The sequence below is a fragment of the Lissotriton helveticus genome, chromosome 6 (genome assembly GCF_964261635.1).
Source record: "Lissotriton helveticus chromosome 6, aLisHel1.1, whole genome shotgun sequence".
NCBI classification, from domain to species: domain Eukaryota; kingdom Metazoa; phylum Chordata; class Amphibia; order Caudata; family Salamandridae; genus Lissotriton; species Lissotriton helveticus.
This window is the reverse complement of record NC_136067.1, coordinates 2,019,873,267-2,020,017,445: the sequence shown is the minus strand read 5'-3', so window position 1 is coordinate 2,020,017,445 and position 144,179 is coordinate 2,019,873,267.

The window sequence follows — 144,179 nt, the reverse complement described above, 5'->3', positions numbered from 1 at the left end:
AGGGGAACCAGTCTGAGTTTATTAAACACAGGCATAGTATCCTTTTTTTAACTTGATTCTATGTTCAAATTATATTATATTTATATTATTTGTAAAAGTATCTGGACATTTTTTAACCATATCTGAGAGTGTAACTTGTTCAGGACCATGTGTGCTGGCTAATTTGACCTCACAAATCCTGACAGGATTGGGTAAACCTTGAATCAACTTTAGACCCAACTTTGCTAAATCACACCAGCCTAATATTATTTTCTTTTTTTAGCAACATATATTTTTGTAAACGCTTCTCTGCCCAGACATTTTACTTTCTCCAAGAAAAAGCCAAGCATATCAGTGTATTTGTCTCCAAAAGCTTTTGGAAAAACGTCAGGAGTGGATAAAGGTTTCGATGTAGACCACACTCCTTCATAGAAGGTATCTGAGATGATAGTGATGGGAGCCCCTGAGTCTGTCATCATATCAAGTTTTGTGTCACCAATGTACACATCGCAAATTGGACCCTTAATTGGAGCTGAATCATCAACAAGTGTGTCTACTTCAAGGGTGAGAAGTACTTTAGCAAAATCATGTGGCAAGGAGCATTCTTCTGAGACAGAAGAGATACCAAGAGCACCAACCATAGTGACATACCCTGAACCTCTACATACCCCTGAAAAGTGACCCATTTTATGGCATTTTGTAAATTTTTTACTGATGGCATGGCAAACAGCATATTTCTTAGAGGTTTCTTGGATCCACATCTGAAAAAAAAATAACTTTTTTGTTAAATGACTTATTAGAATAATTTTTACATCTGTAAGACAAAGAGTTAATGACTTCTGGTTTTTCTACATTGTTGACGCTGTTGAGAGGCTGAGAATTTGAATCAGAAGAAATACACTTGCTTTAAAAGATCAAGCGTTCAATAGCTTTTGCCATGTCAATTACTTCTGACAGTGTTAGATCTCTGTAGGAAGATAAGCGTTCTTGAATTTTCTTTGAGTTACACCCCAAAAAAATGTGATCTCTTATGGAAATATCAATAGATGGTCCGAAGTTGCACTTTGTTGCCAAAATCCTAAGCATTGGAATATACTCTTCCACTGACTCATCTGTTACTTGATTCTCTTTTTGAAGATGAACATTTCTAATAAAATGCTAGGTTGTTCAGAAAATGTGTTGTTCAATCTAGTTATAGCTTCCAGGTATTCATTCCATCCTCCATCTTGTCCTACAGAAGATATTGCTGGAGAACTGTTGAAAACTTCTTGACCTTCAAGACCAAGATTGCTATTAAAGATGGCCCTCTTCCTTTTTGCATTGAATACGTCTGCACCAATATCAACAAGGATGTTTTCAAAGGTGCTGTGCCATTTATCCTACTGTGTGCAGGTTTGCCAAGGTTCTGTTAGAACGGATGAATTTGCACAAACTGTTGTTGTCTTTTTAATAATATTATTGAAAGTTTTGGAAATACAAGATCTCCCAATGCAAAATGGTGTCCAGAGTTTATTTGCTATGTTTAAGAAAGCTGAGAGAATAAGCTTTCTCAATTTAAGATGGCTGCCACTTTGGAGCAGGTTTGAATGTGGCCAAATGCAACAGAGTATCTAAATAGCCATTCCAATATGTCCACCACATAACGTCGTTAAGGATGTGTGCCTCCTAGTGTGCCTGTGTTATAAGGCCTTTACCTTCCCAATCCAAGATGGCGGCAGCGTGACGTAAAGTGTGATGTCAGTGACCAATGATAAAAGAGGAAAGGCAACTCACTGAAATATTTGCGCAGCTACCCTGTGCAGGGTTGTTGTAATTTGGCAGTGATTGGGTTAGCATTAGCAGAAGCCATCCTGTATTTAGAGGTTATCGTATCTCTTTTGTGGAATCCATTGTGTATTTATGGCAGCCTTCTTGTTTGCCATGTGCTACCACGTGCATGCCATGTGCTCTGTCCTACCTTGCTTTTATCTGCTTTTGGAATCTGCCTAGAGACAGGTTATATTTAGTTTCTTCTGCTTCGCACATGCTCAGTTGAGCTTCCAGCTGTCCATGCAGCTGCTGTTAGTCTGTAACTGTCAGGATGTGTTCACCAGAATTAGCAACTGTTAGCTCCTCCCATTTGTTGACTGTACATTTTCTGTATGACCTAAAACTTTCTTGTACTTGTACCGCCTTCTTTTTAGCCCCTGTGTGAGTATAAAAGGACCAAGCTCTTTCCATTCAGTCTGCTACTTCATACATTACTGAAGGGTGTTGTGTGAATGTAGTTCCACCTCATGAGGTTTAATAAATCTTGTATTTTATATACCAGTTTCTGCGCTAACTTCTATTCTATGGCCAGAGGCAAACACAGCGTTTTTCCTTTCTTTCTGATCTGACCATCCAGGTGGTGCCGGTCCTCGACTGAGATCTCTTCTGTTGATTCGCCATGCTGTGACCATTTGGTCGATTTGAGAACTTGGCAGGTGGAATCTGTCCACCAAGTGATTGGTAAGAGTCGTTATGCGGCACTTGCTGTTGGTTTTGATGCCTGGGATTGGTAAGGTAGTTTAGTAACGCTTACTGTAGCTTTGGATTTGTGTGATTGGTCAATATTTATATTTGGAAATGTGTAATATATAAAGTGCAATTTATGTAGACAGGTAATGAAGAGATTTTTCTCTGTTTTGAATTGATTTGAACGGCGTAACGTACAAAGAGTACCTTAAGCGCTACTTTGGTTATAATACTGCATATTCTGCACTATTTTTGGCATGCCTGTTTCTAGCACACTTCGTAAGATGTGTTGCTTTTGTAGTGGTACCAGTTTGAGACTCGCTAAGCACAACCCTCCCCCCCCGGACGGGACGCCTAATAAGGACATGTATATTAAGGATGGTATTTCTTCTATAATGTACAGCACGTTAAGGAATAAATATACTCGTAAGGATCCTGACTTGCATTGGCCTATGCATGGGTCATTTGATTTACGAAAGATTCCGTATGTGGAACAATGTATGTTTAGGCGAAAGACTAGGCAAGATATGTTTGACTGTGTATGAATTTGGAAGAAAGAAGTGCGTGAATGAATGAAGCGTGAGCAAGCCTTGATTGAAAAAGAGAGAGGATAGGGAGTGCCATTTACAGGTAACTGGCCAATACGCTGTTAGGCAACCCCTTTATCCTATCCCTAATAAACCGCAAGATGATTTCTTATTATTAGATAGTTCTCCACCACCGTATATTTTCCTTTCTGCTCCTCATGAGTCCGGTAAGGAATCTTCTACAGATCAGGAGAAAGCACGGGAAACTCACTCTATACTGCCCGTTCAGCGTTCATCTGATATTAGAACTGCTGCCCAAAAAGCCGTTTGCAGTACTGCCCCTGCCTCTGAGCTTTTAAATGACATAAAAAGTTGGCAGGAAAAGGAGCAAATATATTTTACTGAAGTTTTTGCCGCAGAAGTCGTTGAGCGGTTTAGGAAACATTCTGATGAATTAGAGCCCGATGATGTAGCACAGGATTGTAAACAAATGCGTGATGGTCTTTTTGTCTTTTCTAAGGTGGCTGATACAATCAGGCGTTTGGTTAAACAGCGTGCTGATGCAGTCCGTTTGCGAGAGGAGAAAAAGGCAGCAGAAGCAGCTGCACAAACATCTCAGACCTGCGTGGCACAAGCTTCTATCTTCGGAACAGATAAGACTATGATAGTTCATGCGAAACCCATGCGGGAAGCCGCGCCTTTGTATGTTCCTCCTAGAGGCGAGGGAACTGATGATGATAAGAGTTCTGCCGATGCTAAGGGTTATTTTATTTATAATTGGGTCTATACTCCTTGGAACAGAGCAGATGTTATGGCTCTTAAAAATGCATTGCCTGATCCGCGGAAGAATCCAGCCGCTTTTTATGAGGAAGTTGAGGGAGCCATTAGCTCTTGTACTATGACTTTGCCCGACATCAACAAGTTTTTTGGGTTGATATTACCACCGGACATGTGGAGAACTGTGCGTAAAGTTGATGATTGTGCAACTTTTGGGGCGTTATGGACAGAGTTAGAACCAATGGATGTAGAGAGGGAACCAGCACAGAAACCGTGTAAATTAATTTCAGATCTTCCTGCAGCTATATTAGTTAAGTTAAAAATGATTATTCCCCTAAAAAGATAGATTGGACTGTCTTAGCGTTGTGTAAGCAGAAGGCAGTTGAATCAGGTTTGGATTTTTTTTACACGATTTGCGGAGGCATTTCACAATTTTAGTGGCCAGTCATTGACAGGTGATACGGGTAGGCATCTGTTTGTCGATGAATATGTCGCTAACCTGTTGCCAGGAATAGCTAGTCGCCTAAAGGCCAGTGAGAGTTCTTGGACTACCTCTTCTCCGGTTTCTCTTTTGACTATGCCTCAGTATTATGAACGTCAGGAATTAGAAGCAAAGGGCAATGAGGATAAAAAGACTAAAGAGTTAAAAACGAAGGTTATGTTGGCTCAGGCTTATGATCCGCCTTCTAGAGGTAATGATAGAGGTGGATGTGGATCTTATGGTTCGTCTTTTCCTTCCTATACTTGTTCGAATTTGTCTGTTGACCAGTGTGCATATTGCAAGAAATTAGGACATTGAGTTTCTGATTGTCCAATACTGCGTGCTCAGCAGTGTCCACGTGGACGGGGACAGATGAGAAGTCATTCAGGACATTCAGGGCCTAGAGGAAGCACAAATGATCATGCTAGGTTTGATGCTAATACACGTGGACAGGATGGGTATAACACTTTTGATAGACGGAACCAATATCAAATGTCCGATTATGTACCATCTGATATTCAAGATTCTGCTTATGCATAGGATTGCCTTGGATGGGGTAAGAAATCAGTTGAAGTTCCAGTAAATCAGAGGGGTCTCTATGTTACAGCACATGTTTTGGATTCTACTGATCAGTTTCTGGTTGATACAGGAGCTACTCGTAGCACCTTATCTAAACAATTGGTTCCATGGGCTCCCCTGTCTGGCTCAACCATTAGATCGATAGATTTAGATGGAACACCTTCCCTTAGCCCATTGTCCCAACCGCTCGCATTCCATGTTGATAAGTTTACTGCTCCATGTCCATTTTTGCTTTCTCCGAATACACCAGACAATATTGTGGGTCTTGATATGCTCAAGTAATTTATGGCTACGATACAATGTTCTCCTGAAGGAGTACATGTTATTTTGAATGACAATTATCCTGCAATTGAGAGATCTTGTCTTGTTGAAGAGCATACTGCATTAGCTTCACTCCCTAGTACTTTGTGGGCTACTTCAGACACTGATGTAGGACAAATGGTTGTTTCACCGGTTCATATTAGTGTCTAGGAGGGCGCTTCATTACCGTGGTTGCTCAATATAAAATTTCTCAGGAAGGCGAAGAAGCACTTATTCGCATTGTCCATGATTTGATTAAAGTGGGGGTTGTGGAGCAAGTCCCTTACAATGTTTGTAACAGTCCTATTCTTCCCATTTTGAAAAAAGATACTAACTCTAGGATTTACAGATTCATTATTGATTTGCGAAAAGTTAACAAGATTGTAGTACCACAATATCCGGTGGTTTCTGACATAACAACACTTCTTTCTTTGGTTCCTCCGACAGCCACTACATTGTTTGTGATAGACTTGAAGAACGCTTTCTTTTCGATCCCTATTCCTCCTGATAGCAGATATTTGTTTGGTTTCACTTTGTATAATCGATCATACAGATTTTGTAGAGTTCCTCAAGGGTATACTGAGAGTCCTAGCATTTACAGCCAAGCATTGAAAAGACAGCTTGATTCTTTTGTTTTACCTAAAGGAGTGGCTCTCATACAATATGTCAAAGACATCTTGTTGGCAGCCGATACGCCTGAACAATGTGGAAAATGTACTTTGTCTTTGCTTTCTTTTCTTGCATCGCACCATCACAAACTGTCACGGAAGAAATTACAATATTGTAGACCAAAGGTTACCTATTTAGGTCACCTTCTGTCTAAGGACCGCCGTGCGCTTACCTCAGATCGCAATCAAGCAATTTTAGATACACCAGTACCTTCTATTCAGAAAGATGTCCGTGCATTCATTGGTCGGGCTTCGTTTTGTAGGCAATGGATATTAGGGTTTTTACACATTGTCAAACCCTTGTTAGCGCTTTTGACCAAAGACACTCCTTTGGACAACTGAATGTCAGAATGCTTTTCATCAGTTACGTCAAGCTCTTTGTTCTGAATCAGTGTTATGCACTCCAGATTACACAAAGGGTTTTACACTCTATGTACATGAGAAATATGGATGCGCATTGTCAGTTTTAGTACAGACACACGAAGCAGCTCAAGGCCTGGCTCTTCGAGCAGTAGCGGACCCCCCCTCCCCTAGCGCCTTGAGACCCTCCGGGTGAGTAGTGCGCTATATAAATGCTTTGATTGATTGATTGTTTGATAAGCAGCGTCCCTGTGCGTTCTTTTCAGCAATTCTTGATCCTGTTGCTCGTGCATTGCCTGGGTGCTTTCATTCAGTTGCAGCAATAGCTGTGTCCATACGTCAGAGTGAAGGGATAGTTTTGTCACATAAATTGTTGTTCCTAGTACCCCATGCAGTAGATGCCCTTTTAAACCAGACCAAAACGCAACACTTAACTAGTGCCCGCTTGACAGGATACAAATTGGCACTGTTAGCACCTCACATTACCCTAAAGAGATGTGTGACTTTGAACCCAGCCACTTTGTTGCCATATCCTGTGACTCAGTCTCAGTCACAGGAGCCTCGTGATTGTATATTCCTTACCGAGGAACAGACAAAGGGTTGCATTGCTTTGCAGGATATGCCCCTTTCGGTTGTAGTTGGGGAACTGTGGGTTGATGGGTCCTGTTTGAAGTTACCAGATGGCACGACTTCAGCTGCATATGCAATTACGACACTTCAGACAGTAGTGGAAATAGCTCGTATACCTCAGAAGTCAGCTCGAGCAGCTGAACTAATAGCTTTAACACGAGCGTGTGAACTTAGCACTGACTTGGGTGTGAATATTTATACAGACAGCCGCTATGCTTTTGGAGTGGCCCATGATTTTGGCCTGCTTTGGAAGGAAAGAGGCTTTCTTGCGTCCCATGGGATTCAGATAATGCACGGAGAATTTGTGCATAATCTCTTAACTGCACTAACATATCCAGAGAAGATAGCTATTGTGAAGTGTGGTGCACACAACAAATTAACTGATAATACAGGACAAGGCAATGCCTTTGCATATCGCGTAGCTCGTGAGACTGCAATGCAACGAAGCACTACTTCTATGTAGGTAGTGAAGTCTCAAGCTGAGCGATGGCATGATGCTAGACAGGAAGTGTTAGATTAACAGAGATCTGCTTCTATAGCAGAACTTGAGCAATGGGCTAAAAAAGGAATATTGGACGATGAGGGTTGTTGGCGCAACAAAGCCAAGGATAAATGGAAACTACCTGCAGCCTATTTACAACCTATGGGTCAAATGTTACATGGGCTGGCACATGTTGGAGCTCTAGCAATAACAAAATTGCTTCAGCGAGTTTGGGAGCATCCTGAAATTGCCAGCACAGCTAAGAGAGTAGTACAGTCCTGTCTGATCTGTTAGCAGTATAATCCTGGTAAAGGGACACGGACTCCTACAGGAGGGTTTGCTACACCGACTGCACCTTTTGAAGTTTTGCAGATGGATTACATCCAACTTGAACGCTGCAATAACTTAAAGTATGTCCTAGTGGTGGTATGTGCCTTCAGTAAATGGATAGAGGCATACCCTACAAAGGATAATACAGCTCTCACTACAGCGAAGGTGCTTCTAAAGGAGTTTTTCCCTAGATATGGTGTTTGTAAACTTTTGTGGAGTGACAACAGACCTCATTTTATTGGGCAAGTTGTTGAGCATGTCCTGAAAGGATTAGGAATCAAGCAGAAATTCCATGCAGTCTTCCACCCACAATCAGCAGGATTAGTGGAGAGGTACAACGCTACACTGAAACTGAAATTAGCTAAAATACGGGCTTCCACGTCTTTGAAGTGGCCATATGCATTACCGTTGGCATTGTTGTCCATAAGATCGGTGCCACACTCACGATCTGGGCTTACACCTTGTGAAGTGATATTTGGGAGACTGATGAACATTTGGGGAGTTCCTAAGCCACGCCCCTCATATGATGTTCCATGTGTTCTGATGAGCGACTATTTGGCACAGTTAACTGACAGTTTGATCTCTATTCATCAACAGGTTCGAGAAGCTCTTCCTGACAGATCCATGGGTGAGGCCCACAAACTCCGGCCCGGAGACCACGTAATGGTCAAGGTCTTCGAGAGGTCAAACAGCTTGGAGCCGAGGTGGCGAGGACCGGAGCAAGTGCTCCTAGCGATGAGGATAGCAGTTCGAGTGACGAACAGGAAGAACTGGGTCCATAGCACTCACTGCAAGACAGTGTCGCCTGCCTTGGTGGAACCTGCTGTGTTGACTGACCATCGAGAGATTCTGGAAACGGAGAAAGGCCAAGCTATCTCACCTGACGAATCTGAAGAAGTCTCCCCAGACCACACGATCACTGGAGCATCGCGATACCAACTGAGACCACGGAAAGAGCTGAGGGCTTTGGTGACATGACACCTGTTTCCTGTTGAGGTTTAATTTTTGTGACAGGAGCCTCGTGCCAGAATAAATCCTGCCCTGCATAGTTATTCACAAAGACGCCACCGTTTTGTGCAATGCCTCTACGCAATTGGAGTACTTTCTACTGGCTAATCAGTAAGTGCTACCTCGTTGGGTAAATGTATGGTGCTTTTCCTCCACTGCAGCTGCTTAAAGGGACAGAAGATTTGCCTCCAGTGACATGTGTGCCTGTAACTTTGGTCCCTAGAATGAGCTGGCAATCAAAAAAAAAATAATCCGCCTGCGAGCGAATTTGCAAATTTTGCGGCAATTTCACAAGATTCGCAGATCGCGAAATTGCCAAAAATCTGCAAATTTGGTGAGTGAAACGGATTTTTGGCCCACACTTAAATAATATGTTCATTCAGATGCTGCATCACACTTATAATGCCACAAATACTACCAACTGTTGGGTGTGTGGGATGATACCTGCTCACCAGAAAAAGGGAGGAACACCTTTCATTCCTCTTCCATTCTCGCACAATGGTTCTTGTCAAGCTTGGTTTGCGCTTTTGTTTGCTTCTGGAAAGCCTTCAGTAGGTGGGATTAACTTTTACATGAATAAAGTATGCTATCAAGATAAAGATGGTTATCCTCAAGCTAAATGGACTAAATGGGAATGGGAAGAGTATCAACCTGACAATATTTTGACACCATATGTCTTCAAAAATATGAGAACTATCAAGAACAATGGAACTTTTGTGATTTCAGTGACAAGAGCTAAAGCAGATTTATGTATTAGTAGTGTTGGGAGAATTCCAGTGGGGAGAAGTGAATGTACTGTAATTCTAACCATTGAAGGTGCCAATAACAGCAGTTTTACAGCCTCACATAATACTTACTTTGTTTGTGGCAATAAGGGATATTATCGACTACCTGTTGGGTGGTTAGGGGTCTGCTACGTGTCCTTTCTGTTGCCCCCTTTGTTTCTGGCACCTGCATCGTATCATAGGAACTTTAAACTATTCAACGATATTTCCAAAAATAGATATAAGAGGACAATAAGTACTGATGAAGTGGACCAGACTGACACCACTCTGCAACAATACGTTGATTTCAATTTGGGTGTGTTTTTATTCGTGGGTGCTGCATTAAACAGCAGAAAGATAAGATGATTGACTAGAGTTGTGGAAGCTGTTACCAACCAGACAGCTATGGCACTTGGGAACATTACAGAGGAGCTGCAAGTTGCGAGGATTGTAACACTCCAGAATCGCCTGGTGCTAGATGTGATTTTGGCTGATCGAGGTGGTGCATGTCGCATCATCGGCAGCAGCTGTTGTGTTTTCATTCCGCATCACTCGCCTTCAGTATATGATGCAATCTCTAAACTGCATAAGATTGCTGCAGAGATTCACCCAGAGACTGGTACATGGACTTTTTTGAACTGGATGTGGACACTCTTTATTATTTGGGGCTGGAAGCTACTGACTATTCTATGTATACTATTGGTGATACTGTTTACATGCTGTATATGTATACAATGTGGTCCCATGCTGTGCTCTATTTGCATCACTGCTTGTACACTTGCCAAGAGAAATGTTGCAGAAATGAAAGCCCAACAAATGCTAAATAAAGAGGTCACTGAACTGATGCATATCTAGATTACCCCGGATGAACGACTGTCTTCAGCTAATGCTAAAAGGGTTGTCTGTTGTAATTTGGCAGCGATTGGGTTAGCATTAGCAGAAGCCAACCTGTATTTAGACGTTATCTTATCCCTTTTGTGGAATCCATGTTGTATTTCTGCAGCCATCTTGTTTGCCATGTGCTACCACGTGCATGCCATGTGCTCTGTCCTACCTTGCTGTTGTCTGCTCCTGGAATCTGCCTAGAGACAGGTTATATTTAGTTTCTTCTGCTTTGCACATGCTCAGTTGAGCTTGCAGCTGTCCATGCAGCTGCTGTTAGTCTGTAACTGTCAGGATGTGTTCACCAGAATTAGCAACTGTTAGCTCCTCCCACTTGTTGACTGTGCATTTTCTGTATGACCTTATATGTACCTAATACTTTCTTTGTACTTGCACCACCTTCTTTTTAGCCCCTGTGTGGAAATAAAAGGACCAAGCTCCTTCCATTCAGTCTGCTACTTCATGCATTACCGAAGGGTGTTGAGTGAATGTAGTTCCACTCATACATTACCGAAGGGTGTTGTGTGAATGTAGTTCCACCTCATGAGGTTTAATAAACCTTGTATTTTCTTTTCCAGTTTCTGTGCTATCTTCTATTCTATGGCCGGAGTACTCTGTGCAGAGAAGGGCAAACCCCTAGCACTGGTAGGCCTTGCTTAGGCCCACTACTACAGGGTGAAGATCTCTGAACGTCTCCATATCGACTCCGGCAATATTGCAGTCCCAATAAGGATAGAGGAAAAGCAGCGAAAGCCCTAAGAAGGTGAAACTGCAGACTTGGAGAGAGGTTTTGTGTAGCTTATTCAAGAAATGCAGGAGACCCTCCAGCTGTGATCCAACTCCATGAAATCCATAACTGCATCTAACGTGCGGCCGTGGAAACCATTGAGAAAGAAACTAGCCATGAGACTCATGAGCACTACATGTTTAAAACAAGCCACTTTACGTAATTTATTTATTTATTTATTCCATTAATAAAGCGCACTGTCGCCTTGCAGGCATCCTGGCGCTGGTAGCTCATGATAGGTAGGAGGGTATGTCAGAACAAGGCCAAGCAACTAGGACTTGGGAAACTGCCAATTTTTTACACTTTTTTCTAAAAGAGAGAAGCTCCCTAATTTGCCTAATCTCCCATGGGAGACTATTCCCCAGTTTGGCCGCTGCCACCCCAAAGGATCTTCCCCCTGACCTAGCTTTCCTATGCCTTGGTACTCTCACCATTGTTGCCGATGAGGAGCGAATCAATCTAGTTGGAGTGTACCAATCAAATTTTGATCGCATTGCTATGGGTCCTATCCCATGAAGAGCTTTAAAGACGAGGCAGAGGGACTTAAATTGTACTCTCTGCCTCAGAGGGAGCAAATGGAGTTCCGTCAAAGCCGCTGATGCGGACGATCTTCTGGCCAGCCCTAAGACTAACCTAGCTGCAGCTGATTGAATTATTTGAAGCCTATCCAGTAGGAAACGTGGGGACTCAAGCAGGAGGGCATTGCAATAGTCAAGCCTACTAAGGATCGTACATCTTGCCACTTGAGCACGCATCTGAGAGGGTAATAATGGCAAGATCTTCCGAAGGGACCTAATGATTGGAAAGCAACAGGAGGTCGTTTTCGCAACCTGAGCTTCCATGGTAAGCTTGTTGTCAAGCATGATGCACAAATTGCGGACTGTTTCCACTGGCCGAACTTTGATTGATGTGTCAGGAGGCCAGAAATTACCAGGAAAGTGATGAGGAATCCTGTTCCCTGCACAGAAGAGTACCTCCGTCTTTCCAGTATTGAATTGAAGTGAGTTGTTCTGTAGCCAGCAAGCCGTGTCCCGCAGACACTTGTGAAACACCTCCACCGGTGTCGAGTCCTCTCCCTCAAAGGAGAGGATCAACTGTGTGTCGTCCGCTTAATTTATTGTGTTGATCTTATAAGATTTAATGACTGTGATCTGGGGTTTCAAGTGTAAATTAAATAAGATAGGGCTAATTGCTGATCCCTGAGACACCCCGTGCAGCACAGAGGAGAACGCGGATTGAAAGGGGGGAGGGATACCGCCTGCTGTCTATTCTGCAGAAACGACCAAAACGAGCGCAGGGCACAACCACTCACCCCAAGGTGGTTCCTGCTCCGCTGAAATTGTCTATTTGACCATATCTGACGATACCACACTGAGCGGCTGGTGGTTAATAGTGCTCGGTGGTTGCAGCAGGGGCAACATCACTATCGTAAATATTGTCCCACAGGAGGGATACCAGCAGTACAGCCGAAAGGAGGGAAGGAAGCGCACACAGGCTGGGGAGCAGGAATTGTAAACAACCGAATACAGGGAGAGTCTCCTCAAGAATTGACCATTGACTATACTTAAAAAGTAAAAGCGGCAGAGTACCACCCCTGAAATTACACTCGGACATAAAGAAAACATAAACTGGGAAATATGTGATCAGGAAAGGAAAGGACTGCAGGTACAACAACAAAACGCACAAAAATAATGCAACAATCAATGGTGTCAAAAAAGGTAAAAACGAACACACCAGGATTGACCCAGTCTCTTATCTCTCCAATAGCACGGATGTTTGAGAAATCCGGTAAAATACCGGATACATTTCAATTCATGAAGGACCCATCCGGAGCTCTGTTGTCAATTAAATCGGAATTTGATAATGACAAACTACAGACCCCCATGAAACCTACTAGCAGCGAAATACATAGCATTATACAACACAGTAAGCAAATTGTACAAAAAGAACAAAATTTTGAGGAATACCAAATCACAGACTTAGACATTATGACTGGAGAGCAATTGCAAGGGATAATGCAGCATGAAACTCCAAAAGAATTGCAAAATTGCAATATAATTCCTGAGACAGAGACAAAGGTTAAAGAAGTTCACTCTCCCACAAATAAACCTCACTCAAAATCTTCGGAAACAAACCAACAACACCACAGGGTTTGGAGGGAACAAGCGATATCAAGGTTCCCTATTGAAGTCAATGTTGAAATAATTAATAAAAGGCCGTGTTTAGCCCCTGAGGAAACTGAAAAACAACTAAACCATCATAGGGCTGAACACAGGAGTGTCAACAATAAAGTCATGGTTAATGGAACAATAAGTGAAATCAAGACGGTTGGGGAAGATGAGGAAGGAAATCAAGAAAGTAATGACCTAGCTACACATATTACTGATAAACATATGGCGGAGTACAAATACACCCGGGATATCAAACATGCTAAGTGTGAGGTGGCTCAAAACACAGAATTGGGAATAAAACAGCAAGAAGCAGGGATATCCTGGGATATTTTTACCAAACTTTGACCCTCACGCTGGAAGCTCTTCAATACCAATCAAATAAAATGGACATCCAAATCGACCTCCTAAAAATGATGTCAAATACTGTAGTGGGAATTGATAACAAACTTGACAGAGCACAGACAGAAAATGAACAAGCATTTGCAATGCAATAGGTCTCGTGTTAGGAAAGTTAGAGCTATTGGTATTGTAAATGACACATTTTTTATTTAGGTTTTGTTTTTGAAAATAGCGAAATTAATAGCTTTGTCATTTACAATGCCAATAGTTATAACTCTCGCAAATGTGACACCTATAGCATTTGTAATGCAATATGTGTTGTATTTACGTGACTTACATGTATTGATATTACAAATAACAATGTTTTTTAATTTTTTTAAATAATTAATACTTAAATAAAAGTTATTGTAATTCATAATGACAATAGCTTAAACTTTTGTAAGTGACATTTGTGAAGATTATGTTCAGTGTATTTTATTGTGACGAAAATCCAAGAACATATGTCAAATATTAACATCTTTTTGTTACATTTGTAATAAAGCTTGAAAAATTGAGATAACATATTTGAACCAGTTGTTGTTATATGGGTGCACAGATTGATGCTGTGGTGGAGCTCAGTGATGTTGTGGTGCCACTGAGTGATGCTGTGGTGGTGCTGAGTGATGCTGTATGCTAAACTATGTTTTGTTTTGCTATCCTATGTTTTGTTTTGTTATGCTATGCTATGCTGTTTTGTTATGCTATGCTATGTTTTGCTATGCTATGCTATGTTTTGCTCTGCTTTGTTATGCTATGCTATGTTTTGTTGTGTTTTATTATGCTATGCTTTGTTTTGCTATGCTATGCTATGTTTTGTTGTGTTGGTATGCTATGCTGTGTTTTGCTATGCTATTATGTTTTGTTATGTTTTGTTCAGCCATGCTATGTTTTGTTTTGTTAAGCTATGCTGTTTTGTTGTGTTTTGTTATGCTATGTTTTGTTATGTTATGCTATGTTTTGTTATGTTATGCTATGTTTTGTTATGCTATGCCATGTTTTGTTATGCTATGTTTTGTTTTGCTAGCCCATGCTTTGTTTTGTTATGCTATGTTTTGTTGTGTTTTGTTATGCTATGCTTTATGTTATGCTATGTTTTGTTATGCTATGCTATGTTTTTCTCTGCTATGCTTTGTTATGCTATGTTTTTTTATGCTATGCTATGCTTTTTTGTGTTTTATTATGCTATGCTTTGTTTTGTTATGCTATGCTATGCTTTGCTGTGTTTGGTATGCTATGCTGTGTTTTGCTATGCTATTATATGTTTTGTTATGTTTTGTTAAGCCATGCTATGTTTTGTTGTATTTTGTTATGCTATGTTTTGTTATGCTATGCTATGTTTTGTTATGCTATGCTATGCTTTGTTTTGTTATGCTATGTTTTTTTATGCTATGCTTTTTTGCTCTGCTATGCTTTGTTATGCTCTGCTATGTTTTGTTGTGTTTTATTATGCTATGCTATGTTTTGTTATGCTATGTTGTGTTATGCTATGTTGTGTTTTGTTATGCTATGCTATGTTGTGTTTTGTTATGCTATGCTATGTTTTGCTATGCTATATTTTGTTATGTATGCTATGTTTTGTTATGCTATGGTTTGTTGTGTTTTGCTATGCCTTGTTATGCTATGCTTTGTTATGCTATGCTTTGTTATGCTATGCTTTGTTATGCTATGCTTTGTTATGCTATGTTTTGTTATGCTATGCTAAGCTTTGTTTTGTTATGCTATGTTGTGTTTTGTTATGCTATGCTATGCTTTGTTGTTTTGTTATGCTTTGTTGTGTTTTGTTATGCTATGCTATGTTTTGTTATGCTTGCTATGTTTTGGTATGTATGCTATGGTTTGTTGTGTTTTGCTATGTTTTGTTATGCTATGTTTTGTTATGCTATGTTTTGTTATGCTATGTTATGCTATGTTTTGTTATGCTATGCTTTGTTATGCTATGCGTTGTTATGCTATGCTTTGTTATGCTATGCTTTGTTGTGTTTTGCTATTTTTTGTTTTGCTATGCTATGCTTTGTTATACTATTCTATGTTTTGTTTTGTTATGCTATGTTTTGTTATGCTATGTTTTGTAATGCTATACTTTGTTATGCTATGTTTTCCTATCCTATGCTTTGTTTTGTTATGCTATGCTATGTTTTGTATGCTAGGCTGGTGAGGGTAAGTGAGGGTGAGTGAGGGTGGGTGAGGGTGGGTGAGTGAGGGTGGGTGAGTGAGGGTGGGTGGGTGAGGGTGGGTGGGTGAGGGTGGGTGGGTGAGTGAGGGTGAGTGAGGGTGAGTGAGGGTGAGTGTGTTAGAGCGAGGGTGAGGGTGAGAGGGTTGTGAGGTTGTGTATCCTATGCTTTTTTTGGTATGCCATGCTATGTTTTGTTATGCTATGCTGATGAGGGTGAGTGAGGGTGAGTGAGGGTGAGTGAGGGTGAGTGAGTGAGGGTGAGTGAGGGTGAGTGGGTGAGGGTGAGTGAGGGTGAGTGAGTGAGGGTGAGTGAGGGTGAGTGAGGGTGAGTGAGGGTGAGTGAGGGGGTGTGAGGGGGTGTGAGGGGGTGTGAGGGTGAGGGTGTGATGGTGTGTGAGGGGGATAGGGTTGGGAGGGTGAGGGGGTTTGAGGGTGATATTCTCCCAAACCCTAATGTGCTGACCTCCTGATTAACACTCGACAATGAGTGGCGGAAAAGTGAATCAACCAATATGTGCACCATGTGCAGGAAACATCAATTAAAAAAACTGCAACAGAAGAAGTCCACAAGGTTTGTAGTGGGTTGGATGAGTGGGCTGTAGCGATTTTTTTTCTGATTTATGAATCCCACAGTGGACTTTTAACTGATATTTTACATTTAAAAAAAAAGATAAAAGCAGATGTACTGCCAGCTTTGAAATCGGAAACCTCGTCTGTATATCAAACGCTTTGGAGTTTATTTCTTTAAATTGAAGATTGCATAAATGTATATTACACGTTAAAGATTTCTACTGATTTGTGGAAAGTATTGGAGGCTAAGTACAGTTGTGGTAATCAGCTGAGCATCGTTAACCACAGGACGTCTAGAGACAATCTTTTAGGACCCGCTTAGGGTGTGTGTGTGTGTGCCCTTTTTGTCCAAACCTCAGGTATTGTGTGTTTTTTACATAGCACTAGAAACAAGTAGCAGAGGGCGCACAAAGGATAAAGGGCAGGTAGCACAAGGGCAGTGAGCATGAGAGTACTGTCAGAAGTTAGGATAGGGCAGAGAGCACAGAAAAGTGAGAGGTAGAACTGAATGTGGCTGGAGAGGGAGAGCACAAAGGACAGAAGACTATGGGTAAACAGAGCGGAAGCAGTATCGAAGCACAGTATGGACAGAGACGAGTGGGGCAGAGGTGACAACAGTAGGGGGCACAATAATTGAGGCGGAGAGCCCCTCATTGCTCACCCGCTCCTGCCCCACGGTATCTACAGCCCCTCACTGCTTACCAGCTCCTGCCCAGGGGTATGAACCGTGCCTTGCAGCTCACCAGCTCCTGTTCCGGGGTATCTACAGCACCTCGCTGCTCCCCAGCTCCTGCCTCATGGGCTCCGCGGCATTTGATGGCTGAAGGGGAAACCCAAGGTGGGCAGAGCCAGGAAGGGAGGAGATACAAAGTTCTGAAAAGCAGGGTATTTGATTAAAGTCAATGGAGGCATTTTGTTGTCAAGGGAGGAATAGAAGTAAAATTTAAAAAAGCACCCCGAGTGCCTGTGTAGACGGTGCCACGGCTCTCGGCTTACAGCCCGGGATTCCTTAGTATGAGCACCATCTTGAGAAAATGTAGGGACATTATGATGGAAGGAAGAGGGCGGGCAAAGCATAACGAGGAACGTGCCCCGAGCCTAGGACTCCACCCCGAGTGATGGTAATCTTTCCCCATCTGTGTGTGCGGGCCATAAAAAGGAGGGCGTAGCGGAGAGCACCTTGGCAGAATTAGGGCCCGGGGTGGCGAGAGTATAGAACTAGTGAGGAAAAAATGTATTTGTTTACAACAGCTAGTGCAAACTGCGCCACTTTGCCTGCATGTTGTCACCTCCCGGCGTAGCAGTGAGTGGGCTGCTTGTCTGCATGCTGCTGCCTGTGTGTTTTATCTAGGATTGTGCATTCCATTTGAATCCAATTTCCTTGCATTGTGTCTGCCCAGGTCAAGGATGAATGACTGTCAGATTCCCCGCGGAATGAAAAGAAGAAAAACAACAGCAGGAGCACGAGATAATCTGAGAAAAATGTTAATGGGCGGGAGGCGGGGGAGGTGTAAATACACACTGCGAGAGCACAACCTGGAGAGCAGGTTTAGGCAGGAGGGGGAGGAGTGTTCATGCTGGGGCCAGACGGGAGCAGCAGACTGGTGGGTCAGTTACTATACATATAAGTGGTTGTGCGCTGTAATTTGTATATAGCAATAAAGGGGATTACGACTGCCACCCTAGGGGTGACCTACCAAACAAGCCGAGTTTATGTGAAAATGTAAATTATTTGTAAACCACGCTGTATCCCTGCAGTCCGGCCCCATCCACAAAGGGGCTCATTGAGCCTGCCTCGTGCCTACATGAAGGGGGGATTACAGGGCAACAGCAGATGAAGGGGGGCGGGGAGGAGGCTGGGAGGAGAGGCTGAGTGGAAAGCAAAGAAAGGTGAGAAAAGGGAGAGCAGGAATAGAAAGCGGTGCGAGTGGGAAGAAGGAGAGAGAAGGCGGAAAGGCGGAACAGAAAAGAGGAATGGTTTAGGGGTTAGATGACAGCTAGCATGGAAGATAATTATGTACAAAATTCCCTTCTGAAAAGCAAGACTGCATATAGGGCCAGGACTCGGAGTCTGCGCAGACAGGATTCTGTTTAAATGACACTCACACACAGTCTCACAGAGCTCGGCAGTGAATCTATGGCCAGTAGATGGCAGCAAATGTATGGGAATGATTAATAGTACAGAATGCTAGTCGTGACTGAAAGTTTATTAAAGCAGATGGGCTATCTAATTTTAAATACTCCTCGCTGCTAAAACAAGGAAGCCCATCCATGCGGCTGTTGAACAGAGCATCAAAAGAAGCTCTCGGCATTGCAGGGGGCGGGGCAGCCGAACCCGAACCCTTTGAAGTAGCCAGGCTGAAAAAAATGCAATTAGGACGGCCTGCGGCCGTGAATAAGTGACGGCGGGGGGCGGGGCAGCTGAAGCCTTTGATGTGGCAAATGCTGCTGGCAGGGGGAAGCCTGTGGGGAAATGCAAGCTCGTGCACGAAGGAGCTTGTGGTCACGTGATTTCACGTGAACTATTGAGAATCCTCATCATAAAAAAGTGGATGGATCGGAAAAGGTCTCTCTACGAGACCTAAAAAACGACTATGGAATGTATTTACGTACCTATTATGGATAAACTAGCAGTACTACCGGCAGTTCTAAAGAGCATAATAGAAGATACTAAAAGAGACATCCAAAACAGTAAGGAGAAAGCTAATGCGGATACCACTATTAGTAAGGAAAAGAATACAAATGAAACTAGGAATGGGTCCGAAAGGTCTAAAGGCATAGAAACAAAACAGCTAATGAAACAACTTGGTGAATTAGTAAATTCTCCAGTCCTGCAAGCATCGGACCAACCTGGAAACAAAATTATAGGTAAAGAAATCCAAGAGGATCAGATCCACAATGACAATGACTCAGATGGTTTTACTACAATGTCAAAACGTCAAAGAAAAAAACTCCGCAAAGCAAGAAAAAACAAAAAAACAAAACTAGGTGTGACAATAAAGACAGATGATGACCAGATACCAACAACCAAAGATGCTACGCAGAAGGGCAGAAACCACTACTTTCCTATTTTTGGACAAATACCAACAACTGGACCAAGTCCAACAAAATGCCCCAAAGTAAATGAAACACTATTTACAATAAGGAACGATAATACAGTAGTAGAAAGTCAAGTGGCTAATAGGACCCCAGATAACCCGCCACAGGTAGCCAAACATGATGTAAAACAAGAGGAAGAAGAAAGAGTGCTAGGTATTTCTAACTCTATCATAACGAATGAAAGTAGCCCTACCAAATCAACCCAAATAGCTATTCCTCACCAAAAACAAAGTACTATTGAAATAATTAAAAAAGAATGGGAGCTGACAGCGAGGAAGGTTGGGAATGGGTCTGCAAAAATGCCAGAATAGGACCATTTGCTGAATAAAAGTAGGGAAGAGGTAAAAACAATCAGCTACAAACCTATGCAAAGCGAGAAAAGTGAGGTCCCCAACTACCAAATTCCTAAGATCAGTGGAAAAACGTATATTTACACCGTAATTTCAATCTAGAGGCAGGCACGATATACTAAACCGTGGGAACTTACTCAGATTAATCAAATCAACACCAGCACTAACTAATATTGTAAGTGAGGACATTATCTCTATTGAGTTTATGGAGGGGAAACTCAGGAGTCAGACTCCAACGCTAATAACATTAATATCACCAACAGTAGCGGACCAGATCATGAACGAGCAAACGACGTTCAAAACCTGGGGTATAGTAATAACCAAACAAATCCCAGAGGTATACCCTACTCCTTTTATTGGGGATGAACCAAAATTAAAACATGAAAAGTAGAAAAACGTATGTACCCCGCCGCAAAGCCTTGAAGACAGAAACGTAGAAATAAATGAAAAATGGATAAATATGGCACTACATAATAACCACAAAAAATTAGATGATAGTCCAAAGCAAGCTGTTGTCAAAAGCTCGGATATAATATTAATGTGTTCATGGAACATTAATGGATTGAGAGGTAAGATCCATAACGCACACATAGATTCTATAGTGGGACCATGCCAGATTATATTACTACAAGAAACATGGGAAACCACTCCATTTCTGTTACACGGATACGCAGGCTACTATGTAAATGCAAAGAAAGAGCAAAGGCTCGGCCGAGCAAGTGGGGGCCAGGCAATATTTATTTCAAACACCATACAGGCACTCCATGAGCAAGTGGAAGTAGATAGTAAGAACATCCTAATAGTTAAACTGAACTATAAAATAAATAACCAAAAATCTAAAACTTTATATCTGATTAATGCATATATATTGCCTACCCATTTGAGTAGGGAGATAACTTGTGGAATCTTGAACAATGTCCTAATTAATAAAATGATGGAGGATCCTATAGCAGACTTTTTGATTACTGGGGATTTTAATCTTAATCTAATTTCCGCCCACACAAGAGATGATCTAACGCAATCACAAAACCACCAATGGCTAATTCCCCAGCAGGATGTAGGGAAAGAGAATAATTCCACTTCGAACAGAATTGGTAAAAAATTTGTTAAGGACATGGAATCGATGGGACTTCGAATTCTTAACGGCAGAATAATAACGGATGTGCCTCCAGTATATAGTTATTTTGGGTATAACTCACAGTCCAGGATTGATTACACCATGACCTCATTATATATGTTTCAGAGCATTACCTCGTATCAATTAAAGAAAGTAACTGAAAGCGATCACGCCCAGCAGATAATTATAATGAACATTGGAACAACTACAACCAAAGCTTACCAGACTGTCGAGGGGTGCATTGGAACAACTAACTATAAACAACTGTTCTGGAATGTTGGAAACAAAGAAGAAATGAATGAACAGGTGGAAAGTCTTGTGGGAGCATGCTTAAATGACACATTACCAGAAACAGTGATAGAGCAATGGGAAAACTTCACTGGGATGTTGATAAAAACGCAAAATCAAATACAAACAAAAAAGAACCCAAAGTGGAAAGAAGTGAACAGGGACAAGGAAAACTATATAAACCTTCCATACACAATAATGAAGTTGAAAAAAGATCGAAATAGGATTATTAGGTTAACGAAGAAACCTGACGTAAAACCAGAAAACCTGGGCAAATTGAAGCTACTAAATAAAAAGTTGAAGAAACTAATTTGGAGCGAGAAAAATCAAGCAAAACAGGCAACTTGGGCAAAAATATATTACGCCAGCAAACAAAAGAATCCAAGAGAATTCTGGAAAATCGTTAACAGACTTGCTAGACCAAATAAACATGGTGTCTCATCACCACTGACCGAGCAGGAATGAGAGACTTTTCTGAGGAAATACCAAAACCAGGATAATACACAGTCATGGTTAGCGGAAAAGCAACACATGTACAAAAAGGACACTGACATGGAAACTTCTCTTCATGACAACTATAGGGATACACCAATGCAAATAGAAAAAGAAGAGATAATCAAACTAATAAAAAAACAAAAGAACGGTGCTCCCGGACCAAATGGGATACCGTTTGCTCTCTATAAAGAAAATCCAAAACTGTGGGCGACACACTTAGAGAAACTATACAGAGAAGTCATTCTAAAAGGAGCCGTACCCAAGTCATGGTGAGGATCCTTAATAACCCCAATCTTTAAAAAATGAAACTGGGCGCTTGCAGAAAACTACAGGCTAATTACTCTGCAAGACACGGACGCCAAGTTGTCTGCCAGAATTTTGTTGATTAATTTAGCCGAATGGGTCAGGGAAAACAAGATACTGCCTTTAAACCAAACAGGCTTTATACAAGGTTTGGGGACAACAACAAACATACTGGTTCTACCTATGCTTATGGATAAGTCAAACAGATTGAAGCAACCTCTGTACCTATGTTTTATAGACTTTAAATCTGCATTTGACTGTGTCAAAAGAAATGTACTATGGAAAAAACTAGAGAAAATGAAAATTCCAGCTGCCCTACTAAAGCTGATTCGTCTCTTATATACGAAGACATGGGTGAGTGTGAGGATCGGAGATGGACAAACGTTATCTAAGGAGATTCCAGCAAATGAAGTCCTAAAACAAGGCTGTGTTTTAGCCCCCCTCCTCTTTAATCTGTTTCTTGCAGACCTAACTGTAATACTGGACGATGAAAATGCTCACCCCCCGAAATTAGCTGATAAGCGTCTTACTAACTTGCTGTATGCAGACGATGTCATACTATTAAGTCAAACGAAAGTGGGACTACAGAGCCTAATTAATCGGACTCACATGCACGCAAAGGACAATGGGATGGTGATAAACGAGACAAAAACTAAGATCATGGTAGTTACCAAAAATAACAAGATAAGATACAAAAGTAAATGGTTCATGGACAACACCCAACTAGAACAAGTAGAGGTATATACATATTTGGGTGTGTTATTTGATGAGAAGGGTAACAACCACCTGCAAAAAAAGGACATTCAAAGAAAGACTAATGCATTAACTGCAGCTTTCAGAACTGTACAGAAGTCACTTCAAAGCCTAACCTATGGCCCTCTCCTGAGTATTATAGGAGCAAGACTCCTACCAACTATCACATATGGAAGTGAAGCGGCAATGGGTAAGGATACTGAAATTCTGAACAAAGCCATAACCAGTGCATATTGAGCCCTATTTCATCTCCCAGCGAATGCGTCTCCTGCACAAATAAGGTTGGAGTTCGGATTAACCAATCAACACTATGCAAGGCAAGGACACTTTATAAAAGTATGGAATCGAATAAAAAACTACCACGAAAATGAGATATCGCAGCTAATATGGAGAGAAATAAATAACAACACTAACTCCACTGCATGGCACTATCTTATGGAAGCAATAAGGGAGTTTGCAGTCATGTCTATTTGGGAAAATAATATAACCAAGGCATCGTTTAAGAAAATAATTAATAAAACTGCAAACCAACTATCCATTGTAAATGATAAAGCTATCCTTACAAAGAGAAAACATGTCTGGACAATAATAAATGGCTATAAAAAAAAGGAAATTGAACAATATCTGGAAACACCCTGGACGGAAAAAAACAAACAGGTGCTCCTTAAAGCAAGATTTGGAACAATGCCAGGCCTGTGTCATCTTCCACCGTGGGAGAGAGTGGAAACCCAAACGCTATGCAGATTGTGTAATAATGGTGAGAAGAACATTCTCCATCTACTGTGTATTTGCCCAGAACTTTTGCAGGAGAGAAGAATACTGCTTAAGCTTCCATTTAACCTACGAGGCATAAGAACAAGCAGGCAGGCCTTGATTAGGTGCCTGAACTCGAATGATATAATCTTGAATGCAACCTTTGTAAAGTTTTTAATGACAGTTAAAAGGAAATTAGGATTATAATTATTTTTAATATGTAACTGACTATGAAACCGATGTATTGGTATTTTAAGTGTTTTATACTTGAATATAGCTTTTACTGTTTTCTTTTTTTTAGATGTGTAATATTGTAAGATTTTAAATAATCAACACAATAAACTACTTACTTACACTCACCCCAGCTTCACTCAATCTTCTCAATAAGATTTTGTGGTTAACCGTGTCAAAGGCGGCAGACAGGTCAAGCAGGATCAATGCTGCTGCCTGACCCCTGTCTGATCGCCTTTGAAGCTCATCCATAGCAGTCACCAGGGCCGTCTCGGTCCCATGGGCCGGCCAAAATCCAAATTTCCTCCAGCAGTTGATGCTGTTCCAGATGTTTAGAGAGGGTATACTAATCATAATCAAGACAGAGTCATCGCAAGCATGATCACATGTATGTGATCCACCACATTCTGCCAGCGTTGTCCCCAAGAGACCGTCCAGGACATAGGGAAGTGTAGCTCATATAGAGGACACCCCTGCAGCGGTCATCAGCACAAGGGCCATAGAGAGTGGCTGGCATGGGCAAAAGGATGACACCATCACCGCAGCGCTTTAAGGTCCAGAGGTGAGAGGGAAACAGATTGTGGCTGCCTTATCCGGCTGGAGGGATGTCCCCAGTAGTATGAAGAGATGGACCTGTTGAGACTCTAGGGTATAAAGTAACTCCATCCCTGCCTGATGTTTATACCCCGCGCGGTCAGTGAGTGCTATAAGATTGCTTAACAACAGTTGATGGACAAAATTCAGAACAATGTCATACATTCACCCCAGTACAGAGATCTGGGCCTAAATCCATTCTTTTTTTGCACTCCACACCACCCCAGTTAAGACATAGCCATATGCAAATCAGCCTTGACCCTGTGCCTCATGGGAACAGTCCAGCCCAAACTGCCAAGACATGTCTTTCCTGGACCGGAATCAAGCATCCTAGGACCGGTTTCTGGCTATCAGCCGTCTTCAGCCAGGATAGCTTGACTCCAGTGGTGTGGAGAGCATGGGACTCACGTCTGAGCATACCCTACCCACTCGGGGTGACAAATGAAAAACAACAGTTGATGGACAGAATGCAGAACAATATCATACGTTCGCCCCAGTACAGAGATCTGGGCCTAAATCCATCGTTTTTTTGCACTCCACACCACCCCAGTTCAGACATGGCAATATGCAAATCAGCCTTGACCCTCTGCCTCATGGGAACAGTCCAGCCCGAACTGCCAAGCCATGTCTTTCCTGGACCGGAATCAAGCATCCTAGGATCGGTTTCTGGCTATCAGCCGTCTTCAGCCAGGATAGCTTGACTCCAGTGGTGTGGAGAGCATGGGACTCACTTCTGAGCATACCCAAAGCACTCGGGTGACAAATGCAAAACAACAGTTGATGGACAGAATGCAAAACAATATCATACGTTCGCCCCAGTACAGAGATCAGGGCCTAAATCCATTGTTTTTTTGCACTCCACACCACCCCAGTTCAGACATGGCAATATGCAAATCAGCCTTGACCCTCTGCCTCATGGGAACAGTCCAGCCCGAACTGCCAAGCCATGTCTTTCCTGGACTGGAATCAAGCATCCTAGGACCGGTTTCAGGCTATCAGCCGTCTTCAGCCAGGATGGCTTGACTCCAGTGGTGTGGAGAGCATGGGACTCACGTCTGAGCATACCTGCTGCCACAGGTTTTAATGAGGGGCTCCATAGCAATGGCCCTAAAGAACTGAATAAAATAAAGACATTGTACCTGAGGCAGTTCTGTTGCTTGGCGATCGGGGACTGTGACTGGTAAGGAGTTAGCGGCCCCCGACATCAGGGGCCATCAGTGGAAGGGGAAGATGAGGCACCTGTGAGGATCCCGCTGTCTGCCGCTGGAGTGTAGGGTGCACAGGACTAAGAAAGTAGCCCTAGACCAGCCCCACTCTTGGCCAGTAATGGATGAAACCAGCGAGAGAGAGGCCTGGGGAAGCACATGCTGTAGGCAGATGTTTGCTCTGCAGGGGAGCAGTGACTAGCGGAACAAGGCTGTGCGAGCACAGGGCAAGGCTCCAAGTGGCCCATAACCGAGTGAGACTGCTGCTGAGGAGGGGCGAGTCTGCCAAAAGAAACAGGAGCAGCCGTGATATGAATGAGGTTGTGAAGAGGCCCAGCACTCGTCCGAGGAAAACAATGCCACTGGCGCAACTCCAGTTCCAGTGCCAGTGAAGTGAGGCCCCGCAGCATATGTAACGTTGCAGAGGCCGATCTGAGCACAGCGTGTGCAATTAAAGTAGACCGTAGATTGCTAACTGCGGAACAGAGTTGCAATAAGGAGAGCAATACTGCTCCTACCATGGAAGCCAAGCACTACATGCCCCCCCCCAGAAGCATGAGAAGCTGTTTACCTTCAGAGTGGAGAGAGAGAGCCAGGACACATGCGCAAGGGTAAGAATGAAGTCTGCTGCTTCAGGGAGCTGCGCTGCAGCCTGCCTCAACCTGGTTGGCCCCCACTGTCCGCTGGCAATGGAATAGAGCGGAAAGTGAAAGCAAGAGTAAAGAAGCCCGCAGCAGTATGGAAGCTGCTGAGGCCAAGGACTTAAACAGCTGTGTCACCTAGTGGTCATGCAGACTGCCCAAAGCAAGGAGAAGATGGCCTACCATGAAGTAAAATTAGAAGAATTTAAAAGGGACAGTACAAGGGATACCCACAGCAGCACAGGAACAGCTGCTGTGGTTCTAACCTGATTGGAGGGGAGTACTGTCTCCACTGAAGTGGCATACCCCAGAAAGACAGGTATGGGTGCAGGGAGAACTACGTCATCAGCAACAGGTTTGTGGTGACGCTTACTATCCATGGGCGGTCACTCCAAGACCAATGGACACAGGCGGTTAATGCACCAGGACGGCATTTGGTGGACAGAACTACAGCCCCAGGCATCTAGTCCCTGAAGGACTGAAGATTGCACGCTGCATGCAGACCCAGTGGATAAAGGATGCAACCACGCGCGGAAGAAGTGAGTTTGCAGGCTGCCCAAAGCTAAAGTACCATCAGTTGAAGAAAGGAGAGCACAAAGGGCGACGATGACTGGCAGGAGGAAGGCAAGAATAAGACCTGCAAGAGGTCGGCAAGAAGATGACCTGCAAGACGTCTGCAAGAAGATGACCTGCAAGAGGTCAGCGAGAGTCACGAAGAGCAAGGCCTGCCAGGAGGTCACGGAGAAGACGGCCTGCCAGAAGATCACAGAGAAGATGGCCTGCCAGAAGGTCAAAGTGAAGACGACCTGCCAGAAGGCCACAGATAAGATGACGTCCAAGAAGGTCACAGAGAAGATGACCTGCCAAAAGGTCACTGAGAAGATGACCTGCCAGAAGGTCAGGGAGAAGATGACTGAGAGGTCTGACAAGATTGACTAGAAGTCAAGATATGAAAGCCTACGGGAAGTAGTGAAAGTAAGAAGGTTGTGACGACAGGTCTGTTCACCGAAAGAAGAGTATGCATTGTCCTATGGGTAGGACAGGACTAAGGAGACCTGTGTGAAGTGCAAGTCACATGGTGAGGCCTGGTCAAAGAAGAAATGCAAGACCTGATGGGACTAGACAGCATCGCGAAGTGAAAGAACCGGAAGGAGGAAATTGTGTGGCATGACACCACCGTAGAAGAAATTGCAAGATGAAGAGAAAAGAAGAGAGGAGTGTGCGATCTGACAACTCGCAATCTATATGACTGAGTGCAAGAACATCTGGCATGGAGCATAGTACCTTGAAAACATTGGTGGCACTTCGAGAACCTAGCTAGCCATGAGTTTTTGTAACGCCAAGCTAACCTGGTGATGGCAGAGGTGAGCGAGCTGAAGCAATTTTGACAACCACATTTGAGGTCGGACGGCAGACTTGATGGCGAGAGTCTGCAAACGTCCTAAAGAAGAGGATCTGATCACTCCACACCAGACTGTGGAGATCCAAGGGGCAAAGGTCTTAAGGACACTGGTGAGAGAGGGTCCCACCATGAGAGATGAGTCTACAGTCGCTTTTCCGCAGGATCCAGGATGACGAAGATCTCATGCTAAGTGGCAGGAGTAATCATATTCTGAAACAACCACCCTTCAGGTGGGGCTAGGGACTTGAAGGTAGGACTTGTAGCACTTCTTCCACGTACCTAGAGGGAGGGATGTTTGCAACCACACCGCCATTCTATAGAGAGAAGCAATGCTGCATTTCTGAAGAAAACACAACAACCAGGACATGACATGACGGCTACCAGATTCACCATCACTCCACCTGCACCGTCACAGAGAACTGTACAGAGAGAGACTTTGGTGCCTACTGCCACATCTTGAGTCCAAAGAGGACTGGACCTGCAGGGCAACACTGAACTGTGCTGAGCAGAACTGGTGATTCTAGCTGCAGTTGTACCGTTGTTTTTTTTCTGCAAGCAGCTGAACAGACTCAGCGGAAGTTCCTATTTATTGTTTTATTTTCTCCCACAGGTTGGACTTGGTTGTTCCAGTTTTAAATATAGTTTTGGAGGGATATAGTGACCTGCTGGTCACTGGTCTAGTGTTTCCATGTACCAGCCACTCCCAGAGGGTTGGCTTACATCCTAACCCACACCCATCCAACACAGGCATCGCAAGAAATGTGACCCTGATAATAAAAGGGGCAGGGTGCACATGCCCTGGGCCAGTTCTAACCAGAATCTAATGGTGTCTGCGTCCTTATTATTTACGCATGGGGGCCTAGAGCCCCACATCATTACACATATGTGTGCTGCTCACTGGAGATGGGAAGCAGTGCTTATTTGCATGTCACCATGCACCTCCTGCTAACCCTCTTCATGCCATGTTTTGGGATGTCATCTGTTCCTGTGCAAAGCAGCAACATGTCCATGGCCTCTGTAAATAGAGTAGCCTTACCATTGTACTAGATTGCCAAAATATTTCCCATCAGTAAGCAGCATGGAGGTACACATGGGCCGCGGTTCTATCGCTCTGGTCGGTGTTTGTTTAAAGAGCCATGGGGTATTCAGCGCTGCCTTCACTCTCCTCTCCATATGGGGAACAGACACACAGATTTTCTTTGTGAATCAAACAGGGCCCTAAAGCCTCCCTAGCTCCAAACCAAAGAATGGAGCAGTAGAATTGCATTAAAATTTCCTCAGCAATAAATGCATCATGCGCTTTTCTATTATAAAACGTTTATGTGACCAGGATTTCCCTGTTTATGGATTTCATTTTAAACTCCAGAAATAGTGAATGTAAAGAAACACTAGCTAGCGTAGCATGAACTTTTTTTCTTTCTTTTTTTAGTTTGGGCAATGAAAGAGCGTTAGTTGTTTTGCCTGCATCATGTTTGAGAAAAATCATAAACACATGCCAAGAACAGCATTCTGCTGCCCTCTACAACCCTTGCACTGCCATTTGCATTTTGATCAGTGTTTTTTTAGGTTGAGCATTCAAGACCTATTGTAATTTCTTATGTTGGGTTAAAGCCATCCCCCAGCTTTTGATTTGTTTGTTTGAGTGTGCTTCAAAAATCCTTGCTTGCCAGTGGTCAGTCCTCCCTCTTTGAACCTCCTTTCTCTCTTCCGGTACTCCCATGCAGCAGGGACTAAGTACTGTCTCATCACACTTCAGTCCTTTGCCTGGGGTACTACTTTTTTTCTTGGTTTCCTGCTCTGTTTCTGCTTGCCTGTGTATAGTTTGGGCACCATAGCTGATTACATTTAAATATAGTGTTCCTTCCTCCCACTTGCTCCTAATTACACAGTTGTAGTGGGGGTACATCTTTTTCCATGTCTTCTTCACTGTTTATATTTTGTAGGCTTTTTTTATTTTGCATTTTGCAGTTGTTGATCTCCACCATCATTTGGGCTTTTTGTAGTAGGATGTTTGCTTGGTTTGGGTTTCCTTTCATGGGGGATTGGGCTTGTTTTGTAGGTATGGTCTGCAAAAGGTTTCCATCCCACCCCCTCTTTCATTGGTTCCTGTGCGGGCCACTTACTTTTCCTCCATTTCTATTGGATGAAGCACATTTTCTTGCATTGACCAATGATTGTTATGTTCATACTCCTTGGCCTCTACTTGTGTTTTAAAATGTGTGAGGTTTTCACTTGGCATGCCTTCAGGTGAGGTGTGCCGCTGCAGCGCCTTAAATAATTGCAGCCTTGCTAAGCTGCTTGATGCCGGCCTGTCAGTGTGAGTGCACTGCGCAGGAGAGGGGTGAGTCTGAAGCTTGAGTGCCGGAGACAGCGCTCAGAGACTCTGGGGTTCTGGGCTGCAGGCCCCAGCTCCTGCTTCTCTGCTCCTCTTACCTGCAGAAGTGAAAAGAATGAGAGGAATCTGAAAGTGAGTAAATGCTGACATTTACGAACCCGCCCGGCCCAGCCGCGTAGCTAGGGGGTGGCGAGGGGGGCGGTCCGCCCCAGGCGGCACTATTTTGGGGGCGGCAGTAGTTTATTCTCACTGACTGTAATTGGCGGCAGGAGCCAGGCAGCATTCGGAAGCATTCTTGCTTCCTTCCCAGCATTTCGCTTTAGGTACGAGGGGCACAGGATCTGTAAACTACACCGTGTGCAGAATATTATTATTAAACTGAAAAGTGAATAGTTCTTAACAATGCTGTGGGAAGCAGTGTTTGAAAGGTGTCTCAGTCAGGCCGACCTGCTTGCTGCTTTGAATATTTATAGACAGCCAGGTCGTTTATCAGACTGGAGTGGAGAAGGCGGATGGAACCTGCTGTCTGATTTACAGAGGGCAGGGATTTCATATAACATTATTGTAAAGTTAGAGTTTGGTAAAGTCGGGCAGTGCTCCTTCGAAGCCCCACGTTTGCTGCTGAGACAGCTCAGGGAGTGAAGTGCTTTTTGCCCCAGTGATGTCAGTTTCCCTGCGGTGAGCTCAGGCATTTTGAGCTCAGGCAAAGTTGTCTGATTCGGTACTTGTAAGTAATATTGTGTTTTATGCTTTTTTACTGCTTATTATCTGGCCATGAGATGTTAATGACACCTGAATGCCGACTCCTACACCAGGATGTGTCAGACAGAGACTGTAAATACACGCTGGCAGTCCTGTGTACATTAGGGGTGCCTAGCTTACAAGCTCTCATTTGCTGTAGACATCACGGGTACTCAAGGCTGTCAGTAGTCTCACTCCTACTTTAAGTGAGATAGTGTGTGTAGTGTCTGTGTAATGACAATCTCATGCCACCCTCTAAGGTGTGTGCGAATTTTCTGAAATCAGAATCAAGTGAATGTCCTTCACAGCAGCTGGGCTCAGTAAATTAATAGTTAAATATCTGCTCTCTGTGCTGGAGGAGGCTGAGAGTGCTACAATGTAGTAAATATGCCCGGCAGGCGCCACGCAGCTTTACAATGCACCACCACACTAAGACTGACTAGTAGGCCCAGTTTTAAATCTTGAAGGAAGAGGAAGTGAGGTCGGTCACATTCGGCGGGGAACTTCAATCTCAGTCCGAGTCAAGTGACAGTCCTCTGTGCGCTGCTGACTGTCTGCACAATAGAATACATTTATGAAAATGTTACATGCTGCTGTGTGGCGCGCTCTGACTCCTCTGCCCCAGGGTCAAGAGAGCCTCTCCCTGTAGCACCACTGAGGCCACTAACTTGGGAAAAACTAGACTAATGTCTGCCTTGTGGCTGGCTGGTCGCCTTGCGACTGCCTTGTGCCCCGAGAGAGACCCTTCCGGTGCCCCTGCCTTGCCATGGACGACAGCAGCACTGAATTGAGAGAACACGGAGAGCAGCACTGGAGCCATTCTAGCACATTCAGCGTTTCCCACTCTCTGGTAAGGTTGCTAAATACTGCCATACTGGCCATTTGTTCATGTTGATTTAAAACTTAAGCATGACAAAATTATTAAAAAAAACATTGTCTTCATAACGTTTATACATTTTACATTGGGCTTTGTCTTTATTTACTTTTAATTATGAGACAAACTTCACAGCTTTAGAACACTGCAAAGTATGCACTGATGAGGGAAAACATCTCGGCTTTTTGTATGACCCCGACCCCAGCCAGAACAATACAATACCGACCATGCCAGTAAAAACAACAGATTGGTGGTAACCCTATAGTGACTGGTACAGGAGGACCTACCTGGGATCTACTGCAGTAACAGTGAGCAATAGTGAAGTGAATAATCCAAAGAGGCCAGTCCAACTCTGGTCAGGCTCAGGTTCTTCTTAATGGCAGGAAGGTGAATGTGCAGACTGAGAAGCATTTTCTGCTGCTTTTGGGCCAGTCCAAGCCTGGTTGGAGCTTCTTATTATTGTGGTGGGGAAAAGGCTTGAAATTACATTTTTGTCAGAGGGTGGCTCTGAGTGTCACTTAACAACACCAAGTACGATAATGTGGCCCATCCATAGCTGCTTCCTGTTGTGTGTTTCATGTGATTTGTAACACTGTGAAACCTGATTTGTTAATCCTAAACACTTTGGATGCTGAGATTAATAGTTTTCTCATTTCCTATCAGAAAGAATGTACAAACAATATCCACAGTACAAAATGCACCTAGTTATGAAATGCATATGTGTTGTGATCAATAGGAAGTGCTCTGCAGCACTTTAAAGATCTTTTTCGAGTTTCTCACAGCTCAAAAGGGTATAATTTGTTATGTTTATCCATTTCCATGGGCTTCATTGCTTGGTTTTGCTGGCGAGAAATTGTCACTCATAGTGGTTGAAATGTCACTCATAACTGCACTGCAATTTAAAAAATGTCACACATAGCAATCTGAAACCTTGGCTGCAATGCCGACGTGGCTGCCACACAGTGACACTTGCTGGGATAGGGGAGCAGTTGAGACTCGGACCTATGTGTGGGAAGGGGACACATTGCATTGGTTATGATGAATGCTGCGGTGAGCAGGATTTGAGGGTGGCTGCACCCACCTGTGGAATTGTTCTGTGCGGGTGGTGGGGTGGGACATAGGCCGTTCGGCACATGGGTTGGGCGATGATAGATGGGCCCAGACTGTGGCGGGTGTGGGAAGCCCTGGCAAGATCTCGATTGCCTTGGGCCTATACCGTGGATTCATTAGAGTCAGCTGCCTCACGCACTCTGGCCGCTGCGGTGAGCATGTGCGTAATGGCATGGTTGCTGGGTGGGCCTCGGGAGAGACTGTGGAACGCGCATGCCGATCACCGTCAGGCAGGCTGACGGATATGTTTGGAGGTATTAGGTAGAATCACACCGGTATGGTTGGGCGAGTGGCCTCGGGGTGCTCTGCGGCTGCGAGTTCAGATGGTTGGCACTTGCTTGCACTGGTTGGTGGACCGGTGTGGAGCTGGCATTCCGGGGAAACATGTAAGAAATATTTGTGCCCGAGGTTAGACAGTGGGGTGAGATCTGAAATTCCAGTCGAGACTTGGCCTCGCACGATCACGGGGCTGTGGATGCCATGGGCGGCAGTCTGTGGGAAGGCCCCGGGCGCCACAGGCTCTAGCTACGCCCCTGGCCCGGCCAGAACCTGGAACAATGTGCAAAGCTGTGGAAAACCGAGGCAGCCAGCGAATATTAAAAGGTGCATCAGACACGCCTGCCTGAGAGCAGCACTCCCAACAGGTACCTACGGGATAAGTGATTTGTTCTTTAAATTTATTTGCAAGTGTAGTGTAGCTCCTATTTTCCCAATAGGCTCTGCGCATTGGAATAGTACCTACAGCAGTAAAGGCCTAGGCCAGACGTTAACTAGGTCTACTACTGTCGATGCTAGACTTAATTTTTGGGTTTGCCAGCTAAGCTCAGAGTTCGCTAGAAACTTTCTCGAATGTTCAAGGAAGGATTAACTCCCCTGATTAGACAAGAAGGGATTTAGTTTCTGACAACCATAGAACATGACAACTTTGCTCTCCCCTAATCAAGAGTCAATCTCAAGAGTCGTGTGAGCACAAGGCAATTATTTTACTCAGTCAGTACGTGCATTCTTAGTCTCATCAGAATGTAGAGAAAAGGAAGAGACGGGCGTGTTCAATAAAAGGTGTTATTTATTGATCAGTCTCTTTTCTCGTACAAGAGAAATGGATCGATATTATTGCAATACTTATAGTTAAGTAAAGTGCATACATTAAAAGCAATAGTATAAAATAATACTGTAAAAACATTGATATGGTTTCTGAGCCATATGATGTTTTAAAATGATTAAAATATATTTACATACACATATACATTTGACTAAACGTGCTCAACTGGTGTTTCTAAATACGCCTACCCCGTGTACCTGACCTAAGTCTAATACGTGGGCGGGAATAGAAAGTTACAGTTTAAGTTAAGTTTGTTTTTGCCAAGTGAATAACTAAAGAATTCTCTAGGAGGGGTTATTCAGTTCTGTACCTGGAATTTAGGATGAATGAGGAATGGTATCTCTTTCTCTGCTCTCGATATTCCAGGCTGCCTGCGAGGGCTGCCCAGAAGCGCCGGTGCTGGGTCTCTCGGCTTGAGATAGCAGCGCGTCTCTCAGCGCGTCAGGAAGGCGGGCTGTTGCCTGCGGGGTCTGCTTCTGCTCTCGGCTTCGGCAAGTATGGCTGCTCCGTCTTGTCACCACGCGTGTGTTTGCATAGGGCAAGGTCGGCAATATTTATACCTTAAAGGTGCCGGGATTGACGTAAGGATGGACATAGGTACGTCAATAAAGATGTCATACGACTTGCTCGTTAGCACATTCTTTACTAAAGTTCTCTGTGAAATCAAAACAATGGCCGCACGGATTATCCAGGTTGTCATAGGTTTGATTTGTTATGAGAACGTCGTATGCCTTATCAGGGGCTGGAGGAATGTCGCTTGTCTAATTAGATCTCAAGCGTTATGACCTAATCAGATAACACGTTCCTGTGCCGTAGTGTGACTGCGTCAGATAACGGTATCTGCATCATGGGGGATTTCTTGCCTCATGGGCTGACTGTTAGTTAACTAGCTAGGTAGTTTAACCAGAATAGGGTCAGGAATAGGGGGATCGATTCAGAACCTATAGAAATACACGACTCCCACTCCACGCTAACTATGGTCATATCTACTAATCTAAGCATAGTATAACATAGTACAACATACTATAGAGTATAGTGTATACCTTACCACCCCAAAATACATAAATGCATTTTGAAATTTTCAAATATACTGAAAAATTGCAGTCATATATATTGTATGCACTTAAGCTATGAATTAAATGCAAAAGTAAACACGCATTGTTATGCATTATTGCTTGTTGGTATATGAGAAATACACATGAAATGGCTCTTAATATGGTTATACAGAAAAAAAGTCGAAACCATTTCATCACATAAAATATATTGTGAACATACCAGCGGGCAGCTAAAGTCTATATAAAGTCTATAAAGTATCTAAAAAAATAGAAATCTTAGTTCTCTAGGAATAGTTTCTTACTTTAAGCAGAAGGTCAGTGTCCCAGGGAAAAAATATATAGAAAAATATTTTAAGGGCTTGCTGAAAAAAGTTGCTGTCCGTGAACTGGATTGTAATTGTTCATGTGACTTTATTTTTTAAGTTGAAGGCCGAATTCAGGGAACGCCGTGTGCGAGTTTACTCAAAAGTCTCTATTTCTGTTCCGGAGAGAACATCATATCATTCAGGCTTTCGAAAAAACTGTCAACAGCTTCATGGGAAAGTTCCACTAAGTCGGAAATAGGGGTAACCATGCATTCATGCGCATGATTGTCTGCATTGACATTCTGATTTGCATTGCTGACAGAAGGTCGTACCTGTTCGATGCTGCTTTCATCTCGAACTTCACTACTCTTCAATCGCAGTGGTGAAGATTCCAGGAATGCCGTCATCAGAATTGGCAGCCTTTGAGGGCAGCACAGTGCGTGAACCTTGGTAGGAACCAACAGTGTATCTGCATCCACCGGCGCATCCGATTGTAGCGTCAGACAGGTGTCTAACACGCATTCTTCTCCGCATAGCAGACACCTTAGTACAGGTAAAACACACCTTTGCCACATTGGTCGAAATGATAGAAACCAAGTCATGTTCAGGTCTCTAAGCCGGGAGAGTCCCAGGATTTTTGATATCCGGTCCCGGTATCCAATGGCTAGGATCGTATCTTCCATTGTCGCGAGAGTTTGATCTGTGACATGGGTTGCCATATCGAAAAATAAGGACTAGGAATAGGATTCCTGCAATTAGTCCTAGGATCAGGGGAAGTCCGCCAAAAATCGAATGGACGAAATCTGGAAAAATACCCAGTATGGCTTTGAATGGTGTTAATGCCATCGAAAATACTGTCTTAAATACCTTTGAGACCCCTGTGGTATCAGAAATATTTAAGATTTCGCTCAGGATTTCCGCGAAATGTACGGGGGAATTGGTTGATAATAATGTATGTATCTCTGCAGTCGTCCTTGCGACTTGTAGATCATACGTTTCTTTTGATGACGTGAGCCTTGTAGGCGTCTGAAGAAGCACTGTTTTCATTCTGCTTAAAGTGTCTATTCGAATAGAAGTAATTTTCAAACCGGGCCATGCCCTTGCCTCCCTGTCTGGAAAGGAGCTGGGGAACAAAGAACGTCCACAGCACTTGACCTTCGCCGTCGTAGTGACGAGATAAGGAGTCCCGGGCATAAGACTACAACATCTGCGGTCTACAATAAGAATGTAACTCCCATTATAGAGTCTTTGAAAGAATGGTTCTATTTCAGTTGCAGGTGCGCCTTGCTGGTGACATGAAAGGTTGTATGAATTCCCTTCACAGGCTCCGTGCAAACTAATACCGTTACACAGAAGCGTGCCGCTTAGTGACATAGCACAATTGTTGCCGCTAAGAAACACTTTCTGTCCTTTGTTACTGACACATGCATGTTAATAGGGCAGGTTCCAAGTTGTTTTAAGGTACCCCTTTCCCAATTTCTCGTACATGCCAGCCTGTATATATTTTTGGCAGTATTGAAACCTGAAGGTTGAGATTGGAATATTTATGATTCCGTGGATTATCCATTCACTGACAGGTCGTTCTGACATTGTCAACGGTAATCTTTCTAGTTTTTCAATGCTCAAGATTGTATAATCAGCACCCTTCTGCGCCATACCGATTTGTCTATCAGTAAGGTTAAAGATTTGGAATAGTGACGTAGTGTTGATTAAACGCCAAGGCACATAGCCTGAACGCAGATTTTGTAACGTCCAGCCAAGCTGTACGATAGAACGCAATTGTGACTGACCATGTTGTAATAACAGTAAGTTTTGCGATAATATATCGATTGCTGAAGACACAATGCTGTCCAATGAAAAAATTCTGGAGGACAGAGTCATTAACCCATTGTCCACCACAGAAAGTGATTTTTCCAAATTAATACGATCAATTTCACGTATTCTCTCTGCTGTTTCAATTTGAGTAACCTTCCAGGCCTCATTGTATGCTGCATATACAGAGGCTGCTATGAAACGCTTTTGACGCTGTTTGTGTGGTCCCATTATGAAATCACGCAAGTCAGCACCATCAGTAAGTAAAGTTAGGTGTTGCTTAATTTCAGGCAGTGTGGAAGACTGTAGCCATTGAAGGCATAATTTGCCCACACTGTAGGTTGTTATTATCCCTGGGTGATGTCTTTGGGGATATCTAGGGTCTGGCCTGGTCATTTTGAAACCCTGTGTTTTATTCAGGAATCTATCTTGACAGTTATTTGTATCTGTGGGCCAGATCAACCATTGTTTCCAATCAGGATGTGTTCTGTTTTGGTTAAGTATATGGTTTATGTCTATTTCTTCATCTGTATCAGAGTTATTGCTAAACATTGTTGGCTTTGGAATAGACGGGTTATTTAAATCTTTGATTTTGGCTAAGCCAAGACAGGTGGTTTGTTGAACAGTGTCATTTAAAAATATCATTTGTTCTGGGATCATGCAGGCTCTAAACAAAGCTTCTATACCCTGTACTTGCCATTCTTTTGTACCCCAAACACTTTTCAAATCAACATTTTTGTCCCAATAATCGAATCCAAAAGTATTCATTTTTTCAAAGAATGAATCAGAATAAATCAATTTTGTGTTGGTTATCATGGTTTTGGTCCCTGTCTTGTTTGACAATTTATAATAAAATGTTTCAGCATTACTAGTGTTAAAACCTTGAAAGTATGAATATTTGTCATAAACGGTTCTAGAGCTCCCTTTTGGAGGTGTAGCACAATGTTCCCATTGATTAAAATTTAAAACATTTCTAGGTTGTGCAGATTTATGCAAGAAATGGTTACCATAGTGGTTATAGCAATACATACTATCATAATTTGTAGAACCTTGCAAATAATCATGTTTTGTAAATTTAGCAGACATTACTAAGTCAGACATCATATTGTTTATACTTTCAAAGTCCCAATCATCAGCAAATGAGTTTGGTTTTGCAAAGTCACTCAAAGAGATCTTAATTTGGTGTGGATATTTCAGGATCTCGACCGGACCATAAATTTCATAGTCAGTGTTGTCCCAGGCTACCCCACCAGGTATTGGAATTGCTGTGAAGTTGGCTGAAGAAAGTTCTGAAGAAAGTTCTCGTTTCTCGACGTGTGAAGATGTGTGTGGTTTGAGGACCAAGTTGATGTTCTGACTTGCTGTGTCCATTTTAGCATATTTTCCCTCAATGAAGCGTTCCAAGGTAAATACCATGATGAGCCAAAGTATGAGGATAAATGCACCAAAACCCACCCAAAATTCAATCCATGGAGAAATCAGATATGTTTCTTTTAGTTGTTTCAAAAGTTCCTTCGCTTTGTCTTTAAAGGATTTTGATGATGGCTGTGTCTTTTGTTCGCTGAAGCCTTCAGAGGAATCATCGAAGTTGATGAAGTAACCAGATGCAGTTCTGTCAATTGTTCCAATTGGTTCTGGATTTTTGTTTTTTGCATTTTCACTTGGTACTTCAGTATAGATTGGTGTGTCTCTGCTAAATGTCTTTATTTGGGTTTTCAGAGGTCTAAGTTCTATTGCATTGTTGCATAGTCCTTGTTGTTCTTCTGTAGGCGTTTCGAATGTGATGAGCCTCTTTGTTAGGACCTCTGTACTGGTAGCAAACCTTGGTGTTCTGCTACTTATTGGGAGTCCACTTGGCCTACTGTTTGTTATCGGCCACATGTTGTGGTTTTACCAGGTCGATGGATACAACTCGGTTCTCCTTTTTTCCAGCAAGTGGCGGTAGTACAACTGATCTTGTCCCGTTGACAGACAAGACAGGAACTGCTTTTCTGTAAGAAGGCCCAAATTCCTTCTTTACCGCGATCTTCTCCCTGACTAGATCCCCGACTTTTGGAATCCAGACAGGTCTTGCTGGGACAGGTGGTGATTCTTCAGTGGTTGTTGGCTGTTGTTTCAACTGTATGTTGCTCAGGTCTTTTCTTGTTTTGTTTAAGTCCTGCAAAATAGCCAAACGGTCTTTGACATCAAAGCTTTTTTCTGTTACCACTGAAGTCTGACTATCAAGGTCAGAGATCAACATCCTAGTTCCGAATAATAATTCGTACGGACTGAATCCCTTCAGAGAATTTCTTGGCAAGTTATTTAGACTACGTTGGACACTTATTAGATGTTTGACCCACCCAGCTCCCGAACCTAATATCCTTTCTATTATAGATTTCTTTCTGTCTTGGTTTTTTCTTTACACCATCCCATACCCTCAGGAAGGAAGTGAGAAGATTCCCGCTGGGCTGTGCTCATTTGGCCATTCTTTCCCCCCCAGGCTGGATTGCCTGAGAAAAAGAAAAAAATGGTCGAACGTAGCATGCTCTTAGCGTATATGCCATTTAGACTCGCAAATCTTGTATAACAGTCCGGACGTCAGCTGAGTGCTGTGGATCTACATTATAAGTGGGAACTAGCCTGTATATGTTAATCGCAAGCCATTCTTTTTGCTGGTAATATTATCTGCCTTGATACGACGAGGTATTAAACTGCTTCTCTCCCCACTGCGATCTCTGTTGCAGTTTGGGCAGTTTTTTACAAAGATGGTAAGATGGAGGCTCATGCCTGGCCACCAGTACCGTGATTGTAAATCTTCCAGAGAATCTTTTAATTTAAGGTGTCTGTGACCCTCGCCCATGTGTGCGTCTGCGATTAACAAGTTTCTCCTGTCCATGTTTGGAATCACTCTATCCCCCACTCCAGGGATTCGAGCAAAAGGGACGGAGTTTGCATCGATTATGTATGTATAATTGAGTGGATAGTTGATCGGTAACGCTGAGCAGTCGCCTTTTGATGACGTTTTCACCGCCAGCAATGTTTCACCGTCAATGTATTTTAATGTATGCTTTTTTCGATCTACGGGAGCCGATTTAGTGGCTGCCGCTGCGGCTGTCTCAGCCAATGAATTCCCCACAACGTGAACGCCATCACGTTGATGACTCAGTGAGTGAGTCACGTGAGTCTTTGGTAGTTCTTTCTTCAAAAGAGCTACTTGTTCCCAGAGAAGTCTCTGCTTTATTGGTGCATCTGTGTCATCTTTGTAACCGTTCTGAATCCATGTCTGCAAATCCTTGTTATATGCTTTGACGCAGAAATATGAATCTGACACTATAAGTGTCGGGAATTCGCGATCCGCATTATCTAGCGCCATTTTCAAAGCTATTATTTCAGTTTGCAGTTCTGAATTTGTTTCTACTGAGTGTGATTTTGTTAATAGAGGTCTTAGTTTACCTCCGCGCCACACTTCTTTTGTGATCTCACATGTGGGATTGTATGCATGTTCTCCCCAAACGGAGGGTTGAGCATGTCCGTCTGTATAGATTACACAGGCGTAATGTCGTAGAGGCAGAATGTCGATTGGCAGAGGATACGTCTTTTCATATTTTAGATTTTCCAATTCTTCTAGTTCTGGATCAAAGTAGTAGTATACTTTGTCCGTTGTGATTGAATTCACCCATTGTATCCATTCCGGATTCAATGTTGTTGTAGGTAAATTACACGGTGTTGTTAGTGCCTCGAAGGCTGATTCAGCTGTTCTGACTGTGATATGTCTACCGTCAGCTATGTCTTTTTCTCTAGCTATTGCGGTTTGAACTGCTTGAACAATTTTTCCTTTGTTGCTGAATCTCTGTTCAGCTTTTGTGTACAAGTGTGATTTGAATGCAATTGGTACCTTTTCTCCCTCATTAGAGGTCAGGTATGTGAATCCGCATCTCCCTGGGATGACTCGGATCACAAGGTTGCGTGTATTATCACGTGTTTCTAATTTTGTCTTAATTAGCATGTCTGTTTGTAAGGATCTCAAAATGTCTGTGTGTGTTTGAGTCCAACTTGATCTTTTAAAATCTGGTTTAATTAGATCGTAAAGGGGTTTGACCCTTTCTGCGTAATTTGCAATGTAAGTTCTTCCGAAATTTAGGAAGCCTAGAATTGACTGTAGGTTTTTTAGTGTTTTAGGAGCTTGGATTACGGCACATTTCTCTAGGAAATTGTCTGCCAGGCTTTTGCCTTCACTTGATAACTCATATCCTAAGAATAGGACTGTCAGATGGGCAATTCTGGATTTTTTGAAGTTGAATTTGTAACCCTCTGCAGCAAAACCAAGTATTATGGTGTTCACTCTTTTCAAGTGAGTTTCCAAGTCATCATCTGTTAAGTAAATGTCATCGACATAAGATAATGCTTCATCATCATATTGTTGTAGTAATTCTGTTACTCTCGCTGAGAATACCCCCGGGCTGTTCTTGTACCCCTGGGCTAACCGACAGAATTGTTTTTGAGTGCCATTTACTGAGAAAGCTGTTAAATATCTGCTCTCTGGTGCTATGTTTTGACAAAAGAATCCGTTGGAGATGTCCAAGGTAGTTTTGTATTTTTTGCGCACTATGTTATTCATTAGTGCAGCACTGTGTGAGTTTTGCACTGCAAAAGTTTTGCAACATGTGTTAAGGTGTCGGTAATCCAAAACTAGACGATATGAATTGTCTGGTTTGGAGACCGGAAACAAAGGATTGTTCATTTGTGAGGTGCAAGTTTCAATCACCCCCTGGTATTCTAGCTGATCTAGTATTTCATTTACTTGTTTTTTAGCTTCTTGCTTAATTGGGTACTGCCTTTGTGCAGTTGGTTGTGATTTTAACTGGACTTTGTGAGGAGGAGAATCCTCATCCCATCCTACATGATTTTTATATAAAGCAGGTGCTAAGGCCACTGCCCACTTTCTAGCAAGTGTGTATTTTTTATGAATCGGGATTTGATTCGAGAAGGCAGGCATAATTACTTCTTCGCCATGAGGGCACTCCCTGACAAACTCTGGTGGCCAGTCTTTTTCAGCTAAAAGTATGTCATAACCCTTTGAGAGGTTATCCCAAAATAGTCCCCTTATTTTCCTAGTCTTATCTCCCTCTATACGTAATGTTATCTCGTATATTTTGTGGGGCTTGCTAACTCTGGTATCTGCAGTTTCCACTTGAAGGTATTCATTCGTGTCCACTGTCTCCAGATGATCCATAAGGACTTTGCGAGCTATGCTCACCTCTGCTGCGCTGTCTAGCATTGTCTGAGCCCACTCTCCGTTTTTCAGTTGTGTCCTCAGTATTCTCGGCATTGTTAACTACCTTGATACTGGCTACCTTCTTTTTTGGAAATTGTGATTTCTTTTTCAGTTGAGCAGGTTCCTTGTCTTTGGACTTGGCGTGCTCTTCTGATCGTCCTCTTCTTTCCGATTTCTGCGAGGAATTCTGAAAAGATTGAGAGGGACGTGTATCAATGTCTTGATATCTATCAGGTTTTTTAATATTATCCCTATTTCTAAGGTTATATCTATTCCCAGAGGGTTCACTCTGGGGTGACCTTTGTCTCGGGTTTGGAGATTTCTCTCTTCGCCTAGGAGACCTTCCTCTGGACTGGAATTTCTTTTCTTTTGGATTGGATTGTTTGTTCCCATCCCAGTTCTTTTTTGGTGAATTATTATTATTATTAAAAAACATTTTTTCTGGACTTGTAGTCAGTTGCGGTTTTACTGGTATTCCACCTAGACTATCTCTGCCTAGTTCTTCATAGGATTTTTCTATGATTCTGGCAATTTCAGCTGGTTGGTCTGCTATATCTGTCTCTTTTAACCTCTGGCGGATCGCCACGTTTGCTGCTTCACCCTTTATGTTGGCTAGTAATATAGCCGAGACCTGCTTGAAGTCTTTTAGTAATTTCATACCAAGAGTTAAAGCAGGTTCTGGACCGTATTCATCTTGAATTTGTTTTAGCACATCTGGTATTACCGAAATGGATGGAACACCGTGCGTTTTTGTGTAGATGGAAGCAAAGACTGTACCCCAAGTGTCACAGTCCTCAATGTGTGGTGCGATTCCCATTGGGAGACATATAGTCAGAATCCTGTGTTTTTCTAATGGGGTGGTGTCAGGAAACACCGCCTCTATTTGGGTAATTTTCTGTGCCAACCAGTATGGTATTTGTTCCCGTTTAGCTGGAACTTTACCTAGGCAGGATTGGATGTTCTGTGGTGTAATTTTATTTGTGTTCCCCTGGTGAGGGGTCAGCTGTGGTAGTTTAATCGCTGGCTGAATTGTTGAAGTCCGCATTACATACTGAACTAATTGTCTGTGAATTTTTAGTAGTTGTTTTAGCTGTATTAACAGCTCTGCTGCAGGCATTCTTTCGATGTCTGGATATGGTGTGTATCCGGCTAAGACCGGCCACGTTGCTCCTGGTCTTCCTAAAGGACCGAGCCTTGTAATGTGATTATTATGTTTTAGGGCGCCATCAAATAAGAGCAAATGCTCTTGGAATTTGAGTGGTACTTCCACCTCCTCGAAAGGAGTGTACTCATTAGGAGGTTCCTCTACTTTGTAATAGTGGAAGTACTTTGTTATAGTATTAGCTGCTGGAAAATGTATCCATGTATAGTATACCTCTGTCTGCCGATATTCGTGTGCCTCGATTACGAATATGACTGTGCCACCTCTAGGTGTCAGTCCATTTTCTATAAGTTTTAAGGTTATAGATCTCCTTTTGGCGACCGGAATGAGTATTATATCCGCGTCTGCTGCTTGCATGGTAGCATCAGCATCTGCTATTTCAGTAGCTAATCTAGTAACCTCTCGTTCCTCATCGCTGTCCATTTTGCTGACAGGATGGTATTATGTTTATTTGCAGATCAGGTTTCTTTATGGAAACAGAGATTAGATGCACAATATTTTGGAACACTGTTTATCCTTCAACGTTGACTAGACCAAGAACCATACATAGGAGTTCCCTCCTGCGAGGTTTTGGAGGATATTATAACCTTTCACCCACTCCAGACGTCTTTGGAGTATTTGGGAAAAGGGGTCTGAGTGAGAAAGCACGACTGAGTTACTCTAAATGTCTTACGTTAGTTTTATCGCCCTTTCCAAACGCGTTGGGCGCCATGTAGTGTAGCTCCTATTTTCCCAATAGGCTCTGCGCATTGGAATAGTACCTACAGCAGTAAAGGCCTAGGCCAGACGTTAACTAGGTCTACTACTGTCGATGCTAGACTTAATTTTTGGGTTTGCCAGCTAAGCTCAGAGTTCGCTAGAAACTTTCTCGAATGTTCAAGGAAGGATTAACTCCCCTGATTAGACAAGAAGGGATTTAGTTTCTGACAACCATAGAACATGACAACTTTGCTCTCCCCTAATCAAGAGTCAATCTCAAGAGTCGTGTGAGCACAAGGCAATTATTTTACTCAGTCAGTACGTGCATTCTTAGTCTCATCAGAATGTAGAGAAAAGGAAGAGACGGGCGTGTTCAATAAAAGGTGTTATTTATTGATCAGTCTCTTTTCTCGTACAAGAGAAATGGATCGATATTATTGCAATACTTATAGTTAAGTAAAGTGCATACATTAAAAGCAATAGTATAAAATAATACTGTAAAAACATTGATATGGTTTCTGAGCCATATGATGTTTTAAAATGATTAAAATATATTTACATACACATATACATTTGACTAAACGTGCTCAACTGGTGTTTCTAAATACGCCTACCCCGTGTACCTGACCTAAGTCTAATACGTGGGCGGGAATAGAAAGTTACAGTTTAAGTTAAGTTTGTTTTTGCCAAGTGAATAACTAAAGAATTCTCTAGGAGGGGTTATTCAGTTCTGTACCTGGAATTTAGGATGAATGAGGAATGGTATCTCTTTCTCTGCTCTCGATATTCCAGGCTGCCTGCGAGGGCTGCCCAGAAGCGCCGGTGCTGGGTCTCTCGGCTTGAGATAGCAGCGCGTCTCTCAGCGCGTCAGGAAGGCGGGGCTGTTGCCTGCGGGGTCTGCTTCTGCTCTCGGCTTCGGCAAGTATGGCTGCTCCGTCTTGTCACCACGCGTGTGTTTGCATAGGGCAAGGTCGGCAATATTTATACCTTAAAGGTGCCGGGATTGACGTAAGGATGGACATAGGTACGTCAATAAAGATGTCATACGACTTGCTCGTTAGCACAGTTCTCTGTGAAATCAAAACAATGGCCGCACGGATTATCCAGGTTGTCATAGGTTTGATTTGTTATGAGAACGTCGTATGCCTTATCAGGGGCTGGAGGAATGTCGCTTGTCTAATTAGATCTCAAGCGTTATGACCTAATCAGATAACACGTTCCTGTGCCGTAGTGTGACTGCGTCAGATAACGGTATCTGCATCATGGGGGATTTCTTGCCTCATGGGCTGACTGTTAGTTAACTAGCTAGGTAGTTTAACCAGAATAGGGTCAGGAATAGGGGGATCGATTCAGAACCTATAGAAATACACGACACAAGCTTTTAAGAGAATTTCATTTTTTGATTTTTTCTTCATTGCAAGTCGTTAATTTCTTCAGAGCTCTGCTTCGTTCTGTGCTAGTTTGTTTTTCCAAGAAGAGGACATGTGATCAAGAGTCTTAACTCGTCAGGAGTAGAAACAAGAGACTCAAGCTCTAATACAGTGATCCTCAACCGACCAACTTGTGTGATCCTCGGCTTGTCACACTCATTCCATTAGCCTCGGTGACTTTATCTGCCAAAAAGAGTGCTAACAAGAAGGTTAATGAGCATGAAGCAGTAAACGTATGCAACTATGCTTTCAGTGGCTTATCCGTGCCTTTATGTAAACTTCCTTCAATTTAAGCTCATCCTATGATGAGCAGTTCAATAAAAGAAAGTTATTTTTCAAAAAGGTGCTGCGTTATTGTAACATATTTGTATTGATTTTCAACTTATACAGTTTTCGTTCACAAATACTACACATGGAGGAAACGGGACTTATTGCATTAACTCTATATTCTGTTTAATCGCATGTCATTTGGTTGTTTTTATTTTAGTCTTCAGGTAGAGAGGCCCTCTCTGCACACCCGTTCATGTTATTTTGGAGCAAAATAAGCATGCAAAATATCACATCTCGCTCGTGCCTATCACTTTGCTGGTCACTGAAATAGTGAAACTGACTCGTGCATCTTCCTCCCTTACAGTTTCCAGATCTGTGAATTAATTAATGAAACCCAAGCATTTTATATGAATAATTACATCAATCAATGGAGAAATAATCTAAAATAGTGGAGATGGTGCAGTAATGATTGACATAAATAGAAAGATGTGACAACTAAAGGTGATAGGCACAACATTGTAATCGAATTGTTGGTGACAATCCTAGCGGCCTCATCATAGATATTGAGACAATAAGTCCTGCAATTACCAAAACATTTGCACCATCATGACTCCACAAGAAAGGGATTATTGAGATTGAGGGAAGAACTTACACAAAGAGCTCTCATTTCTGAATCAGAGACCTGTCATTGACATAGACCCCTGTAACATCTAGGTGACATCACAGGCAGTTTAACACACCCTTTTAACTAATATAAATAAAGAATAAAGAACTCATTTTTGCCTACAGTGCGTTACAGTACATTAATCCATGTTCAGACAACTCCAGATTTCTACCACATAGCCTGCTCCAGCAGAGTTTGAGGGGTATGCTGTAACAATGACCAACCACATCAAGCCATGGTAATAGGGCCCTGGAAGATTAGATGAAACATAACATAAAAACACTTCATACTGTGTTTTTTTTTAGCTAATATTGTTTGGCATTCTGAAACTTCAGAGCTCATGGGGGAAGAGTGATTCTACAACTCCCAAAATGCAGAACACTGGTTTCTCCAACCTGGATTAGCGCAGGGTGTGTAATACGTCATGAGGTAACTTGCCAGCACTGCCCAAACCAGTGCTCAGATATTGTTGTTTTTAAACACCTATTAATTTGTTAAAATATCTAAATGTTTTTTCCTTTACATGTCCTCTCAAACTCTTATGATGTGGTAGTAGTGTGCTATTGTGTTTGTAGCATACTTGTTCCTTGTTGGAAGTCACCTTCCAATGGTTACTTGCCGTGATACGTACTAGCATGTGGTAGGGCTGTACAGTAGCGATTGAAATTGCATCAGATTTCTTATCACCCGTGAGCTAAGGGCTGGTCTTGCGCCAGCAGCTTTTGTTATGGCGCTGCAAGGTTTCTTAACTGTGTCAGCTCAGTACCAATGCTAAAATTAAGAATACATGGGCAGGTGTCCACAATTGGTGCAGCGAGGCAGGGTAGGCGCCGGAGCTATTATTAGTGCAGCAGTCACAGTTGCACCAGGGATGATAGCTGTAACATGCACCGGCACTGCAATCATGTGTTTAATACGAAATGAGTAGGCAAGAGAACCAGATTGACTTGCTTATATTAGGACCTTTGACTCCCTCATATGCTCCTGGCCTTGATCCATATCAGATTATCAGGATAGCTACATAGGATATATTTATACACAGTGCCAAAATACATTATTTACATAGGGGATGGTTATCTGAAAATGTGGCATTTGATCTTCTCCTCACTCTCTGTCCTTTTGCTTCACGCTGCTCTTCTCTTCCTCACACTCCTTCCTTTTGCCTCACGCTGCTCTTCTCTTCCTCACACTCCTTCCTTTTGCCTCATGCCACTCTCCTCCTCCTCACTCTTCGTCCTTGTGCCTCACGCTGCTCTTCTTCACTTCATTCTCTGTCCTTGTGCCTCACGCTGCTCTTCTCCTCCTCACTCTCTGTCCTTGTGCCTCACGCTGCTCTTCTTCACTTCATTCTCTGTCCTTGTGCCTCACGCTGCTCTTCTCCTCCTCACTCTCTGTCCTTGTGCCTCACGCTGCTCTTCTTCACTTCATTCTCTGTCCTTGTGCCTCACGCTGCTCTTCTCCTCCTCACTCTCTGTCCTTGTGCCTCAAGTTGCTTTTCTCCTCCTGACTTTCCTTCCTTGTGCCTCACGCTGCTCTTCTCCTCCTCACTCTCCTTCCTTGTGCCTCATGCTGCTCTTCTCATCACTCTCCATCCTTGTGCCTCAAGCTATTCTCTTCCTCACGCACATTCCTTGTGCCTCATGATGCTCCTCCTCTCATCACACTCTGTCCTTGTGGCTCGCACTGCTCTTCTTCTACTCAATCCCCACCCTTCTGCCTCATGCTGGTCTTTTCCTCCTCACACTCTGTCATTGTGCCTCACGCTGTTCTTCTCCTCCTCGCTATTCATACTTATGCCTTACTCTGCTCTTCTACTCACTCTCCATCCTTGTGCCTCATGCTGCTCTTCTTCTCCTCAATCTCCTTCCTTGTGCCTCACGCTGCTCTTCTCTTCCTCACTCTCCATCATTTGGCCTCACGCTGCTCTTCTCTTCCTCACTCTCCATCATTTGGCCTCACGCTGCTCTTCTCTTCCTCACTCTCCATCATTTGGCCTCATGCTGCTCTTCTTCTCCTCAATCTCCGTCCTTGTGCCTCACACTGCTTTTCTCTTTCTCAGTCTCCATCATTGTGCCTCACGCTGCTCTTCTCATCACTCCTTCCTTCTTCTTAACGCTGCTCTTCTCCTCAGTCCTTCCTTCTTCACGCTACTCTTCTCCTCACTCCTTCATTCTTCTTCACGCTGCTCTTCTCCTCACTCGCCTTACTTATGCTTCATGCTGCTCCACAACTAAGAATTCCAATCGAACCCACATACTTCCACTATACAACACATACATAAACTCCATTACACATGGGTAAAAGACATTGCCATTTACAAGACCAAAAGCTCTAACTAAAACAAATGCGAGACCTATTGCATTTCCGATGCTTGTTGAGGGATGTTAAGAAAATAGAGCCCTGCGCACATGTGCCAGTTGAAGAAGCCCTCGCCCTGGAGGAACAAGCCAGAGCAGTGACATCACAGCGATGGACGCGGCTCAGCAGTGATGAATAGGTTTCCATTTGGGCATTTCCTGCTGTGGCCCAGGGCGGGGCAAACAGAATTCCTTTCATGCAGAGGGCCGGGTTGGAGCAGACCGATGAGTTGAAGGAAAGAGTGGGTGGTTGCCAGCTTAGTGAGGGCTCACCCTCCCCCAGTGACAGCCACTGTTCGTGTACATCTCAAAGCTAAGGGGCTGTCTGCAGAAAGAGATCGGTATTCTGACTTTTGGTTTTTATGTAGTCTATAGCATTGAAGAGCAAGCATCTTCTCTGTTGTGCTGAGAAACAGCTCTTCCTCTTTCCCCAGCTTAGCCGGCCCTAGTAGTGGTTTTATTACAATGTTATTTACTTTTAAAACTGCCTCCCCTGAACAGGCTTTGCCTTTGTCAAGCACTGCTAGTTCAATAAAAGTATAGGGCCTGCGCCTTCAGCAACAGCCCCTACCAGTTGACTGCTGTTTAGGTCTCACCTACACAGCGCACATGCGCTGTTTAGGAGAAAGACCTTTAGTCATCGATGTGCCTTTTCAGCCAAAAACGTGCATGTGTTTCTTTGCTTTTAATGGCAACGCGTGCACGTCTGGCAATTCCCTTGTGGAGCGAGGTTTGACACCATATGTTTTTAATTAACTTGCAAACATATGGTGCCCCTGCTCTTTCCCGATAGGGAAACATGCGCAGTCCCCTCCTGTCTTTCCCTCCCCCTGCTGTCTCCTTCTTTAGCGCGAGCCACGCGTGCATGTTTGTTTTCTTTCATGGCGGTACATTTTGAGAAGTTTACAAACAATCGGGAAGGGAATCACACGGGCAGAAGTTCACTCTTCTGCCCTTTCCCCATTGTAATTAAATTAAAATGGCCGGGGGCATGTGTTTGTACCCAATGTTCAGTTCGCATCTTGCTTCAGGCCCCCTTTCAATAGTACATTTGAGGGACATTCTGCAACTAATTGGCAACTCTCCTAGAGACCCTTGAGTCACCCCGGAGGCAATTCTGTTCCCCATTGTTACACTTCTGAGGCATTTGGTCACTGAGGCATTTGGTCACCGAAAGCTGCCCCGCCCCTCCATTACTATCCCCGCTGGGGGGCTTGCTGGTCTCTCCTTCCAGGGACAGAGGTGCAGACGCGGAATGACCCAGCGTGCCGTCTAAGGGCAGATGCCTTGGAAACTCCTTCCCTCTCAGTGCAAGTCTGTGGGGGGTGGGCTCGCTTGGGACACTTTTAATGGCCACCCGCGCTGCCCCAAACATGAGGGTCTATCCAGGGTCCTCAAGGTGAGTCTACCCAGAGGACCTGCTCACAGCCCGGGGAAGGCTGCCTCATTTACAGTGGCTGTGGTGTTGTTAGGACAACCTCTAATCTGGGCCTAATCCTCGTGAGATATCAATAGAACCATCAATTGCATTGTTTGTCACAATGACTTTATTGTCTCCAGAATAAGCCCATGGCTGCTATCAGAGCTGATCTGCGGGGAGCTGCAGGGACAAACTGCTAAGCGCCGGCCCTGACAGTATGTCCTACACCTGAAAGACCCACTGGAATCGGCAGCCGTCTCGTCTACTCTATACATCTATGGAACTCGGGTACCAAAATGCATATTTGGGGCTGAGTCGTATACCTTGTACACTAATCTAAGCTTTCCAGAAAACCCTGCTGCTCCAAAAGTCCATTCAGTTATAGAGCTATTAAGTTATTTTCCTTTGGAGTACTTCAGGTAGTCTTATTGTTTTCCTCTTAGAACTCTGGGACTTGTAGTACCCGGGTTCACAGTAACGATAGCGAAATAAGGGGCACATGCATCATTGGTTTTTGCATTTGCAAACGGTGCGAATCGCAAAATTCGTCCGTTTGCGAATGCAAATCCAATTTATGAGATGTATCAAGTTTTTTTTTCTCGCAATTTAAGAAATCGCAATTTTTTTGCGATTTCTTAAATTGCGATTGCATTTAAGAAATCGTAATTTTGCAATTTCTTAAATGCAATGCATCATTTAAAAAAAATTGCGAAATCGCAAATTAGAAGTGTTAAATTAGCATGAAGTCAACCTTCATGGTAATTTAAGAAAAGTTTCAAAAATGCACAAAAGTGCATTTTTGACACTTTCATTTTACACTCACACATGCCCTTGGGCATGTATGTGTGAAAATTGGACTGTATGTTACATTTCAGGTGTGCAGGGGGGGTCCTTTGGACCCCCCTGGCACCCTAGAAATTGCATTCTCATTTTGCGATTCCTTAATTGCGAATCGCAAAATGAGAATGCCTTCCCATTGATTCCTATGGGCCTCCAGGCCCATAGGAATCAATTTTAAGGGATTCCTTATTTGCGATTCGCAAAATTGGGAATCGCAAATAAGGAATAATTAGAAATCGCAAAAATATATGCCAATTTTTGATGCATAGGTATTTGCGATTTCTAAATTACGATTCCTTAATTTTCGCAATTTAGGAATCGCAAATACCAACATTGATGCATGTGGCCCATAGTTCCTATATTTTATAAGGGGAAACTGAACTAAAACAGCTAGCTAGGTAGCTGGTGTGTACTTATAAATACTCCTTGGGGTTTCGATGCAACTTAAAATCACTTCCTTCGATAAACTGTCCCATCCTTGAATATGTTTCCCAAGTGAATGATTTAATTTTCGCTCACTCTGTTGATGGGCGCCCTTGTGCTCACGGTATGTGGGGCCCGGCAGCAGCCTGTAAGGTAAGTCAGTAGCATGTCAGCGTTGTTTCTTGTTGCATGGAGTCCGTAGCCTGTCTAGTGCCTTCTCGGGGTATGAAGCGGGCGGTGCCTATAGTTTATTCAGTCTGATGTCCTCAAAGGGTCCTGTGAACTCCACTTTCGCACTATATGTGTCCTTTAGTGTGGGGTATGCCTGTAAAGTGGATAATGAAAATAGTAGCTCTGCATGCTGGGACACAGGCCGATGACAAGAGCATTTTTATTGAGATTTAATTAAATTGGCGTACAAAGGAAGTGGTCAAAGATCAATGGCTGTGACGCATAGTGGGAAGCTTTATATTGAGGTGGGAGATTAATGGTGAAATGTAACCTTCCATTGTGGTATTGACTCCTGCCTGCACCAGTGAAAGTAAGCCTCGCCGTGAGTGAGCACATGGTTCATGCAGCCCAGCTCTGCCTTGGAGGTGCGAAATTTACTGTGTAATCACCCTGGACGCATCTCCTACATGCAGCCCTTTTTGAAGGGGTCAGAGGCGGGGCTGGCAACGGGTTCAAACGGGGTACACCAGCGAGGCAGCGCTTGTTCTTTGAGAGAAGCGCAGGCTTTCAGGGGTTTGTTATGCCAAAGCCGTCCCAGGCAGGGTAAGTTGGGGCTGCTGGGTTTGCGAGGGTTTGTGGTATTGTAAGAGTCTGCAACTTAGAGAGGTCTCTCAAATGTCCATTTCTCGTGGCCTAAAACAAATATGCATATGGCTTTAATAAGCACTTCGAGCTGGGCCAGGCTTTCTTGGTCGTTGAGAGCTCCCCTGTGGCCTCTTGGCAAGGCCCTCGTGGGCTCGCATTGTCCCGCCTACTCGCACCTCACTGCCAAGTGCACTCTTTGCCCTTCTGCCCTCTGTGCATTTAATTTGCCATGCCTACACGTTTTCACCTCGTTAGGCTTTATAGTGTACTCCCGCTCGGAGGGGGACTTGCCGGTGGGTGTTTTGCAGTGAGCCCCGTGCACCGTTGGGGATTTCCATGCACGGGGTCTGTACAATGGTCACGCGCTATAACCCCTAATGTTGCTAAAAACACTACCACAGTGCTTTTTAGATCAGGGCAGGTGGGTATTTTGGCAATCCACAGTTCCTGGGGAGGGGGGGGGGCGCGTTTGTTGGGAAATGCACCATACCATCTGATTCTGAGCATGAAATGGTTGCTTCAATAGTGGTGACTCCCTCGCCTCCTTAAATTGTAGCTGTTTCATTTTACCCCTTTAACTTAAATTCCTTACTTCACGTCAGCTTGCTTTAATCGCTGTCGGTAAACTTGTTTTCTACAGTGCTAGCATTTTGTTTCCACAGTCCTTGAATTCCACAGTAATGTTCTGCCCTGAACAGCCATCATTAGGCGCACCTGGAATGCAGAGTGTACCACTTCTTCATCCAGGGGTAGAGCGATTGGTGGGCTGCTATCGGTTGCCATGTGTGCTTGCATATACAAAAAGCATTGGCATAGCCAATAGGTCTCGCATTTGGGACCTTCTAAGTGTTTAGCCATGCAACAGTTGATGTTGTTGCACCAAGGATATTGTGCTGCATAAAAAAATACTTATGAGGTCCCAAAAGCAAGACCTAATGGCTATGCCAATGCTAGTTTGTTGTTGCTGCGGTGCCCTACTTTAAATGAAAAACTGAAAAATAGGGTGAAACAGTTTTTACCAAGTTTACTATATTCACCGAGTTAGGCAGGTAATGAAATGTGTGCCCGAAAGTGCAGCCACACAGCTATATTCAAGTCCTTAAATCTGAGCACAGATGAAAAGAGGATCAGTAAAGAGATGCTGTTTTCCATTTAAAGTACATCTCAAACTTCTCGCCTCACCACTTTCAGATTTCACCAACCGCCACTGACTCCTACAGTTAGGAGTCAAGCCTGGAAACAAGATTTCGCACACAGTTGGAGCAAGGAGAATCCTCTGAATCTGGTGACATGGAGACTAGGTATGGAGAGATTCCGGGTCCATGAGGTGCTGATCTTTTTCTGCTTTGGATATGTAAAGGTACTTATGAAACCACCCCAAAACTATCCACCAACTGACACTGCTTAATAAGTTCATTAAGAAACAGCATACATTTTATGTAAGCTTTGAATAAACCTGTGGGCACCACCATGAGTTAATTCTTCTTCCTCTTAATGCTATACCCTCTTCCTCTTGCAAGGGGGCATATTTTGGGAGGTGGGCCACTACGGCATGTTAATGCCCTCTAGAAGGTGCCTTACCATACTATACCATGCCTTTCGGTAGTCTCACAGCTAATACACTAATGCTCTCATTGGGAGTTGGACAGATCTGTTTTCCATGGTGGGTATGAAAGTGACACTGCCCTGTCCATTTTGGAATCAACACCTGCATGGAGGATTTTGAACCCTGGAATGGAGATCCCGGCTGTAGTGTGTGCCTTCAATCCCTGGGCTCCAATGTCCAGGTAACAAGCTCAGCCATAAGAGCACATGACTGGTATTGATCACAGTGAAGTTATCCTACCTAGCCCAGCTCAACCTCCAGCTGGTAACAGTGACCTTGACCAGCCTCTTTGCCAAAATAAACAGGATGCACATGGTTCACTTTCTGAAAACAATCCCGCCAGTGACTTACAAACACAACCCATTGAATGATGGAATTTGCATCTGCACAATTTATATGCTAAGGTAAGATCAGGTAAAGAAGTTGAATAGTTTGATTACTCTCTGGCTTCCATGTAAAATGTTAGTAGCACCAGTCAAGTCGACCTTTGAGTCATATTTTTATCCTAATGAATAATTAATAGTTAAGCACTGCATAGGATAGTTTGAAAAACAGTATTGAAAGAATGACTTTTACTAGATAAGGCAGAAAAGATCTAAGAATGCTACCACCAAATGCATTTTGAATTGACAGTAATGAATATGGACGTGCATATCTCTGACTAACCATATTTAAAAATGTTTTAAAAATAGCTGCAGTATTCTTTTTTAAGTTTAGAAAGCTTTATTAATAATAGAAATATACAATGTAAAACATCATTACAGAAGTAAATGATATTAAAGAAATAGAGCAATATAAACAAAAACCCCAAAGGGGTAAATGTACTATACCAAGAAACAGAGCTTTTAAGGGTATTTTGTCATAAGGGAAGGGGGGAAAAAGGAAAAGGAAAAAAAAAGAAAAGGGGGCAACCTAGAAAACAAAATCAATACTTATTACTACTATACAACAATAAGAGAGAAGGGAAGATAATTAAACCATTCAGGGGGCATGTCTGGAGAGGAAATCAGTCAAAGGTAACCATAACAAATCTTTCTTGATTAATAAGGGTACAGTGGTGGTAAAAGCACAGTTAAGTCTGTGGTGATGAAATAACAAATTCCACGAAGCATTATATGTAATCTTTGAAGTGTCTTTCCAGCTTGTTGTAATTATCTGAAACAAAATTGCTATGAAAAGATCAATACATTTACGTACATTACAATTAACGTTCCATATGGGGGATGACCCACCCAAGAAAATATGTACAATCTCAAAGGGAACATCAGTAGATAAAATATCATTGAGTGTAGACCAAATGCGAGACCAAAGTGATTTAACCAAGGGGCACTGAAAAAACATATGGAGAAAATCACTGTTGTCACAAGGGCACGCCCAACTCTTTTTTGAGTCAAGTAATTTGAATTTATGTAGATCAGAAGGAGTAAAAAAAGAGCCTATTGTAAAAAAAATAAAAAGTCTGTGTGGTGCTGGCCGAACGGAAAACTGTATGTATTTTAGACCAAATAGTGTCCCAAGCTTGTAAAGAAATCTCTTGAGCTAGGTCTGCTTCCCATAGAAGCTCAAGTTCAGATTTGGGTCTCTCAGTAGTGGGGTGAGAAAGCAGTTTGTAAATGGCAGAGGCTCTAGAAGGAATAGTAAAATCTGGCTGAGGTATGAGAGGGGGTGCAGCAGTGGGAAGGGGGTTGTTCTGAAAAATAAGAGAAGATAGAGTGTGAGAAAATAGGGTAGGTGTTTGTTTGAGAGGTTGAAAGAATTACGTAATTCTTCTAAAGTTCTTAAAGAGTTGTATATGAGCAAGTGGTCGTAAGTAATGATACCTTTATCAATCCATTCTTTCCAAAAAAGCGCTCTGTTATTGATCTTGAGGAATTTATTGTACCAGATCGGAGTCAACAAGTAAAGACTAGTGGACGAGAAGAAGGAGCGAAACAGTGAAAGCGCTAATGCTTTAGAGTGCTTAAATACGGGAATAATTAATTTATTCGGAGGTTGAGATAAGCGAGTAGCAGTAAGGAATGAGAAGGGAGCAAGTTTTGCGAGTTCTATAGAGATTCAGGCCGTTAAAGGAGGAGAAGATGAATCTGTAAGAAAAGGCCAGATTTGTTTAAGTGTAAAGGCTGAATGAAAATGAGAAATATTGGGAAAGTTGACCCCACCCAAATTCTTGGGTTGTTGAAGGCGAAAGAGAGAAACCCTAGCTTTGCGATTGTTCCATAAAAATGTTGTTAGGAGGCGATTAACAGTTTTGAAAAAGTAATGTGGAAGGGAAATAGGAAGCATAGAAAGATAAACATTGACAATAGGAAGTAGCATCATTTTAACACTTGCTAGTCTTCCCCACCAGGATAGAAAAAGGGCGGACCAACTATCGATAAGTGAAGAGATTTTCTTAAGTATATCCTTATGATTAATGTTAATGGTTTATCTGATAGTATAAGCATACAAAATACCTAAACATTTGACATGCCTGGGATTTCATTCAAAACCAGATCCCTCAAAGATATGAGAAAGACAAAACTTATTAAGAGGAAGAACTTCACATTTATTAATATTCAACTTATAACCAGATACCAAGGAATAATCATGAAGTAAAGAGAAAAGTGTAGGTAAGGAAGCAGCTGGATTGGAAATATAAACTAAAATATCATCCGCATAAGCAGTAAACTTGATTTCAACATTCTGGTATACGAATCCGGAGTATGGGGATAAACTTCTTATTTTTTCCAAAAAAGATTTGTGTGCAAGAATAAAAAGGAGGGGGGAAGAGGACAACCTTGCCTGGTTCCTCTATGAAGGGAAAAGTATCTCGATTGTGATCCATTGACCCAAATAGAAGTCAGAGGAGCAGAATATAGTAGCTGAATATACCTAACATTGGGGGGACTGAAACCGTGCTATCTGAGAGCACCGAACATAAAATCCCAATTGACCCGATCAAAAGCTTATTTAGCATCTAATGTGATAGCTGCAACAGGGGAATCCATTTTTGCAGCAAGATGTATGATATTAAGAAGAGTTCTTGAATTATCAGTAATAGACCTACCCTTGATGAATCCAGATTGATATATATTAACTAAATCAGGGATTACTTTATTAATACGAATAGCAAAAATATTTGCATATATTTTACAATCTGTGTTTATGAGAGAAATGGGCCAATAATTTTTGCAGCGGCAAGAATCTTTATCCTTTTTAGGAAGTAGGCAAAGCATTGCCTGCATAAAGGAACCTCTAGATTCACCTGTGGTAAGGAAGTGATTAATTAAAGTAAGAAGTTGTGATACTAAGACCACCATGTGGCACCGTGAAACCATCCGGGCCAGGTGTTTTGTCCTTGGGAAGAAGAGTAATAGCAGCAACTATTTCCTTCTCTGCAATAGGAATATCAAGGGAGGAGAGATCTACAGACTTATCAAGAAATTTAGGAATAGATAGAAAAAAAGAGTCAATTTGCTCAGGAGAAGGATTAGATTCTGGAGTATAAAAGGAAGAATAATATTGAACAAAGCAATTAAGAATTTTAGTGTCAGTGGATTGAGAAACTCCCTGAGAGTCTTTGATGGCAACGAACTTGGACTTTTGGTTTTTGATTTTAAGATAATTCGCAAGGGATTTGCCTGCTTTATTACATCCACCATAGATTTTAGCGTTAAATTTAAGGAGTTGATTAGTGGCGAAGTCCCAGGAATACTTATTATATTGCATTTTCGTTTTAATGAGAGAAGATAATGTGTTAGGGGAGTTAGTGGTAAAATAAAGGTGTTCAAGTTCCTTAATTTGTTGGAGGATTTGAGATGATTGGCTGAAAGCCTTTTTTCGGGATACATAATCTATAATGCAGCCTCTAGCAGCAGCCTTAAAGGCATCCCAAATAAAGTGAAAGTATGAGGCAGTATTTAGATTGTTGCGAAAAAATACCTCCATAAAGAGCGCAAAGTGATCAGTGAACTGGGAATCAAGAAGTAGTGAGTTATTAAAATGACAGCGGCGAGATGCAGAAATGGGTGACGGATAGTCCATATCTAAGATGACGGGGGCGTGGTCTGAAATAAGAATAGACCCTATTTCAGAGTTAGTCATAAATTGAAAGGCATGGTGTGAAAGAAAAATGTAATCAATACGGGAGTGTGATGCATACACTGGAGAAAAAAAGGAAAACTCAAGGGGGTCGGGATGGGATATTCTCCATTAATCTATAAGGCCTCTGGAGGAGATGGATTTGTGAAATGAGCTTCCCAGCGCCATTCCCCACGCCTTGACCGGGGCACGCCCATCCGGAGGCCACGCCCCCCCGCCCAAGTCAATAAAGGCGCGCTGAATCACAAGCGCGCTGATTAGACCCTGACAAACTCCTGAGGCACAGCCGGGAGCCACATGTAAAAATCGTATCTCTTGTGCTTTTAAACTGTTACATTTGTCATTTTTAAATTGATCTTGCTCCTACCTTGTCCCACCATTACTGCTGCTGGCACACCGTTTTAGCGAAAAATTGAGCGCTTGGAAGGGCGAAATCGCCGAGCTTCCCAGCGCCATTCCCCACGCCTTGACCGGGGCACGCCCATCCGGAGGCCACGCCCCCCCGCCCAAGTCAATAAAGGCGCGCTGAATCACAAGCGCGCTGATTAGACCCTGACAAACTCCTGAGGCACAGCCGGGAGCCACATGTAAAAATCGTATCTCTTGTGCTTTTAAACTGTTACATTTGTCATTTTTAAATTGATCTTGCTCCTACCTTGTCCCACCATTACTGCTGCTGGCACACCGTTTTAGCGCAAAAACGAGCGCTTGGAAGGGCGAAATCGCCGAGCTTCCCAGCACCATTCCCCACGCCTTGACCGGGGCACGCCCATCCGGAGGCCACGCCCCCCCTTTGGCCCCATTATAAAAATGTGCATGAACAGGAAGCGCAGCGGACGAGCGCAGCGGGCGCGACGATTGCGCGCCAAAGGCGCGCATAAGGCAAGCTCGTCTGCGCTCGTCCGCGATCAGGACGCGACCGGGGCCGGTCCCCCTGTCCGACCCATCTGCCATAACATCGCAGCATACACACGGAATGACCTGCTGGTTTTAAGACCTCTTCCCTGCGCTACCCACCCTTGCTCTCCCATGGATAGCCAAGCTCGTAATTATGTCTGCACAGTGTGTCATTTCTCCTTCTCACCCTCAATTTCCACAACTCGCCGATCCTGCTTCTCTATCCCGACTTTCATTCCGGTTGTTTACCCCTCTTTAACGCTCAGATCGGCGCTTATTAATTGCAGGTCGTTGCCCAAACATGCCCTTGAAATCTGGCAGTCCCTCCGAGATAACAACTGGGATCTGCTCTTCCTAACGGAAATGTGGCTGAATGACACCACAAATCCTGCCATTTCCCTTGCTTTACCAGATGGCTTTAGTATCAGCTGCGCCAATAGACCCACCGGAAAAACAGGAGGTGGTGTTGCTCTAATCTATAAATCTACCATGGCAGTCACCTTCCCTACATTTGACCGAATCGACTGTATAGAGGGCCTGCCCTTTTGCATCCAAACTTCTTCGACCTCCTCCTGCGCAGGAATACTTATTTACCGTCCCCCCCATTCCAACTTGTCACATTTATCGACCTTGATGGACTATATCATTCAGTTTAGCACTCGGTACTCCAACTTTACCGCCTTAGGAGATTTTAATCTCCATATTGACAATGAATCCTGCCAGCATAGCAGTCATTTCATTTCCACGCTTGCCGCTTGTAATCTAGTCCAACTCATAACCTTACCTACACACAATGCGGGTCATATTCTTGACTTAATTTGCTCCAATCTCCCCTCCATTCGAACGGCACCTCCCGTGCCGGTAACTTGGTCGGACCATTTTTTTATCTCATTCGAGATTGATATCCCTTGTTCAATCCGACCTATCATCAATCCTAAAACCTCCGGCAGAAACTGGAGCCGCATCACCCTGGATGCACTCCAAAAACACCTTAATAATACTCAACCACGTCCGTCGTCTGACCTTGATGTAGCCATTCACTATCTGGACACCTGGATTGGTCAGGCCTTAGATGTCCTGGCCCCCATTAAACCCATTAAAACCTATAGGGCGGTACCATCAGCCCCCTGGTATTCCGACGAACTTCGGCAGAAAAAGACTTCCTGCAAATCTCTTGAGCGCCACTGGAGACAGAATTATTCTCCGGACAGCAAAATCGCCTATAAAGCTGCCCTTAAAGAATATCGGAGAATGATAGAGAAGCACAAACGGGACTTTCTGGCCTCCAGAATCAAACTTGCCAGCAATGGCGCCAGGGAGATTTTTAACATTGTAAGATCTTTTACTGATCCCACTTCACTGCTCCGATCCCAACCTGCTTCACAAGCGCTATGTAACAAACTCTCCCAATTTTTTGAAGACAAAATTGAGACCATCCACTCATCCTTTCTCCCCTCTGATCGAGAGGGAGGCATCGAGCGACTTATTCCCTCTATACCGCCTCCATTTTCCATGTGTGAATTTGCCACAATATAGGAAGCCGACTCTTTGAAAGAGCTGGCTAAATGCAAATCAGGTTCCCCCAACGATCCCTGGCCTGCCAAGAAATACAAAAAACTAGCTTCCTTACTTAACCCCATCTCAATCTTATTTGGAATGACTCCCTCAGAGGAGGATGTTTCCCTTCTAAATGGAAACATGCCTCCTTGGTCCCCATTCTGAAGAAACCCAGCCTCGACCCTGACCTTCCTAGTAACTACAGGCCCATTTCCCTTCTGCCTGCCCCGGCCAAGGTCTTGGAAAAGTTGGTCCACTCTCAACTGGCGACTTACATCGAGTCCAATGGGCTTCTCCATGATTCCCAGCACGGCTTTAGGTCGGGCCACAGCACGGAGTCGGCCCTTATTGAAATGGCCGACTCTGTGAGGTGGACGCTTGACCGAGGGTCGAGGGCGGTGTTAGTGCTGCTGGATCTTTCAGCAGCATTTGACACCGTCTCCCATAAGATATTGCTGAGAAGGTTGGAGGACTTGGGACTGGGGGGCACTGTTCTGAAGTGGTTGTCTTCCTATCTATCCGACCGTACACAGCAAGTTTCCACCCCTCCCTTTACTTCCACTGCCAGACTGCTCAGATGGGGAGTCCCACAGGGCTCTTCCCTCAGTCCTCTTTTGTTTAATGTTTATTTTTCCCCTTTGGCCAAGCTCATTGCTCAGACTGGGATTAAGTCCATATCCTATGCTGATGACATTCAGCTACTTTTTACGTTTGATACCCCTTCTGCCTCTGCCTTTGAGCCATTGAAATCCTGCCTTAGAGACATTTCCAACTGGATGGATGCTAATTCCCTCCGTCTCAATGCAGGCAAAATGGAGATCCTGTTTTTCAAATCTCCTTCTCCCCTTGACTCCAGTCTGTGGTGGCCCTTAGATCTGTGTCAATCCCCCACGCCCAAAGACTCTGTGAGAAATCTAGGAGTACGCTGGGATACCAACCTCAGCTTTAACACCCAGGTACTGACCGTAGCAGCCTCTTGCTTCGTTAAAATTAGAACAATCAAACGGCTCATTAACTATCTGCCGGAGGACTGCCGTAAGACTGTGATCCAGGCATTAATCATTTCCCATCTTGATTATGCCAATGCTCTTTATCTTGGTATCACAGCCGGCCTGTGTCACAAACTACAGACAGTCCAAAATGCCGCTGCTCGGCTGGTGGAGAGAATCCCCACTAGACACCACATCTCTCCACATCTCCGTAAACTTCACTGGCTCCCCATTGCGAAAAGGTGTGTCTTCAAGGCAATGACGCTGGCCTTTCGTGCATCTAAAGGCACTGGGTCAGCCCATTTGAAGACCTCCCTGCGCCCTTATGTCAAACCCAGGCTACTACGCTCCAATGCCCTCTTACTGCTGGAAACTCCCCGTTTCAAACGTTCCCGTGCAGGTGGCAAAACCTTTGCAGTTTGTGCCTCTCAGCACTGGAACCAGCTCCCTCTAGCTCTTCGCTCCTCTCAAACAGAACCCGCATTTCGTAAATCTTTGAAAACCCTTCTCATTTCTCCTTAGTTTGGTTCCCTTTCTGATCCCTCCAGTTGTCAGAGTCTTTTGTTAGCGCCGGGATGCCCCGTTGGGGTCGCTGCGCACTTTATAAAATACACAAATAATAATAATAATAATAATAAATAATAATAATTTTAGCATTTTATTGGGAACATATCGTGCTGTGGATTTGCGATCCAGAAAGGGATCCATGAGTTGGTTGCAATCACCACCCACTATCAAGTCCTCAGTCACATGAGAGGAGAGAAGTGACGAAAAGTCATTCCATAAAGTTAAATCAATGCCATTAGGGCCATATACATTACAAAAGGAAAGATGAACATTGTTAACAATACTATCTAGAAACAACCATCTACCATTAGAACCATGAATTTCGTTTTGTACTTTAACAAACAACGATTTATGAAATAAAATGACAACACTGTTTTTGTTATTAATTGCGGAGGAGCAAAATGCTTCTCCTACCCTTTGTTTATGCAATGAAGAAACATCTTGCTAGGTGAGATGTGTTTCCTGCAAGAAAGCTATCTGACATTTCAAACGAGCCAAATGAGACAAAACATGTTGCTTTTTAACAGGATTTTGAATACCCTTAACATTCCATGAGATGATACGAATACCACTCATGGTAGAAAGTGAAAAGGGAATAGGAAAACGAGCATGAATCAGTTAAGAGAGAAAAAAAGAAAATAGAAAAAGTTTAAGTAAGTCATTATGAAGTGAAGAACACACAAAATATCAAAGGGAAAGGAAGATAATAGCTGTGACCACCACAGTTGCAAGACTCAAAACAAAACAGGAAGGCAGTAGAAGGTAATAGGGCAGAGTACAGAGAAAAAAGGAAAGTATATTGAAAGGTAAGGAAAAAAACTGTTGCCAAGGAGGAAGAAATAGAAGGAGGTATAGCTATCATAAGAAGATGTCAGAAAGAGTAAATTCAAAGGAGACAGAAAATAGCATATTAAGCAGAAAAGAAACAAAGAGTGGTGCGTCTTTTCACATATTCCTTCTTTTTTCTTTAGAGTCTTTCTCTGTCTTCTTATAGTGCCTCCTCTGTCCTCTTTCTTTTTTCTTCTTATACTCTTTCTTCTCTCCTCATATTTCCATCCTTCTCTTCATACTCTCCCTTACCTATTGATACTTTCCAGTTTATTCATACTTCCTTTATCCCATTATATTGCAGTGTCTGTTTATGCTCCTTCCTCTCTTGTTGTAAGTACTTTTTTTCATAGTCTCACGTTTCTCGTCATAATCCTCCATCTGTTCTTATAAGTAATATTATTGAATATTTCATATATTTATTTTTGTAACGTTGTAAATATTTTTTAATAGATTCTGTTTATCAATACTGATAAAACTGTATCATGTCCACCAAATGTCAAAAGAGGAAACAACGGAAGAAAGGTGTTTATTTGAAGAGAAGTCATCCACAAGATTTACATGAAGAATCATGTGTTAAGAAAAAGAAAAAAAGTCCAGGTAAGAGAAGGAACACTTTTCTGAGGAAAATATTAAAGACTAAGACTAGTGTGCACAAAGGGAAAAATGGTATTAGTGTCTCTACAACAAAAAAGAAAAAGAAGAATAAAGAGAACAAACATGGAAAGTCAACTGCAGAAAAAATAGTGTATAGTAAATGGAGGAAAAAACAATTTATGGAAATTAGGAAAAAAATGTTTTTTAATAGAGTTGTATAAAATTTAATTAAAGAAATTAAGGGATGTAAAAAAACAGCATTTTATAAGAAGAAGAAAGGTATAGAAAATGTAGTTGAGAAAGCTTTCGAATTGAAAACATTTTTTATTTTAGGAATATAATTTGATCACTAGATAAGCCAATCCATTTAATGAAGGCCAAAAGTAAGTGGAGAAAAGTAATTAACAGAAGTAATTGTTGTGAGTTTTTTTTGGGTGAATGGAAACATAGTTCAAGTTCTGAGCTTTTTTTTAATGAAGAAAGTTATCTTCAGAGTAATGATTTGTTGCATGCAGTTGACACTAGTGGTCGTACTTATGAGGTTAGAAATGGTTGTCATATTGAGAAAGAGAAAATTGTTCCTAGAAATGCAGAAGAGGTGATAGCTGATGAAGTTTTAGGGAGACGTCCTCAAGCTCCAGTGTACACTTGGAATTGTAGTAGTATTTGTAGTGTACGGCAAGAATCTATTGATTTGTTATGCAATTTCTTACGTAACTATGCTAAGAAAAGTGTTAAACAAAAGATTTAGATGTTGCGAGGACTAGACCCTTGCGAAGTGAGAGAAAATACTGGTTTGCTAGGTCATTCTTTGGCTTGTCTTTCTAAAAAAGTATGTTGAAGTGTTTTTCACCATTTCAGGATGTTAGCAGTACAGCATTCTGAAATGAGGAAATTAGTCAGAAGATTGTATTATGCAAAAAGTCCAGGACAAAAAGTTGAACAGTGCTCTTTTGCATTGATCTGTATCAAATGTAATGAACGTTTGTGATGAAATTGAGGTTAGTTATTTTGGTCCTGAAGAAGACAGTGCAGAAATTGAGATATTAATAGAAGGAAATGTAGAAGAGAATGTACAACATTGTAGTACAGAAAATTTTGAGCAAGAAATTACAAAGTTTAAGGTGATTTCAGGTGAAAGGCCAAATTATTGTTGTGTCTGTTGTCGACGAACTCATTATAAAAATCAGACCAGGAGGGTTGATTTGTATTTAAAAAGTGAAAAGGAAAGTAATAATGAGTGGAAGGATTTTGCAACTTATTTTTTGGTAGAGAATTGTTTTAATTTGGGTTCTTATCAGCGTATTTGTAAAAATTGTTATAACAAATTAGACGAGAACAAAATGCCTGTGCATAATAATCTTGATTTGGTAAATATTCCTTCTGAACTGATGGATTTAAATACCTATGAGTCTATTCTTATTTAACTTGTGCATCCATTTCAGGCTATTGTTCGTATGGAGCCTAAGACAGGAAAATTGCCTCCTTCTTATTTACAGAGAGGATTAAAGGAAGAGTTGTATATTTGCCTCTAGATTTAAAGAAAAATGTTAAAACAATTGGTGTAGAAAATGTAGAGGATGAACCTTTAGTTATTCTTGTAAATGGAGTTCCTACTAAGAGTAAGAAAATCTGGTAAGAATTAGTGGATGTTAGGGAAGTGAAAAAGGCAACGTTGTATCTGGTAAAAAACAATCAATGAAATGTGTATGTGAGAGAAGAAGAAAAAACTGTAGAAGAAGATAGTGAGTTGCCATCTGGACAAATTGAAAAAGTGGATGTGTCCAGAACTGAAGAAATCTACGAACATTACAGTATTCATCCACTGCATTCTAAAGAAGTGATGGGGAATACTATAGAGTTATTCCAAATGAAAGAAGCAATAGGATGTCCCATTAGTGTATGGGAAAAAAGCTTGGAAGCTTGTTGTTTCCCTAAATTGTTTCCCACAGGAAAAGGAGGACGATATGATGACTGACCTGTGCAGATTCCTGCATCTGAATACCGGACATAAAGATTATATGCAGAAGATCCAAGATTTCGACAATGCATTCCATATTTGTTTAATCTTTTGTTTGAGAGTGATTTGTCTGGACTTTTTATGCAGTAAACTATATATTGAAAACAGGTGCACATCTACAAAATGTATTGCAAAGGAATTTATGGATAAAGTACTGCAGAAAGATAATGTTTTGGAATCTCACCTAATTAATCTCATGGCGTATCAGCGTGGTACTAATGAGTACTGGTACCATTGTCATGGAGAACTGAAATGTATGCTAAGGAACTTAGGAACTCCTACATGGTTCCTTACTGTAAGCTGTGCTGAATATGCTTGGGATGATTTACTTCAATTTCTTGGAGAGGCAAATTCAAATATACTAAATATTGAATACAAGACACCTGAAGAATTGTGCTCTTTGGATCCAGTTAATGTATGTAGGTATTTCAATCATAGATTTGAAGCTATGATGTCTTTTATCACCAATAAAAAAATCCACCTCTTGGAGAGTTTCCGGACTTCTTTTGGAGAAAGGAGTATCAAGCAAGAGGTGCTCCTCACATACACATGCTAATATGGATGAAAGATGCTCCCAAATTTGTTACAGACTCGGATGATACTGTGTTGTCCTTTATTGAAGAATATGCTAAATGTGATATACCCAAAAGTACACAAGCTAAGTACTTAAGACAACAAGTCTTACGATTCCAAAGCCATCGTTGTGGGAAATACTGTTGTCGAAAGTACAAATGTAAGGACACATTCTACACCAAATGTCATTTTGGATTTCCACGTCCTGTAATATCAAAAGGAAGAGTGAACAGTTTTATGTCATCTTTGCGACATACTATCACAAGAAAGTCTCCAAAAAATACCTACAACTTAAGAAGAAATGAAGAGACAACATATATAAATGACTATAACCCAGTCATTTTGTCCATGTGGATTGCTAATAAAGATATTCAATATGTTGCAGACAATTCCATTGCTGTTGCTCGATATGTAACATCGTACATAACAAAATCAGAGAATAAAGAATTGAAGGAAATGTGGGAAGAGATTTCCCATGAGAAGAGTCTAAGGAAGAAATGATATACTTACAGTTTGAAGATGTTATCTCATCCAGAAATTGGAGCGTAAGAATGCTCGGATCGCCAATCATCTGCAAGTCTATACTCCAAATCTAGAAGAATCATTTGGGTGAGTCTAGGTCTTGCTGCACACGTAGCCAAGTTCTCAAATCTGTACAAGAAATTGAATATTTAGCTGAAAAAGAGCCAGAAAGTACAGATATTGTGAAAACAAATATGTTGGATACATATTATCCAAATAGAAGTCATCATCTTGAGAACATTTGTCTATATGAAGTGCTGCAAAACTATATTTTTAAACGGAATATTACAGAAAACATCAATACTGCTATATATGCCGTCATTGGTTCCGAAGGATGTCTGGTGAAACAAAGAAAAGGACATTTGATTAATCACCGTAAACTGAGTTGCGAAACACCTGACAAAAGGGAATTTTACTATTTAGCTCTTTTGCAACTTTTCAAGCCATGGCTTTCATAATTGGAATTACTTGGAGATTTTGAGAGCAATGAAGATTCCTTCAATGCTACTAAAGATACTACAGAATGTCCTGTTTTTGCTAAGTATGTGAAAATGTTGAATGACGAAATTGCAGCTGAGATTTCTAGAGACAGTTCTCACGGAGAGTCAAACTTCTGCTCCGTTGAGTCAGGACCCACTAGGAGAACCAATTGTTCAAAATGAAGCAGAAACTGCTATGGAAGAGGTGCAAACAGCAATGTATCAACCTCAAGAAGATGTTACAAACTTAGGGAACTTGGAAGAACAACTAAATCTTGAGCAGAAAGAAATATATGAGCAAGTGAGAGAATAGATTGACCATGGATTACTTCATGAGAAGAAAGAGTGCTCTTGCTCATCATTTGAACCTATCCGAATGTACGTGAGTGGACAAGCTGGAACAGGCAAACGTTTTTAATTAAAGTAATCAGAAGTTTTCTACAGTAAACAACTGAGTCACATTTGTCTTGTGTTATCACTGCTCCAACTAGATTAGCAGCCCACAATATTAAAGGAATTACTTTACATAGTTTATTTATGTTACCAGTAGAGTATGAAAACAAATTAGAATATCACAAGCTGTATAGAAGCTTGTTGTGAAGTTTCAAGAGTTTTGAGGATAATGAAACTTCTTATTATTGATGAGGTAAGCATGGTATCAAACTTAATGTTTGCTTTTGTGCATTTAAGAATGCAGCAATTTTCTTAAAACAGAGTATGACGTATTATTTGGAGGAAAACACGTCATAGTTTTTGGAGATCTTTTACAACTTACTCCTGTAAAAGGACAACCAGTGTTTAAAACACTGGCGCATGAAGATACCAGAAAGTCTTTGGAGAGCATTGGAAATGTAAACATTTGGTCATATTTTGAGTGTAAGGAACTTATTACAAATATGCGAAAGGCAAATGATGTTGATTTTGGAACTATTCTTCAAGATATAAGAATTGGAAAAAGGACTGGAGATGGCAAACAAGCTTTACAGAGACGATTACTTTCCAATTTGTTTCCAAATGAAAATATTGTCCTAGATAAAAATATACATGACAATTGCAGAAAAAAATCTGTAATCTGCTCAATTCCAACACTACGTGAATGTTCTAAATTCAATGAAGGAATCTCCATTATTTTGAGTGAAAAGTTGAAGAGGAAATTAAATTCTTTAGAGAAATCGATAAGTTAAACTGCTGGTTTAGAAAAGAATTTGTATGCATGTGTAAACTGTAGGGTGATTTTACGACATGAAAAAAAGTTTAGTAAATGGAGCAATGGGTAATGTTGTTGATTTTTTTAATTACGTAAATAGAGATGGTATTGAATTTTTTAAAATCAAATTTGATCAGATTGAAGAAGTACAACAATTTAGTCATTGTTCAGCTTGGTTTTTGCTTGTAAAAGATTTGTATGTTCGCCGAAAACAGTTTTCTTTTTCTTTGTCGTATGCGGTAACCATTCATAAATTTCAAGTTTTAAGTGTTGATAGTGCTTTAGTGAATATTGGAAGCACCGTGTTTAAAGAGGGTATGGCATATGTTGCTTTGTGTTGAGTTAGATCTGGATTGTACTTGATTGATTTTGATGAGACAAAGGTTAGTGCAGATGTAAATTGTGTGAAAGAGTATAATAGGTTAAGAAGAGAATATACACCTAATTTAGGTCAATATCCAGTATTTGAAAAGCGTGTGGTAGGTAAAAAAAAAAGAAGATTTGAGATTATCTGTAGTGAAAATGTAGAGAAAGAAAAAATACAAGATGAAGTTGCGCCTGCAAGCAAATAGAAAAAGGACAGTGTTTAAGAGAATGTTGGTTATCTGTTTGAAAATAGTTGTGGTGTCAACTGCTATGCTAATGTAGTTGTTAATGATGTTTTTGTTCCTGCAAGTTTGCAACAGCAGATTGTGAAGATTCTGTTCATTATTGTTTTCTGTTTATGAGAAATGTAGTAGTGATAAAAGTAAAATACAAAGTGTTTCTGATATTCGAAATATTTTGGACATATGTTCTGGTTCTAGACAATCAATCAATCAAAATGAGCTTTATTCAATTTTAAAATTTAAAATCATAAAAGCATACACATAGTCCAATAGTACATTTACATTCTATACATAAAAGATATAAGCAGCAATCATATTTGATAAATCTGACTTAAAATCGAAATAAGTTCTTTCTTCCATTAGTCTAGGTAAATCTGAGCAGTTATCCCATGATTCAGTGATGAACACCTTTTCTAGTCCTCATAACATTCTTTAGGAATCCCACCATAGAGCCTATGCAGTATTAATTTTTAAGCATCTGTAAATAGATAAAGACAGGGCGACATTTTCTCCATCCGCCCCAATATAATAAGGGTGTTAACCATCTTCTCCTCTCTTTATTATATAATTTACAGAATAAAACTATGTGCATTGTGCTTTGTCCGGATACATTATCACATGGGCATTGACATAATGCTTTTGTCCAGTCGTTTACAGTTGGATATGAGATTAGATGGTGGAAAATCCCAAACCTAAATCTTGTCAAAAGATATCTGTCGTAACCCCCCCTGTACAAACAACAGATAGGGTTGTATAAAAACAGTTGTCAGGGTCAATTGGTGGCTAATCACCATTGATTAATTTAGCTCAGATGCTAATCTAATTTCTTCTAAGTGCAGCATACCCATTTTTTAAAAAACTTTGCGTTTTATAAGGTTCATGCAGTCGGGCTTAGAGTAGTATTCTGGGTGGCCGATATCCTGCATGAAACCTCCCACATATTTTAACCATGATATTTTTCAAGACTTATCCAATCCCATTGAATCCTTAATAATTTTTCTGTTTAGTCTTGCATTCTCAGTGGTCCAAATTCTGTGCCATAGCAATAATGGTTGTGCCTTATTCAAATCAGAAATATACGTGACCCCATTTCTGAATGGCAGTTAAATACGGGGGTACTATTTGGGAGACTTAGCAGAGATCTTAAAAAGGTGTTCTAGTTAATTTACGCAGAATAATCAGCAAGATTGTCAGCAATTTTTAATGTTATGCTTGGTGTACTGGAAGATGAAGGTGTAGATATTGAAAACCTGTTTGGCCTTTCTTATAAATGGCAACATGACTGTCAAAATTGTTTGTTTACATGTAGCTCTAACATAGACACTGAAAGATTCATATATTTGACTTTACCTGACTGTGTGAATCAGTGTATTTTAACAATCTAATTAGAGGAGCAAGTCAAAACATGGATTGTAGCCAATGTAAATCAGAAAAGTCATCAATATTATTTATACAAAGAAGATATGCTGCAACGTTGTAGAGCTGATGGAAGAAAATTGGAAACTTTAATTAAAAATGTTGTAGCTAGTCAAGTTTGAATACCAGGAAGAACTTTTGTAGCTGTTGCAATTATTTTTCATGATGGACTTTCTACAACGTCTGGACATTACACTGTTTATTTAAAATGTCTGAAAGGTTGGATACATTGTAATGATAGTCAATTAGTTTTTAAGCAACGTTTGCCTAAAGAGTTACAAAATTCTTACCTAATATTTTTAAAGCCTATATTTTAAGATCAAAATTTGTCCTTTCAGGATTACTACTGTTAAGTTAGATTAGTCTGGTGTTGTAGAGTATTTTGTAAGTGAGGGTGAGGAGCTTGAAGGTGATTGTCTTGCTGATATTGAGGCAGTGTAGGTTTATTAGGTGGTGGGTGATGTGGCTGCATCAGGGGACATTGATGATCACTCAGGTGGAGATGTTTTGCATGTGTTGTAGTTGTTGCAGGTGTTTGGATGGAATTCCTTTGTAGAGTGTTTTGTCACAGTGTAGTCAGCTGCTGATGAGGGCCTGTGTCACTGTTCTTATTCTTTTGGTTAGGATCTACTTGTAAATGTTGCGGAGTATGAAGAGTGTGTTATAGCAGTAGAAGGAGACGGTGTACACTTGCTTACACATGGATAGGGAGGAGTTGAGGATGAATCCTGGTTGTGGACATGGTTGGTAGGTGTTGGTACTGTCGACAGTGTAGTCAGTTAGCAGGAGTCGTCCGAGGCTGAAGGGGTGGGTCTGAGGATGAGTACCTTCATTTTTTTCGAGTTCATGTTTAGAGAGCTGCTCTTTATGTAGTTGGTGACATCCTTCATTGTGTCGTGGAGGTTGCTTTTGGTGGTATGTGGCTTTTTGGTGAGGAAGGGGATGAGCTGGGTGTTGTTGGTGTAGGAGATGTTGTTGAGATTGTGATGGTGGGCTACTTGTGTGAGGGTGGCCATGTAGATGTTGAATAGCGTCATGTTGATGGATGAGCACTGGCGGATGGAGCAAATTATGTCAGTAGTTTTGGATCAGAAGGCTGGGAGGCAGATGCTCAGGATTACTATTGAACAGTTTGCAAAGTAAGAATTTGACACATACTACTTGGCTGTGCGGAAAAGTATGTGAAAACAAATACGAGTTTTTGTTGTATATTTTGTCAGCATATATTTGTAAGTAACATTATTTACAGTGTATGAAAATTAATCATAATGCTTTGTTATTTTATCATTGATTGAGATGTGTCGTATTTACGTAAGAAATTGCTGTTAGAAAAAAACATTTAAGATATGTTTTATTTCTATTTCTTAGATTGTTATTGAGAATGTTGAATGTCTTTTTTTAAGATAATCTTATTGATTGTCTTTTTTTTTTGCCCACTGTTATGTGATGAGTACTATTCAACTCACTGTTTCTAGTAAAATTCAATATATTCTGAGAACAGCAAAAAAGGCAAATGTAATACTTTACAAATTATTTTGTATTGTGAAACATATATTGTAACTGTATGTTTTTTGTGTCTTCCACAGATGGTATTTTATAATATATAATTTTTTTATTATTTATTATGCTTAAGGTAAGTACAAATAACAGTTAAAAATGGTCGATGGAATGTGCTTCAACCGAGCTGAAGTAACAAAACAAGGATTGGAGAACATAGGTGTTTAAAGATGGTTTGTATTTTTTAAAGACATTTCAAAAAATGATGTGTGTGTACCTATCACTAATTAATCAGTGGATACAATAATGGCTTATCTAAACCCTAGCTGGCGCAGGACAGATAAAGAATCCGCAAGGAAACAGACTTGGAGTGCTTTAGTGCAACAGAGGAATTCAAATATGGCCGTCTCGAGGAAAGACGCGGTAGCGGTCTTGTCATTTACCACACACCTGTGGAGAATCCTTGGTGAGGCGCGTGCTCCCTAACGAGTGCGCACTTCACCTAAGATGGTACCGAGTTCAGACCCGTTTTCAATTGCTCCATAGATATTCCTGAAGAGAAAGCACAAAGGTTGCAGATAAACACTAGAGGAGAGGCTAGTTCGAAAGACCAAGGAGTAGATAATTAGTAGCGTTAGACTAAATTATAGATAAGGAATAGAGATAGCGTAGGGTAGTTTATTAAATAGTTGTTCTTTGTTAGTTTCCGGTATGTATCCATGTCAATGATACAAAGATGGTTTGTATCTTTTATATAGATTTGAAAAATTTAAAATATAAATATACTGAGTGTTCCAGTATTCTTTGCATTTCACTACAACACATCTGCTAGTTTGGACCAGATAAGGGGAATAGGGATATTGTACTTTTTTACAACTGCATTTTATAATAACAGCCTGTATTTTTTCAGATAGAGATAAGGAGTGACTGGTTTGGGTTTAAGAAATTTTAAAACTGAACATTCATATAAATAAATATGATTATATAATGTTATAAAGTAGTTGAGAATGGTATTTATATAATATTTATTAAAGTGCAATATAGTTGATAAAGCTAGTTTTGTGTTCTGTATTAGGAAAAAAGATAAAATAAAGTGTTTATGTTTTTGTAGAAGGAGGTCAGCATAACAAATTTACAATGGAAAATCAAGAAAACAATATGGAAGACGATTTTGAAAATACTAACACTGTCGTAGAAGAGATGAACATATCTTTTATGAGCAACGTTATTGAAGTGGAAGAAATGAATGTTGGAGATATCAGGTGTGATTTTCTTGATGTAACCTTGGATGACGCTTTTGTGGAAGCATTCGATGAGATTGAGATTCATCAGATGACTTTTGAAAATGATATCCAGGGAAATGAAATATCGGATGAAATTGTAATAGAAGCTTCATTAACTTATGAAATGTTACAAGAAAAAATGTATAATTATATATTAATAATGGTTTGAGACACTCTGCTTCCAGAATTGTAATAATTTAGCTACTACCCAAGTACTCATGGTGCAAAGTGGGCCGTAGGTAATGGACTGTTTCAAACCCTTATAGACAACATATGTCTTTTTTTATGTACCGGCAAACTTGTCTTTTATAGGTTCTATTCCCTACTGTGTATCATTAGACTTACAGCACACACTCTCACACTACTGGTTCAATGCTGTAGTGAGTCATTCAGCAGTATGTGCTTATGTATATACTGTTCTAAAAGTGAAGCTGCTAAACATTCAGCCAGACACTCTCACTTTCACTCTCATTTGGCAGTTTCACATTCACCATACACTACTAATGTATTCATTCATTCATTTATGAACTACACTTTCATTTTGACAAACTTTTACGACTAATATAGAAATATAGTTCTTTCTTTGACCACTGAAGGTAGTTCTGATAAGAACTGTTTATTTATCTTTTTAGTTTTCATTTTTTTTTTTTTTTTTCAACAAGTTAAAAAAAATATTTAAAAAAAAAATGGAACTGGAAACAAAAAAAGTGTGGGACAGGAACAAAAAAGTTAAAAATAAAATTAATATTTTGGACAATAGTGCTCGGTTACAATGAAATTTCAGATCTGCAAACTTTGGCACAATAATAAGATGCAGACTGCTCGGAGGAGGTGGTTGTGGAGTTGAGGTAGTAGGAACTGCAGGTTGAGGTAAACCATGGTGGTTGTACTGAAAGAGTATGTTTTAGTGGGATCACCCCTGGAAAGAGAACCCTCACAGATCTTGCAAGTTACTTTTGGTGCATTGAGTTTTTTCAGTCACTCAGGATATGTAAAAAAAACTTCCAAATGAAAGCTTCTTTTCTCTTTTTCTGAGGTTGCTCAACAACAAATTCTTCCACAGAGGAATGTTCTGATGAAGTTTCAAAAAGAGCAGCCATTGTATAGTTTTGTTCTAAAGGACTACAGATCCACAGAATAGATGCTTCTCTTGAGAAAGTCCAAGTAAAGTGATCAAAATAGGAAGGGTCTTTCAACAGTGCATTTACCGTGCATTTACGGTGTGAGTACGTACGACGTACAGTTGCATTTTTCGTAATTGCTTTCAAAAGTAATACACGGTTATTAAAAGTTAAAAAAAACTTATTTTCATAATTATCCCAGATAATGTCTTTCTTTAGTATATACATTAAATACATAAATATATGTTTTTAAACAATTAGAAACGTTCGCGCCGTAGGCACACGGGGCGTCGTACATGACGTCACGCGGAAGCGTCGATCCGACGCGTAAATCAAAACGTATTCGTAACTTATACACTTGTACGATTCCCTATACAAAGTATGTGCGATCACCGTACGCGTACAATATGATTATACAAAAACAAAAACGAAATATATAGAATTTGATTTTAATATATTGGAAAAAAAATAATTAAAAACAATTATTTTAGACTTGTTTTGTTATTATTTTTCATTTAGAATATGAAATATACCTTAAAAAATAAAATAACTGTAAATAATTATGATAAAAATGTAGGAAATTAGTATAAAAAGACAGAAATATAATAGTGAATACCGTTAAAAATTATCATTTACAAAACCTTTGAAATTCACTGAAAAAGCCATAGGTTTTATACCCATTATGCTTAGGAATTAGCATTTAAAAAACCTTTGAAAATCACTGAAAATACATAGGTTTCAGCCACGTTATAGTTAGGAATTAGCATTTAAAAAACCTTAGAAATTCACTGAAAAAACCATAGGTTTCACACATGGTATAGTTAGCTGGAGATTTCACTCATACAAAACCATTGAAATTACCCGTTATAGTTAGTTTAGCTAACTATAACTCGCGCGCCCGCAATGCACTGCTGATGACGTCACATACTACATCACTCATGACATGGTCAGTGACATCACTAATGACATCACTGATGACATCTCAAATGATATCACTGATGACATCACAGATTACATCATCCTTGTGAAAGAGTGGCAGACCTCCTCTTACCCTAATATAACCTTTGATACACACATTCAAAAATAGAACCAAACATTTTCTAAAAATGGAGATACCAATACCAGTTAGAACAACCTATTCATTAATTCCAAAATCTACACACACATCCACTCATTCACCAATAGTGCTATATAGTCGGCTAGGAGGTTGAGGAAGATGGCGGCCGGCTGAAAGCGCTCGGTCGGGAGCTCCGATTACCCCAGCAGTGTAACTCGCAAGTAAGAGGCACTTTCCTGGTGCAAAACATGTTATCCCAAGCATTTTAAAAAACTCTCTAACGTAAGCGCATTCGAACATCCTACCTTTGTGCTGAAGTTTGGGCTAATTAAGAGCTGGAAAATGCTGCATGATAGAGCCCCGCAGAAGGCATTCAGAACTGGGTGTTCCTTCGCACACTGGGATCTGGGTCGCAGCTCTTGGCGCGAAGCGAAACTGCCGCAGAGCGTTCGGCAGGATTCCCTTCCTGTTCCGGGGCATAGGATGCAGAGATAGCAGACCTGCCGGCAGCCAGCAGAGTGACTCGCCGTCAATTTCAGTTTCAGTGTCAGGAAAGCCTTACTGCGGCCAAACACCGACGGAGGCAAGAAGTGAAACGATTTTGAACAAAAACAAACCTGAAAGTAAGAGCAAATCCTTGGAAATCAGCAAAAATTTAAAACATTGCATTCTACATTTAGATTGTTGGGGAGAACCTAAGTGGATGCAAAAAGAAATAAGACCTCACCAGGCTCAGGCACTAGGGGTGGATGCGGAGGAATATAATATACATGGGGCATGCAATAACCAGCGGCCAGTGACCAAAAGAGCAGGTAAAACAGACGTTGACTCACTACAACCACTCATCGGTTATTCACCGCAGACACAGGAACAAGGGGTAGCGGGTGCGCAGGGGGCAGCAGCCCTGGATTTATTAGTAGGGTGCAATCGATCCCCCTCAGAAACGATAGAAGGTGGGAGTGAGGACAGGCAGAAAAGAAAAGGAGACTCTCAAGCCCAACCCAAACCAGAGCCAATATTGGAGAGTGGGGACAACGGGAGATCCGCTTACTGCCTCAGAAACCGTCAGCTCACTAAACAAAACCCCCTGCCTCCCCCAAAAAAGACTGTGACCCCCAAGAGCACACGAAGAAAACAGAGAGCACCTCCTAACCTCGAGGAACTATCAGAAAATATAAAAACCTGAGCTACAAAGCCAAAGGAACAAGGGACGTTATTAGCAAAACAAAGATTCAAAGTGACTCCCTCTCTAAGATCTTTTTTTAAAGTCCAACAGACGGTACAAGTAAGAGGGGGAAATCTTTCACCTCAGAGCAAGAACGTCTCCTCGCTCTCATCCACTGACAATAAGTAAAATTTACTCCTCCCGACAGACAAGGAACCAGTACTAAGAAAGGCTGGGGTGAGAGCGCAGATAACAAGTGAAGGAGAAATGTTGAATATACCATCTGGTACGGTACCCCACACTGCTTCGAATGAAGATATATCAACACAACCCACGGCGGAACTCCCTGAACTCTCAGTACAACCTGTAGACCAAGCTGGTAATGAACCACTGATAAACAACCAAACTGGGAAATTAATGGAAATATTCATGGATAATATTATGGGAGAGATGAGGGAAAATGTGCAGTATCTGAAGCGAACCAGAATAAAATACATGAAGTGTGTGAGAACTTAGACCAAAAACTAAATGATCTGGGAGAGAGATTCGCGGCAGTAGAGTCAACAATTGAAACTATCAGCAAAAAAGTAGCCACGAACCAAAAAATTATAAGTTCATTAAAAGAGATCGACCGTGCCATCAAAGAGAAGCTGGAATCATTGGAGAACCAGGGAAGAAAGAACAACCTGAGAGTCCTGAATGTACCCGAGAACCTGGAAGGGTCAGACATCAAGGTGTTTATCGTCAACATGTTTGAGGAATTCTTTCCTTGGACCAAAGACAGTAATTTGAAGGAGGACATCCAAAGGGTCCACAGGGATCCATTCAGGAAAACTAAAGAAAGAAAAGCCCCAAGAAAAATTTAAATCAACTTCAAGACATACACATTGAAGGAGAAAATTTTAAGCGAAGGCTTACAAAATAAGACACTAAATAAAGATAATTGGTCCTTCAAGATACGTTCTAACATATGTAAAGCCACACAAGACAGGCAATGGGAACTGGGGCAGCATATGCGAGAACTAAAATCCCTCGGGGCAAATGTTCAAATGAAGTCCCCTGCGGCCCTCAGAATAATGTGGCGTAATAAAATGCACAATATAAGGGAGCCCCAAGAGGTTGAAAATCTCATCCAACAAATAAAGGATCAGGTCCAAATGGAAAAAACTAACTAAAGAAGGGAAAGTGACCTTTTAAATATAATAGAAAATGTTAAAATAATCTGGGGAAATCGAAGCTCAAATCGGGTGGAAATTCCGCCCAAAAGAGGAAGGGAGGCTTCCTCAGGTAGGGAAACTCAAATCTCACAAATATTTAGTAATGTAAATTTTGTTAAAATATGGGTGGGGAGCAAACTAGGGGAAAAAAAAGAAAAAATATCCTCATTAAAAAAATTAGGAGCCAAATGGGAGTCTTACAAAACACTTATTGGCCTAGATCAGGTTACAACAAAAATATATGAAAGATGACAAAGGAAAAAGTAGTTAAAGTCCTCTCATGGAACGTTAACGGCCTCAGAACCCCTAGCAGACAAAGAAGAATCCTGGAATATTTAAATGAAGCTGAAAGTGAAATCATTATCCTTCAGGAAACCCATCTTTCAAGCCCTGAGTGGGACCAAATAGTAAAAAAACTAAATTGGGTGGATGCCTGTATACACACAACACAAGACTGCAATATAAAAGGGGTTGCAATCATTCTAAAAAAATCTCTTAAAGCCAAGATCGAAAGTAAAGCGGTAGACAAGAAGGGAAGATGGGTAGTGATCAAAGTCAGAATAGACAACAATATCCTTACTATAGCTGGCTACTATGGCCCAAACTTAGACGATCCGTCCCCTCTCCAAGAACTCTACACGGAACTCCTGTCAACCCCCACCCCCATAATCATAGGAGGCGACTACAATATTATACTCGATCCTAAACTGCATAGAACACCATCAAGTAAACAGATGAATCTACCAAAAATGAGGGAATGTCTAGGGAACTACAAGCAAGATCTGGACTTGGAAGATATGTGGAAACAAAAAGGAGAAAAAACCCACCCTTTTACATTCCATAATAAAAAATTGGGCCATAGGTCAAGGATCTACTTCTTCATTCTAAATAGGAATCTCCTAGGTAGTGTTAAAGGCATTGAACACCTCCCAGCACACCTATCAGACCATTCTGCAGTACAACTAACTCTCTTCATTTCAGAAAACATAACTCCTCTTAGATGGACTGTTGAGCGAACCATTTTTAATGACCCGCAGAATGTGAATCAATTAGAGACTGCGTCTATTCATTACTTCGAAGATAATTCAGTCGGCAAGCCGAAACAAGTCACTTGGGACGCTTACAAAGCAGTGGCTAGGACGAAACTACTGAATTTAGGAGCCCATAAAACTAAGACCAGGAAATTGAAGATCAGAAAAATGGAAACAGATATTAAATTAGTGGAGATACAACTAGAAAGTGGATCCTATCCAGAACCAAAGGAAGCCCTTGAAGAAAAGAGCCGAAAGCTCAAAGAAAACCTGGCCGACTATTTGGAGGATATAGTGAGAGAAAAATGGTAAAACAGTAAACTGTCAAACCACGAATACGGGGAAGGATGTGGGAAAATGTTAGCATGGAGAATTAAAACTGACCAATCTAGGAATAATATACCATGCATTCAGATTCAAGATCAAACAATACAAACCTCTGATGACGTTGTAGTCAGACAGGAGTTCTCAAAGTTCTTCTCAAATCTATACAGACAAGATATACAACCAACTGAAGAACAGATTAAGAACTATCTGGATACTATTCAACTTCCAAGACTAACAGGCGAGGAAATAATAGAACTAAACAGTGAAATCAAACCCGAGGAGGTTAGAGCAGTTATAAGTGGCCTGAAAAGAGGAAAAGCTGCCGGCCCTGACGCACTTCCAAATTAATTCTATATGGCCCTAAAGGAAACCTTAGTTGACCAATTAACAGAACTAATGAACACTATATACCTAGACCATGGGAAAATTCTGGATTCTTGGAACGATGCAACGATTAGCATTCTTTTAAAACCTGGGAAAACCCCCAAGTTATGTGATTCATATAGACCCATATCGTTACTCAATTGTGACTACAAAATATTCATGCAAATTATTTCAAAAAGATTAGCGAAGGTTATGCCAAGCCTGATTAACCTAGACCAGAAGGGCTTTATAAAAGGACGGCAAATTCATGAGATCACCCATGAGTTAATCGCAGCAATAGATGTAGCCACAAATGAAAAATTACCCCTAACTATAATTACTTATGATGCTGCTAAAGCTTTTGACAGAGTGAGCTGGACCTTTTTAAATGAAACCATCAAGAAAAAGAACCTAGGAGCAAGAGCAAAAATTATAGTTAATGGGAACTTGACGAATAACATCAAAATACATAGGGGCACAAGGCAAGGCTGCCCGCTGTCGCCACTACTCTTCAATCTTTATATAGAGACGTTGGCTTGTTCCATCAGAAAACATCCCTTAATAACGCCTTTCAAATACCAGAACGGGTCAAAAAAAGTTCCATTATATGCAGACGATCTTATGATATTTACGGATAACTTTGAGGACGCCAGTCAAGAAATAGAAGAAATGATAAACAACTTTGGTAGGGTTTCAGGCTACCTAATAAACCAGGAGAAAACAGATGCGATGAGTTGGAACACAAGTCCTAATATTCCATATAACAAAGACAAAATAAAATATCTAGGAATTATATTGGATAAAGAAATCGAAAAAATTCCACAAATAAATCTGAGTAGAGCTGCCAAAGACATGAGAAGACTACTCAGAGTCTGGACGGGACTACCACTTAGTTTTTTGGGAAAATCCAATGCAACAAAATTGACCACCCTTCCAAAATTTACATACCTTTTTAACACAATTCCATTGGAATTTAAAAAAATGCTCTGAAGAAGATCCAGGGGGAAATAGCTAGCTTTATCGGGGCATCCGAAAGCACGAGAATAGCCTGGAACAAACTAAGGAGAAGGAAAGAGTAAGGCGGAATAGCAAGCCCTGACGTGTATGAGTATTACAGATCATTTCAATTCAAGAACTTAAGACCCTTACTACAGAAACACCAATTCTACCCAAACTATCTACAAAACATAACGGACAGAACAGATCACTTCCTATTTAAGTCCGGACACCCAAAATTTTAAAATTAAATTAAACTAAAGACCCTATATAATGCGGTAAGGCTTTGGAATCAGATCAGGAACAATGTTAATATACCGTATTACAGTTCAATGGCCTCAATATGGGACTCTCCAGGGACACCTGAATGTCTGAAAGACTCCCTGGCAATACCACTAAAAAAAGAGCAGGAATCGAAAGATGGGGACAATTGATGGTAGAAAACACTATAATTACGTGGGACCAACTACACGTAATTACTGAAGCCAAGTTATCAAAATTTAAATATTATCAACTGATCAGTTGGGCCGACACTTTGCCAGAAGGAAAAAAAGTGTAATGAAAATCTTGAAAACGAAATGATAAAATTATCACTAATAAAGAAAGAAATATCAAAATGGTACTGGGCTGACCAAGACTTAGACCTACAGACAATCTGCCAAAGATCCTGTGAAAAATGCTGGTCCTGTATAAAACCAGCTGCACTAAAAAGGAATCATATGTTCACTATATACAGGGCATATTGGACCTCAAAGAAACTATCGACATTTAAAGGAACAAATACAAAGTCTTGCCCCAAATGGGGTGAGGAGAAGGCAGATGATACACACATGTTCCAGAACTGCTCGCGCTCTGCTCCTACTGGCAGGGGATTGGTAAGACGTTGACCAAGGTATTGGGAATCCAGATAACTGTAAGTACCCCTCTTATTATCTTTGGGATATACAACATCAATGAGGCGGGCACGGGTAAGCTAACTAAAAAACAGGAATACTCCTATTTGTACTGATATTGCTAGCTAGGAGGGAGATCTGTATAAATTGGATTAAACCATCACCACCCTCACATGCGAACTGGTTTAATTCTGTAGTAAAACACAACAGACTCGACAGGAAAGGGAAAAGCCCCAGGAGAGTAAATTTTTGGGAAATATGGGAACAACACTTTCAGTTGGACCATTAATTCTTATTGGGTCGCCGGTAAATAAAATCCAATGATTAAAACGATGACACTAATTCCAGGCAGAACTCATCTCTGTCGAGTAGCCAAGAAGGCTAGCTCCTCCCCGAACCCTTGGAATTATTGATTAAGATAAAGAGCATTGGAGAAAACTGTTTGGTCATGATTCCCAAAGGGATACTCCCCAAACTCAGTTGATAATAATGGGGCAGTGAAGGCACAGAATATGGTACCAACAGACTCCCGAAGCCTCCTTATCTATACAATTGCATAATGAGGAAATAATTTTTAAAAATAGTGCTCATACACCTATACATCCTGTTACACACCTACACTTATACATAGAGTTATTCACACATATACTCACACATGTAATAAACTATCAAACATCCATTTACTTGCATATACAGCTCTACACACACCACTACACTTATTTATACAGAAACGTACAGATACTTACTCTCTTAAACAATCAGTTATAGAAACACATACTTATTTATACAGGAACTCTTCCAATCTGTCACTGTCATATATTCTTACTTATATACCTCAATACTCACATATACTAGTTTAAAACATATGTACTTACTCATAAAGACACTATTGAGGCAGTCATTCACTCACTAACACACCCATACACACAATCATCCACCCATACAGTCCTGCACACATGCTGTCTTCAAAACACATACAAACAGTGAGTCAGTCATTCATGCATCTGTGCGCTAATTAATACCCTCCACCAAACCATACTGACACTCAAAAAACCAACTAATAATCCATACAAACTCTCATGTGGGTACTTGCTAACCCATGCAGCCACTTATACACAAAGTGAGACACTGATATAGATATTTAAATATTTAAACATTACTCGCTAATACATGTATTCACGAAGAAATAATTAATAAGTCAGTTATACAATCAATTTTACAAAAAATAAATGTAGACACTTATTTACCCATTTATTCTTCCATTGACCTTGACATATACATATATAAAACATATTTAAATTTCAGAAAAACACACATTCACTGGATGCTGTCATCAGTGATGTCATCAGTGATGTCATTTGAGATGTCATCAGTGATGTCATGAGTGATGTCACTGACCATGTCATGAGTGATGTAGTATGTGACGTCATCAGCAGTGCATTGTGGGTGCGCGAGTTATAATTAGCTGAACAAATTATAACGGGGGAATTTCAATATGTATATTACCTACTGGCTGTCGCCAGTAGGTAGTTATAGTTAGGACCTAGTTTCCATATGAAATTCGCAACATTCTATTGGGAATAACTTTGGTGCCGGTTGAGGAATGTGAGTGTAATTTTCCAAAATTTAGGCCAGCTCCGCTTCGCTCCTTCCCTTGCAGTTTCGGGGGGATTCGTCATGCGGGGGCCGAGAAAAAACGGGGGTCCTAAAACGTGTTTTCCCCATGTTAATTTCCATAGGACGTTCAGACACGGCTACAGCCCGAACCGCTGAATGGAATTACACCAAACTTTGCAAAATTGTAGGGACTGGTACGCAGAAGTGCCTTTTCTATATTTGGTTGAAATTGCTCCAGTGGTTTAACTTCAAAAAAAGTTATATATCTATATGCGCGCTTCGAGCGCTTTGGGTACGCGTACCTGTAAGCGCTCCCGGTGCGCCACGGAAGTACACGAGCGGAAAGATGATTGTCTCTCGGCTGTCAACATTCCAAACAGTCCGAGGGGCTGCCATCTTGTGTCTCGGTAGAATCGAGACACAAGAGGTGAAAAAAAAGGGAGAAATGATTAAATGGGGGCAGGGTAGACACCCCCTGACCCCCTAGGTTTTCTGAGGGGGCCTAGAAGAACTCTGAAGGGCAAAAAACAAAAAAAATATGTAAAAACATTCACGGGGTAAGCGCTGGGTGCGTTCCCATGTACGCGTACCCTGAGCATACCACATGGAAAAATAGTGAAAGAAGATAATCTAAATTAAGAATTTGGAGTGCTTAGAGGTAGGGTAGCTCTAAAAAGAGCTGTTGTGTTATGTGGGTGATTTAAGTACCTTCAAGTAGGTACCGATGCAGAGTCTAAAATGCAAGAGAAAGACTCTGTTGTCCTCATCTGAGAAATGTACACCGTCTCCTCTGTAGATATCTTGCATGTTGTAACGCAAGTTATTGTTGTATATGGAACCCATACCATAGTCTCTCAGGAAAGCAGAAACATATCCTTTAGGGACCCCCTGAAAAGGCCTAGGGGGGGTCAGGGGCACTCTACCCTGCCCCCTTTTCACATTCTACATTTTACTCCTTCTGAAACTATACAAAATGTCGGTGATAGAGTGCATCAGACACAGACAGTGAGAGAAAGGAGGCAGGAGATGAAGAAAAGATGTCAAATACACATTGGAGAAAATATAGTGGGAGAAGTAACTATGAGTAAACTTACTATGTAACACAAAAATGATGCACTCTATACTATAAATCTCACTTTATACTACAATCACTTCGCTACTACCTCATAAATTAAAAATAAAAATGAATGATGTCTCAAACAATTTTTAATTTCTAAATATAAATGTATTCTTCTGAATTTTCATAATTTAAAAGAACTAGTAACATGTCATTATCAGGAATTTCCTCATCAATCACATCATCAGGAATCTCCTAATCAAAAGTCTGCAAAGATGATTCCTGGAACTCTATGGTCTCCAAACATTCGAGAAATTCGCCGTCCAGAGACTGATCAAAAATATCCCTCATGTCATCTTCTCCAACAGAAACTTCTTCATTACTGGTGCTGTCAATAACCGGGACATTCAAAATCTCAATAAAAGTAGTGGAAAATTAAAAAAAAAATTCAACGGTCTCTTCATTGTGATCCAGTTTATTTTAAAATATCTTGCTGTAAATTGCAGAAAAAAATAATCACTTTAATTTATCGTTTTTAGTAATATATAATATAAAACTAGCTTTATCAAATATTTAGTTCTTTAAAATTAATATGCACACATTTTTTTAAATACTTTATAGAACTATATCAGTAGAGTTAGGGCACTGTAAGGGTCAAGTTGAGAAAGGTACTTCTGAGTTTTTAACAGTGAAGTTATCTTTGGGCAGTGTATAGTATCAGGCAGGAACTAGAAATATAAAGCACTGCATGTGATGAAGCCTAACTCAATCCATAACTATAACAGAGAGACAGTAAATAACTAACAGAACCCATTTTTCCAATTAACTTAAAGTGTATAACATAGTTCCCCTTACAAATTAACAACTCACCTTTTAGAAAGCAGGATAAGAGTTAGTACTGTGTAAATCTCATACCAGAAATTGAACACCAAAAATTCCTCACAAATCTACCTCAGACAGTACTACTTCTCAAAATGGCTGTGTTTCCCTCTCATTTTTCATATATACATAACCAATCAAACTTCATCACACACAAATTCAAAACCAAAGTAACATTTTAATTGGTTCTAAATTTCAACACTTTCAAATGTTTTTTCCCCATGCAATTTTCCATAGGACATTTAGACACGGCTACAGCCCGAACGGCTGAACGGAATTACAGCAAACTTGGCAAAATGGTAGGGACTGGTACGTAGTAGGGCCTTTTCTATATTTGGTTAAAATCACTCCAGTGGTTTTTATGAAAAGTAACTTCAAAAACACATACATATCTATATGCGCGCTTCGAGCGCTTTGGGTACGCGTACCGGTAAGTGCACCCGGTGCGTCACGGAAGATGGCGAGCGGAAAGCTGATTGGCTCTCGGGTGTCTGTCAACATCCCAAACAGTCCGGAGAGTCCGCCATCTTGTGTCTCTGTAGAATCGAGACACAAGAGGTGAAAAAACAAAAGGGGAATACTATAAAAGAGGGCAGGGTAGAGACCCCCTGACGCCCAGGGTTTTCTCAGGGGGGCCTAGGAGGACCCTAAAGGGCAAAAACACTATTATTTTTGGGGGAAAATTTCACGGAGTAAGCTCAGGGTGCGCTTACATGGGCATTTACAGGTACGCGTACCCTGAGCACACCACGGGGGAAAACAGTGAAAAAAATGAGAGTAAAAAAAGAATTTGGAGTGCTTAAATGTAGGGTAGCTCTGAAAAGAGCTGTTGTGTTATGTGGGTGTTTTTTGTACCTACAAGTAGGTACCGATGCAGAGTCTAAAATTCAAGAGGAAGACTCTATTCCCCTCATCTGTAAAATGTACACCATCTCTCCTATAGATGGCTTGCATGTTGTAACGCAAGTTGTTGTGGTATATAGAACCCATACCATAGTCTCTGAGGAAATCAGAAACAGATGTATTCACATGTTTCCTTGCTTTCTCAATCTGTGGACAGAATTGGTTGTACCAGTTCCATTTTTGCCTTTGGCATATATTAGAATATACCAAGGCTATTTTTGGAAAAAGTAACATCAATTGCCCAAAGGTGTCCTTTAAAAGCATTTCCAGACCTACCCCAGGCAAAGTGCCCAGGTCATTGCCACCACAGTGCACAATTATGAGGTCAGGGTATGGTAGATGCATGAAGGATTTTACCAATGGTATCAATTGGTGACATCTCAATCCTCTCTGGCCAATCCACATAATATCCACATTTGGGAAATCAAGGTTGGGAATACCTCTGTTTGCTGCATACTTTTCACTCCAGTGAACAAAGCTATGACCCACAATCCAGACTTTAGGCATCTTGAAGGTAGATGTGGTTGTATTCAGATGAGTTGTGGAAATGAAATGGCAGTTTGAAAGTAGGAGTTATGAAAAGAAAAGTGGTTGAGATTCAGTGCACTTGAAAAAGAAGACATGATTGGTGGTTTCTTAAAATTCTCCACTGAAAATTAGGGTTCATGCTTCTGTTTTTTGAAAGAAGTAATTCTAATGGTTGAGAAAAAATCATTGAAAGAAACATTGCATAGGATAAGCTGCTATATTGAGAAGTCAAACACCCTTGCTGGGTTCATTTGCAACATAGTATCATGAACTTTTCACCTGTGTGCTCAGTTAGGTGGGAGTTACCATGGTAACAGGCTGAATGAGCACTGGGGGGATGGGTGAATATTATGTGAGTTTGAAAGTGTTGAAATGTAGAACCAATTAAAATGTTAGTTTGGTTTTGAAATAGTGTGGGAAGAATTTTAATTGGTTAAGTCCAGGGATATGTGTGAAGAATTACAGGGAATCAAGGCCATTTGTCGTTGCAGTGTCTGAGGTGCATTTCAGAGATTCTGCTTAAGAAAATCTGGTGTGTGTGACTGACACTGTTCTCAATCTGCAAAAACATTTTTAAAGGTGAGTAATGATTCATTTAATATAGATAGAGTGCTGTATGCACTATGGGGAAGATTAAGAAGCATATTGGGCTTCTTTATTCTTGCATTGTGTCTCATGTTTCTATGTAATGCTGGCAAAAAAATGAATGGTGCATATTGGAAATGTATTTTGGAAATGAGTCAGGTTTCTGCCTTGAAATGTAGTGGTCATTTAAATTGGCTGTGCTCTGTGTCTAAAACGATTTACTATGATAAATGTTTTTGGGTAAAATGTATGGCTTTAACTTTTTTGACAAGGATCACACTGAGTGTCTGTGTAAAATAAGAAATTATATATTTACCTTTTTCTATAATGTCAACTGTGTCTCCTCACAGCTTGCATCTCTTAGCTTATAGGGTACTGTTTTTTTTTTTCATTGTGTCTCATGTTTCTATGTAATGCTGGCAAACAAATGAATGGTGCATATTGGAAATGTATTTTGGAAATGAGTCCGGTTTCTGCCTTGTAATGTAGTGGTCATTTAAATGGGCTGTGCTCTGTGTCTAAAATGATTTACTATGCTAAATGTTTTTGGGTAAAATGTATGGCTTTAACTTTTTTCACAAGAACCACACTGAGTGTCTGTGTCAATAAAGGAATTATATTTTCACCTTTTCCTATAATGTCACCTGTGTCTCCTCAGAGTTTGAATCTCTCAGCTTATAGGGTACTGTTTCTTTTTGCATTGTGTCTCATGTTTCTATGTAATGCTGGCAAAAAAAATGAATGGTGCATATTGGAAAAGTATTTTGGAAATGAGTCAGGTTTCTGCATTGTAATTTAGTCTTCATTGATATGGACTGTGATCTGTGTCTTAAACAAATTACTATGCTAAATGTTTTTTGGAAAAATTTATGACTTTAACATTTTTGACAAGGATCACTATGAGTGTCTGTGTGAAATAAGGAATTATATTTGCACCTTTTTCTATAATGTCACCTGTGTCTCCTCACAGTTTGCATCTCTTTGCTTATAGGGTACTCTTTTTTTCATATTGTTTCTCATGCTTTGATTCAATGCTGGATTAGAGATAGATGACACAGGCAGAGAGTGAAGACAAGAAAAAGACAAGTACAGTGAAGATTTTGGATCAGGCTTTTGAAGTGAAAATAAATTATACGGTTTAGTAATCAATAGAATTCGTACACTAGATAAGGTAATCAATGTTTTGAAATCAAAATGTAAGTGGAAAAGAGTAATTAATCGGACTAATTTTTGTGATGTTTTTTCTCGAGAATGGGAGCATAGTTCAAGTTGTGAGCCATTTTTTAATGAAGAGAGTTACTTTAAGGATAATGATTTGGTGCATGCAGTTGACACCAGTGGTCGAGCATATGAGGTGAGGGATGGTTGTCCGGTTGAAAAAGAAAAAATTGTGCCTAGAAATGCAGAAGAGGTGTTAGCTGATGAAGTTTTAGGGAGATGTCCTAAGGCTCCAGTTTATACTTGGAATTGTAGTAGTATTTGTAGTATGGGACAGGATTCAATTGATTTCTTTCTCAATTTCCTACGGACATATACTAAGAAAAGTCTAAAACAAAAGATGAAGACGTTGCAAGAGTTAGATCCTTGCAGAGTGAGAGAAAAAACAGGTTTGCATGGGCATTCACTGGCTTGTCTTTCAAGAAAAGTATGTCAGAGTGTTTTTCACCGTTTTAGGATGTTAGCAGTGCATCATAATAAAGTGAGGAAATTAGTGAGAAGGTTGTATTATGCAAAAAGTCCAGCACTCAAGCTAAAACAGTTAAACAGTGCTCTTTTGCATGAATCTGAATTAGATGTGAAGAACATTTGTGAAGAAATTAAGTTTTGTTATTTTGGTGAAAAAGAGGACAGTGCAGAAACTGATAGAGTAATAGAAGGTAATGTGGAAGAGAATGTACAGATTTCAAGTACAGAAAAATTTAGCCATGAAATTACAAAGTTTAAGGTCAATTCAAGTGAAAAGCCTAATTTTTCTTGTGTGTGTTGGGGAAGAACTCATTATAAGAATCAGACTAGGTTAGTTGATTTATATGTAAAAAGTGAAATGGAAAATAATAATGAGTGGAAGGATTTTGCAACTTATTCGTTGGTCGAAAATTGTTTTGATTTGGGTACTGATCAACGTATTTGTAAATATTGTTATAATAAATTAAATGAAAACAGAATGCCTGCTAGAGCTGTTCATAATAATCTTGAGTTGGTAGACATTCCTTCTGAATTGATGGACTTAAATACTTATGAGTCTATTCTGATTCAATGTGTGCATCCTTTACAGGCTATTGTTCGCATGGAGCCTAAGACAGGGAAATCGCCTCCTTCAGATTTACAGAGAGGATTAAAGGGAAGAGTTGTTTATTTGCCTCTAGATTTTAAGAAAAATATTGATACAATTGGTGTAGAAAAAGTGGAAGAGGAACCTCTGGTTATTCTTGTTAATGGTGTTCCGACAAAGAGTAAGAAAATCTGGCAAGAATTTGTGGATGTTAGGAAAGTCAAAAAGGCAACATTGTATTTGGTAAAAAACAATCACTACTAAAAACATGTATATGTTGGAGAAGAGGAAACAACTTTAGAAGAGGACAGTGATTTCTCAGCTGGGTACCACACAAGAGGGTAAATTCTTAGGATCTTTATCAGCAATACGATTGGTTCTTTCGGCAATATGTACAAACGGATCGAGGGATCCTTAGAGTCTCGGTAACTGGGGAAAAAGGGTAGCGGGACAGTCTTGGTACCAGCCTGGCACAGGGATACCCTACGTTCAGCTCTCAATCCTCGAGCTGGGGGGTTCCGCAAGGTCGAGCCGCGGCAGCGCCAGCAGGGCTCCGAAGATGGTTTCCGCGAGGTTGGGCCGTGGCAGCGCCAGCAGGACTCCAAGGATGGTTTCAGCGAGGTCGGGCCGTGGCAGCGCCAGCAGGCTCCAAAGATGGTTTCAGCGAGGTCGGGCCGCGGCAGCGCCAGCAGGCTCCGAAGATGGTTTCAGCGAGGTTGGGCCGCGGCAGCGCCAGCAGGACTCCAAGGATGGTTTCAGCGAGGTTGGGCCGCGGCAGCGCCAGCAGGACTCCAAGGATGGTTTCAGCGAGGTTGGGCCGCGGCAGCGCCAGCAGGGTCCGAAGGTGGTTTCAGCGAGGTTGGGCCGCGGCAGCACCAGCAGGCTCTGAAGATGGTTTCAGGGTTCAAAGTAGTGAGTTCTTCACAGCGTCAGCAGGGCTCTCGACTCTAGGATACAACTACCGACCCAGTCCAGAGCTGCCCCAGATATAGGTCTGGAGTCCTTTGATGTCCGGACCCTCGCACCTGTGGGTCAGAGGGGCCGGGATAAGAGTGTCCAGACACCCAGCAGGGGGGTGGAGCCAGCACCCAGGGAGGCCGGAGGGTGTTCAAAACCAGGCGTCCGGGGACGGCTGAAAGCCCATCGAAACTCCCCTCCTTCTAGAGCCGTCAAGTGGCCGCTTTACCACCTGGTTGGATCTTGGTGCCTCGATGTCTGGGTTTCGCTGGGGCTGTGGCCGAAGTCATGCCGAGGCCACGTGGTCCGGACGTGGCGGGCCCAAGATGGAGGCGGGGCCTGAGATGGCGGCCCGGGATAGGGGTCAAACCAGCAGAGTGGGGCGAGTAGGGGTCGCCGGGTTCCGGAGGGGGAGAGCCGGGTGTCGCCAGGAGTGGCGGCTCTCGTGAAGGTTGGAGGGGATAGCTTTAGGCCGGGGGCCAGGGGTTGATGCTGTCCAGGGCCCACCAGGCGGGAGAAGTGGGACCACGCCACAAGGCCGGGTCCAACAATCCTTTGCATTCCAAAGAAGTAATGGGGAATTCTATTGACTTGTTTCAAATGAAAGAAGCAAAAAAAAGTCCCATTAGTGTATGGGAAGAAAGTTTGGAAGCTCGCTGTTTTCCTCAGTCATTTCCAACAGGTCAAGGTGGACGATATGACGACCGACCTCTTCAAACTCCTGCATCTGAATACCGGACTTTAAGATTATATGCAGAAGATCCAAGTTTTCGTCAATGCATTCCATATTTGTTTCATCTACTGTTTGAGAGTGACTTGTCTGGACTTTCTTATGCAGTGAACCATATACTGAAAAGTGGAGTACATCTGCAGAGGTTTTGGATTTCGTTTGGAGAAAGGAGTATCAAGCAAGAGGTGCTCCTCACATACATATGCTGCTATGGATCAAAGATGCACCCAAATTTGGAACAGATTCGGATGACACAGTGATGAGTTTCATTGAACAGTATTCTACATGTGCTGTTCCGAAAAGTACAGAAGAAAACAATTTAAGATATCAAGTTTTACGCTTTCAAACCCATTGTTGTGGAAAATACTGTAGTCGAAAGTTCAAATCCAAGGACAAGTTGTACACTAAATGTTGTTTTGGATTTCTATGACCAGTAATATCTAAAGGAAGAGTGAACAATTTTATGTCTTCTCTGTGACATACTGTGACAAGAAAATCACCTACAACTTAAGAAGAAATGAAGAGTCCAAATACATAAATGACTTCAACCCAGTAATTTTGTCCATGTGGAATGCTAACATGGATATTCAATATGTTGCTGACAACTCTATTGCTGTGGCTCGATATGTGATGTCTTACATCACAAAATCAGAAAAGACGGAACTGAAGGAAATGTGGGAGGAAATTTCATATGAAAAGAGTCTAAGTAAGAAATTGAACAGTTACAGTCTGAAGATGTTGTTGCATCGAGAAATTAGAGCATATGAATGTTCTGATCGGTTATCATCAGCAAGTCTATATGCCAAATCTAGAACAATCATTTGGGTGAGTCTAGGTCTTGCTGCAACACGAAACCGAGTTTTGAAATCTGTACATGAAATTGAGTATTTGGCGGAGAAAGTACCAAACAGTACAGATATTTTGAAGACAAACATGTTGGATACATACTATCCAAATAGAAGTAGTCATCTTGAGAACGTTTGTCTCTATGAAGTTCTGCAAAGCTATACTTTTAAGAGGAACATCACAGAAGATATCAATACAGGAGTATATGCTGTAATTGGATGTGAAGGATGTCTGATGAAACAAAGAAAAGGCCATTTGATTAATCATCGAAAATTGAGTTGCGAATCTCCTGTCAAAAGGGAATTTTACTATTTAGCTCTTTTGCAACTCTTTAAGCCGTGGAGTACAGATGAAGAACTACTTGGAGATTTTCTCAGTTATGAAGATTCCTTCAATGAAACCAAGGATACCATAGAATGTCCTGTTTTTTCAAATTAACTGCAAATGTTGAACAGGGAAATACAGCAAGAAGCTACAATTGCAGCAGAGATTGCTAGAGACAGTTCTCAAGACAGTCAGAGTTCGGCTTCATTGAGTCAGGATCCACTAGGTGGACCAATTATCCAAAATGAAACTGCAAATGCCATGGATGAAGTGGAAAGAGCCATGGAAAAAGCTCAGGAGGATGTAGTTAACTTAGAAGATTTGCAAAAAGAACTAAACATTGAGCAGAAACAAATATATGATGAAGTCACAGAACAGATTGAGCATGGTTTATGTCATGAGAAAAAAGAGTGCTCATGTACGTCATTTATGCCTGTCCGACTGTACTTGAGTGGAGAAGCAGGAACTGGAAAAAGTTTTCTGATTAAAGCAATTGCAACTTATCTGCAGAAAAGAACTGAGTCATCGCTGTCTTGTGTTGTTACTGCTCCAACTGGGTTGGCAGCACATAACATTAAAGGGATTACTTTACATCGTTTATTGATGCTGCCAGTAGAGCATGATAATAAATTACAATATCACAAGCTATCTGGAGAAGCTTGTTGTGAAGTTTCCAGAGTCCTGAAGAAAATGAAACTTCTTATCATTGATGAGGTAAGCATGGTATCAAATGTAATGCTTGCTTTTGTGCATTTAAGAATGCAAGAAATTCTTAAAACAGAGTATGATGTGTTATTTGGAGGCAAACACATCATTGTTTTTGGAGATCTACTGCAGCTAACTCCAGTTAAAGGACAACCAGTGTTTAAAATGCCTACGCATGAAGATACCACGAAGTGCCTAGGAAGCATTGGAAATGTTAATATATGGTTACATTTCAAATATGCAGAACTGCTTCAAAATATGGGACAGGCAAAGGATGAAGATTATAAAAATATTCTACAAGATGTAAGAATTGGAAAAGTAAGTGAGCATGGCAAAGAAGCTTTACATGCACGATTAATTTCAAATTTGTTTCCAAACGAAAATATTCTACCAGAGAATATTTTTAAGAAAATTGCTGAAAACAAATCTGTGATATGCTTGATGCCAAATCTGCAAAAATGTTCAATCATCAACAACAAAATGTTAAAGTTAGAAAATCAAGAGATTGTGAAACTGAAGGCTATTGATAAAATAGAGCATTAAGGAGCTACTATTATTTTGTCAGAAAAGTTGAAATCAAAATTGGATTCTTTAGAGAAAGCAATATCTAAAACAGCTGGTTTGGAAAAAACTCTGTATGCATGTTTAAATTGTCGTATAATTTTACGACGGAATTTACATGTGGAAAGAGGTTTAGTAAATGGAGCAATGGGTCATGTTGTTGATTTTGTGAATTACCAAAATAGAGATGGAATTTAATTTTTAAAGATTAAATTTGATGGACTTAAAGAAGTACAACAATTCAGTCGTTGTTCTGCTCGATTTTTGCTTGTGAAAGATTTATATGTCCGCCGAAAACAGTTTCCTGTTTCTTTGCCATATGCGGTGACTATTCATAAATCTCAAGGTTTAAGTGTAGATAGTGCTTTGGTTAATATTGGAAGTTCTGTTTTCAAGGAGGGTATGGCATATGTTGCTTTATCTCGAGTCAGAAATTTATCTGGATTGCACTTGATTTATTTTGATGAGACAAAGATTAGTGCAGATCTAAATTGTGTAAAAGAATATAATAGGTTAAGAAGAGAGTATGCTCCAAATTTACCTCAATATCCTCTATTTGAAAAGCGTGTGGTAGGCCGAAAAAGAAGAAATGAGTAAAATTGTAGTGAAGTTGTAGCAAAAAGAAAAAAGGTAGATGAAGTAGTAATTGCAAGCAGAAACGAAATGGATTCAGTTAAAGATGTTGTTGGATTTCAGTTTGAAAACTGTTCTGGTGTCAACTGCTATGCTAATGTAGTGGTTAATGTTTTTTTTTTCTCCAAACTTTACAAGAACAGATTGTTGAAAATCGGGATCAAAGATTTTGTTGAATTCTGCATTTGAGAAATGTAGCAGTGATAGAAAAAATAGAAAGTGTTTCTGAAATTCGAAATGTTTTAGACATATGTTCTGGTCTAAATCAATGTTCACAAAATATTCAGCAAGATTGTCAGGAATTTCTAATGTATATACTGGTTGTATTGCAAGATGAAGGTATAGATGTAGAAAATCTTTTTTGGCCTTTCTTATAAATGGCAGCATAACTGCGACAATTGTTCCTTTTCAAGTACTACTACAATAGACACTGAAAGATTTATATATTTGACTTTAACATACTGCAAATCAGTGTCTTTTAATAATATAGTTAGAGAAGCAAATCAACACATGTTCTGTACCCAATGTAACTCTGCAATGCTATTAACATTATTTATACAAAGATATGGACAGTATGTAATTTTAATGTTCCAACGATGTAGACCTGATGGAACTAAATTGACAACTTTAATTAAACATTGTGTGGCTTCTCAATTATCAATTTCAGGAAGAACCTTTGTAACTGCAGCAATTATTTTCCATGATGGTCCTTCGACAACATCAGGACATTACACAGCTTATTTAAAGTGTCAAAAAGGCTGGACTAATTGTAATGATACTCAACTGACTTTCAAACAACGTTTGCCTTTTGACTAACAAAATTCTTACCTAGTGTTTTTACAACCGAAATTTTAGGACATGGCCTGTGACATCACTGATGACATCACTGATGACATCTCAATGACATAACTGATGACATCATCCAGTGAATATGGTTTGGTTCAATATTTAAATATGTATTATATATATATTTAACAATCTGCATTGAAGAATGAGTGGATATATAAATATGTAGATGAAGAATTTAGTAGCAGTGTGATTGGCTGGTTAAGTGACTAATTTATAGTGTCTTACTAAATATATTAGATAGTGACTAAACTATGTGAATATCTGTATCACTCTGTCAGTTGTTGTGTAAACTGCTGCATCACTTGATTACTAGCTACATAAAGTATATATTAGATATTGATTAGTTAGTTAAGTATTTGTATGGGGCAGTGAATTTGTGTGTGGTTGGGTGGGGGTGTGTGACTGCGCAAAGATGCTCAATAGGTATATGAGGTTAAGAGAGCATATGGAAACAGTTGTGTGGGTGAATGAGTATGTTTATGATTGTGTTGATGAGCAAATATATCTCTTTGTGTTACTTGTGCAATGAAGTAGAAAAAATAAAAGGCAGTGTATGTGACAGTTGTTGTATATAAAAAAAGAAACATAAGTCACTGATTGCGTAAATGACTGTATGGGTGACTGTATACTTGCAATAGTGATTTTGCAAGACACTAAGTATGAGTTACTGTCTGTATAAATAAATGAAGTAGTGTTTGTATAAGTGTGTAGCTGAGTAAATGTGTTATCAATAGTTTACTTAAGTGAGTAGGATGACTGTATAAGTAAGTAGGATGTGTGCTGGTGTGTCAATGTCGATATAGGTGTATAAGTGCATTTGATAGTGTTCTATTGATTTGTAACATCGTGTATGAGTCAATTTATAGATGAGTGTTTAGAAGCGTGTGTAGACCTAGGAATCACTGAGTGGATTTTTAGAAACTTGTATTGGTGTGTCAATGGTTTAAAAAATGGTACTTTGCATTTTATACTGACTGATTAAAGCTTATACTACTGTGTGATAAGTTGTATCAGATTTTCACGTGGGGAATGTCATCAGTGATGTCATCAGTGATTTCATTTGAGATGTCATCAGTGATGTCACTGACCATGTCATGAATGATTTAATATGTGACATCATCAGCAGTGGATTGCGTGCACGCAAGTTATAGTTAGTAGAACTAACTATAACAGCGGGATTTCAATGGCTTTGTATGAGTGAAATGTCCAGCTAACTTTAACAGCCCTGAAACCTGTTTTTTTTTTGTGAATTTCTAATGTTTTTAAATGCTAATTCCTAACTATAACTTGTCTGAAACCTGTTTTTTTAGTGAATTGTAAAGATTTTGTAAATGACAATTTTGAAATATATTAATAGTTATATTAATTTTTTAATACATATTTTCTAATTTTTTAAAATTATTTATTTTTACATATTTTATTTTTGAAATTACATTTTATATTTGTAATATAAATTGGAAACAAAAATATTTTTTTAAACTCAAATATTTTTGGGGTTTTCTATTTTTATTTTAATATATGTATATTATTTTCTTCATTGTTTTTTTTCAAATTTTTTCATTGCTATGCAACCGGTACGTGACTCCAGGCGCATACCCGACACATGCGCATTACACTTGCGCGCTTCAGGGTGACATCATATACGTGTTCGACGCGGTGGGTGCACAACTCTCGCAACATTTTTAAATGTCTAAAATGATATATATATATTACCTACTGGCGGTCGCCAGTAGGTATATATAGTTAGGATTTTTTCTCTATGGGTTTTTTGAAAATTCTATGTCTAATAACTTTGGCGTTTGTGGACGGAATCGGCTGAAATTTTCAGGAAAATGGCACATTTTGTTTCTGAGCAGCCCTTGAAAATTTGGGGGGGGTTCGTCCAGTGGGGGCCGAGAAAAAAGGGGGGTCCCAAAACGTGTTTTTAACATTGAGTTTTCCATAGGGCGGTTGGCCTCACTTTTAGCCCGAACGGCTGAATGGATTTGCACGAAACTTGGCAAAATTGTAGGGACTGGTAGCCCGATGTGCCTTTTGTAGGTCTCAATATATGTGCTCCAGTGGATTTTGAGAAATTAACGTTTAAAAAAAGATATATATCTGTAACAGCGGACCGGTTAGCGCTCTGGTTCGCGGACTTTTCGCGCAACGGAGCTTTGTGAAGCGAAGCTGATTGGTTCTCCGGCGTCTGTCAACATTCCAAACAGTCCGTAGCGGCCGCCATCTTGTCTCTCGGTAGGATCGAGAGACAAGAGGAGGTCAAAACAAAGGGGGAAATAACTATAAGGGGGCATAGTAGATCCTCGCTGACCCCCTAGGTTTGATGTGGAGGTTTTAAAAGGGCCCCGCGGGGCAAAAAAAAAACAAAATAATAATAATCGAACGGCTGAATGGATTTGCACGAAACTTGGCAAAATATTAGGGACTGGTAGCCCGATGTGCCTTTGCTAGGTCTCAATATATGTGCTCCAGTGGATTTTGAGAAATTAACGTTGAAAAAAAGATATATATCTGTAACAGCGCTCCGCTTCGCGTACTTTTCGCGTTACGGAGCTTTGCGAAGCTGATTGGTTCTCCGGCGTCTGTCAACATTCCAAACAGTCCGTAGCGGCCGCCATCTTGTCCCTCGGTAGGATTGAGAGACAAGAGGAGGCCAAAGCGAAGGGGGAAATGACCATAAGGGGGCATAGTAGATCATTCCTGACCTCTTAGGTTTGATGTACCATTTTGCCAAGTTTGGTGTAATTCCGTTCAGCCATTCAGGCTGTAGACGTATGTAAATGTCCTATGGAAAATTGCATGGGGAAAACACATTTGAAAGTGTTGAAATTTAGAACCAATTAAAATGTTACTTTGGTTTTGTATTTGTGTGTGATGAAAGTTAATTGGTTATGTATATATGTCAAATGAGAGGAAACCACAGCCATTTTGTGATACTACTGTCTGAGGTACATTTGTGAGGAATTTTTGGTGGTGAATTTCTGGTGTTTGATTTACACAGTACTAACACTTCTGCTACTTTTAAAAAGGTGAGTTGTTAATTTGTAAGGGGAACTATGTTGTACACTTGAAGATAATTTGAAAAATGTTTTCTGTTATTTATTTGCAGTCCTTCTGTTATACTAAATACTTGATGAAGTTAGTTTTATATTATGTATTACTAAAAACGATAAATGAAAGTGATTATTTTTTTCTGCAATTTACAGCAAGCAATTTCAAAATAAAATGGCTCACAATGAAGAGACCGTGGCAATTTCTTTTGAATTGTCCACTACATTGATTGAAATTGAGAGCACCAATAATGAAATATTGTCACAAGGAGGACATGACTTGTATGATTCCATTAGATTGATTGAAATGGACAGCACCAAGAATGAAATATTGTCACAAGGAGATGACTTGAATGATTCCACTACATTGATTGAAATTGAGAGCACCAATAATGAAATATTGTCACAAGGAGGAGATGGCTTGTATGATTCCATTAGATTGATTGAAATGGACAGCACCAATAATGAAATATTGTCACAAGGAGGAGATGACTTGAATGATTCCACTACATTGATTGAAATTGAGAGCACCAATAATGAAATATTGTCACGAGGAGATGACTTGAATGATTCCACTACATTGATTGAAATGGACAGCACCAATAATGAAATATTGTCAGAAGGAGGAGATGACTTGAATGATTTTTTTGATCAATCTCTTGATGGCGAATTTATCGAGTGTTTGGAGACCATAGAGTTACAAGAATCATCATTGCAGACTTTTAATGAGGAGATTCCAGATGAGATGATTGAAGAGGAAATTACTGATGAGGACATGTTACTAGTTGTTTCAAATTTAGAAAATTCTGAAGAATAAATTTATATTTAGAAATCAAAAATTGTTTGAGACATTATTTATTTTTATTTTTAATTTATGAGGTTGTAGCGAAGTGATTGTAGTATAAAATGAGACTTATAGTATAGAGTGCAACATTTTTATGTTACATGGTAAGTTTACTCATATTTACTTCCCTTCTGCCACTATATTATCTCCAATGTGTATTTGACATGTCTTCTTCATCTCCGGCCTCCTTTCTCTCACTGTGTGTCTCCGATGCATCTTATCGCTGGTATTTTGTGTAATTACAGAAGAGAGTAAAATAAAATAGTTCGGAACGTGAAAAGGGGGCAAAGTAGAGTACTCCTCACCCCCTAGGCCTTTTTAGGCGGTCCCAAAAGGATCAGTTTCTGCTTTCCTGAGAGATTATGGTATGAGTTCCATATACCACAATAACTTGCATTACAACATGCAAGATATCTATCTCCTATTACCAACTTTTGGAGATATTCGCGCTAAGCGCGAATATCTCCAAAAAGTAACACCTGCCCTGAGCAGTTCTTAGCCATGTTATCCAATGGGAGGTGGATAACATGGCTAAGAGTATTAGCTCGGTAATGCATGAATATCGCTGACTTTTTAGCGATATTCATGCATTGCGGCCGTTTATTATCGCATTTGCGATAAACCTTGATAATAGTAAGGTTTATCTTCGATAATTTCTGACGATGCTTAGTGGTAAAAAATTGGTTGGTAAGCATCGTTAGCGATAAATATCGCTTAACTTTGGTAATATGCCCCAACGTCTGTTAACGTTCGATTCGAAGGAAATGAGGAAGTGTTGAAAAACATTGTCTGCGCCATCTTGCCTTTTTTGAAATGCCACACTTTTGTCGTGCACGGCAGCCATTTTAGATGTCTTGACCAGACCCACTCTCTGCACGCTGTCGATTCGTAGCATGGCTCCTCACCCTCGTAAGCATCTCCCCCAGGCACTGGTCACCACCGCTCTCTGTCTTATGCATGGGCAATAAACCTTCCCCCATCTGCGCTGCTCTTCCCTGAGAATCACACTCTGTGCCCGCCCGACACCTCCCTTTCGCCCTATTCACTACCGCACCCTCTGACACTCCTCTTCCTCTGTGTCCGAATGTCCAGGCCGGTCCTAGGCTATCAGCTAGCCCTGCAGATGTAGTTTATGGCCCCAGCTGTAAAGAATCACCCCTCTTCAAAGGAGTTATAGTAGATCAAGGCCCACACCCGATGTGATCCGTCACAGCACACGCGTTCCTACTATCTGAAAACCATCCTGTATTGTGATTGGGGAGGGGACCGAGCCTGAAGCGGAAGATTCCAGGAATGACTCTTTGTACATCAAAGTTTTTACAATTATGTGTCACATTAAAAATATATAGCACTCCAACAAAGTAGTAGGAATATAAAACTTTAATAACATATAAATATATACAACAAAACAAAAACAGTAAAAACATTTAAACAACGAAGAGACCGTGGCAATTTCTTTTTAATTATCCAATAGATTTATTGAAATTGACAGCACCAATAATGAAATATTCTTGTCAGTAGCGGTCTGTTGTGCGAATAGTTCCAAGGCAGCAGAACGCGCTGAAATCTAGATGGCACGAAAGTGATGTCTAGTAAGTTGCCGCCCAGCAAAAAACGGCGTGGGGCGCCGCGGGGGTGAGTGAGTCCAGTAGGCACCACAGCTATTCTTACCGGCATTGCAGAATTACTGCTGGGGACAATGCCTGTGCTGTAGCAGGGTCACAGCAGAAACAAAAAGGATTCTGTTGAAGATGTTGTTGGTTTTCAATTTGAAAACAGTTCTGGTGTCAACTGCTATGCTAATGTAGTGGTTAATGTTTTGTTTTCTCTAGAAAATGTAAAAGAGGGGGAGGCAGTCCAAAGTTCCGTTAAAAGGGCAAAGGAAAGGATCGGTGGTTTGAACTATCAGTCAAAAAGGGGAGGGGGTGCAATAATTTTTCCTACCGGGTCACACTGTGCTTTCACCGGAAGTAAGGTCTGCAGGATTGTAGTAATTCAAAGTGAGGCTGGCGCCAGCATGGGAGCGCCGACGTCCCGCGGATACAGTTTCGTCACTCCACGGGCGATCATGGCAGTCATTCCCCATCGGGGGTCGGAGACTCCCGCGGCTCCTCTAGAATCTTCAAGGTCGTGGAGGACTACGGTGGTGGAGTCAACCAGTGACCGGGCCATTTCTTTATGTTGGGCCCGCTCTTGCCAGGTCGACCGCCATTTTGAGAGTTCGGCAGCTACCGGCGATCGCGGGGTCACATGAGCGGACGGGCTCCACCCTGCCGGGCGAGACGTTGCAGCATGGCCACAGTGGAAGAACCGTTATCTAGGTCGTTCCGAAACTGTGCAGCACTGTAGTTGTTAGGATGCCACCGCCTGGAGCGCTGAGGGTGCAGCTGGGAAGCCTCCACCTGGGGAGGCGGGAGAGGCCTGTTCGCACCGTCTCTCCCTCCCAGTGCACCCCACGGCGTCTCGCTTGAGATTTGTTATGGCCGGACCAGGCGATGAGGACGAGGGGGGGGTCGGAGGCATGTGCAAGACATCCCCCTCCAGTGTTGTCGCAGCCATTATAAAAGAAAGAAGTGTCCCGTCCGTCTTCGGGCCGGGCTTCCGGTGGATGTCGGCCGGACGCCCCTGGCTCTGGCCCCATGAACGGGTTTCTTGGTTTATCGGCTGCAGCCGGATCCCGTCGGCCTCGGCCCCCCGACCGTTGGTGGTCGGACCGGAAGAGCATGTGGCGGGACTACCTGCAACTCTCAAGGGCCACCGCGGCCGGACTGGGAGAGAGAGGGGAGGGTCGAGGAGACATTCCCCCCCCCTGCAACTGTTCAGCGTTGTAAAGGCAATCCCCTGGCCGGGTCCCGCTGGTCTCGGCCTCTCCTCCGGCTACACCCTACGTTAGGATCTCCTGGCCGAGGCGTGGCAGCAGGAACTGCCTTATATGGGCTGCTCCCGGCTGGGCGTAGCCGGAACCCTGCCCCACCTTGGAAGTTTCCAGAGTGGGGGTGGATGTTCTACTGACTTGCATTTTCCCTAGTCTATCGATTTTTTTGGCGTGGCAGGCGGTGGGACAGCGAGGGGTGATTTGGTTTCTCTTACTGTTTTTCTGGTCTCTCACCACTGGCATATTTTAACGTTTTCTTGTTTCTAGGACATTAATAGGTTTTATCATTACGTTATGTTATCGTTTCTTTGTTCGTTGTTTAATAAAAGTTCATGTTCATCAGTGGCCTACTGATTTTCGTTTTCCTATTTTTTTCTTTCCAGGTTGTTTCATGGTAAAGTTTCTGTTAACAGGATACAGTGATCACTTCGTTATTATTGCATATGTCCTTTTCACTAGGGGTGCTCTCTGGTCGGGCCAGATGACGTATCTCTAGTAAATGGTCCGGGTGAAAAAGGTGCATCAATCAGTGGGGAGTAGATAGGCATGACAGATTACAACGGGGGAGAACGGTCCGCATTACGTACCCTTTCACTACTTGCAAAGATTTTCCTACGTTTATTTGCAAACAGGGAATACCTCCAAAAAGAACTAATTCCCAAACAGTCAATGTTCGGACAATCAATCAATCAATGAGGAATGAAATAGGTACGACGTGTTAAAGGCTTGCGTTACCTACCCTTCACTATCTGCAAAGGGAGATAGAATATTCCTATTCTTCCTCGTTTGCAGGTAGAGAAGATCGTTAAGAGAATTAACTTCGAACAATTCAATGCTCGATTGAAACAATCAACAAGGGGTACTGTGAACACAAATGAACGCCGCTTATATACATACGCATTGCTATTTTCAACAGGTTGTTCCTAATGTTTCTATTTTAGCGAGGTCAAAAGAGATCCCATTAGTGGCCTACTGATTTTGCTCGATTCCTTTTGTTTTTTTACACGATTTTTCGCTATCTGCAAAGACTAAACAGAGTATTGCGACTCTGTGCTTGTTTGTAAATAGAGAATGAACCAAAGAGAACAATCAATCAAATGGAGAGAGAAGCAGGCACGACGGATTACAAAGGGGGAAAGGGCTGCGTTAACTACCCTTCACTATCTGCAAAGAGAGAGTACTCCTAATAGAAATGAGGGGTGGGGGGCAGCAATCAAAGCAGATCAGTGTGCATAAACACGAAAAAAAAAATTCTTACCACGTACTTGACATTCGACAGCTTATGATATTTGCTATTAAAAAACCATTGAAATTCACTGAAAAAACCATAGGTTATAGACCATATATAGTTAGGAATTAGCATTTACAAAACCTTGAAAATTCACTGAAAAAACCATAGGTTATAGACCATATATAGTTAGGAATTAGCATTTAAAAAACCTTATTTTACTCACACAAAACCATTGAAATTCCATATATAGTTAGTTGCACTAACTATATATTGCGCACCCGCAATCCACTGCTGATGATGTCACATATTACATCATTCATGACATGGTCAGTGACATCACTGATGACATCACTGATGACATCTCAAATGACATCACTGATGACATCACTGATGACAACATCCAGTGACTATGTTTCTGTAAAGTTAAAATATGTCTTACATATTGAAGAATAAGTGGATGTATAAGTGTCTGGACGAAGGATTTAGTAGGTGCATGACTGAATGTATGAGTGAGTGATTAAATGTGTCTCACTGAGTGCATGGGTTAGTGACTAAACTGTCTTAATTTGTGCATCATTATGTCTGTTGTTCTGTAAACTGCTGCATGTGTTGATCAGTAGCTATATGAGTAACTATATGGGTTATTGATTGATTGCCCAAGTATTTGCATGGGAGACTGAGTGTGTGTGTGGCTGGATGGGAGGTGTGTGACTCTGTACAGATCAATGTGTACTTGTATCAATGATTGTATAAGAGAGTAAGTATGTGTTAGTATATGGTTGAAAACGTAAGGTGCTCTATGTTTAACTGTATAGAGTAGAAAATGGAAGTGTGATTGATTCTTTACAGGACTGACTAGGTGTGTGAGTAACTCCATGGATGAGTGGCAGAGTGTGAGTGTCTGTATAGGTGTATGAGTGCATATGATTGTGTTGTAAACATGAGTGATTGTATGTATGAATGATTGTATGGGTGAATGAGTGAATGTGTGTGTAGACGTAGGAATCAGTGAGTACGTATGTAGTAACTAGTATTGGTGTGTCAATGGTTTCAAAAATTATACTCTGTTTTTAACACTGGGTGAAACAGAGGTTATATTAAAATGTGAGGAGATGCATTGTATTGTCACATGAATGATATCATCAGTGATGTGATCATTGATGTCAAGTGAGATGTCATCAGTGATGTCATTTGAGATGTCATCAGTGATGTCATCAGTGATGTCACTGACCATGTCATGAATGATGTAATATGTGACATCATCAGCAGTGGATTGCGGGTGCGCAATATATAGTTAGTGCAACTAACTATATATGGAATTTCAATGGTTTTGTGTGAGTAAAATAAGGTTTTTTAAATGCTAATTCCTAACTATATATGGTCTATAACCTATGGTTTTTTCAGTGAATATATATATATATTACCTACTGGCGGTCGCCAGTAGGAAGTTATAGTTAGGACCTAGCTACCATAGGACATCCGCAACATTCTGTTGGGAATAACTCTGGCGCCGGTTGAGGAATTTCTGTGTAATTTTCCAAAATTTTGGCCAGCTCTGCTCCGCTCCTTCCCTTGAAGTTTCCGGGGGATTCGTGAAGTGGGGGCTGAGAAAAAAGGGGGGTCCCAAAACGTGTTTTCCCCATGTTAATTTCCATAGGACGGTCTGACAAGTCTACAGCCCGTACCGCTGAATGGAATTACGCCAAACTTGGCAAAATTGTAGGGACTGGTACACAGATGTGCCTTTGCTATATTTGGTGGAAATTGCTCCAGTGTTTTTTTTTTAAATTAACTTCAAAAACACATATATATTTATAGGCGTGCCCTCTGAGCGCTCACTGGTACGCGTACCGGGGAGCGCACCCGGCGCACTACGGGAGTGCGCGATCGGAAAGCTGATTGGCTGTCGGTTGTCTGTCAACATTCTAAACAGTCCAGAGAGTCCACCATCTTGTGTCTCGGTAGAATCGAGACACAAGAGGTGAAAAAGAAAGGGGGAAATAATTAAAAGGGGGCAGAGTAGATACCCCCTGACCCCCTAGGTTTTCTGAGGGGGGCCTAGAAGGACCCTGAAGGGCAAAAAAACTTTTGAATTTTTTTAATTTTCGCGGGGTAAGCGCTGGGTGCGTTCCCAGGTGTGCTCTCCGGTACGCGCACCCTGAGCGCACCACGGGGAAACTAGTGAAAGAAAATATTTTTAAAATAGAATTGGCGTGAGGGGCACTCTACCCTGCTCTCTTTTCAAGTTTTGAAGTATTACATTTCACTCTTTTCTGAAACTACACAAAATGGCGGCGATAGGGTGTATCAGAGACAGATAGTGAGGGAAAGGAGGCAGGAGATGAAGAAGAGATATCAAATATACATTGGTAAAAATACAGTGGGAGAAGGGCAGTAAATATGAGTAAACTTACTATGTAACATAAAAATTGTGCACTCTATACTATAAGTATTTCATTATACTACAGTCACTTCGCTTTTACCTCATACATTAGAAATAAAAATGAATAATATGTCAACTAATTTTGAATTTGTAATTAATAATTTATTGTTCAGATTTCTCATAATTTAATAGAACTTGTAGCATGTCCTCATCTGGTATTTAATCTTCATTCATATATTTAATCTCCTCATGAAAATTGTTCATTGAGGTTTGTTGGCATTCTATTTCATCCAAACATTCAATTAATTCTTCATCTAGAGATTGATTCAAAAAATCTTTTAAGTCATCTTCTGTTTGTGATTAAATGTTTTTTTCAATATCCATGACATTTTCATTTTCAAGATGTGTTGTTGTAATTTCAAAAGAAATTTCCTTGCTGTCCTCCATTTTAATTTCTAATTTCTTGCTGTAAATTGCAGAAAAAAGTAATCACTTTCAATTATCGTTTTTAGTAATACATAACATAAAAGTGGCTTAATCAAGTATTTAGTTCTTTAAAATTAATTGGGCAGTGTATAGTATCAGACAGGAACTAGAAATATAAAGCACTGCATGTGATGAAGCCAATCTTAAACAATGATTATAACAGAAGGAATGTAAATAACTAATGGAAAACATTTTCCAAATTATCTTAAAGTGTACAACATAGTTCCCCTTACAAATTAACAACTCACCTTTTTGAAAATAGAAGAGTTAGTAGTGTGTTATTCTAAGTCCAGCAATTGAGCACCCAAATTTTCTCTCAAAAGTACCTCAGACTGGGGTATCACAAAATGGCCGTGTTTTCCTCTCATTTGAGATATATACATAACCAATCAAACTTCATCATACACAAATTCCAAACTAAAGTAATATTTTGATTGGTTCTAAATTTCAATACTTTCAAATGTGTTTTCCCCATGCAATTTTCCATAGGACATTTAGACACGCCTACAGCCTGAACGGTACTGGTATGTAGTAGGGCCTTTTCTATATTTCTTTTAAATTGCTCCTGTGGTTTTTATGAAAGGCAACTTCAAAAAAACATATATATCAATAGGCGCGCTTCGAGCGCTCACCGGTACGCGTACCGGGGAGCGCACCCGGTGCGCTACGGGAGTGCGCGGGCGGAAAGCTGATTGGCTGCATGATGTCTGTCAACATTCTTAACAGTCCGGACAGTCAGCCATCTTGTGTCTCGGGAAAATCGAGACAGCAGAGGTAAAAAACAGGGGGAAATGATTGAAAGGGGGCAGGGTAGACACCCCCTGACCCCCTAGGTTTTTTGAGGGAGGCTTCGAAGGACCCTGAAGGGCCCAAAAACTATTTTTTTTAAAATGTTCGCGGGGAAATCGCTGGGTGCGTTGCCGGGTACGCTCTCCGGTATGCGCACCCTGATCGCACCACAGGGAAAAACAGTGTAAAAAAATAGAGTAAAAAAATAATGTAGAGTGTTTAGAGGTAAGTTAGCTCTGAAAAGAGCTGTTGTGTTATGTGGGTGTTTTTTGTACCTACAAGTAGGTACCAATGCAGAGTCTTATATTCAAGAGGAAAACTTTATTCACATCATCTGTAAAATGCACATCATCTCTCCTATACATGCCTTGCATGTTGTAACGCAAGTTGTTGTGATAAATGGAACCCATACCATAGTCTCTGAGGCAAGCAGAAACAGATTTATTCACATGTTTCCTTGCTTTCTCAATCTGTGGACAAAATTGGTTGGACCAGTTCCATTTTTGCCTTTGGCATATATTAGAATATACCAAGGCAGTTTTTGGAAAAAGTGACATCAATTGCCCAAAGATGTCCTTTAAAAGCATTTCCAGGCCTACTCCAGTCAAAGTGCCCAGGTCATTTCCACCACAGTGCACAATTATAAGGTCAGGGTGTGGTAAATGCATAAAGGATTTTACCAATGGTATCAATTGGTGACTTCTCAATCCTCTCTGTCCAATCCATACAATGTCCACATTTGGTAAATCAAGGTTGTAAATACCTCTGTTAGCTGTGTATTTTTGACTCCAGTGGACATAGCTATGACCCACAAACCAGACTTTTGGCATTTTGAAGGTAGATGTGCTTCTAGTCAGATGAGTTGTGGAAATTAAATGGCAGTTTGATTATGAAAAAAGTGGTTGAGAATCAATGCAGTTGAAAAACCAGAAATGATTGGTGCTTTCTTAAAAAGCTCCACTGAAAATTAGGGTGCATGCTTTTTTTTGTTGTAAAAAGTCATTTCAATGGTTGAGAAAAAGTCATTTAAAGAAACATTGCAGTTGATTAGCTAGTAGATTGAGAGGTCAAACACCCTTGATGAATTCTTTTGCAACATAGTATGATGAACGTGTGAACTGTGTGCTGGGTTAGGAGGGAGTTACCATAGTTACAGGGTGAATGAGCACTGGGGGGATGGGTGAATGTTATGTGAGTTTCAAAGGCTTGAAATGTACAACCAATTAAAATGTGCAGTTTGGTTTTGAATTTGTTTGGGAACAATTTTGATTGGTTAGGTACAAGACTATGGGTCTGAAATGAGAAAGAATCTGTGCCATTATTCTCAGGCTCAAGTGAAAGAAGCATTATTCAGAGATTCTGCTTAAGAATATCTGTTGACTGTGACTGACACTGTTTTACATCTTCCAAAGCATTTTGAAAGGTGAGTAATGATTCTTTTAAAAAAGATAGAGAGCTTAAAGATTTTTGACAAGTATCACAGTGAGTGTCTGTGTGAATTAAGGAATACTTTTTTTTACCTTTTTCCATTATGTTAGCTGTGTGTGCTTACAGTTTGTATTTTTAAGTTTATAAGGTAGACTTCTTTTGAAATTGTTTTTATGCTTGGATTCAATGCTGGTATAGAGATAGTATAATGGTTTAATTGGACTTGTATATATGCTCCTTTTTTAGAAGCGCCTTGCGTAACCTTTAACATGGGTGGAAGCAGTGAATGTATGGAGAGGGTTAGGAATAGCAGATAGAAAACCATATGAAATGGTGTGGGAAATGCATAAATTATTTCAGTAATGGCATCAATTGAGATGGAATATAAGATAAAGAGGGGCATATTTACAAGTCCCTTGTGCAATGTTTGACATTAATGCTGGTATAGAGATAGTGTAATGGTTTCATTGCCATATTTACAAGCCCCATGCGCAATGTTTGACATTAAAGCTGGTATAAAGATAGTGTAATGGTTTCATTGGCATATTTACAAGCCCCTTGCGCAATGTTTGACATTAATGCTGGTATAGAGATAGTGTAATGGTTTCATTGGCATATTTACAAGCCACTTGCGCAATGTTTGACAATAATGCTGGTATAGAGATAGTGTAATGGTTTCATTGGCATATTTACAAGCCCCTTGCGCAATGTTTGACATTAATACTGGTATAGAGATAGTGTAATGGTTTCATTGGATAATTTACAAGCCCCTTGCGCAATGTTTGACATTAATGCTGGTATAGAGACAGTGTAATGGTTTCATTGGCATATTTACAAGCCCTTGCGCAATTTTTGACATTAATGCTGGTATAGAGATAGTGTAATGGTTTCATTGGCATATTTACAAGCCCCTTGCGCAATGTTTGACATTAATGCTGGTATAGAGATAGTGTAATGGTTTCATTGGTACATTTACAAGCCCCTTGCGCAATGTTTGACATTAATGCTGGTATTGTGATAGTGTAATGGTTTCATTGGCATATATACAAGCCCCTTGCGCAATGTTTGACATTAATGCTGGTATAAGATAGTGTAATGGTTTCAATGGCATATTTACAAGCCCCTTGCACAATTTTTGACATTAATGCTGGTATAGAGATAGTGTAATGGTTTCATTGCCATATTTACAAGCCCCTTGTGCAATGTTTGACATTAATGCTGGTATAGAGATAGTGTAATGGTTTCATTGCCATATTTACAAGCGTCTTGCGCAATGTTTGACAATAATGCTGGTATAGATATAGTGCAATGGTTTCTTTGGCATATTTACAAGCCCCTTGCGCAATGTTTGACATTAATGCTGGTATAGAGATAGTGTAATGGTTTCATTGGCATATTTACAAGCCCCTTGCGCAATGCTTGACATTAATGCTGGTATAGAGATAGTGTAATGGTTTCATTGGCATTGAATCAAGCTTCACTCACAGTGTGATCTTAGGCCCATAAAAGGTCCATAGGTCGCACGCTACTCCACCATTCCAGCGGGTATACCCCAAGAGCATCATGGTAAATGCAGTATTCTCAAAGCGGGTGTGCTTTTCAAAAGTTCCGAAGTGTAAATGCAAAGTTGCAGGCCAACTCTGGACACCGGTGTTTCAGGATTATTGTCCTTCATCAGCCGAGTGTAGGAAGATATTCAGGGGTTGCTGTGCAGGCTGCCAAAGTGTTCTCAGGTCTGGTACCTCTCCGGGCGCGTAGGGCGTTACCTGAGCTCGTCAGCTCAAAGGCTCGAGGGAGCCGTAATAAAGTAAAAGGTCCATAGGTCGCACGCTACTCCACCATTCCAGCGGGTATAACCCAAGAGCATCATGGTAAATGCAGTATTCTCAAAGCGGGTGTGCTTTTCAAAAGTTCCGAAGTGTAAATGCAAAGTTGCAGGCCAACTCTGGACACCGGTGTTTCAGGATTATTGTCCTTCATCAGCAGAGTGTAGGAAGATATTCAGGGGTTGCTGTGCAGGCTGCCAAAGTGTTCTCAGGTCTGGTACCTCTCCGGGCGCGTAGGGCGTTACCTGAGCTCGTCAGCTCAAAGGCTCGAGGGAGCCGTAATAAAGTAAAAGGTCCATTGGTCACACGCTACTCCACCATTCCAGCGGGTATACCCCAAGAGCATCATGGTAAATGCAGTATTCTCAAAGCGGGTGTGCTTTTCAAAAGTTCCGAAGTATAAATATTCAGGGGTTGCTGTGCAGACTGCCAAAGTGTTCTCAGGTCTGGTACCTCTCCGGGCGCGTAGGGCGTTACCTGAGCTCGTCAGCTCAAAGGCTCGAGGGAGCGGTAATAAAGTCAAAGGTCCATAGGTCGCACGCTACTCCACCATTCCAGCGCGTATACCCCAAGAGCATCATGGTAAATGCAGTATTCTCAAAGCGGGTGTGCTTTTCAAAAGTTCCGAAGTGTAAATGCAAAGTTGCAGGCCAACTCTGGACACCGGTGTTTCAGGATTATTGTCCTTCATCAGCAGAGTGTAGGAAGATATTCAGGGGTTGCTGTGCAGGCTGCCAAAGTGTTCTCAGGTCTGGTACCTCTCCGGGCGCATAGGGCGTTACCTGAGCTCGTCAGCTCAAAGGCTCGAGGGAGCCGTAATAAAGTAAAAGGTCCATAGGTCACACGCTACTCCACCATTCCAGCGGGTATACCCCAAGAGCATCATGGTAAATGCAGTATTCTCAAAGCGGGTGTGCTTTTCAAAAGTTCCGAAGTGTAAATGCAAAGTTGCAGGCCAACTCTGGACACAGGTGTTTCAGGATTATTGTCCTTCATCAGCAGAGTGTAGGAAGATATTCAGGGGTTGCTGTGCAGGCTGCCAAAGTGTTCTCAGGTCTGGTACCTCTCCGGGCGCGTAGGGCGTTACCTGAGCTCGTCAGCTCAAAGGCTCGAGGAAGCCGTAATAAAGTAAAAGGTCCATAGGTCGCACACTACTCCACCATTCCAGCGGGTATACCCCAAGAGCATCATGGTAAATGCAGTATTCTCAAAGCGGGTGTGCTTTTCAAAAGTTACGAAGTGTAAATGCAAAGTTGCAGGCCAACTCTGGACACCGGTGTTTCAGGATTATTGTCCTTCATCAGCAGAGTGTAGGAAGATATTCAGGGGTTGCTGTGCCGGCTGCCAAAGTGTTCTCAGGTTTGGTACCTCTCCGGGCACGTAGGGCGTTACCTGAGCTCGTCACCTCAAAGGCTCGAGGGAGCCGTAATAAAGTAAAAGGTCCATAGGTCGCACGCTACTCCACCATTCCAGCGGGTATACCCCAAGAGCATCATGGTAAATGCAGTATTCTCAAAGCGGGTGTGGTTTTCAAAAGTTCCGAAGTGTAAATGCAAAGTTGCAGGCCAACTCTGGACACCGGTGTTTCAGGATTATTGTCCTTCATCAGCAGAGTGTAGGAAGATATTCAGGGGTTGCTGTGCAGGCTGCCAAAGTGTTCTCAGGTCTGGTACCTCTCCGGGCGCGTAGGGCGTTACCTGAGCTCGTCAGCTCAAAGGCTCGAGGGAGCCGTAATAAAGTAAAAGGTCCATAGGTCGCTTGCTACTCCACCATTCCAGCGGGTATACCCCAAGAGCATCATGGTAAATGCAGTATTCTCAAAGCGGGTGTGCTTTTCAAAAGTTCCGAAGTGTAAATGCAAAGTTGCAGGCCAACTCTGGACACAGGTGTTTCAGGATTATTGTCCTTCATCAGCAGAGTGTAGGAAGATGTTCAGGGGTTGCTGTGCAGGCTGCCAAAGTGTTCTCAGGTCTGGTACCTCTCCGGGCGCGTAGGGCGTTACCTGAGCTCGTCAGCTCAAAGGCTCGAGGAAGCCGTAATAAAGTAAAAGGTCCATAGGTCGCACACTACTCCACCATTCCAGCGGGTATACCCCAAGAGCATCATGGTAAATGCAGTATTCTCAAAGCGGGTGTGCTTTTCAAAAGTTACGAAGTGTAAATGCAAAGTTGCAGGCCAACTCTGGACACCGGTGTTTCAGGATTATTGTCCTTCATCAGCAGAGTGTAGGAAGATATTCAGGGGTTGCTGTGCCGGCTGCCAAAGTGTTCTCAGGTTTGGTACCTCTCCGGGCACGTAGGGCGTTACCTGAGCTCGTCACCTCAAAGGCTCGAGGGAGCCGTAATAAAGTAAAAGGTCCATAGGTCGCACGCTACTCCACCATTCCAGCGGGTATACCCCAAGAGCATCATGGTAAATGCAGTATTCTCAAAGCGGGTGTGGTTTTCAAAAGTTCCGAAGTGTAAATGCAAAGTTGCAGGCCAACTCTGGACACCGGTGTTTCAGGATTATTGTCCTTCATCAGCAGAGTGTAGGAAGATATTCAGGGGTTGCTGTGCAGGCTTCCAAAGTGTTCTCAGGTCTGGTACCTCTCCGGGCGCGTAGGGCATTACCTGAGCTTGTCAGCTCAAAGGCTCGAGGGAGCCGTAATAAAGTAAAAGGTCCATAGGATGCACGCTACTCCACCATTCCAGCGGGTATACCCCAAGAGCATCATGGTAAATGCAGTATTCTCAAAGCGGGTGTGCTTTTCAAAAGTTCCGAAGTTTTTTAGGCACATGATCAGAATGTTACATATAATGTACCATGTCTGTCTCTGCCAACAGTATGTGTGACTCTGCCTAAGATTACACTGATGGGTAAAACAAGCTTCAGTCACAGTGTGATTTTAGGCACATGATCAGAATGTTAGATATAATGTACCATGTCCGTCTCTGCCAACAGTATGTGTGACTCTGCCTAAGATTACACTGATGGGTGAATCAAGCTTCAGTCACAGTGTGATTTTAGGCGCATGATCAGAATGTTAGATATAATGTACCATGTCTGTCTCTGCCAACAGTATGTGTGACTCTGCCTAAGATCACAGTGATGGGTGAATCAAGCTTCAGTCACAGTCTGATCTTAGGCACATGATCTGAATGTTACATATAATGTACCATGTCTGTCTCTGCCAACAGTATGTGTGACTCTGCCTAAGATTAAGTTGAACCCTGACAAAACAGAGCTGGTCCTTACAGGTGGTTCCTCCAGTCCCTGGAACTCTCTCTTTTGGCCCTCCTCCTTGGGATCCCCTCCTACACCCTCTTCTTCAGTTAAAACTCTGGGTATCAAACTCAACAATCATCTCAATCTTCATTCACAAATCAGTTCTGTGGTGTCTTCTTGTTTTTTTGTACTCCGTACTATCCGCTCTGTTTCCCGTTTCTTTTCTCCTTCTGCTCTTAAATTAATCATGTCCGCTCTGGTTGTCTCCCGGCTGGACTATGCCAATGCCCTTTACAACGGCATCCCGGCCTATAGTCTGCAGAAGCTCCAGCTGGTCCAAAACCAGGCGGCCAGACTAATTTATGGTTTCCCCCGCTCTCACCACTCTACCCCCTTGTTGAAAGCACTACATTGGCTGCCTGTTAAGGAGCGATCTCTTTTTAAGACTGGATGCATGGTCTTCCAGGCACGTCAAGGGACTGCCCCTGCCTTCATTTCTTCTCTACTAAAAGAGTACATCCCTGTCCGTGAGCTGCGGTCATCCACTCAATCACTTCTTCAGGTTCCCCGGTATAGACGCAAGAAATGGGGTGGATCCAATTTTTCTGTACTGGCACCTTCCTTTTGGAATTCCCGCCCCGATCATTTACGTTTGGCTACTCACTACTCTGCCTTCCGTAAAGATCTTAAGACCCTTCTTTTTACTCAAGCTTTCCCAATGTAAATTCCTTTCCTTCCCTGTTACCCCTTCAGTTTTGTTGTTTTACTGCTAATCTGCCTCCACAGCGCCAAGAAACCGCATGGTGAACGTTGCGCTTAATAAATATTTTAAATTCAAATTCAAATTCATTACACTGATGGGTGAATCAAGCTTCAGTCACAGTGTGATTTTAGGCACATGATCGAGAATGTTAGATATAATGTACCATGTCTGTCTCTGCCAACAGTATGTGTGACTCTGCCTAAGATTACACTGATGGGTGAATCAAGCTTCAGTCACAGTGTGATCTTAGTCACATGATCAGAATGTTAGATATAATGAACCATGTCTGTCTCTGCCAACAGTATGTGTGACTCTGCCTAAGATTACACTGATGGGTGAATCAAGCTTCAGTCACAGTGTGATCTTAGGCACATGATCGGAATGTTAGATATAATGTACCATGTCTGTCTCTGCCAACAGTATGTGTGACTCTGCCTAAGATCACAGTGATGGGTAAATCAAGCTTCAGTCACAGTGTGATCTTAGGCACATGATCAGAATGTTAGATATAATGTACCATGTCAGTCTCTGCCAACAGTATGTGTGGCTCTGCCTAAGATCACAGTGATGGGTGAATCAAGCTTCAGTCACAGTGTGATTTTAGGCATATGATCAGAATGTTACATGTAATGTACCATGTCTGTCTCTGCAAACAGTATGTGTGTCTCTGCTCATATTATTTCACTGTCTCTACAGACCAAAAACAGGCCACCTATATATAAGCAACACATAACATTAATTTCTCATTACATGTAAGATCCTGCTAATCTGCCTAAGATCACACTGTGAGTGAAGCTTAATCCACCCATCAGTGTGATCTTAGGCACATGTCCACAATATTACATATAATCTACCATCTCTGTGTCTGCAAGCAGTATGTGTGTCTCTGCTCATATTATTTCACTGTATCTACAGGCCAAAAACAGGCCTCCTATATATAAGCAAGACATAACATTCATTAGTAAATCGTTTTTGACACAAAGCAAAGCAGATGTAATGTAAATCAGCCTTTTGTTGCATACTAGTGTTTATATTGTTTACTTATTGTTATTGCTATGTAATATGTTTGTAGTGGTCTGTAATATGTTATTTTTTGTTTACCACAGATTATAATCATCTATACAAACAAAGAAAAAAATGCCTTCGAAAGAAAGACGTGAAAAAGTTTATAAAATTAAAATTAAGGTCTAAGGAAAAAGAAAATCAAGAACCAACCAAAATAAAATCTTCAGAGAAAAAAAAATGCTCCTGGTAAGCAAACTAAAATTTTCTCAGGAACCTATTGAAATGTCAAGAAAAAAAAAGACAGGATGCCCTTCTAAAAATGTTAGACCTGTACAAGGAGATGATATTTTGTAACAGAAAAGAAGGAGCAACCAATTTACTGAAATTCGTAGACGAATGTTTTACAACAGAATAGTATCAAATTTTTAAAAAATGTAAAGAGGTATCGAAAAAAGACCGCTTTTTACAAGAAAAAAAAACATAGTTAAGATTGTGGATGAAGCATTTAAAGTGAAAAATAAATTGTTTAGTATAGTAATGAATAGAATTTGTACACTTGATAAGGTAATCAATGTGTTCAAATCAAAATGTAAGTGGAGGAGAGTAATTAATCAAACTCATTTCTGTGATGTTTTTTCTGGAGAATGGAAGCATAGTTCAAGTTGTGAGCCATTTTTTAATGAAGAAAGTTACTTTCAGGATAATGATTTGGTGCATGCAGTTAACACCAGTGGTCGAGCATATGAGGTGAAGGACGGTTGTCCGGTTGAAAAAGAAGAGATTGTGCCTAGAAATACAGAAGAGGTGTTAGCTGATGAAGTTTTGGGGAGATGTCCTAAGGCTCCAAAGTATACATGGAATAGTAGTAGTATTTGTAGTGTCCGACAGGAATCAATTGATTTGTTTCGCACTTTCTTACGGACATATACTAAGAAAAGTGTGAAACAAAAAATGAAAATTTTACAAGAGTTAGATCCTTGTAGAGCGAGAGAAAAAACAGGTTTGCAAGGGCATTCACTGGCTTGTCTTTCAAGAAAAGTATGTCAGAGTGTTTTTCACCATTTTAGGATGTTAGCAGTACATCATAATAAAGTGAGGAAATTAGTGAGAAGGTTGTATTATGCAAAAAGTCCAGCACTTAAACTAAAACAGTTAAACAGTGCTCTTTTGCATGGAACTGAATTAGATGTCAAAAACATTTGTGATGAAATTGAGTTTTGTTACTTTGGTGAAAAAGAGGTCAGTGCAGAAATTGATACAGTAATAGAATGTAATGTAGAAGAGAATGTAGAGATTTTAAGTACAGAAAAATGTGAAAATGAAATTACAAAGTTTAAGGTCAATTCAAGTGAAAGGCCTAATTTTTCTTGTGTTTGTTGCCGACGAACTCATTATAAGCATCAGACTAGATTAGTTGATTTATATGTAAAAAGCGAAAAGATAAATAATAATGAGTGGAAGGATTGTGCAACTTATTTGTTGGTTGAAAATTGTTTTGATTTGGGCTCTGATCAACGTATTTGTAAATATTGCTATAATAAATTAAATGAAAACAGAATGCCTGCTAGAGCTGTTCATAATAATCTGGAGTTGGTAGACATTCCTTCTGAATTGATGGATTTAAATACCTATGAGTCGATTCTGATTCAATGTGTACATCCTTTTCAGGCTATTGTTCGCATGGAGCCTAAGACGCTAAGACAGGGAAATTGCCTCCTTCAGATTTACAGAGAGGATTAAAGGGAAGAGTTGTTTATTTGCCTCTAGATTTTAAGAAAAATATTGATACAATTGGTGTCGAAAAAGTAGAAGAGGAACCTCTGGTTATTCTAGTTAATGGTGTTCCGACAAAAAGTAAGAAAATCTGGCAAGAATTAGTGGAAAGTCAAGAAGGCAACGTTGTATTTGGTTAAAAATAATCAGTACTATAGAAATGTGTATGTGGGAGAAGAAGAAACAACTGTAGAAGAGGACACTGATGTCTATGCTGGGCAAATAGAAAAAGTTGATGTCTTTAGAAGTGAAGAAATTTATGAACATTATAGTGTTCATCCATTGCATTCCAAAGAAGTAATGGGGAATGCTATTGACTTGTTTCAGATTAAAAAAGCCGAAGGAAGTCCCATTAGTGTATGGGAAGAAAGTTTGGAAGCTCGTAGTTTTCCACAGTTATTTCCAACAGGTGAAGGTGGACAATATGACGACCGACCTGTTCAAATTCCTGCATCTGAATACCGGACTTCAAGATTACATGCAAAAGATCCAAGGTTTCGTCAATGCATTCCATATTTGTTCCATCTACTGTTTGAGAGGGACTTGTCTGGACTTTCCCATGCAGTAAACCATATACTGAAAAGTGGAACACATCTACAAAATGTTTCGGCAAGAGATTTTATGGATAAAGTGAAACTGCAAGACAGTGTTTTGGAATCTCAGCTAATTAATCTCATGGCATGTCAGTGTGGTACTAACGAGTATTGGTACCGTTGTCATGGGGAATTGAAATGTATGCTAAGAAACTTAGGAACTCCTACATGGTTCCTCACTCTTAGCTGTCCTGAGTATGCTTGGGAAGACTTACTTGAATTTCTACGAGAGGCAAATAAAAACATTGAAAATATTGAATACAAGACACCTGGAGAACTGTGCTCCTTGGATCCAGTTAATGTATGCAGGTATTTCAATCATAGGTTTGAAGCTATGATGTCTTTTATTACAAACAAAAAAAATCCTCCGCTTGGAGAGTTGTTGGATTTCTTTTGGAGAAAGGAGTATCAAGCAAGAGGTGCTCCTCATATACATATGCTGCTATGGATAAAAGATGCACCAAAATTTGGAACAGATTCAGATGAGAAAGTGATGAGTTTCATTTAGCAGTATTCTACATGTGCTGTTCCGAAAACTACAGAAGAAAACAATTTAAGACATCAAGTTTTACGCTTTCAAAGCCATCGTTGTGGGAAATACTGTCGTCGAAAATACAAATCCAAGGACAAGTTCTACACGAAATGTCGTTTTGCATTTCCACATCCAGTAACATCGAAAGGAAGAGTCAACAATTTTATGTCTTCTCTGCGACATACTGTGACAAGAAAATCACCCAAAATACATACAACCTAAGAAGAAATGAGGAATCCAAATTCATAAATGACTACAACCCAGTCTTTTTGTCCATGTGGAATGCTAACATGGATATTCAATATGTGGCTGACAACTCTATTGCTGTGGCTCGATATGTGACATCTTACATCACAAAATCAGAAAATACGGAACTGAAGGAAATGTGGGAGGAAATTTCACATGAAAAGAGTGTAAGCAAGAAATTATACAGTTACAGTCTGAAGATGTTGTCGCATCGAGAAATTGGAGCATATGAATGTTCTGATTGGTTGTCATCAGCAAGTCTATATGACAAATCTAGAACCATAATTTGGGTGAGTCTAGGTCTTGCTGCAACACGAAACCGAGTTTTGAAATCTGTACAAGAAATTGAGTATTTGGCGGCGAAAGAACCAGACAGTACAAATATTTTGAAGACAAACATGTTGGATACATACTATCCAAATAGAAGTACTACCTTGAGAATGTTTGTCTCTATGAAGTTCTGCAAACCTATATTTTTAAAAAGAACGTCACAGAAGACATCAATTAAGGTGTATATGCTGTAATTAGTTGTGAAGGCTGTCTAGTGAAACAAAGAAAAGGCCATTTGATTAATCATCGAAAATTGAGTTGTGATTCCCCAGACAAAAGGGAATTTTATTACTTACCTCTTTTGCAACTCTTTAAGCCTTGGTGTACAGAAGAGGAACTACTTGGAGATTTTCTTACTTATGAAGATTCATTCAATGCAACCAAGGATACAATAGAATGTCCTGTTTTTTCAAATTATCTCCAAATGTTGAACGAGGAAATACAGCAAGAAGCTACAATTGCAGCGGAGATTGCTAGAGACAGTTCTCAAGATAGTCAGAGTTCTGCTTCATTGAGTCAGGATCCACTAGGAGGACCAATTATACAAAATGAAGCTGCTACTGTCATGGATGAAGTTGAAAGAGCCATGGAACAAGCTCAGGAGGATGGAGTTGACTTAGAAGATTTGGAAAAAGAAATAAACGTTGAACAGAGACAAATATATGACGAAGTCACAGAACACATTGAACATGGTTTATCTCATGAGAAAAAAGAGTGCTCATGTACATCTTTTGTACCTGTACGACTATATGTGAGTGGAGAAGTAGGAACTGGGAAAAGTTTCCTGATTAAAGCGATTGCAACATATTTGCAGAAAACAACGGAGTCATCGCTCTCTTGTGTTATTACTGCTCCAACTGGGTTGGCAGCACACAACATTAAAGGGATTACTTTACATCGCTTATTGATGCTGCCAGTGGAGCATGATAACAAATTACAATACCACAAGCCATCTGGAGAAGCTTGTTTTGAAGTTTCAAGCGTCCTAAAGAAAATGAAACTTCGTTATCATTGATGAAGTAAGCATGGTATCAAATGTAATGCTTGCTTTTGTGCATTTAAGAATGCAAGACATTTTTAAAACAGAGTATGATGTGTTATTTGGAGGCAGTTAGGTAAAAAAAAATGTTTCCTTTTGGGAGGTAAAGTAATCACCAGTTCAAACACTCACTTCACTCAGTCAAGAACTTTCACTCAAATATATATTATCAACTTATTTGGGAAATACTCAACAACGAAAAAAAAGATTATCATACAAAATGTACAATTTTATTTTCCATAAAAACATAAATCAATATACAATTTCATTAAAACCTTACATAATACATGTTAAAACCACCTAATGTGGACTAGGAGAAATGTAAATCACAACAATAAACTTTGTCTTGGTATTGTTAATTTGGACACTTTGTTGACAACATTGGGAAGTTTTCCCTGTCTTATACCCAACTATTAGCTGACAACTCCAAATGTAACCCTTCTTTAATGCGTCGACGCGTTTCAGAAACCCTTGATGATTATGGTCTCCTTCTTCAGGACAGTATTTATACATTTCTCCAAGTTCAATATTTCACCTAATGTATACAAAATATTGCTATTAGCAAACATTTCTTAATTGAAATTTTTCTTAAAAACCTTTACACCATATATGAACAGTTTAGAGCAAAAAACAATCCTTTTACTATATTCTATTATATTAAAAAACATATATATTCTCAGTTAGCACCATCACAGTTATATTGACGTTTTTCTCATATCGGTTAGGACATTTATCCGACATTTGCGATGATATGTAAACAACCATACATAAAGCCGGATACTGTTATTGTATACATATGTCTCCTCGAGATACGCTAAATATATAAAAAGTATGATAACACTAGATCTGAATATACCAGATTCAAAAAACAATGACCAATCATGTTTTTTTCTCATTGATTAAAGCATTTCCCAACTTGATGGTAACCTTACATTCCTTTAACAGACAACATTTGCACACCATTCAATGACACATCGTCAGATTTAAGTATAACTCACCTATGCAAATGCATCTGGTTGAATAAAGATATATTCAAATTGTATCTTATTTGGGGTCATGTTCTTCATAAGTTTTGATCTCCCAAACTATTGGTGGATGTAAATAAATAAATACAGCCTATTAGTACATCATTCTTCATAATGCAAGAATGTTCAATCTTCAACAACAACATTTTAAAGTTAGAAAATCAAGAGATTGTGAAACTGGAAGCTATTGATAAAATTGAACATGAAGGAGCAACTATTATTTTGTCAGAAAAGTTGAAATCAAAATTGGATTCTTTAGAGAAGACAGTATCTAAAACTGCTGGTATGGAAAAGACTCTATGCATCTTTAAATTGTCGTATAATTTTACGACGTAATTTACATGTGGAAAGAGGTTTAGTAAATGGAGCAATGGGTCATGTTGTGGATTTTGTGAATTACCGAAATAGAGATGGAATTGAAATTATAAAATTAAATTTGATGGTATTGAATAAGTACAACAAATCAGTCGTTGTTCTGCCCGTTTTTTGCTAGTGAAAGATTTATGTGTCCGCAGAAAACAGTTTCCTGTTTCTTTGGCATATGCAGTAACTATTCATAAATCTCAAGGTTTAAGTGTTGATAGTGCTTTGGTGAATATTGGAAATTCTGTGTTCAAGCAGGGTATGGCATATGTTGCTTTATCTCGAGTCAGAACTTTATCAGGATTGTACTTGATTGATTTTGATGAGACGAAGATTAATGCAGATCTAAATTGTGTAAAAGAATATAATAGCTTAAGAAGAGAGTATACTCCAAATTTACCTCAATATCCTCTATTTGAAAAGCGTGTGGTAGGCCGAAAAAGAAGAAATGAGAAAAATTGTAGTGAAGTTGTAGCAATAAGAAAAAAAGGTAGATGAACCAGTAATTGTAAGCAGAAACAAAATGAATTCAGTTAAAGATGTTGTTGGATTTCAGTTTGAAAATAGTTCTGGTGTCAACTGCTATGCTAATGTAGTGGTTAATGTTGTTTTCTTTCTCCAAACTGTAGAAGAACAGATTGCTGAAAATCGTGATCAAACATTTTGTTGTTTATTAAATTCTGTATTAGAGAAATATAGCAGTGATAGAACAAAAATACAAAGTGTTTCTGAAATTCGAAATGTTTTAGACATATGTTCTGGTCTAAATCAATTTTCACAGAATATTCAGCGAGATTGTCAGGAATTTCTAATCTATATGCTTGTTGTATTGCAAGATGAAGGTGTAGATGTAGACAATCTTTTTGGCCTTTCTTATAAATGGCAACATGACTGCGACAATTGCTCCTTTTCAAGTAGTACTACAGTAGACACTGAAAGATTTATATATTTGACTTTACCAGACTGCAAATCAGTGTCTTTTAATAATCTAGTTAGAGAAGCAAATCAAAACATAGTCTGTACTCAATGTAAATCTGCAATGCTATCAACTTTATTTTTACGAAGATATGGACAGTATGTTATTTTAATGTTCCAACAATGTAGACCTGATGGAACTAAATTGACAACATTAATTAAAAATGTTATGGCTTCTCAATTATCAATTTCAGGAAGAACCTTTACAACTGCAGCAATTATTTACCGCGATGGTCCTTCAACAACATCAGGACATTACACATGTTATTTAAAATGTCAAAAAGGCTGGAAACACTATAATGATACTCAAGTGACTTTCAAACAACATTTGTCTTCTGACTTACAAAATTCTTACCTAGTGTTCTTACAACCGAAATTTTAGGGAAGGTAATTGGCCTATGAAGATTGCAGTAGTTAATATAACTTAGTTTGCTTTTCAAAATTACTTTCTAAATGAGAGTGATGAAGATAATACAAAACATGTAGTTGTCATAGAGATAGCATATGTATATCAAATAGTGTGTGCTGTGAGTATTATAGAAATTATTTATAAAAAGTAAGCTAGAGGTGGAAATAAAACTATTGTTTCATAATGTAAAAGATGTTGGAGCTTTTCTTTCAGAAAGTCGGGTAAATGAGAAATTAGGAATACTCTGGAATAATTTCCAAAGAAAAGGACTTTCCATATACTATTTGGCCTCGTGGAAAAGTGGATGGATCAAAAGTCAGTTTAGATATGTTTTTTGAAAATTTTACATTATTTAAGAAATGATTTTATGTTTTTTTTAAACACAATCATTTTGATTGTGTTTTTTTTGCCCGCTGTTATATGATGAGTACTATTGAAGTCACTGTTTTAAGTGAAATTCAATATATTCTGAGAACAGCAAAAATAAACCATATAACATGTTGTTGAAATTATTTTGTATTTTCGATTATTAAATATATATTATTTTCCCATTCTCTTATGCTCACTTACCTATTTCCACCCTCTATCACTCCTCTTAACTCACCCTCACTGGCCTTTTTTCACTCTCCCTCACCTCCCTTCCCTTATTCCACTTTCCTCACTTATTCTCATTAACCACTCCTTCACTGCCCTTTTCCTCTCTCCCATCCACTACTTTCCAGCAGCTGTCAGTCACACTACTTCACTCCCCTTCCCCTTGTTTTCTTTCTTTGTTCCCTCAATAATTCCCCTTCTCTCACTCACCTTATTACACTTCACTCACTCCTTCTCTCACTTCCTCTGTCCTCTCACATCCTCACTCCCTTTCCCTCACTCCCTGTCTCTTAGCTTCAGTCTCTCGATCCTCTTACTCTCTCACTCCTCTTCCGTCATCCTTACTCCCTAAAACTCACCCACACTCCCTTACTTATCTTTTTTCTCTCTTACTCAGTTTCTTTCTGCCAGTCTTTCCTTCACTACCTCTATGTTCTCACTCTTTTACTTCCTTTGTCTCAAGCTCATTTGCTTTTATCCTCTTTTTATTTTCCTTTTTTATCAACCTCACTCTCCTGCACTCACCCTCCCTCACCCTTGTTCCCTTACTTCAGTTCCTTCAGTTATCCTCAATCATCATCTTTAACTACCCTTCTTCTTTCTTTTGTCACGTACTCACCTTTTCCCTGTCCCTCTGCTTCACTTTTCTTCTCTTTCTTCCCTTCCTTTGCTCTCTCAGTCATTCTCCTTCCCTTACTCACCTTACTGCCCTTTACTCACTGTTTGTCTTACTCCCACTATTCTCTCATATTCTCACTTGTCTTCCCTCACACCTTCTCTGTTACCTCCACTCCCATTGTGTCCTCACTGTCTTACAGGCCTACATTCACCCTCACTCAAATTCCATGCCTCATTGTCATTAATCTACTGTTATTCACTCCTGCTTCTCTGTCACTCACTCCCCTTTCTTTACTCCCCTTTCTGCCTTTAGTTTTCGTAATGCATATTCCTTTAGGATCTTACTCACCTTCAGTTTATTTCTCTCTCCTGCTCTTGTTCACTGTCACTGAATGTATCTATGTCATGATCCTTTTAGCAATTTGCTCTCTCTCTATTTCTTTTTAACTCTCTCTTACCCTCACTATTCCTTTGTTTTTTGTTCTGACTACTTAACTTCTACTTTTTCTCTTACTAACCTTTTATGACTTTTAATGTCCTACTTTGTCTCTTGTATTGTAAAATATATATTATAATAATTCTAAGTTTTTTTTGTCTTTCACAGATATTAATTTTAATGGAAATATGAAATTAAGTTTACATTACTTATAAGGTAAGTTTGATGTACAAAATTTAATTTCCCTATACTCTTTTCTTTAACCTCACTACTCTTCTTTGATGCTCCCACACCTCTGTTCCCCTATTGTGCATGCCTCACTTATTCTGAATCCCCAGGTTTACTCCCCTTTTTCACACTCCTCTCTTACACTCACCTTCTTTCAGACCTTCTCCTTTACTTTCTTTCCTCTCTCTTCTCTTACTTCATTGTTTTACTCTTTTACCTTCCCTTACTCTCCCTACTTCACTTCACTTACTCATTCTCTTTCTTCCTCTGTCCTCTTAGTTCTACACTCCCCTTCCCTCAATCTCTTTCTGTTAGCCTCATTCTCTCCATCCCCTTAGTCTCTCACTCCTCTTCTGTCACGCTCACTGCCTATAACTCAGCCATACTCCCACACTCACCTTCTTTCAGACCTTCTCCTTTACTTTACTTCCTCTCACTTTCCTTCCTTTACTCCATCACTCTTTTCTCTTCCCTTACTTTCTTATTCCATTTTCCTAACTCCTTCTCTTACTCCCTCTGTCCTCTTAGTTCTACACTCCCCTTCTCTCATTCTCTCTCTGTTACCCTCATTTTCTCCATCCCCTTAGTCTCTCACTCCTTTTCTGTCACACACACTCCCTATAACTCAGCCATACTCCTAAACTCAAGTTTTTTCAGACTTTCTCCTTTACTTTCCTTCCTCTCTCTTCCCATCCTTCGCTCCTTCACTCTTTTCCCCTCCCTTACTCTCCTTACTCCACTTCAGTAACTCCTTCTGTCAATCCCTCTGTCCTCTAACTTACTCACTCCCCTTCTCTCACTCTCTCTCTGTTACCCCATTCTCTCCGTCCTCTTAGTCTCTCACCCCTCTTCTATCACACTCACTCCCTATAACTGAGCCATAATCCCACACTCACCTTCTTTCAGACCTTCTCCTTTACTTTCCTTCCTCTCTTTTCCCTTCCTTCGCTCCTTCACTGTTTTCCCTTCCCTTACTCTCCTTACTCCACTTCACTAATTCCTTCTCTTACTCCCTCTGTCCTCTTACTTCTACACTCCCCTTACCTCATTCTCTCTCTGTTAGCCTCATTCTCTCCATCCCTTTAGTCTCTCACTCCTCTTCTGTCACGCTCACTCCCTATCACTCAGCCATACTCCCACACTCACCTTCTTTCAGACCTTAACCTTTACTTCCCTTCCTCTCTCTTCCCATCCTTCGCTCCTTCACTCTTTTCCCTTTCCCTTACTCCCCTTACTCCAGTTCAGTAACTCCTTCTCTCAATCCCTCTTTCCTCTAACTTACTCACTCCCCTTCGCTCACTCTCTCTCTGTTACCCCCATTCTCTCTGTCCTCTTTGTCTCTCACTCCTCTTCTATCACGCTCACTCCCTATAACTGAGCCATACTCCTACACTCACCTTCTTCAGACCTTCTCCTTTACTTTCCTTCCTCTCTTTTCCCTTCCTTTACTCCTTCACTGTTTTCCCATCCCTTACTCTCCTTACTCCACTTCACTAATTCCTTCTCTTACTCTCTCTGTCCTCTTACTTCTATACTCCCCTTCCCTCATTCTTTCTCTGTTAGCCTCATTCTCTCCGTCCCTTTAGTCTCTCACTCCTTTTCTGTCATACTCACTCCCTATAACTCAGCCATACTCCCACACTCACCTTCTTTGAAATCTTCTTCTTTAGTTCCCTTCCTCTCTCTTCCCATCCTTCGCTCCTTCACTCTTTTCCCTTCCCTTACTCCCGTTACTCCATTTCCGTAACTCCTTCTCTCAATCCCTCTGTCCTCTAACTTACTCACTCCCCTTTTCTCACTCTCCCTCTGTTACCCACAGTCTCTCCGTCCTCTTAGTCTCTCACTCCTCTTCTATCACGCTCACTCCCTTTAACTAAGCCATACTTCCACACTCACCTTCTTTCAGACCTTCTCCTTTACTTTCCTTCCTCCCACTTCCCTTTCTTTACTCCTTCACTGTTTTTCCTTCCCTTACTCTCCCCACTTCACTAATTCCTTCTCTTACTCCCTCTGTCATTTTACTTCTACACTCCCCTTCCCTCATTCTCTCTCTGTTAGCCTCATTCTCTCTGACCCCTTAGTCTGTCACTCCTCTTCTATCATGCTCACTCCCCATAACACAGCCACACTCCCTCACTTATGTTTCTTTCCTCCCTCACTCAGTCTTCTACTCTCACTTTTTCCTTCACTTTCTCTATCTCTTCCCTCCCTTACTCACCTTGTCTCACACTCACTTGCCTTTATCCAGTCTGTATCTCCACTCAACATCACTGCTCTTTTCTTACCCTTCCACACCCCCGTTCCTTTACTACATTTTCTTCACTTATCCTCATTCCCAATGTTCACTTTTTTTCTCCTCACTCACCTTCTTTCAGTCCCCCTACTTCACTCCCCTTCCCCTCTCGTCCCTTTCTTTGCTTTCTCACTCATTTTCCTCTCCTCTCTCACTGCACTCCACTTCAGTTACTCTTTTTGATTTTTTTAAGAATACAGCTCTTTTTTGAGAATTGGAGGTAGTTCTAAAAATAACTTTTTTTTCCTTCTTTTTTCGTTTTTTTCTCAACAAAAACAAAAACAGAGAATGTCAAACTGCTCAACAGGAGCAAAAAAAAAGAATCAAAATTAGGGCTGGGGATGGCAGCGGTGATTTTCTCTGGTTCAGACAATGTTCATAATACTTTGTTCACCATAACAAAGTAGTTCAACACAATCTTTACATTTGATTGTGATGCCATCAAAAACAGGCTGAATATTTAGAATCAGCTGTTATGGTCGCCCCTTCACCGATGATGCAGTTGCTCCTCCTGTCAAAGTAGAAGCACCATGCCTTGGAGCATCTCGTGCCAGAGCCCTGACACTCTCCCGGAAATAGTTCTGAGGATGCCTGCGTTGAACGTGGCGAATCATTGTTGAATTTTCAAAACTGTACTTCCTTCGGGGGTCTCCTCGGGAAAGTACAGTTTGGCAGATTTTACATTCAACTTTGGGAGCATTCACCTTTTTTAATCCTTCAGGTATTGAAAAGAACTTCCAAATAAAATGTTCTTTGACCTTGGGCTGAGGAGGCTCTTCATCAATGAAGCCATCTGACTCCTCACTGCTGCTGGATGCTCTGGCAGCCACTCTTTCCACAAATTGTTAGGACAGAAAAAAAGAGGTCTTGCTCTCACCAAAGTGAAAGAAGAAGTGAAGGTGAGAGCAAAAAGAGGTCTTGCTCTCACCAAAGTGAAAGAAGAAGTGAAGGAAAAGGGTGGGGTTTTCATTAGTTGAAAAACAACTGTTAAAAACCAATGAAAAGAGTTATTTTAAGGTCACATGACTTGACGCGCTTACGCTGCGCTCACCGGATCGCTTCCGGGGGCGCTTACATGGCGCGAACGTAGGCGCTTCTGGGGGTGCTTACGCAGTGCGCCTGAGTGATGTTTTGGTAGCTTTACAGAAATGCAAAATCATTTTCATTCAGAAAATCAAAAATACTAATTTTATAAGCATGGTACTGAATGTCTTGCATTATTATTTAGTTTTCATACATATTTTTTTTTACGAACGCAGAAATAGAGCTCTCGCTGCGCTCTCGGGAGAGCTTACCAGTGCATGCACCCTGAGCGCACTACGAAAAAATGATTAGAAAAAAGAAAAATACATTGAATTTTTTTTTTAAATAAATTAATAATAATTAATACTTATACAAAACAGTTCTAGGTAGCTGAACATTTTACTCATACAAAACCATTGAAATTCCCACGTTTTAGTGAGTTGGACTCACTATAACTCGTGCGCCCGCAATCCACTGCTGATGATGTCACATATTACATCATTGATGACATGGTCAGTGACATCACTGATGACATCACTGATGACATCATCCAGTGAATGTGTGTTTCTTAAGAGTAAAAATGTGTTTTATATATTGAAGAGTGAGTGGATGTATGAGTGTCTGGATGAAGGATTTAGTAGGTGCGTGACTGACTGTATGAGTGAGTGATTAAATGTGTCTTACTGAATGCATTGGTTAGTGACTAATCTGTCTGAATGTGTGCATCAGTGTGTCTGTTGTTGTGTAAGCTGTTGCATGTGTTGATCAGTAGCTATATGAGTGGCTAGATGGGTTATTGATTGGTTGCCCAAGTATTTGTATGTGAGGGTGAGTGTGTGTGTGGGTGGCTGGGAGGTGTGTGACTCTGTGCATACATGTGTGTGCAGTTGATTCACTTGGTATATGGGTTCAAGAGTGCATGTGGCAAGAGCTGTATGAGTGGTTGACTGTGTGCATGGGTGTGTTGGTGAGTCAATGGATATCTCAGTGCTACATGTCCAAGTAAGTACATATGTAAAACACAGTGCATGTGAGAGTTGGCATATATAAATGACTATACATGAGAGCCTGTGATGGCGTAAGTGACTGTATGTATCAATGTATACTTGTATCAGTGTTTGTAAAAGAGAGTAACTATGTGTTAGTCTATGTTTGAATAAGTAAGGTTTTGTTTGTATAACTGGATAGATGAGGAAATGGGAGTGTGATTGATTCTTTGCGTGACTGACTAGGTGTGTGAGTAACTCCATGAATGAGTGGCAGTGTGTGAGTGTCTGTATAGGTGTATGAGTGCATATAATAGTTTTGTATTGATGAGTGACTGTATGTATGAGTGATTGTATGGGTGAATGAGTGGATGTGTGTGTAGACTTAGATATCAGTGAGTGCGTATGTAGTAACTGGTATTGGTGTGTCAATGGTTTCTGGAATGGTAGTCTGTATTTAACACTGGATGTATCAAAGGTTAGATTAGAGTGTGAGGAGGTGCATTGTATTATCACATGAATGATGTCATCAGTGATGTCATCAGTGATGTCATTTGAGATGTCATCAGTGATGTCATTTGAGTTGTCATCAGTGATGTCATCAGTGATGTCATGACCATGTCATGAATGATGTAATATGTGACATCATCAGCAGTGGATTGCGGGCGCGCGAGTTATAGTGAGTCCAACTAACTATAACGTGGGAATTTCAATGGTTTTGTGAGTAAATTGTTCAGCTATCTATAACTAGTGTGAAACCTATGGTTTTTTCAGTGAATATACATATATATATATATTACCTACTGGCGGTCGCCAGTAGGTATATATAGTTAGGATTTTTTCTCTATGGGATTTTTGAAAATTCTATGTCTAATAACTTTGGCGTTTGTGGACGGAATTGGCTGAAATTTTCAGGAAAATGGAACATTTTGTTTCTGAGCAGCCCCTGAACATTTGGGGGGGGTTCGTCAAGGGGGGGCCGAGAAAAAAGGGGGGTCCCAAAAATTGTTTTTAACATTGAGTTTTCCATAGGGCGGTTGGCCTCACTTTTAGCCCGAACGGCTGAATGGATTTGCACGAAACTTGGCAAAATTGTAGGGACTGGTAGCCCGATGTGCCTTTGCTAGGTCTCAATATATGTGCTCCAGTGGATTTTGAGAAATTAACGTTCAAAAAAAGATATATATCTGTAACAGCGGACCAGGCAGCGCTCCGGTTCGCGGACTTTACGCGTTACGGAGCTTTGTGAAGCGAAGCTGATTGGTTCTCCGGCGTCTGTAAACATTCCAAACAGTCCGTAGCGGCCGCCATCTTGTCTCTCGGTAGGATCGAGAGACAAGAGGAGGCCAAAGCGAAGGGACAAATGACCCTAAGGGGGCATAGTAGATCCTCCCTGACCCTCTAGGTTTGATGTGGAGGTTTTAAAAGGGCCCCGCGGGGCAAAAAAAAATAAATAATAATAATCGAACGGCTGAATGGATTTGCACGAAACTTGGCAAAATTGTAGGGACTGGTAGCCCGATGTGCCTTTGCTAGGTCTCAATATATGTGCTCCAGTGGATTTTGAGAAATTAACGTTCCAAAAAAGATATATATCTGTAACAGCGCTCCGCTTCGCGTACTTTTCGCGTAACGGAGCTTTGCGAAGCTGATTGGTTCTCCGGCGTCTGTAAACATTCCAAACAGTCCGTAGCGGCCGCCATCTTGTCTCTCGGTAGGATCGAGAGACAAGAGGAGGCCAAAGCGAAGGGGCAAATGACCATAAGGGGGCATAGTAGATCCTCCCTGACCCCCTAGGTTTGATGTGGAGGTTTTAAAAGGGCCCCGCGGGGCAAAAAAAAATATAATAATAATAATCGAACGGCTGAATGGATTTGCACGAAACTTGGCAAAATTGTAGGGACTGGTAGCTCGATGTACCTTTGCTAGGTCTCAATATATGTGCTTCAGTGGATTTTGAGAAATTAACGTTCAAAAAAAGATATATATCTGTAACAGCGCTCCGCTTCGCGGAGATAAAATTATCTCTGTATTACCTAGCTGTTGCTAACACCAGTTAGCGACCGCTAGTAGGAGATAGCGACCATCTTGGGCCCCACTTTGCATGTCAGTGATATTTATCACTAATGACATGCAAAGTGGGCATGCCAAGATGTTAGCGACTGGAAACAGTCGCTAACATCGCTATCTCCTATTACCAACTTTTGGAGATATTCGCGCTAAGCGCGAATATCTCCAAAAGCTACCACCTGCCCTGAGCAGTTCTTAGCCATGTTATCCAATGGGAGGTGGATAACATGGCTAAGAGCATTAGCTCGGTAATGCATGAATATCGCTGAGTTTTCAGCGATATTAATGCATTGCGGTCGTTTTTTATCGCATTTGCGATAAACCTTGATAATAGCAAGGTTTATCTGCGATAATTTCTGACGATGCTTAGCGGTAAATTCGTTGCTAAGCATCGTTAGGGATAAATATCGCTTAACTTTGGTAATATGCCCCAACGTCTGTTAACGTTCGATTCGAATGAAATCAGGAAGTGTTGAAAAACATTGTCTGCGCCATCTTGCCTTTTTTCAAATGCCACACTTTTGTCGTGCACGGCAGTCATTTTAGATGCCTTGACCAGACCCACTCTCTGCACGCTGTCGATCCTTAGCATGGCTCCCCACCCTCTCAAGCATCTCCCCCAGGCACTGGTCACCCCCGTTCTCTGTCTTATGCATGGGTAATAAACCTCCCCCCCATCTGCGCTGCTCTTCCCTGAGAATCACACCCTGTGCCCGCCCGACACCTCCCTTTCGCCCTATTCACTACCGCACCCTCTGACACTCCTTTTCCTCTGTGTCCGATTGTCCAGGCCGGTCCTAGACTATCAGCTAGCCCTGCAGATGTAGTTTATGGCCCCAGCTGTAAAGAATCACCCCTCTTCAAAGGAGTTATAGTAGATCAAGGCCCACACTCGATGAGATCCGTCACAGCACACGCGTTCCTACTATCTGAAAACCATCCTGTATTGTGATTGGGGAGGGGACCGAGCCTGAAGCGGAAGATTCCAGGGATGACTCTTTGTACATCAAAGTTTTTACAATTATGTGTCACATTAAAAATATATAGCACTCCAACAAAGTAGTAAGATTATAAAACTCTAATAACTTATAAATATATACAACAAAACAAAAACAGTAAAAACATTTAAACATTTTTAGGGAAAAACAACGAAGTAGCGGTCGGCTGTGCGAATAGTCCCAACGCAGCACAACGTCCAGATTTCTGGACGGCACCCAGGTGATGTTGCCTGGGTGCCGCACTGATTTCGGCATCCGGCGTGGGGCGTCACTGGGGGGTGGGTCATCAGTAGCAAACTGTTGTGCGAATAGTTCCAAGACAGCAGAACGATGGCACCAAGGTGATGTCCAGTAAGTTGCCGCACTGGTTTTGGTATCCTACAATGCTGCTCCGAATAACGGCGTGCGGTGTCCCGGGGGGTGGCTCGTCAGTAGCGGTCTGCTGTGCGAATAGTCCCAAGGCAGCAGAAGGCGCTGAGATGTGGATGGCACCCAGGTGATGTCAAGTAAGTTGCCGCACTGGTTTTGGTATCCTACAATGCTGCTACGAATAACGGCGTGGGGCGCCCCGGGGGGGGGGGAGGCGGCGTGAACGGGCCTCTCCAGGTGGAGTCTCGTCTGTTGTAGTGGGGCGCCCCTTTACCGTTTCAGTTGCCATTCCGTCCGCTTTTGGTCCACTGTGTCAAAAGCCGCAATTCAGCTGAGTTGCGCCCACTCTTGCGGTGCCGCGATAGGCGGCTGTCACAGGACTCTCAAAATGGCGGCAGGCTCTTTCCTTTTTGGGCCTGTTCCACTGAAATGGCCCTGGGACACCTTGGAAATCGGACGCTTGTCTGCTAGGTCTTGGACCCCATTCTCGAAAGCGTCCCCTCCGCCTTGAGGATTCAACAAAAGTTTTGGGGGCCCCCGACTCCTGCAGGCTTCTGGTGGGGAGCGGCTGCCATGATTGCTCGTGGAATGACCACGACGGAGCCACGAGATGGTGGTGCTTTCATGGTGACGCCAGCTTCAGTCTGAAACATCCAGAAACAAGGTGGGGCTTTCATCGTTTGGGAAAAAAAAAGTTTTCATCCAATGAAAAGTGTTGTTTTTAGGTCACATGATCAAGCCTTCCATCATTAGGAAACCAAAAGTAAAATGAACCAATGAAAAGTTTTATAAACAAGTCACATGACCTGTTATGCGGCATAGGGTATAAAATGCAGAGAAAATACGTTGGCACGTGAGGCGGCGTCAGTAGCGGACCGATGTGCGAATAGGCCGAAGGCAACACAACGCGCCAAGATCCGGATGGCATCGAGGTGGTGTCTAGTAAGTTGCCGCACTGGTGTGGCCATCCTACAATGTTGAAAGTCGGGGTGGGGCGCCCCGTTGGCCTGTGAGATGGCGTCAGTAGCGGACCGATGTGCGAATGGGGCCAAAGGCAGCGCAACAATATTTTCTGAATAGAAGACACCACAAGGCGCTGAGATGCCAAGATCCGGATGGCACCGAGGTGGTGTCTAGCAAGTTGTGGCACTGGTGTGGCCATCCTACAATGGTAAAAGTCGGCGTGGGGCGCCCTGTTGGCCTGTGAGATGGTGTCAGTAGCGGACCGATGTGCGAATGGGGCCAAAGGCAGCGCAACAATATTTTCTGACTAGAAGACACCACAAGGCGCTGAGATGCCAAGATCCGGATGGCACCGAGGTGATGTCTAGCAAGTTGCTGTACTGGTGTGGCCATCCTACAATGCTGAAACTCGGCGTGGGGCGCCCCATTAGCCTGTGAGATGGCGTCAGTAGCGGACCGATGTGCGAATGGGGCCAAAGGCAGCGCAACAATATTTTCTGAATAGAAGACAGCACAAGGCGCTGAGATTCGGTTACCACCGAGGTGATGTCTAGCAAGTTGCCGCACTGGTGTGGCCATCCTACAATGCTGAAAGTCGGCGTGGGGCGCCCCGTTGGCCTGTGAGATGGCGTCAGTAGCGGACCGATGTGCGAATGGGGCCAAAGGCAGCGCAACAATATTTTCTGAATAGAAGACACCACAAGGCGCTGAGATGCCAAGATCCGGATGGCATCGAGGTGGTGTCTAGTAAGTTGCACTGGTGTGGCCATCCTACAATGCTGAAAGTCGGCGTGGGGCGCCCCGTTGGCCTGTGAGATGGCGTCAGTAGCGGACCGATGTGCGAATGGGGCCAAAGGCAGCGCAACAATATTTTTGGAATAGAAGACACCACAAGGCGCTGAGATTCGGTTAGCACCGAGGTGGTGTCTAGCAAGCTATGCAGCTGAGTTGCGTGCGCACTTGCGGCGAATAGGTCGAAGGCAGCACAACAATGTTTTCTGAATAGAAGACACCACAAGGCGCTGAGATTCGGTTACCACCGAGGTGGTGTCTAGCAAGTTGCTGCACTGGTGTGGCCATCCTACAATACTGCTCCGAATAACGGCGTGGGGTGCCCGAAGGGGGGGGGGGAGGCGGCATGAACGGGCCTTCCTAGGTGGAGGCTCGTCTGCTGTAGTGGGGCGCCCCTTTACCGTTTCAGTTGCCATTCAGCTGAGTTTCGGCCGCTCTTGATGCTACAGCGACAGGCGGCTGCAACAGGACTCTCAAAATGGCGGCCTGTTCTTTGGATTTGGGCCTGGTCCACTAAAATGGCCCTGGGACACCTTAGAACTCGGACGCTCGATTTTTTTTTCCTTTCCTCTACATGCAAAAAAAGGTAAATGCCCGGTACGTTATACGCTTCATCTGCCACGATGTACTCTCCAGAGGAACCGAAAAAAAATATAGTTATGGTAACTATACCATGCATCGTCATATGGAGAGGTGGCACCAATTAATTATAGTGCTGCATAAAAGAGAGATTTGGAGGAGAACCCCCGACCTGCCAGTACATTCATCAAAGAAGTGGCACTAACAGCATCAGAGGCAAGGGAAACGGTCCCAAATATTTAGAAGAACTTTGGAAAGATTAAAATGACATGTTTAGATTGTGGCAAATTAATTTCATGTGGACAGATGAGTGTTACTCTATAAATACAGCATATGAACATCATCATAGTCGATGGTTGGTAGAGACATTTTGACTATATCCTGGACCTGCCCGTCCTCACCCAAAATGGCGCCGGAATAAATGGGACTCGTAACTCCTTGTTGTGTACTGGTTGCAGAACCTTGAAATCACGAGATACGTATGCAGTTTTGAAGCACATGGCGGGCGGGGACGAGAATTGATTGAGTATTTCGACATCCCTATTGATATTAAGTTCTGATGTGTTATTGATTACTGTACTATTGAAAGTTCGAATTAACATCACCCATGGTACTTGCCCGCAAATGTATATCTAGATAATTTTATTGTAACTGGCCCTGTCGTATTTTAATTATAAAATGTACGTCCACCGATTCCGCAACAGTTAGACACCTTAGTTCTTGCAACCTAATGGCCCGCCCGTTACGTTCCTCTACAGTGTAAATGTCTACTCATCATATACGATTACAGTTTGCTCCGTGGCCGGCCCACGTGGTTATAGGCTCGTATTTGTATAATGAAATTTTCACAATAAAGGTTTTTAAAAGAAAACATGGTAGTAGTATATACATTGGTAAAGTTTTTAATAATAGTCACTGTTTTAGAATCATTAAAAGGCAAGTGAAATAAAGCAGACCAATTACATGAAGGGTAAAAGGTGTAATACGCAGGAATGCAGTAAAGATAAATGGTCAAGGGCTGTTGTGTTTTCTACTCCTGCAACATAAAGTGATCGATAAGAATCTCATATTCAGGCGTATCGGCGACTAAGACAGCAGGTCGACCCTCTTTTGCTCAACGGCTCCGTCATGGGACGAAGAAACGCCCTTTTTCTCGAAAAAAGAATATATTTTACTTGCAGGACAGTTGTAAATTTTCCGGGAAAGTACATTAGCTTGGAACATTATAACATATATTTAAGAAAAAATAATGTTCGGAAGTAATAAAAAGCGTAATTTTTAGGTCATATGACCAAGCCTTTCATCATTAGAATAAGAAAAGTAAAATGAACCAATGAAAAGTTTTATTAACAAGTCACATGACCTGTTATGCTTACGTTACGCGCTGCGCGTCGCGCCCCGGATGACTTCCGGATGCGCTAACGCGGCGCGTCATATGACGCATTACGCGACAACGCAGGTCCAGAATATAGTCAAAATGTCTCCACCAACCAGCGGTCGGAACACAACCCCTTTCAGCAGGCTAAATAGTTCTGTTAAATGACAACAGAAGGGACAGGCAACAAGAACCATCAGTCAAAGAGGGGAGGGCTAGTTCTTCTCTACCGTGTTACATTGGGGCGCTACCGGAACTGATCGAATTGGTAGTCTACAGTGTTTCTGGATGTTTCAGACTGAAGCTGGGGTTAGCATGAGAGCACCACCATTTCGTAGCTCCGTCGTGGCCATTCCGCGAGCAATCATGGCAGCCGCTCTTTATCGTTATTTTGGGCGGGGTGGGTGGCGGAGCCGAGCTGTATTGCAGCCATCATGGTGTGGAGTTCAGTTCATCTCACTAGTTTCGTATTTGTCATGAGGGGTTGTTCCTATTGTTTCTATTTTAGCGAGGTCAAAAAGAGATCCCATTAGTGGCCTACTGATTTTGCTCGATTCCTTTTGTTTTTTTACACGATTTTTCGTTATCTGCAAAGACTAAACAGAGTATTGCGACTCTGTGTTTGTTTGTAAATAGAGAATGAACCAAAGAGAACCAATTCTAAAGCAGTAAATGCTTGGATAACAATCAATCAAATGGAGAGAGAAGCAGGCACGACGTATTACAACGGGGGCAAAGGCCTGCGTTAACTACCTTTCATTATCTGCAAAGAGAGAGTACTCCTAATAGAAATGAGGGGGGGGGCAGCATTCAAAGCAGATCAGTGTGCATAAACACGAAAATATTTTTACTTACCACGTACTTGACATTCGACAGCTTATGATATTTGCTATTAAAAAACCATTGAAATTCACTGAAAAAACCATAGGTTATAGACCATATATAGTTAGGAATTAGCATTTACAAAACCTTGAAAATTCACTGAAAAAACCATAGGTTATAGACCATATATAGTTAGGAATTAGCATTTACAAAACCTTGAAAATTCACTGAAAAAACCATAGGTTATAGACCATATATCGTTAGGAATTAGCATTTAAAAAACCTTATTTTACCCACACAAAACCATTGAAATTCCATATATAGTTAGTTGCACTAACTATATATCGCGCACCCGCAATCCACTGCTGATGATGTCACATATTACATCATTCATGACATGGTCAGTGACATCACTGATGACATCACTGATGACATCTCAAATGACATCACTGATGACATCACTGATGACATCTCATTTGACATCAATGACCACATCACTGATGATATCATTCATGTGACAATACAATGCATCTCCTCACATTTTAATATAACCTCTGTTTCACCCAGTGTTAAATACAGAGTATAATTTTTGAAACCATTGACACACCAATACTAGTTACTACATACGCACTCACTGATTCCTACGTCTACACACACCTTCACTCATTCACCCATACAATCATTCATACATACAATCACTCATCTTTACAACACTATCATATGCACTCATACACCTATACAGACACTCACAGTCTGCCACTCATCCATGGAGTTACTCACACACCTAGTCAGTCCTGTAAAGAATCAATGACACTTCCATTTTCTTGTCTATACAGTTAAACATAGAGCACCTTACATTTTCAAACATATACTAACACATACTTACCTTCTTATACAATCATTGATACAAGTACACATTGATCTGCACAGAGTCACACACCTCCCAGCCAGCCACACACTCATTCAGTCTCCCATACAAATACTTGGGCAATCAATCAATAACCCATATAGTTACTCATATAGCTACTGATCAACACATGCATCAGTTTACAGAACAACAGACATAATGATGCACAAATTAAGACAGTTTAGTCACTAACCCATGCACTCAGTGAGACACATTTAATCACTCAGTCATACAGTCAGTCATGCACCTACTAAATCCTTCGTCCAGACACTTACACATCCACTCATTCTTCAATATGTAAGACATATTTTAACTTTACAGAAACAAAAAATCACTGGATGTTGTTATCAGTCATGTCATCAGTGATGTCATTTGAGATATCATCAGTGATGTCATCAGTGATGTCACTGACCATGTCATGAATGATGTAATATGTGACATCATCAGCAGTGGATTGCGGGTGCGCGTTATATAGTTAGTGCAACTAACTATATATGGAATTTCAATGGTTTTGTGTGGGTAAAATAAGGTTTTTTAAATGCTAATTCCTAACGATATATGGTCTATAACCTATGGTTTTTTCAGTGAATTTTCAAGGTTTTGTAAATGCTAATTCCTAACTATATATGGTCTATAACCTATGGTTTTTTCAGTGAATTTTCAAGGTTTTGTAAATGCTAATTCCTAACTATATATGGTCTATAACCTATGGTTTTTTCAGTGAATATATATATATATTCACTGAAAAAACCATAGGTTTCACACCTGTTATAGTTAGCTGGAAGTTTTACTCGCATAAAACCATTGAAATACCCACGTTATAGTTCGTTGGACTCACTATAACTTGCGCGTGCAATGCACTGCTGATGATGTCACATATTACATCACTCATGACATGGTCAGTGACATCACTCATGACATCACTGATGACACCATCCAGTGAATGTGTGTCTTTCTGAAAAATAAATATTAGTGAGTAATGTTTAAATATTTAAATATATGGATTAGTGTTTCACTTTGTGTATAAGTGACTGCATGGGTTGGTGAGTAGCTACATGTGTATGTATATGGGTTATTAGATGTTTTTCTTAGTATCAGTATGAGTGTTTGTATGGTTTGGTGGGGGTATTACTTAGCACACAGATGCATGAATGACTGACTCTCTCTTTGTATGTGTTTTGAAGACAGCATATGTGCAGGACTGTATGGGTGAATGAGTGTGTATATGTGTGTGTTAGTGAGTGAATGACTATCTCATTAGTGTCTTTATCAGTAACTACATATGTTTTAATCTAGTATATGTGAATATTGATGTATATAAGTGAGTATATGTGAGAGTGAGGGATTTTAAGAGTTCCTGTTTAAAATAGTATGTGCTTCTATAAGTGATTGTTTAAGGTAGTAAGTATGTTTAAGTTTCCTTAGAAGTAAAGTGGTAGTGTGTGTATAGCTGTATATGCAAATAAATGGATGTTTAATAGTTTATTTCCATGTGTGAGTATGTGTGTGAGTAACTTTTGGATGACTGTCGCTGTGTAACAGGATGTATAGGTGTATCACTACATATGATGAGTGAGTATATGTATGAGTGACTATATAGAACTGTTGGTGAATTAGTGCATGTGTATATAGATGGTGGAATTATTGAATTGGTTGTTGTAAGTGGTATGGTATCTCCATTTTTTTGAAAATTTTAGTTTCTATTTTTGAATATTTGTTTCAAGAGTTACATTACAGTGAAAGGAGGTCTGTCACTCTGTCATAAGGATGGTGTCATCAGTGATGTCATGAGTGATGTCACTGACCATGTCATGAGTGATGTAATATGTGAGGTCATCAGCAGTGCATTGCACGCGCAAGTTATAGTGAGTCCAACTAACTATAACGTGGGAATTTCAATGGTTTTATGCGAGTAAAACTTCCAGCTAACTATAACAGGTGTGAAACCTATGGTTTTTTCAGTGAATGTCAATGTTTTTTTAATAGCAAATCTCTATAGGTATAAAAAGTACAACATTTTATAACACATTTTATATTATATTTTTATGTTAAAAAAAAATGTTTTAATTTTTTAAATTTTTTTGCCCCGGAGCACTCCCGGGGCGTGTACCGATGCGCTCACTGGTATGCGCAGTGTTACGGCGCGCCCCGGGGCGCGTACCGGTGAGCGTCCCGTTAGCGCTATTCCCGCGAACGAAAACAACATCGTGACATTTAGTGTAGCCGCGTTATGCGTCATATGACGCACTGCGTAAGCGTACTCGGAGGCACGCGACCGCATACGATCGCGCAACGTTCTGACGCGCTTACGCTACGCGCCCCGGGGCATGACTACGGGCGCGCCCCGGGGTGTGTAGCGTAAGCGCGTCGGGTCATGTGATCTGAAAGTAACACTTTTCATTGGTGCAGATCAGTTTTGGTTTCCAAATGATAAAAGCCTGCATCATGTGACTTGAAAATAACACTTTTCATTGGTCCAGAACAGTTTTGTTTTCCAAATGATGAAAGCCCCCACCTTTTTTCCTTATTCTGACTTTGTCCTTTGACTGAGGAAGACCTGTTTGGAGATCTGTCTCTAATCTTTTCTACTTTAAAATGGCTACAGTAGCAGCAGCAGCTGGAGCATCTGCACCACCACCACCACCACCAAGAGGACCACCACAACATCACATTGGTGGTCAAGAAGAAGAAGAGGAGGAGGAGGACGAGGAGGGGAGAAGGACATTCCTCCCAGAAGACAATACCCCATATAGGCCAAAGGAGCACATAGTATAGGAGTTTTTTTCTATCCCAGAGGGCAAGAAAAAAGTGAATGCACCAAAGGTGACTTGCCGAATCTGTGGCATGGAAATTTCAAGGGGGAACCCTAATAGAAAGTATTCATTTGGTAATTACACGATGATTAGGCATATGCAGCGCAAGCATCCCAACAACTATGCTGCTGCAGAGTTGAGAGAACTGGCCAGTAACCTTCCCCAATCTTCACCCAGCACCTCCAAAAGAAAGCAACCCACTCCACCGGGACCAGACACAAGGGGGACGATGCCAATGATACAACCACGGTTTGGTGAATTCAGGGTCACTTGTATTTTTTGTGGTAAGACCATCAACTATGGTGAGCAGAGCGTAAAGCTTATCGTTCTTGCTGGTGACAACCACAATTGCCCCCAAAAACCCTAATTTTTTCCTGATTTTTTTTGCTCCAGTTGAGCCATTTACAATTCCCTGTTTTTTGTTTATCCCCATAAAAAATACAAATAAAATATAAAACTGTTCAGAAAAGCCCCAAAAAGTAAAAATTGTTCAAAAAACAATAAAAAAATATAAAACAACAAAAAGAATAAAAAAACAGTTCTTTTTAGAACTACCTTTAATTTATCAAAATAAACCTATATTTATAAAGAAGCATTCTTTTTTCCTTAGGGTGCGCGCACCAAAAAAATTTTTAAAAAAAATTAATGAAGGAGTGAGCATGAGGGAAGAACACAGAGAGAGTAATGTTAAGAGAAAGAGAGGTAGAGGGAGCAACACAGAGCGATTGTTTATTACATAGTAAAAAACAGAGAAGGTGTAATAGGTTGTAAGTGAGAAAAGTAAAATGAATAAGGGAGCAAAAGATGGGAAGAGAGAGGAAGAAGACTAAAGTAGAGGTACTGGGAGAATGTGAGTGGGTGTTGAAAGTAAAAGGAAGGACAGTAAAGAATGGGGAATGAGAGGTAGTGACAACAGTGAGGGAGGGTGAGAAAAGAGCAGTGAGTGTAAGTAAAGAGGGGTGAAAGAGGGTCGAGAAAACTGAATTAGGGTAAGACATGGGGAGTGACAGAGAGAAAGGACAGAGAGAGTAAAGGAAACAGTGACTGAAAGAGTCTGAGTGAAACAACAAAGAAAGGAAAGTAAGGCAGTGTGGGTGACTTATAGGGAGTCTGTGGGTGTAGGTGGGGGTGTGGGTGTGTAAGGTGTGTGTGTGAGTGTGGGTGTGTGGGGTGTTGCGGTGTGAGTGGAGGTGTGGGTGTGTGAGATATGTGTGGGGGGTGGGGGGTATGTGTGTGGGATGTGTGTGTGGTGTGTGTATGTGTTGGGGGTGTGAGGTTTGTGTGTAGGAGTGAAGTAAATAATTAAGGAAAAGAGAATGAGTGAGGGAGCAAAGGAAGGGAACAGAGGGTAAGGGGAGTAAAGAATGGGGACTGAAAGAAGTTGAATGTGAGAGGGGAAATAGGTGAAAGGTGAGTAAACATGGCAAATAAGAATAATTGAGGGAAGTAGAGTAAAGAAACAGAAGTGAGGTAGGTTGAGAAAATAGTAGTGAGGTTAAAGCAAAAGGTGATGACAAACTACATTTTTTTACTCACACTTACCATATAATAAATGTAACTTTAATTACATTTTTTTACTACACTTTGTATCTGTGAAAGATAGAAGAAAAAATACGTTATAATTAGTAAAATATGTATTTTAAAATAAAAGATACAAATGAAGAGGTTAAAAATCATAACAGTGTATTTAGAAATAAAGTAAGAGTGAAGGACACAGAAAGGGAAATAAAGTAAGGTAGAAGAACAAAAAGAGGGAAAAAGAAATAGAAGGAGAGCAAATTACTAAGAGTAAGGCATATAGATTCACTGACAGATGAAAGAGAAGAACAGAGAAATGAACTGAAGGTAAGAAAGATACTAAAAAAATGTGAGTTTGCAAAACTAAATCAGGAAACAGTAGTAAGTAAAAAGATAATGACTGAGACAGAAAAGAGTCTAATTAACGATGCATTTAGAAGAATGAGGAATGGAAGATAACTGAGAGTAAGTGAAGAAGAGTCATAGAGTGAAGAGATGAAGGGAGAGAGGATAATATAGAAGGATTGAGGGAAAAGGAGTGAGGAAGTTAGTAGACAGACTAAGAGAAAAACTGAGTGAAGTGGAGCACAATGAGTGAGGAAAGTAAATGAGTAAGGGAGGAAAAAAAGGAAAGAGAGGAGAAGAGGACTAAAACAGTGGTAGTCAGAGAAAGTGATTCGGTGATGAAAGTAAAGAGAAGAACATTGAAAGATAGGAAATGAGGGGTAGTAATGGAACCGGACTAAAAGAAATGGGGTGAAAAATGATGAGAGAGGAGCAGTGAAGTTGTTCTAAGAGAAATGATAGAAGGTAGATAAACACAAGTGAACATAACACAAGGAGAGTGAGGCACTGAGGACATAGAGGTAGTGAACGAAAAATAGAGAGAAGAGGGCAAAAGAAAGGAGCAAACAAAGAAAAGCGAGGGAGAGTGGGTGATTTATAGTGATAGAGTGCGACAATACTGCTGAGTGAGTGAAGAGGAATTACTAAAAGAGCAAAGGAGGAAAATACGGAAAAGGGAAGTAAAGCAGAGAGACTGAAAGCTGAAAAGTTATGCAAGGGAGAGAGGGGATGCAAACAGTTGAAATGAGACTGAGGGGTTGTGAAAGAAGTGGAGTAAAGGAACGGGGGTGAGAGAGAGTGAAAGAAAGACATTATAAGTGAGTAAAAAGAGCTGAAAGAGGATGGAAAAAGGAAAGTGAGTGTCAGACAATGGGAATACAATTTAAATTACACAATACAAAGTATAGAATAACTTGTACAACATGTTACATAGTTTATTTTTGCTGTTCTCAGAATATATTGAATTTCACTTAAAACAGTGAGTTCAAATTACTCATCATATGACAGCGGGAAAAAAAAAACACAATCTAAAAGATTGTGTTTTAAAAAAAACCTTAGAAACTTACAAATTACAAATGTACACTAATCTTTGATTCACTTACTTTTCCTTTAGGCCAAATAGTATATCATGAAGATCTTTTTTTCATTGGAAAGTACTCTGCTGTTCACTAAAAAATCCATTTCATCGACTTTCTAGAAGAAAAGCTCCAAGAACATCTGAAATATTTTCGTTATTTTCATATACTCCTTTTTTTCAGTCATGACTCTTTGCTCATTCCTCCACTATTCCTTTAGGCCAAATAGTGTCAGATGTATAAGTATATTTTCAAATTAATTAAAAGAAACTCTGAAATTACCGTTTTTCCGACGTTCTGAAAGAAAGGCTCATACAACATTTTCACAATATTTAAATATTCGTAATTTCATCTCTGACTCACTCATGTTCATCATTTTGTATGATACTGATATCACTTACTATGAGATCCACTTACAGTACCTATATGACAAGTCAATTTTTTATATTATCATGATCACTTTTACTCAGAATATAATTTTAAACAGCAAACTAACCTTTATTAACTGCTCCCGTCTTCATAGGCCAATTACCTTTACTTAAATTTTGGTTCTAAAAACACTAGGAATGAATTTTTTAAGTCAAAAGGCAAACGTTGTTTGAAAGTCAAATGAGTGTCATTACAGTGGGTCCAACCTTTACGACTTTTTAAATAGCATGTGTAATGCCCTGATGTTGTTGAAGGACCGTCATGATAAATAATAGCTACAGTTGCAAAGGTTCTTCCTGAAATTGATAATTGAGAAGCCACAAAATTTTTAATAGAAGTTGACAATTTACTTCCATCAGGTCTACGTCGTTGGAACATTAAAATCACATATTTACCATAAGTTTTTAAAAATAATGTGGACAGCATTGCAGACTTACATTGCGTACACACCATATTGTGATCAGCTGCTTTAACTAGATTATTAAAAGGCACTGATTTGCAGTCTGGTAAACTCAAATATATACATCTTTCAGTGTCTATTCTAGTACTACTTGATAAACTACAGTTGTCGCAGTCATGCTGCCATTGATAAGAAAGGCTAAAAAGATTTTTTATATCTACACCTTCATCTTCCAAAACATCAAACATATACATTAAAAAATTCCTGGCAATCCTGCTGAATAATCTGTGAAAATTGATTTTGACCAGAACATATGTCTAGAAGATTTCTAATTTCAGAAACACTTTCTATTTTTGCTCTATCACTGCTACATTTCTCAAACACGGAATTCTATAAACAGCAGAATATTTGATCCCGATTTTCAACAATCTGTTCTTGTAAATTTTGAAGGAAAAAACAACATTAACCACTACATTAGCATAGCACTTGACACCAGAACTGTTTTCAAACTGAAATCCAACAACATCTTCAACAGAATCCATTTCTTTCTACTTACAATTACAGTTTCATCTACTTTTTGTCTTTTTGCTACTACCTCACTGTAATTTTTCTCATTTCTTCTTTTTCGGCCTACCACATGTTTTTCAAACAGAGGATATTGAGGCAAATGTGGAGCATACTCTCCTCTTAACCTATTGTATTCTTTTACACAATCTAGATCAGCACAAATCTTTGTTTCATCACAGTCAATCAAGTACAATCCTGATAAAGTTCTGACTCGTGATAA